This window comes from Schistocerca piceifrons, chromosome 6 (assembly GCF_021461385.2).
Source record: "Schistocerca piceifrons isolate TAMUIC-IGC-003096 chromosome 6, iqSchPice1.1, whole genome shotgun sequence".
Classification (NCBI taxonomy): Eukaryota; Metazoa; Arthropoda; class Insecta; order Orthoptera; family Acrididae; genus Schistocerca; species Schistocerca piceifrons.
Window position 1 is genome coordinate 182,537,426 of NC_060143.1, and position 144,179 is coordinate 182,681,604.

Sequence of the window (144,179 nt, forward strand, 5' to 3'; positions counted from 1 at the left end):
ACGCAGTGATGTCAGGTCCGGAGAACGAGGGGGCAAGGCTTACGGACCTCCACGTGCAAACCATCTGTTGGAAAAGGTTGGTTAAAAGCTGTCATTCAAGTGGTCTCGTACCAAATTGTCAAAGTGTACTAGAGTTTCATCCCGCACGATTGATGTCCAAAGGGACGAAGACCAACAACTCAGGTAAGACCTCTTGATGAAATACAATTGGGATCATCAGTAGGCACGTGCATGAGGTTTTGGCATGATCAGCAAACCCAAGTTGGTCACCTTGGATACTCAGCCTGTGTGGATTTTCTGTCATCCATACATGGCTGTTTCTAGTGTTAAACATGGCTTCCGTGGTAAAGGTGAATCATTCTCACAGACAGCACAGTATTATGTATTTTCTAACAAAGATGTATTCAGTAGATAATAGGACACTTCGTAGGAAGTGAAGACGCTGCCTAATTTGTTCACGTAGCCATTGGTAAAATTTGATGTGTAAAGGGAAGTCATCCTGAATCATCGTGTGAGCGTTCAGGAGTTTAACTTTTCTTGGTCAGTGTTCAGAGTCATGTGGAATTTTTTTAAAGGAGATAATTTTGTAAGTTGTCTGTAGAAATTATTTATTTCACTATTGCAATTTCGACCTTTGGACCATTTTTAAATGGTGCTACAAAAGATTGTGCTTCAACACATATCAGACTTCAAAATCCTTCAATATGTATGGATGTCATTGTAGAAAATATGCCTTTTCACAGTGGAAAAAAAGACTGATTTTGACGAAGACATCTATTCTTACCGGATGATTTTAAATTCTGACATATTCTGAAGCAAATCTTTTGCAGTACCACTTGAAAGAGGAGCAAAGACCGAAATGGCAATACTGAAGTAAGTAATTTCTGCAATAAAAGGCAAATGTAATTCCTATGAAAAAACTCCAGGGTTTTGTATGGATGAAGGAGCACAATGTGCAGCTCCTTCAGAAACTGGTGTATAGCTTGTCTGCGGGCATCCCGTGACGTGACCGTGACAACGTGAGCTACCCGTCTGGCGTATACGCCTCTCCAGTCTTGCAAACATGATGTGGGCTGCGTGATCCCTGTTGAGGTAACGTTCTTCACAGAGCCAGCAAGTCTCCCTTGCATTCCTTTCGGATTCCCCGGGCACTAGAAGCACGTCTTTGTACTCTGCAGCTCTTTACACGATCACCATCACTTTCCCGTTTTACGACAACCATTAAAAAGATTGAAAGTCACGTACAGTATGAAACCACCTAACAAGTCAGTACAGTACTCAACAGCTTTCAGCATAAGACTGTGGAGAGCTGTGTGTGTCACGTAACAAGTGAAGCAGTACCGTATCACTGTTAAACAGTTCAACCTCATGGAACACACTGTACGCCCTCTGCGGCTTGTCTGTGTAGGTTTTTTTATTCACATCATGTTTCCGAGAACCTAACGTGTCAACAGTCCTACAACGTTGGCAATTTGTGTTGCCTTGTTTGCTCCACCCCTAGCTTGTACCCTCCCCTACATTTCATAGACGTTACAACAGAGACGCAGCGTTTCCGAACATACGTTTGTTAGCAGAATATACTCACGTGGAACCCTGGTAACACACCATGTGATACCCTCTGTATAAGTGGAAATTGTGGGATTAGATTATATTTGGGACAGTCGTCTTGATACAAACGGCAGTCAAATGAAACCGAGGCACATGAAAAAAAGTAAACTGTATATTATTTCTCTGTTAATCTTTACAACTACTAACACATTTAACCCATGGTGCGGTAAGACGGAGGGTGCTATCATGAAAAAATTCCTACGGAGCCATGATTGTATCCACACGTGCACTTCAACTGAATCAAATTGTCGACCACGAATGTCTATCTTCAGAGCTCTAAATACACAAATCACAAACGTTAGATTGAGGCTGTGTAGGAGATGTGTAACGACTTCCCAGCGGAACTTCTGCAGCATAGTCGAAAGAACAGGCGTCAGCTGCGGAAAAGTCGTTATGATCTCTTTCTTTGAGGACGCGCTATTCATTGACTTCCAGGAAGACAGCGCCACAAATTACAAACTGTGCTACGAGTGCATTTCACAAAAATTAAGCGCACCATCCAGTCCCAATGACGAGGAATGTTGACGGAAGACATCATTCTGCTGCAGGATAATGCTCGACTAGACTCTTCCGGCTACGCTACGGGAGTTTTACTTGGAACCCCTTACAATCCTCCATACATTTGGGATCTCTCCCCACACCGTTCCCATATTTTAAGAGCCCTGAAAAATGAGATTCGTGGTTGTCGATTTGTTTTGGACGAACAGGTGCACGCTTAGGTACACTCAAGGTTCTGTATGCAACAGTAAACATTTTTCCGTGAAGATATTGACCGTTTTGTCTTACAGTAAGATAAACGCATTATTAGTTAAGGGGATTACTTTTGCAGTAACTAATAGTTTACTTATTTTTTAGGGTTCCGTCCCTTAAAGGACCGCTTATTGTAAGTCTGTTCATCTGTCTGTCTGTCTGTTTGTCCAACTGATGAAAACCGTTTTTCCTCAGGAAAGGGTTGACATATCATGTTGAAATTCAGGTCACATACAGAGGACTATGAGCACTTGGCGGTGTAAGACATTGATGCTTGTAAGTCAATGTAATCACAATAGACGGCCATTCATGTAAAATATTTTGCCACTCGCAAACTCACTCATCAAATCGTGCAGATTACTACCCGTTGGCCTATAATCATAAAACTTGGCAAAAAGGAAGGTTTTACAGCACATTAACAATAGAATTTCGAAAACTGTAAATTTTTAATAACACGAAATTTTTTTGTCATTTTTTATCTGGTGCTGTGTGTGTTCGACCGTCTGTCAAAACATCCTCTTCACAGGGAATGGTAGACGTGTCAAGTTGAAATTTATGTCACGTATTAAGGTCTACAGGCCATTGGCGGTGTAATAAATTAATGCTTCTAAGAATAAGGAAAGAAAAGCAACGATCATTTAGATAACATGTTCTGCTACTCGTGAACTCACTCATCACGACCTCTAGATATGACGTTTCAGTTGTATTTGAAACAAACATTCGTAGGATAGTCTGCATATGAGTAATAAAGTCATTCCTTGCTGATGTTTGACTTTTACCATTGTGACTTGTCAGCCGGAATGGAGAACTAAATATCGTTATAAAAATGGTCGCCTGCGTCCTGTATGACTTTACATCGCATTCGTATTACTGAAATTACTACATTTTCGACAAACTAGTAAGTCAGTATCGATGTCGATAACAGGCACAAATGGTAGAGATTTTCCGTTACCGGTCTGGAAGTACTATCTATATACGTAAGTTTGTACGGAGCCCTTGAAACGTCCCCATAGAAAAATTTATGATTTACTGTGCTGATAAACCTCTTACCTTATTTGATTTTCAAACAGCTGAGCAGAACTGAACGTACTCAGACATTTCGCTCTTTCCCTATTCTGATCAACTCTAAACTGACACACAATATTTTTAGCGCAAGGCAATCTGACTTTTAATAATCCCTACAAAAGAATGGCCCTGACTAACAATAACCTATACCTTTCACAAATCACTTGCCTCAAAAAAATCTTCATTACTCGAACTACTGCAATACAGCGAGCGCCAATACTGCCAGCTAAATAAAAGATTCAAACTACTGAAGTCACTAACTACTGATAGGCATTGTTAGGAAATGAAAGATTTTGATAGAGCACAAACAATGTATTTACCTTCATAGTGTTCAAAAGTCATAATATCTATATCAGTCCATGATATCGAATATTACAAATTTACTGTCTCTGTCCAGATCATCCGCTCTTAAAATTGCGCCATCTCAATCCCCACATCCACCACTGCTGGCGGCTCACCTCCAACTGGGCAACGCTATGCACTGTTAACAGCCAACTGCCCAACACTACAATAGCGACTATTTCAACACTGCCCACCAGCCACAGACTGCACACATCACATCCAGTGATTTTTATACAGAGCGCTAGGTGACGTTACCAACATAAAAACCTAAGCAGCCTACTTACAAAGCCCCCATGCTCGCCACAAAAAAAATTACAAATTGTTTTGGGCACTAACCAATGCATATTTGTTAAAATTTGTTCACAATTACAATAACAAAGAAATCAAATGCACACACTTATTGATACAATGTTGGTCAAAAGCTAAAATTCTCTCACAGACCATATAGAGAGTCCTGATCGTTCCGTTCATCACAGTAAAACTGCAGTGTTTTTCTCAAAGTCTGAGTAGTAAAAGAAAATGCACACGGAATTTCCATGCAGTCTTGAAGAAGTAGTGTTGTCCTTCCAACGGAAAGACAGTGCTGACTCTTGACATGCACACAAAGTAAAATGGCTCTGAGCACTATGGGACTTAACATCTGTGGTCTTAATCGCTGCAGCGATCTCAGGCGACCACCAAGGCACAGTCCGCCGCCGAGGGGACCCAGAGGAACGGGGAATGGCAGATTCGGCGGCAGTAACGATGTCGGTGGTGACCGATTGAACCACCGCAGGGTGTTGTTCTTCCAACGGAAAGACAGTGCTGACTCTTGACATGCACACAAGAAAAATGGCTCTGAGCACTATGGGACTTAACGTCTGTGGTCATCAGTCCCCTAGAACTTAGAACTACTTAAACCTACCTAACCTAAGAACATCACACATATCCATGCCTGAGGCAGGATTCGAACCTGCGACCGTAGCAGTCGCGCGGTTCCGGACTGAGCGCCTAGAACCGCAAGACCAGACATGCACACAGGTAATTGGCCACGACAGAGCAAACCTACAGCAGAGTCAGTCGAAGTTTTAAAGAATATTGGTAGGTAGAACATCACAGAGCAGACCACTGTAGTCCTGTTAGAGATTACGGTATTGGTGGGCCTCCAGAGGTGCAGACCCACTGCAGTCCTTGTAGAAATAATGGTATTGGTGAGTCATCAATGATGTATACCCACTGTAGTCCTTGTAGAGATGGCCAGCAGCCATCTGCTGTGACTGTGCAGGTGCACAATCACCATTGAAGAGTCTTGCGGATAATATAGCAAGTCCATAACCACCACTTGTGCAATCACAAATTTTTAGGAATTGTCCTTAGAACCAGCAATGATATTAACGAGTCCCTTGCTGAATTATTAACACACGTGCAAGCACTAACAGTCCCAGCTTCTCACATACTGTGCATATATTATGACCAACAGAAAATAGCGCACTGAAATGGAACTTAATTTGAAGAACTGGTGTCTACACAATTATAAATTTACAACATAAGAATACAATTACAAAGATATAAAATACATCATTAAAGAACATAACAGTACAGATAACATTTGTAGTAACACAGGCTTTACAAAAGAATCGAAATAAACATGTGCATCAGTGTTACAGGAATTATGCAATAAGTAAATAAATAAAATAATGAGAATAGTTTTCGAAACATTAATTTCACATATGAGCATTGAAACAGAACAGAATTAATAATGTCTAACATCTTTAAAAAGTAAATAACGTAGTATTAGAAAAAATTCTACAACATAAGGCATATCAGATAAACATATGAAGACAGGAAGAACACAAATACACAAGGGTACACATACACATAGCGGAGTAATACAAAAGGAAAGGACAGGGTTTGTTTTACTGCAGTATTTTGCAAACAAAACTTTGTTCCTTCTTGGAGATCTCCCTTCATTCATCATTATTCCCAAACAGTCCTATCTATACCTGCTTTCTGTACTTTTTTCGTAAATCTTCTCAGTGCATTTCTTCCTATTCATCGCTACTCATTCTCTTATATAGTCAACCCCCTCTTAAGCTAACTTAAATCTACTGAGCTCAGATGTATAAACTGAGGGACGAGGGAATGCAGCAACACATAACAAATTAACACAAACAGCAATGACAAAAAAATGTAAATTGTCAAAGCAAGCAGCAGTATATCTAAATTAGCAAAGCAAATGCGACATTACAACTAATATGAGCCAATGTGCAGCAACAAGAAAAATAAATAAATAGTAAAACTGGCTTAACAGAGTAATACAAAGTGAAATTTAGTAGCGCAATGCCTGGCAAACAGCAGCAGCAAATGCAATAATTAATATCTAAACATGACAAAGCTGTAGCAGAAAAAATAGTACACTACAGACAACAATGCAGATATGGCAAATGTCTATTCACATCTTAATGTCTATGTAATTAAATGGTGCACCACAACTTATTCTACAAAATAAATTAGCAAGTACTTGAAAAGAAAATTATGTATGTAGTTCCTGTGAAGGGAAATGTCTTTTTGTGTTCCCTCATTTTTAGGAAGTATATCATAAAATTATTATTTACTGGATCTGTAGACAGAAAATATTTATATTAGTACATCTATCATATTTTATTTTAACCAATGCCGAAGTGCAGCTAGAAACTAGATATTAAACGAAATGAGTAAATATATATATATATAAAGCTACATAAGACACGTCATTCACTAGGCAAATAGCGTCTCCAAAGGCAAAAAAACGCAGTCTGACTTTTAATAATCCCTACAGAAGAATGGCCCTGACCAACAATAACCTATACCTTTCACAAATCACTTACCTCCAAAAATCTTCATTACTCGAACTACTGCAATACAGCGAGCGCCAATACTGCCAGCTAAATAAAAGATTCAAACTACTGAAGTCACGAACTACGGATAGGCATGGTTAGCAAATGAAAGATTTTGATAGAAAACAAACAATGTATTTACCTCAATAGTGTTCAAAAGTCATAATATCTATATCAGTCCATGATATCCAATATTACAAATTTACTGTCTCTTAAAACTCCGCCATATCACTCCCCACATCCACCACTGCTGGCGGCTAACCTCCAATTGCGCAACACTATGCGCTGTTAACAGCCAACTGCCAAACACTACAATAGCGACAATTTCAACAATGCCCACCAGCCACAGACTGCACACTTCACATCCAGTGATTTTTATACAGAGCGTTAGGTGACGTTACCAACATAAAAACCTAAGCCGCCTACTTACACCCGCAGTGCCCGAGTCCTACTAACTCCTCACCAATTTTTTTCCGTCGCTCTCCTTTTAATATGACTGCCGCTGATACACTCGTAAGCCAGAAAATTATGACTACCTACCTAATAGCCGGTATGTCCGCCTTGGCACGGATAACAGCAGCGACGCGTCGTGGCGTGAAAGCAATGAGGCCTTCAAAGGTGGCTGGAGGGAGTTGGCTCCACATATGTACACACGACTCACCTAATTCCCCTAAATTCCAAGAAGGGCGGCGGTGATCTTGACGCCATGATCAATAACATCGCAGATGTGTTCGTTCGGTTTCAGATAACGTGAGTTGCGGGGTGTTCCGCAAGTCAATTGGAACTCGATACTATGTTCCTCGAACCACTTCATTACACTCCTGTCCTTGTGACATGGTGCATTATCATGCTGAAAAATGCCACTCCTGTCGGGAAACATGAACGGTAATGAAGGATGTATGTGGTCTGCAACCGATGTGCGATACACCTTGGTCGTCGTGGTGCCTTGCACGAGCTCGACTTGACACGTGGATGCCAACGTGGATGTTCCCCAGAGCGTAATGGAGCTGCCGCCAGCTTGTCTCCATCCTACAGCACGGGTGTCGAGGAGATATTCCCCTGAATGACGAGGGATTCGCGCCCTGCCATTGCATTTACGAAAATGGCGTCGCGATTCATCAGACCATGCAACACTCTGCCACTTCGCTAGTGTCGTAGGGCTACAGAGGCCCTTACTTAGGAGCGTTCGGTACACTGTGTGTTCGGACACACTTGTACTCTGCCCAGCACTAAAGTCTGATGTTAGTTCCGCCATAGCTTACCGCCTGGCGTGTATTACCAGTCTGCCCAGCCGACGACATCCGACATCTGTAATGAGGGACGGCTGCATAACTGCACGACGTCGGTACTTGGTTTCGCCAGGTGCTGAAGACATTCACCACAGCACCACTCGAACATCAGACAAGTTTTACAGTTGCCGAAATGCTAGTGCCGAGCTCCCTCAGCCAAACATGGATAGATCGCGCGCCTTCCCCTTTCTACACATTTACAGAACGCTCACTGATGCCACATAAACCTTGTGTGTGTATTACTAGCAGTCATTCCTCGCCTGGACGGGTTTATATCGACAAAACATCGGTGGTCATAATGTTCTGGCTGATCAGTGCACATACAACCAAGAATAACGCTGTAAGAGACTGTCAAAGGTGGCAGCACAGTAGGGTTACTGCAGCGGGTGCCGCCGTATTCCGCAGAAACAGTGCCCAGCTCGGGCAGACGCAGAGCGCAGAGCACCAGGGCGAGCGCCGGAGCCGGCAGATAGGGGCGGCCATTTATTCGTGTCGGCCGCTGTTTGGAATCGGCTGTCATGTCACGCGTCCTATCGATGCGGCCGCCACCGCCACCACCACCGCAGCCCAGTAACAGATGACCGGCCTCCGGGGGACGCGAATCCGCGAAAGCCGATCGACGTTGCGGAAAGGCGCGTACTCTGGCCGAGGCTTAAGCCGGTGCTCGCATCGATTTGCACAATAGCTGACGACTCGCGCAGCAACTACTTTCCCGTCTGAGCCGAGTTGTTACTAAAATTAGTTCTGTCGTGAGTGATATGAAGCCTTGTTTTTAAACGGCTGTTTCGTCGTTAGCTTGTGCGGAGAGCTCTGTTAATTTCGGGTACTCAAACCGCAAAGTCGGCTTACCTACACTACATATGATGATTGCGCTCAGAGTAGCTTGGCGCAGACCTGCGCAGACTGGATGGTAAGGGAGGAGACAATGGTAGTGGTGAGGTAGTGGTGAGGGTACGGCTGTTCGCAGCCACCAAAGTTCGGTGTCGTATTCTTTCTCGTTGGTTTTCCGAACAAAGGAAGTCACATCAGTGGCCGAGGGTATGCCGATTCGTTTGTAATAAGATCATCACTTCATTTTTATGCAGCCTTAGGACTGACTGTGTTCATAGTACACAGGCATGTTTATATGTTTTAAATATTCTTACCAAAAATAATTAATGTAGAGTAATGAAACTTCGGGGATGCATTTGTCTCGGTAGTATATTACAGAGATTAACATTGAAAGATCACAGGCTAACGTAAGCGCGATATAAACAATTGCAAATGTGGAATTCTGGTACATTAATAACTAGAGTCACGTGTGGGGTTGCTAGTTCCCCATCGGGCGCCTCCCCAGGTGGCGGAATGGGGAAAGCCTTTCAGATATGGGTGGCACCGGGAAAATGAAACACCCGAGGTGGACCGTAACTAGAAACGTGGTGGCGTCTGTACTCTAGTGGAGCGGCCCACCAAGGGCGTCTGTACCCCATGCAAGGGGCGGCCTGTAAATTATATCGCTAATCCGTTCTGAAGCAAGCGTGGCGATTATGCTCTTCACCTTCGAGTTATGTTGTGTGACATTAAGGTTAAATTTTCCGGAGTAATAGCCCAACAGTTGGATCTCCGGGTGGGAGCAACTTTGATGTTCCAAACACCAAGAGGTGCTGAGAAGAAGATACAGACGCTTCAAGTCTGTACATATAACTGTCGCTCTTTAATAGGCAACGACAAACTAGATGAAATCGAGAAAGAGTTTACAAAAATCAACTGGAGTACTGTTGGTTTAAGCGAAGTACGCCAAAAAGGGGAAGATTGTCTCCGTTTGCAGTCTGGCAACTTGTTTTACTTTTGTGCCGATCCAGAAGGAAAACTCAATGGAGTTGGGTTCTTAATCAACAAGAATGATGCTGATAGAGTATCTGTCTTAGAAGGAACTTCCAGCAGGACAGCTCAAATAGTCCTGAAGGTGTCAAATAGGTACAAAATACAGATTGTTCAGGTGTACGCTCCCACCACAAGACACCCTGACGAAGAAATTTAATACTTTTATGAAAGTCTGGATAGCACCTGTAAAAAAGGTAGCAATTGTCACTTCCAGATGGTCATTGGCGATTTCAATGCAAAAGTTGCCACCAAGAAACAAGGCGACACAGTGGTGGGCAACTGTGGGATTGACGACCGAAACGATACAGGTGAGATATTAGTCCAGTTCGTTGAGTACACCAATACGTCCATCATGACTATGTTCTTTAAGAAGCACCCTGACCGAAAGTGGACTTGGAGGAGCCTAAGTTTCTGTGTCAAAAATGAGATAGACTTTATTCTGTGTCAAACATTCCGCAGATTGTAAAAGACGTATCAGTTCTAAATCAGTTCAACACTGGCAGTGATCACCGTCTTGTGTGAGCAAGGGTCGAACTCAATGTAATAAATGAAAGGAATAAACTTATGAAAGGGAAGAGAAGGGTAATCAACATCAAAACCCTGGAAGAACATTCCTCGACATTCCAAGAAATCCTCCAAAGCAAGTTCCACGTGACTAAACATGGTGATTTGGCGGAAATGATTGTTTCAAGTGCTCAAGAAGTTGGTGGCCTATGCCAAAAAATAAACAACCAAAGAAACTCAGTGCCAAAACTGAAACCCTTTTACAACAGAGGAGAGAAATGGAAATCCAAACCGATCGTGACAAGGTAGCGTGTTCCGAACTATGCAAGGCAGTGCGAAAAGAAATGAAAACTGACATACAGAAATTCACTGAAGACCCCTTACGAGCAAGCTTGGAGAACAAGACAAGTTTAAAGTCAGCCATACGCAAACTCACAATCGATAAAAAGCAGATTATCGCACTCGATGGAAATGACAGACGAATCACTGAAAAGGAGGAGGTTTTGAAGTTCATCACGGACTTTTATAGCAATTTGTATAGTAATCCAAGGGAAAATTTGAGTTTATCTAAGTTAAATGACGTATCTAGTGTTCCAAATGTACTCCCATCAGAAGTCAAGTGTGCTCTAGATAGCATGAAGAAGGGAACAGTGCTGGGTGATGATGAGCTCAGTGTTGACACCCTCAAACTGGCAGGAGAGGTAACAATAAATCACTTGGCAAAAGTATTTACTTCCTGCCTGCACTATGCGTCAAGCCCACTATCGGGAACCAAGGCTAAGATCATTTTCATAGACAAGAAAGGAAGTATTCTCAATATTAAAAACTATCTTCCTATCAGCTTGCTCTAAATTTTGTACAAAATTTTCACAAAGATCTTGTTAAACCGAATTAGTTCCACCCTAGACTCAGCCCAGCCTATAGAACAAGCAGGATTCCGAAGCAATTTTAGCACTATTAACCACATTCTGACTGTTAGTGAAGTGATAAGCAGAGCAAATGAATACCAACTGCCTCTCTGCATTGCCTTTGTTGACTTTGAAAAGGTATTTGACTCCGTTAGCCATGTAGCTGTCCTCAAAGCTTTGAGTGAGCAAGGAGTGGGAGCAGCATACTCGTACATTGAAGTGCTCAGGAAAATCTACGAGAATTCTTCAGCTTATCTTAACATCGGCGAATCAACTCAAGAATTCCGCATCATGAGGGGTGTCAAGCAAGTCGATCCCATCTCCCCAAAACTGTTCTCTACTGTATTGGAAATGACTGTGTCAAAGCTGAGCTGGGAGATAAGGGAATTAGAATTAATGGAAGAAGGCTTACCAACTTGTGATTTGCTGATGATATTGCCTTACTGGCCAAAGACTTCGCAAATCTCCGAAACTTAGTTACAGATCTCGCATCGGAATGTCAACTGCTTGGGTTGAACGTGAACCTTTCCAAAGCAAAAGTAATGTCCAACAAATGGGTCCCAGCAGGAGATGTGAAAGTCAAGGACATCCTATTAGAAGAGGTCAGTGAATATGTCTACCTTGGCCACATTATAAATATGAAGGGAGACATAAGGCCGGAAATCTATCGACGCATCAAGCTTGGCTAGCAAGCATTTGGGAAGAATTCAACAGTATTCAGATCAAAAATGCCAGTAAATCTGAAGAAAGCAGTATATTATCAATGCATTCATCCTGTGATGACGTATGGCTGCGACCATGGACCATGAAACTTAGTGATATTTGGACAGTAGCACTACAGAATTGCTAGACAGTTTTATCCGTGACGAGATTACGATCGATAGTTAAGTTTTATCTCTGACAAAGATTATCTCTGCATATCACGTGCAACTCTGGTCACGCCCCCTTTCTACGATATATAAGTCGCTCTCAGACGCCCGACCCGTCAGTCGGCAAGACTCACCGGAGGAGAAACACCCCTCTGAAGCGCAGCTCTGGACGAAACGTTAGGAGCTGAAGAGTTTCATGGACCACGACCTTACATCCCGGAAGGTTTACCAGAAGATATGTCATCCGGTCGTGAAAGCCTTCATACTATTATGAGAAGAAATGTTTGAACTTCATTTTCTCTGTTTTAAGTTTTTTATGTTATTAGAAGCCTTTCCTTACAAACCTACATGCGCTAATGCTATGATATTTTCAGGAACTGTTCACTACGTATTGCTGTCTCCCTAGAACTAAAAAATACGAGATCCTGCAATTACATTCTGATTTTTAGATGATAGTATGTAGAAAAAAGGTTAATTTTGGTTGTCCAAATTTAAAAACTCTTTTAATGATACAATTTGTACCATAAATTAATAGCTGTACTACAGTGACCTTATAACCTTCTCAGGACACTACAGTAAGATTTTCAGGTTCATGGCATTATTAGAATTTGAGTTATTGCTTTTTACAAAAAAGACAATTAAAAATTTCTGGCAAAATATCAATCCTGCATATTTTATTGTATTTTTCCTTTACAATACAGCTGTTGTGATTTACACATTCAAAATTTTAGATTTTTACTTTAATAAATATGACTCTGATGATTTCTTAAATAAATGTTTACATTTTCCGTTACATCCCTCCTTAAGCAGACATGGGCTCAGTTTCGTTGTTGTAATTACTTGCTTTACTCAGAGACTGTGCAGCATGCACGGAGACGAGGAGTGTCATCAAGGTCACTCTCTCCGACGGTGGCAACACAAACGCTGCTATTAATTGTCGCGTAAATGAAAAGTGAGTGACGGGCTGATCGGAAGACCCACAGTGCCAAACTTCTTCGTTGCAAGTCGCACGATGTTTGCTCCGTCTGCAAAAAGGTAGGAAACACCACGGTCGGAAAATCGTCGTAGCCTGCAGCTCGACAGCTAAGTCCCGCTCCAAGGCAGAACTGTGCTACAGCTAGATGGTTTGATAATTATCGTATTAAAAGATTATGCCATTAAAACCAATAATTAGACAAGACAGTAGCGAGTCAGCTGTTAAGAAAATCCGTGTAATAATGACTTGTGCTCCAGTTCTAAGAAAATAGATTCTCCAACATGAAGGAACACATTCTCGTTCTCAGCATTGGGCCAGTGTACGCCTTACTTTCCGAGAGGCAGCCGCATTAGCTTGATGTCACCTGCTGAACTTCGCGCTTCGTCTATTAGAATTGGTCATCTCACAAGTCATTACACCGATTTTCTTAACAGCTGACTCGCTACTGTCTTGTGTTACGGGTCCCCCATTGTCAGGGGCTCAAAATTTCGAGACATTCTGTACAAGTAAGGTTCGCCTCCGAAGCTGAGTGTTTAGCGCGATTGACTGTCGCGTTCGGGGGAACTGGGTCTGTTTCCCGGTTCTGGCATGGATTTTTTTTGTGTGTGGGCGGACTGGAACTGATGCACTCATCCTCGTGAGGCCAGTAGAGGAGCTACGTGACAGAGTAGCTGCTGCGTTGCTACTGCTATCCCGACGACGACCGGGGAGTGGCGTGTCGACACCACGCATCTTATTGCGGCCCTTCGGTGGAGCCACTGGCTGAGGATGACACGGCGGTCAGTCAGGACCGATTGATTCGTCTGAGGCCAGAATGGCGGTGCTTTCCATTTCCACCTTATCTTACAGGGTGTTCGTCCAGTAAACATGGGACCGGCAATGCATGCTTTCTGAGATAAGTCCACAAATGCATACATTCTGCCATAGACACGCATTTACAGTAGGTGTTCGACGCGGAGTCCATTCATGACAATGCACCCCTCTGCCCTCCGGCGTATAGAATGACCCATCGTTTGAACAAACTATTTTATATTCGTGCAACCGCAGCTGTTGAATGGCATGATGTTAGAAAGATCTCCTCTCACGGCTGATAAAATTGTTGGTTAATAAAACACGACCAATTTCGCGGCTTTAACCCGCATCATCAGGTGAACAGTGTTAAAAGATCATAAGCATACCCATCGCTCCTTGTAACTATTCTAATTACTGTTCTCTGAATGTATTTATTTATTTTATCGAATGGCTAGGGTCACCCGTAGGGTAGACCGTTCGCTGGGTGCCGGTCTTTCAAGTTGACGCCACTTCGGCGACCTGCAGTCCATGAGGATGATAGGATGATGATGAGGACAGCACAACACCCCGTCCCTGGGAGGAGATAATTCCCCGACCCAGCCGGGAATCGAACCCCGGCCCAGAGGATTTACAATCCGTCACGCTAACTATTTAGCTACCAGGGGCGGACATTCTCAGAATAGTAACATTTGACTAGGAGTGATGGGTATCCTCATGATATTTAACATTGTTCACCTGATGATGCGAGTTAATGCCACGAAACCAGTTGTGTTTTAATAAACACCAATTCTACCACCTGTGAGAGGAGTTCTTACTAACAACATGCCATCGTTTGAAGTGTACACAGTTGTTTTTGTACCTGCTGGCACGCAATGAAGACGCGCCCTTGTACTGTTCGCACATCTTTGGTTGGCGTGACGTGCAAAAATTATTTGAATTTCGCTATAACCCAAAGCATAGTCGATTAAGGTCTGGGGAACGAGAAGGCCACAAGGTGTGCCTTCCCTCCACCCCCCTTCCCTCCCCCCACAGTCCAGCCATCCTGAAATCTCTGCATAACACGTTCTAGCGCATTGTGACGAACGAAACCACAGTTGTGCATACATCAACCACACTTGTATTCGCTGGTGCAATGGTACGGCCTCCAGCAAAGTAGGCAATACATTAATGAGAAAGTGCACATAATGCGCCTCAGTTGACCTTTGTGGTAGCACGTACCAATATACTGCCAAGTACGCCTGCCCATACGTTGATTGACAATCGATGTTGAGGCCCTCTTTCGTGAATTGCTTGGGGACCTGCATCTGCCCATACATGCAGCTTATGGAAATTCCCAACACCATCTCTTTTGAACCCTGCCTTATCGGAAAATAAAATCTTTGATGTAATCAATGGTTTTGCGGCACACTTCTGCAACAGCCACACCCAAGATGATCCTGCAGCCGTAGGAACAGAACATGCTGAAGGTGATATGGGTACGGCAACTGTTTGTGAACTACCCCTCAGATAAGAGAGTGAGACACGCCTTCTGCAGCTGTTGATAATGATCGCACGCTGGTCCCATGGTTTTCTTCCACCTAATGCAGCACACGCTCCTCCATGTCAGGCAAGCGGACTGCTTGTGGTCTTCCACCGTCAGCTTTGCAATGGTACCAGTGTTCTTCAGACGCTGGAATAGGCGAACGAACAGCTTATGAGAGGGTACCCTGCACTTCAGATATTTTTCAGCGTATAGGGCAAGGGCTCACAGGCTAAGTCCATTTGCTAAGCCATAGCACAATATGTCCGCCCCCGGTAGCTGTGTGTTCAGCGCGATAAAATGTCAGTACTAAGGGCCCTGGTTCGATTCCCGGCTGTGTCGGAGATTTTCTCCGCTCAGGGACTGAGTGTTGTGTTGTCCTAATTATTATCATTTCATCTCCATCGAAGCGCAGAAAGCCGAAGTGGCGTCAGCTCGAAAGATCTGCATCCGGTGAATGGATGCCCTCCCGACTGGAGGCCCTAGCCACACGACATTTATTTATTTAGCAGAATTTCATATCCGCCATATCACTTGCCGAGTAGTAGGCTTCCATTGCTACCAAGTGCTGGAAGAGAGAAAATATAAGTTTACTACACCATTTATACGTACAAACCTTGCAATAAGAGTAAACACATAAGTAAATCCGCGTTTGTAACATGGTCAAACACCGTGATATGTATCCACGGTTGACAGTACTCTACACAAAGGCACACAAAAACGACGGAAAGTGAAGTAGCCTACAAAACAGCTCGAAGCACACAACTGACTATAGACCATCTAATGACAGGTATAGTAATGTGAGTAAGACATTGTAATACCCTGCCGACACATTGATGGAGCGCCAATGCCACAACTGTGGTAATATTCACGTGTTTATCTCGGAAAATTTTTTGGATCCATGGTTTTAGGACTTATTTTTCTTGTTTCGATGAGTACTACCACCTCCCAAAATATTCAAACTTTTCTTTGAACACCTCGTTCAAGTCAGCAAGGCAATGGTGGTCAACTGTCTATTCTACTTTCCAGGAACCTGTCCGGTGGTAGAAATATGGAATAGTGGTTAGCTACCCATACTCTTCTCATAGCAAGATTAAGAACAACTCGGGGACGTGGTAAAATTACTAAGAACCAAATCTATGTTGTTAACAGTAATTTTTATTTTCATTTCACTTCTCTGAATATACACAAAAATCGATCCGAATAAACTTCTTAGTCGTAGGGCAGTGGTATTCTTGCCATAAGTACCATGAGGGAAGATAGTGATTTTCTCCATTACTTGTCAGACAAGAATCTACGTGGGTAAATATAGTTTAAAAATTTTCAATGATTACAGAAAGACCTATTTTTGATAAAAGTTCTTAGTATGAGTTTTGCTCAAACAAGGCGACCAAATGTAGATGTGGGTATATGAGGGTCGAAATGTGTCTACGTATTGGTGTTCGACTGTGGAACTGACGTGGAAAACGCTTATTGAGTTCATGACTGCACCAATTAGCTCGGGTGGCGAACTGCCTGGAGCCAATCCATAGAACCGACGAGGGACGACCTGTAATCGAGGCAGCGTTAACAGTTTCAGGGGTTAACAGTCTTTATATTGTGAGCGACACAAATCACAGGATTACATTTAATTATTTACTTTACTAAACAGTACTTTTTCCTTGCAATGTGATGCAGTGAACAAAAGTAAACTGTGGCAGGTAGTTTTATTTTCTCGACTTAAAATTTGTCTATATTATGTTAGTCAGGTAATTGTTGAAATGTCAAAGACTAATGAATTTGTTATTTCTGAAATAAGTGAAATAAAAATACATTGAGTGTTACCTTCACCTCTTACATGGAACTAAAATAATACTTTTGGAAAATCTGACAACGTTTCGCTGAATGTGAGTCTCGTAAACAAGGCCGAGTCAAACGAGCCTCCCAAACACTCTAGTAAGTGTTAAAGCACGCTGCCACATATCAAATAATCGCTCGCCACCGCTAAGCAACTTCGCTGGCTCCTTGATTGTCAAGACTATTATTCTAGGACAGCATGCATTTCTATTAAAATATGCATAGATGGCTCAACAAAACTACGTTATTCGCTAACCAAATTCTAAATTTTGGGAGATCAAGAGGCGGTCGGGGTGACAAAGATTTATACTAGAACCCTGATGAGAAGGTAGAAGCTGATCGAAACAGACTCTAACAACTGTTTTATACGTTTACTCTGTCAACAGAACTGAGTAAAAAGAGGTTTCGGTCGCATGTAGAATCAGAAAGTGGGTCAAAATGATCTATTCATTCACTCATTGACCATACTGGCACCGAAACTGGAGATAACAGAGAGGCCGAAAAACTGAATTCCGTGTTCCGAAATTGTTTCACCGCCGAAGATCGTAACACGGTCGCTCCTTTCAATCGTCGTGCGAACGTCGAAAAGGCAGGTATTTAGATAACGGATCGCGGAACAGAAAAACAACTAGAATCACTTAGTAATGGAAAGGTATCAGGACCAGATGTGATACCTATAAGATGCTACAAATATTATGCGAAAGAACCTGCTCCCCTTTTAGCTGTTATTTATCGTAGATCGCTTGAGCAATGAAGGTTACCTAGCGAGTGGAAGGAAGTTCGGATCGTTCCCGTTTTTAAGAAGAGCCGTAGGACAGATGCACACAATTAGAGACATATATCGACGACTTTAGTCTGTTGTAGAATTATGGGAAACAATTTATGCTCAAGAACTATGACGTTTTTGGAGAATGAAAATCTCCTCTATAGAAATCAGCATTGATTCCGCGTAAAATGATCCTGCGAAACCAAGCTCGCTCTGTTCCTCCATGAGATTCATGATGATAATGGTTGGTCTGTGGGGTGCTCAACTGCGCTGTCATCAGCACCCGTACAATGCCTTAAACCTTACACGGTCCAATTTTAGCCACTTTGACGAATGATAATGATGATGATAAGGAAATGATAAGGATAACACAAACACCCAGACCCTGGGCAGAGGAAATCCCCAACCCGGCAGGGAATCATACCCGCGACGCCGTGATACAGATGCAGCTACGCTAGCCATTAGGGGTGTGGACTCCAAGAGATTCACAACGCCGAAGACAACAGCGCTCAGGTCGATGCCGTTTTCTTTGACTTCAGGCATTTGACGCCGTCCCGCACTGCCGTTTAGTGAAAAGAACACGAGCTTACAGAGTATCTGAGAAGATTTGCAACTGGAGACAAGACTCAACACGACGCTCTTCACAGTACAAAAATAACACATGTAAAGGCAATTTTCGGAGAAATGTCTATAACAAAGTAGCAACGCCGGAAGTCCGAGAATTGATTAATGGTACAGTCTGGCAACTGACACACAATCTAAATAAATGCAACACATTGCGCTCACGCAGGAAAAGAAGTCCATTATTGTACAGCTGCACCATTGATGACAAACTCCTGGAAACAGTATTTACTGTAAAATATCTAGGAGTAACTGTCCAGGGCGACCTTAAGTTGAATGACCACATAAAACAAATAGTGGGAAAAGCAGATGCCAGACTCAGATTCATAGGAAGAATATTAAGGAACTGTAGCTCAACCACGAAGGATGTAGCTCATAAGGCGATTGTTCGGCCGATTCTTGAGTACAATTCATCTAACTGAGATCCCCACCTGATAATACAGATAGAAGAGATAGAGAAGCACCAACAAAAAGCGGCAAGTTTAGTCACGAGATCGTTTAGCCGTTGCTAGAGCGTTACGGAGATGCTCAACAATCTCCAGTGGCAGACGTTTCAACAGAGACATTGTGCATCACCGAGAGATTTACGATTGGAAAAATCGTTCAAATGGCTCTGAGCACTATGGTGCTTATCATCTGAGGTCATGACGCCCCTTTAAATTAGAACTACTTAAACCTAACTATCCTAAACACATGACACACATCCATGCCCGAGGCAGGATTCGAACCTGCGACCGTAGCGGCCGCGAGGTTCCAGACTGAAGCGCCTAGAACCGCTAGGCCACACCGGCCGGCTTACTATTGGAGTCTAACAGCATATTACTTCCCGCGACATGTACCTCGCATAAGGATCACGAGGAGAAACTTCGAGAAATTAGAGCCAATACAGAGGCTTACCGACAATCATTCTTCCCACGCGCTTTTAGCGAATGTAACAAGGTTTGAGGACTCAGTTAATGGTACGAAAAGTACCCTCCGCCACACGTCATTAGGTGTCTTGCAGAGTGTGATGTAGATGTACATATAATATAATATTAAGATATATTATCGGAAATGATTGCACGTACGAATAACAAAAATGAAAATAATGTACTTCTTCTAATGCTATCTTTACATATTAATTCAGATTGACGGTCCTTATAACTGATGAAATCGTGTAAAGTTATCTACATTCTACAGTGAAGGCAGTTTCTTCTCTTTTTAAACTATCGGAACGATGTTTTGTTAATAACTAACATGAAAATAAAATCGTAAACTTTAAATTTTTATGAACGGAAAAGAAACTCTGTGGTTGAAATCAGTGAGTGTCCTCCACAGAATCTGGTGAGTAAGCTCTTGACCAAATGGAAGGGTAACGCTCAATAGTGCCAACAGACATTACAATGGCCATCATGTTGATCATTATATTTTGAAGATATTTATTTTAATGATTACCAAACCAACGAGTATATCATATCCGAGACACCCTCTCCTCTGTCTCACGATAATTCAAAACGAGCTGCCCTTCCTTGAACGCTTTGGATGCCTTCCGTCAGTTCCGTCTAGTAAGGACGGCATACCACACAGCAGTAATCTGGAAGAGAATGGACAAGCGTGGTGCAGGCAGTCTCTTAACTACAGTTAGTGCACCTCCTAAGTGTACTCTTAACAAAATGTTGTCTTTGGTTTGCCTTCACGATAATACTTTCTACGGCATGGTTCCAGTTTAAGTTCTTTTGTAAATGTAATCATGGATCTACAAACTTTAAATATGGGTCATTTAACGAGATACCGAAACTACTGATTTTTAGCGATCATGTGAACAATCTCCCAGTTTTATTTTTTAAGGTTAACTGCCAGTTTTGCAGCTTGCATATATCTTATGTAATTCAGTTAGCGATTCATCTTAATTTTCTGATACCTTTACGAAAGAGTTAATGACAGCATCATGTGAAAATATCCGAAGAGAGCTACTCAGGTATCTTCCAAGTCGTTTCTATAGGTTATGGAAAGCCTAGGAGGCTATAAAAATTTATTAGACAATTCTAGAAACAACTTCGGTCTTACTAGACGACCTCCTGTAACTATAAATTGTCATCTTTCTCACAAGAAATCACCAATCCAGTCGCACAACTCGGATGATACTTTCCAAAATTCCCCAGCTAATCGGTGTCGTGATATGGGTGCATCGGTCAGTGGTTTCTTTTTATTTTCTTTCTCGTGTGTTGGTATGACCTGTGCAAATTCCTGCTCTTCAGTGACGAACCATTCGCCTAGTGTGCGGTTGTACCCAATTTCTACAACTTGACCTATTTCATCCCTTGGTCCTGAAAGAATCCGATTGGTGTACAATCTGAAGCGGAAGAGGTAGTTCTTTTAAGTGACTTTGGTTGTTTCGCTGTGACGAGAGTATCTAATTCCGTACCACTGATACCGGCAGGTGTTACTGATTCGAAATTGACTCCAATTTACTGCATATTCCTTTAGGAAAAAGGTTCGGAAAACAGTGTTTAGTAAGTCCTTTTTAGCTGCGGTATCGTCAGTAACATTACCGAGCTAATGAGCAGAAGAGGTTTTTCACGGGTCTTACTGTAGGTATGCTTTACATGCGACCAGAATCTCTTCATGTTATCAGCCGGATTTCTGAGACCGTACCACTACAGAACGTAAAGTACCTGGCGTTAAAGTCAACGCTGAGCTTGCAGCATCTGTTAATAGCAGCTAATCTTGGGATTTTGCGTTATTTCAAATCTAGCAGACGTTTATCTTTGCATTCAACTGTATATGAGATCTGTTCATCTCCTGTTACTTTACTTGGTATTAAACTATCAAATGCCGCAGTACATTTCTTTGGATTTATGCCACGTTTTGTCGACGCTTACATATTTAATACTGAATAGAGACTCTCATAGGAGGACTGAGCCGTAGTAAAGTTAGCTTTGAAAAGCGCGCCCTAGCACGTAGCATGAAGCAGTCGCCCTCCGTTTTCTGGCGGTGGCGCCTTTGTCGCAATTGAAGGCTTCTGTGTCTCCCTCTAGCGAGGAAGGGGAAAAGTGAGCGGTTCGCGTGGGTATAAGTAGTCGCTGTATGAGCTCTCGGGGAGAGTTGGCAGTCTGGGCATCAAGAAGCGACTTCTCTGCCGATGCTAGAGGAACAGCACGCAGACCGCGGCTGCAGCGTAAGAGACGCGAGCAGCGGCTCCGTGGTAAGGGGCGTTAACTGCACGTCGCTAAAGGAATTTTCATGAGCGTGGGTCCGCAAGGGCTTAATATGCAGTTCGGCCGTATGATGTCGACCGGCGAGGAGGTTCCGAAAATCGGCGCGCCTTCCTGCGTCCCTTGAAACGACTTGCAGCGGGCGGCTCGTCAGAGCACTTGGAGGTGCTGCGTTGTTTCAGTCCTCGGAGTCGTAACGCACCAGAAGTTGAGTATTGATTGTTAACAGATTTTATGAAGTTTAATTGAATTCAATTTACTTTTTCTTGTTAATTATACCAGCCGTATTTTTGGAGGGGCTTCCCGCCATTCATTCTCGTCTGCCCACCGCGGGAAGGTGGTAATATTAGAAAGGGTGGTCCGTTTGCCCCCTTTTGAGGTGCGGATTGCTTCTTTCCCCTCCTAGCTTACCTACGGGTTTATTCGACTGTTAGGCTCTGGCATGTCTGTGAATGTCTAAGGCACCAATGACTGCACTGTTTAAAATGCAAGGTACTAAAACCTGATCCATTCTCTCGCGTGCCATAACTAGTATTACTAGACTCACGTGTACTCTAAGAAAGAAGAAAAATTCCTTTTGCCTCGTCGTCAGAACTAGTCAATTGCATAACGAATTCCTGCTCATCTGGAAGCTGTAACGTACGTAAATTTGTGTTTATGTATATTTGGCTATAATCAAGCAGGGTTAATGTACGCCGTACTGGATTTTGTATATTGTTTCTAGTCAGCAAAAACTGTTGTTTTTTTAAATTCAGTACCTTTTAAGGGTTTTACTCAACGTGCTTACGTGTTTTATACCGGTAGTGGGTTATTAGTGTGTTTTCTTGCCATGCAAAGGCTCGCTATTTCATTACGGATAGAAATTGTTGCCCTGAAAGGAGCATGTTGTTAAAGTTCGCAAGTCCTACCTGGCGAGCGTGTATGTTTGCTGTAAGTTAACTGGCAGAAATTTGTAAAATTTGTTTTTTATTTATTATGTAAATGTTAATGTTATTAACTGTGATTGTCCCCCCGTATGCATGACTCATGCGTTTTGGTTTTTCTATTTTGAGAACTTTTGTAAACAGGATTGTCTTTATATGTTGCAGACAAGTTAGATTCTGCGCCATTTACTGAATGGAGCGAAATTCTCCTGTAATTTAGCTGAGCTTGAAATATTATACAGCGTCGCGTTGTATTCGTAAAATAGCTTACCTCTACTTACTTTTTACTGGCGTGAATTTTTTATTATAATTTAAAAGTCCTTTCCTATCGTAAATTGTGCCTTATTTATTAGATGATTTTTGTTTTTTTTTTTTTTTTAATATCGTATGAAGTCTTGCAGCAAATTTGAATGAAGTGTGTTACTCAACGTTGTGTGTAATTTCACCAGTTACTCCTTGGTACTTACTTCCACTTTACATTTTGTGTACTGATTGAGATTAATAACCTTTGGTGAAGTAGTAGTAATTTTACCGTTCAAGGACGTAAAGTGAATTTTTCTCTCCTTTTTGCAAATCGATGGATTTTGGGTTTAAGTAGGGTAGATTTTTACGTTATAGTATTCAGTCTTGTTACGACTATGAGATGACTAATTACTGTGAGCGCCACGACGCTGTTCACTTGCTTAGCATTGTATGGCGCTGTGAAATCTAGTACATTATCGCAACCTTTTACACTTTTTGTGAGATCTTGAACTAATGCCTCTAAATAATTGTATGGGAAGGCACTTAGTAGAATTTCCGACGATGCTTTATCCGTACCACAAACCTGAAACACGTATTTTCGTGATCATATCGAGGGTAGATTGATGTCACCACCTAAGTGTATATGTCGCTTGCCAGTTCGAGCTGTATAGCCCACTAATGCAGATTTCCCATATCCGTGACACCATTGTCATATGTTACGTTCAACTGGCGATGAATTTCAGTGGACGTCACAATGAAAAAGTGGAGCTATTGTAATAAAAACTGAAACGAGCAAATTACGCCTCAACGATTTACTAGGAAAACACCCACATGGAAGGACTTGGGACCAAGTTATTCTACAGCATTCTCTGTTTCATTTCAAACACAAATTCATGTTTTTCATAACCATTCTGACAACAACAATTTAGTTAAATGGTTAATCAATAAAAAAAGGTTTCCTTGAAACCGTAATTAATCCAGAATTTGCCATAGTAATGTGACTCTAAATAATGCTAAGAAAATTAAGCTTCATGAACCGGCAAACGCTCAGAATAAAACTTAACATCAATTTTTTTCTTTTACAGAAAACGAATCAAATTCACTTACCACAGGGAACCAGCACATTAAGCACAGTTAACTGAATAAAATATTGCACCCCTTTAGAAAATTAACTGAATCAAAATGGCAAGGTGATTAATGTTATGTCAATAATATTGTCTTAGCGAAATTAGAGTCAGAACAGTATATAGATCAGATGGAAGAACATCAAACATTACAGTAAACAACTTCTTGCAACATGCAAATATTAAAGGCCCAAAGCCAATTTCCAACCAGAATGAGGAACAGTTTAACTTTCCCAATGAGTTGCGTGTACCTGTTGCAACGGGCACAATGTACAGACGAAGTCTCCCTGAATGGATACACCAACAAGATGAATCGCTAGATGTCTAGGTGTCCTTTCTGAATCGCAAATGTGCGAACTGGCCAGCGCAACCCTCTCAGCGACCCAGAAGTGGACAATTAACGTAAGCTAAGGAGAGCCACACAAGCAAGTTCATTAACAACTAGGACGGGAGGCAGACATAGGATACAGCAACATATTAGTCGAGGTACAACAGGTAAAACTAGCGTTAACTGCTCAGAGGCGTTGCCTAAATCTGAAGTACAGTATGAGTATTAAATTTATCTCAGAAAAACGTTGCAACAGGCCACTACGTTTAAGACCTACCACAAATTTAAGCAATCGCCCGAAATACCGTAGCCTTACTGCCTTGAAGCCTCAGTAACATGACAGGTTTACAAATACGATAAAACTCAATTAATCTGTTGACTAGACAACACAAGAAATTTACATAAATCTTAACTATATTATTTGCAATAAAATATTAGATAAAATATTTCCATCACCAAGACCAGATAACTTAAAACAAGCAAAATCAGCTTCAGTATCTTTCAGCGATCACGCGAATAGACAACAGGTCATACACAACCAGCGGAATAAGCGTCCACTCACACAACCGTAGTTTTAGCTTACAAGGGCACACCCCTCATATTTAGTGGTACGATGGCTCAGGGGATGGCCCGTCAAAAACTGAACACAGATCAACCACGAAAACAGGGAGAAAGAACACTGAACTGTGAAAAAGAAAGCAAAATAGGAAAAGTGAAGGGTGCAAGAGGCGCAGTAAAGAGTAGCCTGAAATATCAAAGGTGCCGTGGGTACACGGTCATGGTGGTCATGGTGTTTGTCTCCCCAGCGGATGAGCCGTATTCGAAACTTCGTCGATCCATTTATTTATTTATTTTTTCACAACGTTATGAACTGTTCGTCCGGTCATTGAAATCTTTGTTCTCTTTCTGTAGTACTGGCAGTTGTCATACTATACTTCGGTTATAGAATTTGAGTCATAGTGTACGAATAAGTTACCGTCATAGTTAAATGTGATGAATAGCAAGAGCAGGCGAGATACCACGTAGACGTCTCACAGAAGTGAAAGCAACAAATACGCGGGTATGGTCTAGGTTACAAAAAAGAAATTCAAGCGTGAAGACTTCCAAAACGGAACACAACTTTAAAAACGTTAATAAAATATGTTTTTATAGAGCACAGAGAAACTGTGTAATTGTGAAACTGTTGCATTTATTTGTTGCAGCTTATATGGCAAACTATTATGTTTTCATAATTTCCTTGGACTGGTCATATTCACATTGATGCGAACACCGGGCAAGGAGGCGTATCTCACTCACCAGTCAGACACATTAGGTGCGTCGATAAGACAATCCTATCATACGACGCACGAACTGTCACTAATGCCGTGTACAACGCACTAGACGTGTCTTCCGGTGGAGGATTCGGATGACTTTTCACCCTGTCATCAAACGTTTGCGATTTCCATTCGAAAGCCACTTCCTTACGGCTGTGAATGGAGTAGTTGCGCAGATACAACTGTCATTATATGTCCCTACCGTACACCTCACTGTTGCAAATAGACGTTACACCACGGCAGAGACGCAAAATTAGAATAAAGTGCATAGCGAAAGAATGTGGCAAATGGAGGAACTGAAATGTGATTTGCAGAGTATCCACGTGGATGTAGATGAACGCGGCTCCCCTGCTTGCTACGCCAACACCGTAACCACTTTTCTTTTTCTCGTTCAGCGAGGGTGAAACACCCTAAAATTACCATTTATGTTTCTTATCAGTTCATCATGTGAAATATCTCAGTCTCTTCTCACACCCAGTACACCCCAATGGTCTGGAGGGCGCGTAAACAACGACCTCAAGTCATTCGCAAAGGGCATACCAGACGACACTTTGCGCCGTAAAATAAATAATGCCAGTAATTCAACAACCCAGCAAATAATGCCAGTAATTCAACAACCCAGCAACTCTCTCATTAAAAACGTATGACAATGCCATACCCTTAGCGTTATGACGAGTAGCAGTGAAGTAAGTGACGTCGGGATAAATCAGTTCGGTGGGCTCTACGGACTGAAGCGTCCGTCACAGCAACAACGCCAACATGCGCCGTCTGAGGAGCCAGCAAAATGGCTCTGAGCACTATGGGACTTAATATCTATGGTCATCAGTCCCCTAGAACTTAGAACTACTTAAACCTAACTAACCTAAGGACAGCACACAACACCCAGCCATCACGAGGCAGAGAAAATCCCTGACCCCGCCGGGAATCGAACCCGGGAACCCGGGCGTGGGAAGCGAGAACGCTACCGCACGACCACGAGATGCGGGCAGGAGCCAGCAGTCGGTAGTCGTACCACAAATGAGACGGTGCATGTCGGTGTCGACAACGACGCATCTGGGTCAGAGAGGATCCTCGGCAAGTTGGATTATGTGTAAGCGTTGTCGGGTGGGGAATTTTTCAGTCGTTATCACATACCACAGCCCCCGTATGTTACTCCACACCCGCTTCCAGCCAACTGCCGTATGTCGGCGTTCAGCCACATTAGCAGGCAGCGTCCGTTGAAAGTAGCGGTGTAAGTCCTTGGTTCTAGGGTCCCGCGTGGTCGGTAAGACATCCAACAGATAACTCATGTCGACCTGATAGATGCGGATGTGACACATTCCTGGCGTGATATGTCGATCAGGAATCGGCGGTCAGAGGGACTGAGGCAAAACCTCCTGAATCAGTGTACCAGGGAGGGAGTCCTTGTCCGAAGTACGTAGGCGATGCATCGTTCACAGAAAGAGAGCGAGCGCCCTCATGTATACGTTTATCATTCCAATGCCAGCTGCATGTGTGGGCAACGTTAGCGTCTCGTAAAGGTACTTGAACACCCTACCCTCGCTGACAAAATGACGAAAGGCCGCCTGGAACTTGGTACCTACCGTAGCTGCCATCGGGAGAACGTGTGTGTAATGATTAAGTCTCGGAGCAAGGGAGACGTTGACAAAATGTACCCGCATGATCAATTTAAGTGTTCGAAAGTTATGGAGACGAACTTGCGTATGGATGACATTAAGTAGCCTGCAATGCGTAGCTGCTGCTGAACGCTGCACGTTTCCATGGAAGGTCACTCCCATCGCCGGGACTTTGGTAATGGAGCGCTGGCGAACTCATATGCAATCCTCTGCCCACATCCATGTAAAGCGACTTTCGCAAGTTGATACGGCTCCCGGCCACCCCTCAATATTGCTGAAGTCACGCCATCACCGTACATATCTTTTCTGCCGACTTCGCCAAGAGTGCTACATCGTGCGCATAGGCATAGCATTTAAAATGCACATCGCGGTGGCGAATTCCCTCCTAACGCTGTCGCAGACCATGAAGAGCAGGCTCTAGGACGACGGCGAAGAGAAAAGCTGATAGGGGAAATCCTTGTCGCACTGTGCGCTCAATAGTAAACATTGGCGAGCTGTAGCCATTGACCAGAACTGTTGAAGGGGCTCCGTGGATGAGACGGAGAACCACACCTGCCGATATTGAGAACAGTCCCATCTTCTCTAGGACAGCTTACAAGAAATGGCACGCAAGTCGGTCAAATGCGTGTTCTACGTCAACCGCCATGAGGGCGCCTTCTAAGCGGCATGCCGACATGAGCGCCACCACACTCTTTAAGAACTTAACGCCGTGTGTTCATTACTGCTACCTCCCAGACATGATCGGCATGAATGGCATCTTCGACAATAGGGAGGAGACGAGAAAGAAGAATGCGGGCGAAGAGCTTGTAATTCGAATTCAATAACGTCAACGGCCGGATGTCTAGCAGTCTACACGCCCCGTTTGATTTTGGCACAGGGATGATCATGCTCTCCAAAAATTGGAGGGGGACGCGGAAGTCCGGGTCCAGGAGTTCGCAGCACATCTTCCGCCAAACTTACATCATCAGGTTGGAAAAGGTGCTGTAAAATTCAAGCGGTAGACCATCAGGTCCAGGTGGTTGTTTCTCGCGTCCCGCAAGAGGGCCATGCGTATTTCTTCCCACGTGAAAGCCTCCAAGAATGTGACGTCGCCATGGCCCCACTCGAAGGTGGCAGGTAGTGCAGGACGTCCTCAGTGTCATTATCGCGCTGTTGTCCTGCTAGATAGGGAGTGCGATAATAATCTGTGAGGGCATGGAGATGGCGTTGGGTGTCTCTGCGAGTTGCCCGTCGGCAGAAATAACTGCCTTGATGAACCGTCTCTTTCGGTGTCTCCGTTATCCGACGATGTGATAAAAAGAGGCACGTTCCTCTGGGATGAAAATTGCAGTCTCGATCAAACCTGCGTGCCGTCGAATCTGTCTGCTGTGATCTGCAGAAATCGTGACTGTGTCCGGGGACGGCCATTTAGCGCTCTGTCGAAGGTTGTTGCGACGCTAGTTCCAGCAAGACCTTGTAGTAAAACTCGCAGGTGGATCGGAGCCAAAGCGCTCTGTCTCGTCCTTACGCCATGAGTCTGCGACGAGGAGCTGGTTTGGTGCAGTATATCCACCATCGTGTCATGGAATCATAGGTATGACGCCGTTGCTCTCATTTGTGCCGGGTATCAGTGACGGCTACACGCCAAGTCTCTTCCCGGAGAATGTTAACGTTATAAGTCCAAGGCCATCTAGTACGGCTCGTCTGTTGTCGTGGCAGAGTCACGGCGCAGATGACGGCCTGATGGTCGGTGAATGCAGTGGTCCAGCACCGACAGTTGCTGCCTGAAGATCTCAGGAGACATAAATCCTGTCCAATCTGCTGGCCGAGTGGCTGGTGAAGTGTGTGTATCCACATCGGTCACCGTGGATTACCGTCCATGTATCATGCAAAGCGAGATATCTGACCATAGCATGAAGGGCTGATCATGGGACATGGTGAGGGATCTGATCCTCAGGGCGTACGACGCTGTTAAAGTCCCCGCCCTCCACCAGGTGCTCTGTAGCGCCTTGAAATAATGGAGCTACCTCAGTGGAGTAGTAGAGTGTTCGCTCTCGACGCTTCGCAGTACCAGATGGGGCATGCTGATTCACAAGGCGAACTGCGCCGATGGCGAGGGCCATGCCTCTCGCTAAAGGCAAAAACTGAATATCCGTTGGTTCGAGGCCATCTCGTAGTAGTATGGCCGTACCACCACCACCGTCGGAGGTTGGGTTGACGTATCTTACGTCAAACCAAACATCTAGACGCAGATCAGGCTGCACCTCTTGAATGAACACGGTCCGCAGCTCGTGGTCGTGCGGTAGAGTTCTCGCTTCCCGCGCCCGGGTTCCCGGGTTCGATTCCCGGCGGGGTCAGGGATTTTCTCTGCCTCATGATGACTGGGTGTTGTGTGATGTCCTTAGGTTAGTTAGGTTTAAGTAGTTCTAAGTTCTAGGGGACTGATGACAATAGATGTTATGTCCCATAGTGCTCAGAGCCATTTTTGAGGAAACACGATATCAATGTCCGCCCCCTGGATCATGTTCATTAACAACTGAGTTTTGATCGTGGAACTAATGCCGTTGACATTGATTGTACCTATCCGATAAACCTGGGTCATTTGATAGTACTACGACATATCCTACGGTCTTTTAAGCCAGTATGGTCCACTTCGTCCGTCCGACCGTCCCTGTTACCCACACCGCATATATCATTGATCAGCTGAGACAAGATGTCCGTCCGACGATCCGCCGGCTGCGGACATCTTGTTGTCGCTCGAGTCTGGTATCATTCTCTCCATCTCGGACGCCCAATCACCAAGCTGGAGGTGTGGTACGTTAGGCGATGCATGACGTGCATCCGATGTCTTAGCTTCAAAATCGCTATGGGGCTCGTTGGTGAGCTGAGCATCGTCAGCTTGGCTTTGTCCTTTGGCGGACGTTGCCAGCAGCTAACCAGGAACCGTTGGTGTGAGATCCACTAACCTGGCCGCAGATGGATTTTCCTCATCCTCCTGAAACGTGTCACCATCTCTCGAATCATTTACTGCAGACTGCCTCCTTTTCTTTTGTCGCTTGGGGACTTCTGCTTCCGGTAATATGTTTCCGCGCCCTGTGGATCACGACAAACAGTAGGCACCTCCCGCATTTCCGTGTCCGAGCTCGAATCGATTTGCTGATGCTGTCCTTCCTCACACGGCTGGGCTGCAGACGTGGTCGCTGCTGTCGAGTACGGCGACAGATCCGATTGAGGCTGCGGCGTCGTGGGCATGGGAACCGGGCCCGCGGGGGTCGACAATTGGAACGGAACAATGTCCGCGTCCGACATGTTCCTTTCTGCCTCGACGTATGTAATAGGCGGCATTGTCGGCTGCGATTGAGGCGTCGAGTCTGCACGTGGTATCTGGACGAGGCGACGCTGGAGGCATTCAGAGCGTTCATGCCCTTCCTGCCCGCACCATGAACAAGTTCGCAGTTGACTGTCATAAATGACGATCGCTCGACAGCCACCAACGGTCACGTACGATGGGATGTGCTTACGCAGTTCGATTCGCACTTGACGCACTGCATTCAATACAGGATACGCCTCGAACGAATGCCATTTTTCTTCCACGTTACTTCATATTCTCCGTTAGGCCGCAGCGCGTTCAGGACAAGCGTGGCCGCAACTTTAAACGGCAGTTAGAAGATTCGTATGCTCCGAACTCCGAGTCCTGCATGGTCGACAGTCACTACGTCCACGTTGCCGTCAGCGTGATGGAAACGATATCCATTGGGGGAACGACGAAGAAGTCGTTCGCACGCTGATTCATCGACAAGTTTCAGGTAAACTGTGCTGCAGACGATCGAAAGATGTATACCGAGAAATTCCTGTGGATCGACGTGCATTAATTCATGCAGGAAACGCTCTACTTTATATGCCTTAGGCAGGGAGCACACGTGATGTTTTTGTCCGATCGGAATTTTTACCGTCGCCGACATACCAGTAGTGGCGCATAGGATAGTATAGCGAGGTACACATTGTGTGGAAAACTCGACGATTGGATTATTTAACGCCGACGGCGCCAATGCAGCTGCGGTCACTACAATCGACGGATTTTTTACCGTCTCCGCCTAAATGGTGGCATACGTGACTAACTGCGCGCTTGCACACTCATCGTCCAGTCTGCCGCCGAACGCTACTGTGTACGCGGTGAGAGTGGCGTAGTGGTGTGATTTAATCATGGCTGAAGTGGTTGTAATTGGCAGTGATTTATTAATTCGTTTTGTACAAGAGAGGCCTGTGCTCTGGGACAAAACCTTGTACATTTTTAAAGATAGGAACGCCACAAGGAGTGCTTGCAGGAAGTTTGTGTTCAACTTAGGAATGATTTTGATAAACAGCAAAAAGAATGACTTTGGTAGGTACAAATAATTTTATCTATTTATTTTATAATGTTATTAAATTGTCCTTAATAGTCTTAAATTTATTTAATTTTTATTTGCAATTTTGAACTTCCTAACAAAGGCGAAGAATCAAAATTTTAAAAACAAATACAAAACACCGTACATTACACAAAAGCGAAAACAAGACACTAAAGCATAATTACAAAACAACAAAGATCTTACAATACCACCAGTAGATAATTGGACAGTCATAGTAGTAATGAATAAATTACATTATCATCATTGTTTAAAACAAGGCTTGATATAGAAATTCTCAATTTCGAAATGTCGCTGAAGCAAAAGTAATAAAAGTAATTATCAAATCATTTCTATTATATTAAATAGATGTAAGACTATTAATGTCAGTTAAATAGCATTTCAACTAACATCATTATTCAATATCATTGCATTTACTTTACATTTTGATAGTATCAATGTACATTATATGTTATTTTTTATGCCAAACGGTGTCAAATCAGTCCACAATGTATGTGGTTATGCTTATGTTTCCTGGTTTCACGTATCTGGTCCTCAGATCTTTGACATCTGCCAGGGAATGCTTTCAACATTTCACACAAAGTACTTGCACAGAATGTTTCTCAAGTTGTTGGCTTTCAAACCACCTCTTTGAACAGCACGTTATTCGGATGTTTTCAAGTCCTGTAATTGATGTAGCATCGTCAGCTACATACCCAGCTCTATCGCTAACATAATTGTGAAGCACTATACAAGCCTTGACAATTCTATCTATCTATCTATCGATTGAGCCTTGTCTTTCAGTGACGCAGGGTCAGCCCTCGTTAATCGAATCTGGCATGTTAAAGGTTAAGGGGTGGCTGGATACCCTTCCTGCCGCCTCCCCGTACCCCCTGGACGGAATTAGTGTACCCCAACTGTCTGCGTCGAGTATAATCCATGGAATAGTACTAAAGTGTTCATTTGTCTGTGAGCTATGTAACTGATGCAGAACATGGAGACCAGATCGGTGTTCACCTAGCAGGATGTGGAAAACCGCCTAACAACCACATCCCAGCTGCCCAGCACATCGGCCCTTTTCGTTAATCCGCCAGGCGGATTCGATCCAGGGCCGGCGCGCCTACGTGAGTCCAGGAAGCAGCGCATTAGCACTCTCGACCATCCTGATGGGTCAATACAAACCTTGACAATATCAGTAGCAAAATCAGGCTGTACATTCAAGGGAAGATGAAAAATTCGCCGTTTGTCACTGAGTATTCCGAAAGTGCACCCAATGTACACTTGACAGCAAAAAAAGTGGGTCACTGCCGAATACAACCAACATAAAGTAGCTGTGTTGCAGGTCCTCTAAACACCAAAACCCCATGAGGTACAGTCGTTTCACTACAGACAATGAGTACCAAAGGTCTTTATGGCAGGCAGTCTAAGCGTCAACTAATATCGTCATACGAAACATATTAGAAAACACGTTCTTAGCGATGAGACACCCCATATCACTCATAAACTATCCTTAATTACAACAAGTGACATTCCAATAGTTCTGAGAAAACGGATTATATTACATATATCGTATAGTAACCCTCTGTTAAAATTAAATATTTGAGATACTACATGGAGTTACAAAACTGTACGGCAATTGGAAAAAATGTTTTTCTCTTCAGAAAAGATTTTGCATTCACGTGCTGAACGTCGCTCAACGGCGAGTGGCTCTGGAAACTGGATATTGGACGAACCAGTAAAAAAACGCGATTAACGGCAACAAGCACTCTAGGGAAATCTCAACATTAACAGCGAATCACCAGTAATACCATTGTTCTCGTAAAATATCAACAGCTACGTGTACACAAATTTGAACTTTAAATGACATGACCAACGTCGTCGTTCTGGACTTGGTTTCAAACCCAGCATCTATAGCTATTGCTAAGCTAAGCTAAGCTTTGTTTGTGCCTTATTGAGACCCTGTCACTAGACATAAAGAGACGTGAAGTATAGACGTGTGCACCAGTATCACTTATTAATTCAGTTCCTGAAAATAAATGCGAAAATGTTTGCACTGAACTGGGAATCTTGTCATAACCGATACCTTCCTGAAAGCTACCCACAACGACGTTTAATATGGTATCATTCACAAGGAACAAGGTACGCTCATGTTTAAAACTGAAATGTTATCATGTAAAGCTTGTGACAGGGATGCGAACCCAGCACCTAATCGGATTGTTAACGAAGTATTTAAAATCGGAAGTTAAATATCAAATGTTTTCACCAATAGCGGGATGTTGGAACCTTAAATGACGATAGAATTGTTTTTGCCTGACTGGGATTCAAACCCAGCATCTAGCGCCGTCGTTTTCTAGCCAGGAACAGACGATAAATTGCTATTGTTGGTTCACCAGTAGCGAGATATGCGCATGTTTAGACATCAAGCGACGAAAAGTTTTGTGCTGAATGGAATTCAAACCCCGCACACGTGGACATGATGACATGTTAACTATCAGATTCTTTTCCAATAATAGCTAGGAGTGGCATGCTTGTACTTTCAATGATCTGATGGTAAATACTCTGCTGGCTAGAAGTTGAATCCACAACATATCGTCGTTGGTGATCACAACGAACACAACGTCAAACCCAAATCCGTTTTCGCCAGTAGGATAGAGAGGAAAGTTTGAACTTGAAAAGATGTAAGGAAACGTTTGATCTTGTAATGTTGTGATAAAAAGCTCATCATGTGGCTGTGAGTTGAAACGAACACGTTACAACTGACATCCCACGAAGAGACGTTGAAAATGCAACTAATTTTCACTAGTAGTTCGGAGCGCACATGCTAGGGCTTGGAATGAAATAATGAATATTTTGTGCTGATCAGGATTCGAAACCAGATAGGTGCCTTTCGAGGAGGCCTAGATGAGTTGGCAATTTTGGGGAACACAGTGAAATCGAATTCGAATCCCAGTCCAGCACCACAATTTTCACCGTCTCAGTTTCAAATAAAGTAGGAGCCTTGTGTACATGGCCATTGGTTAATTAAATGAAATAATTTTTTCTAGTTTACGACGCCTTGCTGGTGACAGAGTCTCTGCCTTCCGGGGTTTCTCCATCTGTCACAGCTCTAACGAATGCCGCTCTGCCCCAGTCGGCAGCGAAGGGATTTTATCTTTACTGCGGATATTGAACTACGGAGCTTACTGTCGTTATGCACTTGGCGTTAATAGGGGTGAAGGAGAGTTACTAGTGTGTGTTAAAAATCTACGCCTGACGTGAGATGTGAACCTACACGTTTTATACATCAATACAAGATTAATCCACCAGACCACAGAACCCCCTGCCAAGCACATAGTTATGAATTGCAGAGTATTCATTTAGATGTAGATGCAGACGTCAAGGGACTGGTAACAGAAAGCAGGGCGGGATCTGGGAATGGATAGAAGTGCAGAAGTGCAAAATATATGCGTGAAATGCTTGCAAAGCATTGCTTACTTAGATATGTGCCACAGTTCGTTTTATCTTAGGACCTAGAGATAAGGAAGGACTGTTTTCAGAACGAAGAATGGGTTATAGGGAAGAGGAGATCAAAGAATATCGTTTCATAGGTGTTGAGAGGAATGATAGAGAATAAAGACAGCAGCAATTAAAAGAGAAAATGTAGTGCCAATGGAAACCGATTGATTTGTTTTTTAAAGTTTTGGGGGAATGGAATAGAAGGGCATTTCCGGCGATAGTGTCAGAGAGAGAGTGTGTGTGAGAGAGAATGGAGGAGATATTAACAACGAGTAAACATAATATGAAATCGTTTGCGTGTTGTGTGGAGGACGGAGGGTGTATTCGTGGATGGAGGGGAAGAGGGAGATGTATTTGAAATAACAGAAACCACTGTGACAGAGTCCATCTACACTGATTAGTTTGGAAGTATCTAGACAGGGTATAAGTGAAATGATATAGGATATTTAATAAACTGTATATTCAAAAGAAACCCACTTGAATCAGAAAGGCAACTCAAATGAAAACTAACCCATATTGTATGTTTTCTGTTGCCACGCGATCTTCCACTAGCTCCCAATGAGGAAAAATGACGTAAAAGAAGACCTAACAAAACATTTTAAGGACTCTAATATTTTGTCCAGAATCCTTCATTATTTTGTACTTCTATCATGCGTCTTGGCATAGAATGTATAAGCCGTCGGACGTAACAGCCTGAAGAAGCAACTTCCTCCCAGGCTTCCAGGACGCAGTCCCAAAGAGCGTCCGCAGTAGTTGGTTGGTTTCGCTGCCAGTTCTCTGTTAATGTTCTGGCGACCTCAGCATAAATGTTTTCCATGGGGTTAATATCGGCCGCCCGTGGCGGCCAGTCCATGACGTTGACGCCAATCGAGGAGACCCGCTGCTGAACGATAGCAGACTTTTGAATGGGAGAATGGTCCTCGTGCAATGTGTCGCCTCTTCTGCGTGCAGATTTCGCACTGACGGAAGCATCAAATTTTTCAATATGTGGGCATACTGCACGCTGTCCAGAGTTCTTTATACCCTGTGAAGAATTCCCGCCCCTCTAACAGAAATTCAACCCCAACAGCTAACGGATAGCTGGCCACTAATTCTCGTCGTAGTTACATATTCGCGTCGATGGCGAATCCCTTGCGGCCTGTAAACGATTCGTGGACCGTCGTTACTGGTGGAAAACACCTTCTCATCAGTGAAAATGACGTCCCACGACGCCCTCAGATGGAGCTCCGCAAATGCTAGCCAGTATAAAACGTTGTCTTCGCTGAGCTCTTGTTTCACGGCAGATCGTCGTGCATGCAGTCCGGCGTCCCTCAGCCTTCGGCGAATCGTGTCACTGGAGCCGGGGAAGTTGGTCTCCCGCCGCAACTTCTTCGCGTTCGGAAATGGATTTCGTCTGCTCCTAGACACTAGGTCCCTGTCTTCCTGCTGTGAGCTCACTCTCTTCCTGCCTGAGCCAGGAGCCCTGTTGGTGGTGCCTCTGTCAAGGCAGATCCTCTACCATCTCGTTGCAGTGGTATGTGGTACGCCATACCGTGTGCCAGCCTGGCTGGCCCGTAGCTCGCAAGCCGCGTCTAGTACAGAGCCGGGCCGCAAGGCCACGATCACCCCTTGAAGGATAGAAAGTTACACATAACCTACCCAAGTCTGTAGTATAAACTGACGCAGCTACAGCTATTATGCTATATAACATGTGCAGGCACACCTACAACTGACGATTCATTGAAATATTTTACGAACAATACGTTTAAAAATGCATTCATTTTAAACATAGCTACTACAAAATATTTCACCTAGCTAGCAATAGCATGACGCAGGAAACTACTCTTTCTTGTAAGCGCTCTGCATTAGATGTAGCCTTAAGAAAACGTGTATTCAGCCACAACTAAGTGGAATGTAAAAGTAAACAGGTTTGGCGGCAGCTTCTCCAAATAATAGCATATACGTAGTATATAATACACGTTTTGTGCACTTACAACATGTACTCAGTGTCTCTGAAACAATACGTGCTGCACGACGGAAATTACTTTCTGCTGAGGCACTTCATTTACATCTCAATGATACACGACTACTAGAGAACATTGCTCTTTACGGCAGTCAATCCACTTATAAATTAACACCATGATATCGCAGATATTAGGCAACACGTTACTAGGGATGAGTAAGACCTTAAGGTTTGCAACTAAACATGCTACTCCTAGCGACTACTGAATGAGAATTTGATTATTAACGTGTCTTCATAACCATGTGAGCGGCGTTCGACTCTCAGTCAGCATAGACTTTTTCGTCGCCTTATTTCTAGTTAAACGTGCGCACATCACGCTAATGGTGGATCAACATTGGACATTTCTCGTCTGATCATGGTTAGACAACGACGGCAATAGGTGCTAAGTTCGAATCCCGGTCAGGCAATACAACTTCATTCGCCATTTAAGGTTCTAACCTCACTAGTGGTGACAAACTTCCTGCTTTCGCATTCTTGTCACCAGCATTACATGATGGCATTTCAGTTTTAAACATGTGCATCCTTTGTTCCTCGACAACGCTACAATATACAACGTCTTTCGAGGTTAATTACCAAGAAGGTGCTGGCCGGGGTGGCCGAGCGGTTCTAGGCTCTACAGACTGGAATCGCGCGACCGCTACGGTCGCAGGCTCGAATCCTGCCTCGGGCATGGATGTGTGTGATGTCCTTAGGTTAGTTAGGTTTAAGTGGTTCTAAGTTCTAGAGGACTGATGACCTCAGAAGTTAAGTCTCATAGTGCTCAGAGCCATTTGAACCAGTTTGAACCAAGAAGATAATTGTCATGTTAGGGTTCCTGGTTTCGTACAAACATTATCGTCATTTACATTCAAGTTATGAATTGATAACTGATACTGGTGCAAACGTCAATATTTGACGTCTCTTTCTGACTAGTGACCGAGTGTCGATAAGGCATAAAGCTTTACGTTCTGGGTTTGCATCCAGATCCAGAACGAAGACGTTGGTCATGTCATTTAAAGTACAACTTTGTGTATAAGGAACTGTTACTGAGTAATGTGAACACTGATATTAATTGTGATTCCCTGTAAATGTTGGGGTTTCCGTAAACCGATTGCTGCCGTTAATCACGTTTTCATTTAACTGCTTAACATTACATAAAGTTGATGCGAAACCACTCCCTGTTGAAGGTTGAACGACGTTCAGTATGTGTTGGATAAACCTTTTAGACAGCAAAGAACTTGTTTCCAATTGCCATATAACTCTATAAATCCATATACCGTCTCAAAAATTTAATTGTGCCTAAGGCTTACTGAACGATTTATGTGACAAAATTAGTTGTCCCATAACGTTTGATATGTCACTTATTGTAATTAAGTTTAGTTTACAAACGTTAAGGACTGTCTGATCTCTTCTGTACTATCGTGGTGTTACTTTACAACTGGATGGACTGTCATAAAGACTGGTGTTCTCTAGTAGTCTCCATCGATACCCATTGTGTATCTTACAATGACTGTACTGTGGAGGTTTGCGACGATGTGCAACAAAGATATGGTATGTTGGTTGCATACATTCAGGTGCAGCCTACACGTTGCAATTCAGGCTTGACCCACTTTTTTTGCTGTCGAGTGTACCTTTTTGCTCTACACAGTCTGTAGTTAAATATCCTCATTTGAACAGCCGGGTGAGTGCCAGCGTAAGGTCTCAACAAATGCTTATGTAAGCCAAATGCAGTGTCAGCAACAAAGAAATAAGGTGCTTTCAGGCTTTCTATTCCTAGTAGGCACATCTCTTCCAGTAGATTATGTGAACCTCTTTAAACTGATTTCCACAGCTTATTGTCTTTGAAAATAGAAGACTCACAGTTTTTTCTATAACTTCCAATGTTCACGAACATAAATCGGTACGAACTCTCTGTGATAGCCATTAAGACAATTGAATAATAATCTTCATAATTGAAGAACATAGAGCTGGACACACGAGACGGATGTGCTTTCCATCTATGGCACCTATAAAATGAGAGAAATTTGCTATTGTTTCAAATCCCTTTGCTAATTCCTCCCATATTTCTTTGGTGGGTGGTGGCACGCACTCACTTTGCAAAACTAGCCACAGAGCATGACAGACCTCTTTAACAATCAGTCTTGGTACAGATATTCCAATTCTGTATGTATAATGGAGGTCGGTAAATGTGCATCCACTGGCCAAATACCAAAAAGTAAAAACATTATTTCAGTGTCAATGCAACACATATATTATATTTAACAAGTTGTACTTTTTAAATATATTTCCTTATTTCGGCTTAGAAATATTTTATTATCAAGTAGAAAAGTCACGAAAAGGTGGAAACACTTACATGATGCTTTTATCAAATCACAAAAAATACAGAGAATCAAAAGCAAGCTGTTCACATGCCTGCAAGGAAAAAAAGTACATATTCAACAATGAGCTACAATTTCTGCGAAAAATATACGAGGAAAGAGAAACAGAAGAAAGCTGTAGCAAAGGAGATGAAGACTAAGATGGTGAAGATCTCCAGCAGTGACTACAGTTGAAGGAACAGCCGAAACATTTGCTTCAAAAGAAAACCACCCACAAGGCAACATAAAAAAATGGATTAATTCGACTTAACCATTTTACAGACATTACAGAAAAAAGAAACTAAAAAAAACTACAGCTGTCATTCTTCGAAAGTTTGTTGCCTCGTGTAGACAAGTTTGATGAAACTCAGTGGCTTCAATGCCAAATGGAATTTCTTCAGGTCATTCTGAACATTAAAAATACATACTCATCCACACCTCATACCCATAATGTATACAACCAGTCTACTTCACAGATCCTGCAGCTTAATCAACCATCAAATACTAAGTTTACACAACCTTTCAGTGTTCCCCAGACGCCTCAACAAGGATTTACGACTAACATACATTCATTGCAGTTTACAAGTACTCCAGTTCCATTACAACAAATGACCTGCTCTCCAATCACAACTTTCCAGCCAATTCAAAACGTACCTCAGCAGAAAATTCTGCTGCTCAGCATTACTAAAATTATTCTCAAATGATCGGGGATGATAATATTCAATCCCACAGCCCTTCAGTAACTTCACTATCCTCAACGAACGTTATTGATTTTGCTGAATTGTAATTCGTAATGACGAAATATTACCAAACATGTAATGAAATGCTGTAACTTATTCTGTACAGAAATATAAGGTTTTTTAATCTAAAAACTGAGTGGTGAATTAATTCCCAACTCTCAATTTTACTTACCTTAAAGTTATTACCAGATTTTCCACCAGTTGAATACAGTTCCTCTGTCTAAAGTTTGTCGTTGTATATGATTTTTCCGCAGGTTGTGCAGTTCTTCGTATAACGAGATTGACATCCTAAAATATTTGAAAAACTTTTCTTAATCGTTTCTTAAACCAGGAAACAAAAATGTAGAAAGCTTCAACTTCCTCTCTCTTTTCATTAATCGGATGAACCCAAATAAGTATATTTTTTCGCTTCCTCTTCAGTCGATGATATAACAATAATGCAAGAAGTTGTTCTCTCTTCATGTTGTACACAACGCAATTTATAATATGATAAACACTTGTTGCACGGTGGTCAGTGATCGACTGATGTGGCGTCGGTATTTTTACCGGTCAGTGTGTAAACGCTACATTAATGTTAGAGCGGCGACGGTAAAAATTCCGATCGGACAAAAACGCGAAGTGTGTTCCTGGCCTTAGGTCGTGCGTACTGGGCATCCAACGCTGCTTTAATCGTGGCCTTTATATGAGAAAGCGCTATCGTCGTTCGAGGTCACCTGTTCGCATTGCAATACCACTACCCGCGCGAGTAAACAACGGCTCGGTAGCGGAGCGCTGCGCAGAGCCCCGCCCACGTCCGCTTCATAACACGGCTGAGAGCACACCGACCTCAATACCATTTCTCTGGCACCTATTCTATATTACACACCTTATTCTTCGAGGGTTCATTGTTTCAATTTTTCTCTTTCTTTTCACAGTCCAGTACACCATCTTCCTGTTTTCACGCTTGAACTGATTTCAGTTTTTAACGGGCTGCCCACCGGGCTGTCTTACCATTGAATCCGTGGTGGGTGCGATGGGGAGTTTCTCTTGTTAGCAGTCCACATGAGCAATACTACATCACGCCAAGATAACCATCAATTTTCAGTGCAGATAACTGCAACAAATTAAAACAAATCGCTTACATGCAAACTTAAAGAGTGTCACTTACAAAAAATGCCAGAGCCAAAAGAGGTGTCGGCCGAGGTGGCAGAGCGGTTCTAGGAGCTACAGGATGGAACAGCGCGACCGCTACGATCGCAGGTTTGAATCCTGCCTCGGGCTTGGATGTGTGTGCTGTCCTTGGGTCAGTTAGGTTTATGTAGTTATAAGTTTTAGGGGACTGATGTGAGAAGTTGAGTCCCATAGTGCAGAGCCATTTGATTTTGAACCAAAGCAAGTGAAGACAGTCCTTTAAAATCAATCTCAAGCCAGCCCTCAGCGACTCTAACAATATATACGCAGAAGGAAGCAACTGCAATGCTAGGATCCAGAGTTCAGAACAGCAATACCTTGGCTTCCAGACGATCGGCCTCGTTCTCTGCAAATACAGCTTTAATGGACTAACGGATGGCGCCAAAAATGATTTATCTCCGACTGCCAACTTGCAGCCAAAATATGGGGCGACCTCTGTACAAATGCTCCCAGCCTTCCCAGCTCGCCGAGCTGCTACTGGCGTGCACACGCCCAATAAAGCACACTTCCTGGTAAAACGATCTTTCTTAGCCCGGTGCACTCGTTTAACTGCCACTACGCCAGCTCTTCCTCGCTTGGCTTACCTCCCGGCCCCGGAGCGCCACATTGCCACACCGCACGGCAGCGACCAGAGATACTCAGGCAACGACGAATCCTTTCGAAATGAGCCGCCACGACCCAAAAACTTTGGTATTTTAAGAAAATAGGGTGTTCAAAAATTCCCGTTGCCATGTTCTGAGACTTGTAGAGGGGAGTGAGTAGATACTACACTCCTGGAAATGGAAAGAAGAACACATCGACACCGGTGTGTCAGACCCACCATACTTGCTCCGGACACTGCGAGAGGGCTGTACAAGCAATGATCACACGCACGGCACAGCGTACACACCAGGAACCGCGGTGTTGGCCGTCGAATGGCGCTAGCTGCGCAGCATTTGTGCACCGCCGCCGTCAGTGTCAGCCAGTTTGCCGTGGCATACGGAGCTCCATCGCAGTCTTTAACACTGGTAGGATGCCGCGACAGCGTGGACGTGAACCGTATGTGCAGTTGACGGACTTTGAGCGAGGGCGTATAGTGGGCATGCGGGAGGCCGGGTGGACGTACCGCCGAATTGCTCAACACGTGGGGCATGAGGTCTCCACAGTACATCGATGTTGTCGCCAGTGGTCGGCGGAAGGTGCACGTGCCCGTCGACCTGGGACCGGACCGCAGCGACGCACGTATGCACGCCAAGACCGTAGGATCCTACGCAGTGCCCTAGGGGACCGCACCGCCACTTCCCAGCAAATTAGGGACACTGTTGATCCTGGGGTATCGGCGAAGACCATTCGCAACCGTCTCCATGAAGCTGGGCTACGGTCCCGCACACCGTTAGGCCGTCTTCCGCTCACGCCCCAACATCGTGCAGCCCGCCTCCAGTGGTGTCGCGACAGGCGTGAATGGAGGGACGAATGGAGACGTGTCGTCTTCAGCGATGAGAGTCGCTTCTGCCTTGGTGCCAATGATGGTCGTATGCGTGTTTGGCGCCGTGCAGGTGAGCGCCACAATCAGGACTGCATACGACCGAGGCACACAGGGCCAACACCCGGCATCATGGTGTGGGGAGCGATCTCCTACACTGGCCGTACACCACTGGTGATCGTCGAGGGGACACTGAATAGTGCACGGTACATCCAAACCGTCATCGAACCCATCGGTCTACCATTCCTAGACCGGCAAGGGAACTTGCTGTTCCAACAGGATAATGCACGTCCGCATGTATCCCGTGCCACCCAACGTGCTCTAGAAGGTGTAAGTCAACTACCCTGGCCAGCAAGATCTCCGGATCTGTCCCCCATTGAGCATGTTTGGGACTGGATGAAGCGTCGTCTCACGCGGTCTGCACGTCCAGCACGAACGCTGGTCCAACTGAGGCGCCAGGTGGAAATGGCATGGCAAGCCGTTCCACAGGACTACATCCAGCATCTCTGCGATCGTCTCCATGGGAGAATAGCAGCCTGCATTGCTGCGAAAGGTGGATATACACTGTACTAGTGCCGACATTGTGCATGTTCTGTTGCCTGTGTCTATGTGCCTGTGGTTCTGTCAGTGTGATCATGTGATGTATCTGACCCCAGGAATGTGTCAATAAAGTTTCCCCTTCCTGGGACAATGAATTCACGGTGTTCTTATTTCAATTTCCGGGAGAGTATTAAAAATGCCAGAGCTATTGGACAAGAAAATCCCAGGTGCACCATATCATGAAAACAGATTCTTTTAGCTGAAATAGCGCAAGCAGAATTCAAACATGTTTTACTTTATGCTTTGAATCATATTTTTATTTCTTTTACAGCACTTTCATTTAGACACCTTTACAAATTGTAATCACGTAATCAAAATAATACATCAATAAGAAAAACAAATTATAGACCCATAGAGCCTATCACCTTGGGAGAATTTTTATTAATAGTTAGGGGCAATACCTGAAGAGGGATAGTTCATTTTCTTATGGTAGGATTAAAGTGGTGGCACCAAGCAGGTGTAGAATTGATTTTCCTTTTTTTTTTTTTTTAGATTAAACTTAGTTACGTCTACGACACCACAAAAAAGAGTAATCCAAACTTCCGTCCTCTGCTCCGGGTTAGAATACCTTCACTGCTTAAATTTTAAATAAATATAATCAGCAATGGAGTCGTAAGAGGTCACCCTCATTCTGACAACGGCCTTGTCAAAGAGGCGGGGGCCGCGACCAGAGATTAAGGGCACTCTCTTACCCTGCGGTGTGAGCCTGCCGCCAAACGTCGACAGAATTAGCGATAGCTAATCGCATGAGGATGCAGAATGAAATAGAAACCACTACGTTAAAGATACATAATGTGTATTCACAGGACATGTGCCCTGCAATTGAAACAGTTTCACGATGATCTCTCCATTGGCCAAAGATTCCCGACTAGCCACCCTGTCGGGCATGTGGGAGGATGCTACCAAGGGGAAGCTGACCATGTCACAAAGACTGAATAAGCAACGAGAGGGTAACGTTCTACTAGTCGGGAAATGGAATCTCAGAAGTATAAACGTGATATGGAAGCCAGAACATCTGTAAATGGAAACACTAAGGCTCAGTCTAGATATATTAGGGGTCAGTAAAGTGAAAAGAAACGAAGGGTTTCCGTTCAGATGAGTATTTTGTAATATCTACAGCAGCAGAAAATGGTATGAGTAAGTTTCGTTATGAATAGGAATGTAGGCGGAGAGTGAGTTACTCTGAAAGGTTCAGTGACAGAATTGTTCTCATCAGAATGGACAGCAAACAATCACCGACAAAAATAGTTCAGTTATACATGTCAATGTTGCAAGATGAAGAATAAGGAGATAGAGAAATTAGACGAGTTTTTAATTTTTCTATTAAGTCTTCAGTCTTATGGCTGGTTTCATGCGGCCCGCCAAGGAATCCTCTCGTGTGCCAACGTCTTCAGCTCAGAGTAATATTTGCAGTCAACGACCACAGTTATTTGCTGGATGTATTCCAATCTGTGTCTTCCTCTACAGTTTTCTCCCTCCGAAAGTCTCTCTACTACCTTGGAAACTATTTACTGGTGTCTTAACAGATTTTCTGTCATCCTGGCCCTTCTTCTTGTCAAGTTTTTCGTGTATTCCTTTCCTCTCCGATTCTGCACAGAACCACCTCATTTCTTATCTGATCAGTCCACCTAATTTTCAACATTCGTAGTACCACATCTCAAATGCCTCGATTGTTTGCTGTTCGGTTTTTCCCACAGTCCATAAATCACTACCATCCGATACTGTGCTCCAACGTACATTCTCAGAAACTACTTCGTCATACTAAAGCCTATGATTGATACCACTAGAATACTCTTGGCCAGGAATTCCTTTTCCGGCAGTATCTGTTGTTGTCATCTCATATGAATGGAGCAGGTGCTCAAATGGTTCAAATGGCCCTAAGCACTATGGGACTTAACATCTGAGGTCATCAGTCCCCTAGACATAGAACTACTTAAGCCTAACTAACCTAAGGACATCACACAAATCCATGCCCAAGGCAGGATTCGAACCTGCGACCGTAGCAGCAGCGTGATTCCGGGCTGAAGCGACGAGAACCGCTCGGCCACAGGGGCAGCTGCTGCACTTGTAAACGCTACATATGCGATTTTTACTACCGCATTTCATGTGGATTAAAATATTCAATGATTTGTGTGTTAATATTCATAACAAATGAAGTGATTAAAGTGATATTTGTAAATATACTATTATGTGATTATTAGAAGCGAATCTTTATTGTCTTAATGTTGTTCTACAAATTGGAATGTTGTATTGTTAGGCTTATTGGCAAAGCCGGTAATACTAATAAAATCCATTTAATACAGTTCAGTGTCAGGAGTTTTTTGAAACATATATGGAGCACTGAAAATTGCCTGAAAAAAACCTATGACATTCTGACTGACTTTCGGAAAAAGTTCGTCAAAATTGTTCCAAAGACCACATGAGCCGACAATTGCTAGAATTAACTCTCTGTCAGGTTAAGGGGGTTAGGACGTCAACCGGGCCAACTTGGAGCAGGAAAGGCACCACAGGACATTTTAAATTCCACTGTCCATACTTTTACAAATAAATTCATAAAACTTGGTCAGCATGACCAGGAAGTATTCAGAATTCACACTCATACCAGTGGAAGGTCGAAAACATAACGAAGTAATTTCTTTTACATGTCAAATTTCATCATTTTTTTCACTTACTAATGGCTGCCTTTGTTGCTATAGGTACACTCTTCATAAGTAAGAGAGATTCTTCGATTAATTTTGCACAGCATATAAACCAAAGTCTAGAATTTTCAAAATCTATTGAAAATTGTGGTAAAAATTGAGGTAATTAACTATAAAATATGTGTTTTTTTTCTAAACATGAAGTTTAAAATATAACAGCTCTTTCTTTTTTCATAAATTAAATAAATTCTAGAGTTTTATACACCTGTAAATATGGTATGTATGCTGCGCAAAATTCATCGAAGAATCTCTCTAACTTATGCAGAAAAGTGTACCCATAGTATCACATACTGCCATTAGTAAGTGAAAAAATGATGAAATTTCACACGTAAAACAAGATTATTTTGTTATGTTTTCGAAATTCCACTGCAATGAGTCTGAATCCTGAATCCTTTCTGGCGATGCTGACCAAGTTTTATGAATTTATTTATAAAAGTATAGACACTGGAAATTAAAATGTCCTGTGAAGCGTCACCTGCTCCAAGTCGGCCCGTTTGACGTCCAACCCCCCTTAACAATTCAAGTATCCAAGTTGCTGACAAGAATAATAAGAAATGAAAAGAAAATTGAAGATCTGATAGAAGATGATCAGTTTCGCTTTGTTGTTGTTGTCGTCTTCAGTCCTGAGACTGGTTTGATTCCGCTCTCCATGCTACTCTATCCTGTGCAAGCTTCTTCATCTCCCACTACCTACTGCAGCCAACACCCTTCTGAATCTGCTTAGTGTATTCATCTCTTGATCTCCCTCTTAGATTTTTACCCTCCACGCTGCCCTCCAATACTAAATTGGTGATCCCTCGATGTCTCAGAACATGTCCTACCAACCTTCTTCTAGTCAAGTTGTGCCACAAGCTCCTCTTCTCCCCAATTCTATTCAATACCTCCTCATTAGTTATGTGATCTACCCATCTCATCTTCAGCATTCTTCTGTAGGACCACATTTCGAAAGCTTCTATTCTCTTCTTGTCGAAACTATTTATCGTCCACGTTTCACTTGCATACATGGCTACATTCCATACAAATACTTTCAAAAACGACTTCCTGACATTTTAATCTGTACTCGATGTTAACAAATTATTCGTCTTCAGAAACGCTTTCCTTGCCATTGCCGGTCTACATTTTATATCCTCTCTACTTCCACCATCATCAGTTATTTTGCCCCCAAAATAGCAAAACTCCTTTTCTACTTTAAGTGTCTCATTTCCTAATCTAATTCATTCAGTATCACCAGACTTAATTCGACCACATTCTATTATCCCCGTTTTGCTTTTATTGATGTTCATCTTTTACGCTCCTTTCAGGACACTGTCCATTCCGTTCAACTGCTCTTCCAAGTCATTTGCTGTCTCTGACAGAATTACAATGTCATCGGCGATCCTCAACGTTTCTAATTCTTCTCCACGGATTTTAATACCTACTCCGAACATTTGTTTTGTTTCCTTTACTGCTTGCTCAATATACAAATTGAATAACATCAGGGAGACGCTATAACCCTGTCTCACTTCCTTCCCAACAATTGCTTCCCTTTCATACCCCTCTACTCTTATAACTGCCATCTGCTTTCAGTACAATTTATAAATAGCCTTTCGGTTCCTGTATTTTACCCCTGCCACCATCAGAATTTGAAAGAGAGTATTCCAATCAAAACTTTAGGAAAAGCAAAGTCACAAAGAGGCAGTTCTGATTTTTCACTTGATGATGGAAGCAAGACTAAAGAAAAATGGAGACGTGTTAATAGGATTTGTTGGCCTGGAAAAAGCATTCGAATGTGTAAAGAGGTGCGGGGCGTTATACATTCTGTGATAACCTTGGACTGTTGCGCCAGAAAGTGGTTCAGCAGAGATGGCCTTGAGAATTAACCTTTGGCGACATCTGTACAGTCTGTGGACAACTGACAGTGAAAGTTTACAAGGTCGTGATAAATAATACTGTGGAGCCAGACAGCAAGGGACACGGGCCGCAACAAGTCCACGAGGCGGTGGCCAGCCAGCAGGTAGCAGGTAGGGGTAGCAGCAGGTAGCAGCCCGGCCGCCGCACCGCGTCGCGCCGGTTAATTACAGCGCGGGCCGGATCCGGCGTGCGGCCTGCAGCTCTCTGCCGGCGGCGCGATTAATCCTGCGTGATTGTGCCGCGCGCGTCCCACAGGCAATCTGCCGCCGCTGCCCGCTGCCACTGCCCTGCCCAGCTCTGGCGTGGCCTGCTGCCGCCGGCTCGGCTCTCCTCGCGTGCCTGCAACCCGCAGCGCAGCACACCTTGCTTACCTATGCGGTAACACGACAAGCCCCGGGCGCCGCCGGGGAGACGCGGAATTACACCGCTCGTGTACGGTGGCTGCACCGAAAGTAATGCCGCGGTAATAATTCCGTCATTACCTTACAATGATTATCCCGGTCAAACACGTCAACTGCCGAAAAAGAAAGTCTGCTACACTCTCATGACACGCATTCTTTCTTTAGCAGGTCTACATCTGCATCTACATCCATACTTAGCAAGCCACCTGACGGGGTGTGGCGGAGGGTACCTTGAGTACCTCTATCGGTTCTCTCTTCTATTCCAGTCTCGTATTGTTCGTGGAAAGAAAGATTGTCGGTATGCCTCTGTGTGGGCTCTACTCTCTCTGATTTTATCCTCATGGTCTCTTCGCGAAATATACGTAGGAGGGAGCAATATACTGCTTGACTCCTCTGTGAAGGTATGTTCTCGAAACTTCAACAAAAGCCCGTGTCGAGCTACTGAGCGTCTCTCCTGCAGACTCTTCCACTGGAGTTTATCTATCATCTCCGTAACGCTTTCGCGATTACTAAATGATCCTATAACGAAGCGCGCTGCTCTCCGTTGGATCTTCTCTATCTCTTCAGTCAACCCTATCTGGTACGGATCCCACACCAGTGAACAGTATTCAAGTAGTGGGCGAACAAGTGTACTGTTACCTACTTCCTTTGTTTTCGGATTGCATTTCCTTAGGATTCTTCCAATGAATCTCAGTCTGGCATCTGCTTTACCGACGATCAACTTTATATGATCATTCCATTTAAAATCACCCCTAATGCGTACTCCAAGATAATTAACTGCTTCCATTTGCTGACCTGCTATATTGTAGCTAGGTGATAATGGATCTTTCTTTCTATGTATTCGCAGCACATTACACTAGTCTACATTGAGATTCAATTGCCATTCCCTGCACCATGCGTCAATTCGCTGCAGATCCTCCTGCATTTCAGTACAATTTTCCATTGTTACAACCTCTCAATACATCACAGCATCATCCGCAAAAAGCCTCAGTGAACTTCCGATGTCATCCACAAGGTCATTTATGTATATTGTGAATAGCAACGGTCCTACGACACTCCCCTGCGGCACACCTGAAATCACTCTTACTTCGGAAAACTTCTCTCCATTGACAATGACATGCTGCATTCTGTTATCTAGGAACTCTTCAATCCAATCACACAATTGGTCTGATGGTCCATATGCTCTTACTTTGTACTCTTTTAACCACAGGATACTGCTACATACTGGGTGATCAAAAAGTGAGTATGTATTTGAAAACTGAATAAATCACGGAATAATGTAGATAGAGAGGTACAAATTGACACATATCCTTGGAATGACATTAGAACCAAAAAAGTACCAAAGTTAAAAAAATTTCCTACAGATGGCGCTTCATCTGCTCAGAATAGCAGTTATTAGCATAACAAAGTAAGACAAACCAAAGATGATTTTCTTTACAGGAGATGCTCAATACGTTCACCATCATTCCTCAACAATAGCTGTAGTCGAGGAATAATGTTGTGAACAGCACCGTAAAGCATGTCCGGAGTTGTGGTGAGGCATTGGCGTCGGATGTTGGCTTTCAGTATCCCTAGAAATGTCGGTCGATCACGATACACTTGCGACTTCAGGTAACCCCAAAGCCAATAATCGCACGGACTGAGGTCTGGGGATCTGGGAGGCCAAGCATGACGAATGTGGCGGCTGAGCACACGATCATCACCAAACGACGCTCGCAAGAGATCTTTCACGCGTCTATCAATACGGGGTAGAGTGCCATCCTGCATAAACATCATATGTTCCAGTAGGTGTTTATCAGCCAGGTTGGGGATGATGCGATTCTGTAATATATCGGCGTATCTCTCACCCATCATGGTAGCAGTTACAAAGCCAGAATCACGCATTTCCTCTAAGAAAAAATGCCCGATAACGGTAGATGTGGTAAATCCAACCCATACCGTAACTTTCTCGTCGTGCAATGGCGTTTCCATGACAGTTCTAGGATTTCCGGTACCCCAAATTCTGCAGTTGTGGGCGCTGACAGGCCCTCGGAGTGTGAAGTGAGCTTCGTCGGTCCACAACACGTTACTCAACCAATCGTCATCTTCCGCCATCTTTTGAAACGCCCATACAGCAAATGCCCTCCGCTTCACTAAATCGCCAGGTTTCATGATGCCGATGGATTTTGTACGGATAGCATCGGAGGATACGCCTCAGTGCCAACCAAACAGTAGTGTATGTAATGCCGGTTCGACGCGCGACTGCACGAGCGCTGGTTTCCCCGTGCATAGACGGACCCGCTACAGTCTCCATTTCTTCCTGAACCGTTTCAGCAGCATTACGCCTTGTGCTCGGTGGGCCACTACGGGGTCTATCGTCCAAACAACCCGTGGCTTCGAACTTCGAAATCATTCTCTCCACAACTGCGTTTGTCAACGGACCTTTACCCGTTCGAATCCCCTTCCTATGGCAATAGGATCGTAACGCTGAAGTAGCACATTCCCCATTCTGATAATACAGCTTCTCTAAAAGAGCCTTTTCAGGTAACGTCAACATGCTGCGACTGCTGGCGCATCTGATTCTCTCTCTCATTACAGCTCCTGTTATACACGATTGTCATGCGCAGTCACCGACGCTTTGCTGTCGAGCACCATCTGTCGGACATTTTGTTAACTTTGTTTTTTTTTTTTGTTCTAATAAAACCCCATGTCATTCAAAGCATGTGTGTCAGTTTTTACCTCTCTATCTACATTATTCCGCGGTTTTCAAATTTATACTGACTTTTTGATCACCCAGTACAATCACCTGAGTAATGGAGTTATGAACAACCACTCTCAATTGACTCGGCGGTAGTATTTTGTTTCTTTCTTTTTTACTTGTATTATCTTTAGGCGAAGTGGAGTCTGCTCTGAAGGAGATGAGGAAAGTCACTGACCCCGATTGTCTTATAGCAGAGCTATTGTACTTTCAACAGTGAATTGTGGTAGATCGGCTAACAACATAAAACAGCAACAGACTGGTAGCGGAGCATCACTGTACCAATCTTCAAAAAGAATGGGTGCCCTTTTGAGTGTTCTGATTACTGCCCGATAAGATTACTGAGTCACATAATAAACATTCTTTCGGCAAAATGATTCGAGAGAGATCTCAGATCACAAGGAACGGTGCAGGATTTGTGAGAAATTGAGGCACAGCTGACGCAATCCATGCTGTGCGACCGCTCTTTGAAAAGTACCGCGAAAAGAACAAGCCACTACAGCTTGCGTTTCTAGACCACGAAAAGGCTTCTGATCAGGTACCAAATGACCCAATATTGTTAGAGCTTCGAGTTCATCGCATTCCAGTGTACAGCTTCTGTGTGTAGAATGAAGGAGTTGTGACCAAGCGGCTTGCCAAATGGTTCAAATGGCTCTGAGCACTATGGGACTTAACTTCTGAGGTCTTCCGTCCGCTAGAATTTACAACTACTTAAACCTAACTAACCTAACGACATCACACAACCCCATGCCCGAGGCAGGATTCAAACCTGCGACCGTAGCGGTCGCGTGGTTCCAGACTGTAGCGCCTACAACCTCTCGGTCACCTCAGCAGGAGCATGTAATGACCCAAATGATAATAGCCGCGCGGGATTAGCCGAGCGGTCTGGGGCGCTACAGTCAGGGACTGTGCGGCTGGTCCCGGTGGAGGTTCGAGTCCTCCCTCGGGCATGGGTGTGTGTGTTTGTCCTTAGGATAATTTAGGTTAAGTAGTGTGTAAGCTTAGGGACTGATGACCTTATCAGTTTAGAGCCATAAGATTACACACACATTTGACCATTTGAACATGATAGTAGATAGAGTCTACGAATGCTCGGCCTTGTCGCTACTACTGTTTATTATTGTGATGGTCACTGTCCCATCAGATCTGCACTTGCCACTGCATTTCTCTATGCTGATGATTTCATGCTGGTTGCGGAGCAAAGAACTGGAATGACCGACTAGCCTGATGCTAAAGAAAGAGAAAACTGACTAAATGACATCAGATTAGCGAAATGTTGGGGCCATCAAGGTTGACGGATAAGATCTACCAAGAGTACCCAACTTCAAGTATCTCGGTTCTACAGTGCGTGGCGAGTGCCAGCTTGCAGACTAAGTCACCGCCAGGATGCAGGCAGCCTGGATGATGTAGCCAACGATAACAGACGTCACCTGTGCTCATCTGTAGTCAAAGATCTACCGGACTGTCCTGTCGCTCTCTATGGACAGAGTATTGGCCAGCTACAAAAGAAGGAGAACGACGATTGGGGGTCATGGAAACTAAGATGCTTCTGTGTACAGGTGGCATCACTCGCCTGGATCACGTTGCGAACGACACTATAACGAAATATCGTGTTGGTTAGCACCTCTCCAGAAGGAAATGCAACAAAGCAGCCTGTGTCGATTTAAATAGATGGTGTGAGCCGAAGACGATGTCCTTGCAGAGGCAGCACACACGTTGGAAGCCATGGGTAAGAGACCCAAGGGACAACTTATACAACCAAGGGCCGACTCTCTGCACAACGACTGAGGACTATAGATATTCATCCAGACATGGTCCATGATCGAACAAAATGGAGACAGCGAATTCACTCAGCGAACATTGCCGCAAGTCGAAACAAGCACTAAAGAACAGGAGGAAGTCGTCTTTAAGCAAAATTTACCATATTGCCAGCAATAGTGATAACAACGAAATTAACATAAAACTTTCATTTAAAGTAAAATAATGGATTAAGTGCAGCTCTGTGGATGGTACAATGTACTTAGGATATTACATTTCTCACGAGACTCTTCGTACGGTAGTTTCAAAGGAACTACGTTATTTAGGATATTGGAAGCTCACATATAGACAGACAAATTAGTTATTAAAATGTATATGGAAGAACGGTAATTTGAGCCTTTTAAAAACAAATATATGTCATTAATCCATACATATTTAAAAATGTATGCAACATGCAACTCACTTCGTGCATAATTTCAAACTTTTATGAGACGTTTTCACTCTCCCATCCCCACAAAATGATGGAAGGAAAAGTGTTTATCGCTTGCTACATTTTAGCTGTTAATTCAGTAAAATTACAGCATCAGAGATAATAATTTAATCTATTATTTTATTACTGCTAACTGTTTTGCAGAACATTTTACTGTCAGTACTCACACATAACATTGGAAGAACTAGGAATAATATATTTGCACGACCATTCTTCTGTACATAAGACGTCACAAAAACTACAATGCCTGAAAAATCGCCGCTTCATGCATGACGTTTTAATTTAATATTTCTTTACAACTAACGCTATTAGCAAAACATTTCTGTAGTGGTACATATGTACCACCGGATTTATCTCGAAAGTTATATCATTGTAGTACATATAGCTCAGGATACATAACGTCACTAAGACTGAGCTCCGTGGAAACGAAACTTTTGGGTGAATTTCTCAACAGATACATGTGAAATATGTGTACAAATACGTAACATATATGTGAAACCTATTTGATATTTGCGTAAGTGGGGAAACCTACAGGGAAAAAGCTCCTGATAAACCCGAGGATCTATTTCAAGCACACTTGGTGCACACATAATTTACTAAAATACTTTTGGGACTTAAGGCAGCAAATCTTCATTGATTTTGGAGCAATCATGTGGAGAGGGGAAATGGGAGGAGGAAATGGACAGAAAGGGGGATTGGAAAATGGACTGAAGCTGAAGAGGAGAAAATGGACTACGTCTGGGGAGAGGAGGAGATTGACAGGGAGAGTAGGGAGCAGGGGAGGAACACAATAAACAGGGAAAGAAATGGAAGAGAGAGGAGTGAGGAGACAAAGGAGGAGAGGCAGATGTACTTAGAAGGGTGGAGGTAGGCAGAAGAGAAAGGAGCAGAAGTGCAGAGGGCGTGGGAGCAGATAGACGGAGAGTGGCGGTGGAAGAAATGAACAGAGAGAGGGGAAAGAAGTAGATGGACAGAAAAAGAAAGGGCGAGCAGATCGGCAGGCAGGAGAAGATGAACACAGGATGAACATGAGGTGCAGATAGTGGGGAGGGGGAGATGGACAGAGAGGTGGCGAAGAAGGTGATGGACAAAGAGAGAGGGGAAGGATGAGATGGACTGTTAGAAGGTTGGAATAAATACATACCCGCTCAACGTCTGGTATTCAGTTAGTTTAAAATATTCATAAAAAGGTACGGTGCATTATTCTAACCAGGTTGTCTCCATTAGATTATTTGAACTGTAGTGCGTTTCAAATTAGTTGTAGCTCTTGACATTCGGCTAACCAGAGGGAAGATGTCGCTGTTGCCCAGTTAATACCAACCGCAGATTGGCTTTCCCTACCAGTCTGCAAGCGGTTCGGTTGGTAAGGCAACTCTGTTGGTAAGCTGTGGGCAAACAGTACCACGTGGCGTCGCACGTTAGAAACACTTACGTTCATCAGTTCTAATTATAATGTGGTATTTTCCGACTCTGAAGGGTTCTACAGTCGTTATAAATTATGAACAAGTGTTTTGCGTTATCGTCATATTAATAATAACAATAACACGTGAATGAACATGAGATTCACAATAAAAGTATTTGCCCAAGAACACATTAACCTGCTGTCAAGATTTCCAGCAAAATATTCCTCAAAATTCGACAACAGTAATGGACAACGGCCATACTACTCCGTTGAGATGGATGAGGCTCGAATAATGCAGAGGAGAAAAGTGGATATATTGACAAAGAAGTGTTCCATTGAAGTAAGTTGAATCTAGCATGTATAAGACGGAGCTAATGGAACTTATAGTGCTGCACAAGCCTAAAACTCCACCCTACCATGTCGCCCAGCTAGCTACCGCTGATAGGGCATAATGTCATCGGTTTTCATTCTTATTATGGTCATTTAAATTCGACTGAAAATATGTGGGCCTATTTAAAAAGTAATGTGGCAAAAACTAGTAAGAAGTTTACACCCAGTGAGACTGAAATGCTGACAAAACAAGCCACTGCAGATGTTTCAAGATAGGATTAGTATCGAGTTGTCAGCCATACCAAGAAGGTAGTTGAGGAGGCATAGATTCTTAAAGACTTCATGCGTTTTGTGTAATAAATAACTGCTACTGTTCCCATGTTAAAACTAGCTTATTTTGCCAGGGACACAGCACAATTTACAGATATTCATTTCACTAACATTGTAATACAGGTACAATGACGACAGAATCCTAAAAAAGTATATTATTAAACTGGCATTTATTTGAGGGCAGGACAGATCAATAATATATGAAAAAGCCCATTCTCAGAAAAAAAATTAAACCCCCAATAATTCGTATTTTGAGAGCTATCTGTGGCCCTTGAGAATTGCATTTTATTTATAAATTGTGTAATTGCTTGAATATCATGGTGGATATGTGAGTTCCGCATCTTAATCACACGCAAAAATATTCTCCTCTTTGTGTGCTATTTTCCTTAAAAATATTGTTTCGATATCTCAAATAGTTTATGAAATATGGAGGATTTATAAATATTTCATTCTAGCTCTTTCACTGGCATGAGTGTTTATGAAGGAGACCTTCACACACGATCAGTTTCCTCGGAAGTGGTGGCCAGTAGTGATATCCTTCAAAGATGAAGTAATAATTCAACATGTTATTTACATTTCATACACAGCAAAGTATGACGTGACATGACCAAACGCTGATTAATTGCTGCCCTATTTTTCACTGCAAACTTTAAGCATTTCTTGCTGCAGTTTACCTGACTTCGAAACATTATAATATCTTGGACCATTAACGAAATGATAGTCTGTTCATAATTAAAATGACGAATAAAGCTATAAAATTTGAAGGAATCAAAGATTTTAGCGAATAATTGCTTTAAAATCTTTTCACAAAGATGGCAATTCGGCCGGCTGTCGCACCTTGCTGTACACGAAGTCTATCGAGCCTACCCGGTTCCACTCCGAGTAGGTGTTGCATTATCATCACATACTGCCTCCCTTAGCGCACGCTAGCAACTACGCTTCCCTCCACTCATATGTTCTGAAATGTCGAAAGTCATAACTCAGTTCAAACTAAATCTAGTATCGAGCTTAAATATGTGTATGACCTTGATTTTAGGCAACATGCTACAAAATTGTACTTGTTTACATCGAAATTTTAGAGTATCAGAAGGTTCTAGGCGCTTCAGTCTGGAACCGCGTGACCGCTATGGTAGCAGATTCGAATCCTGCCTCGGGCATGGATGTGTGTGATGTCCTTAGATTAGTTAGGTTTAAGTAGTTCTAAGTCCTAGGGGACTGATGACCACAGATGTTAAGTCCCATAGTGCTCAGAGCCATTTGAACCATATAGAGTAGCAGAGGTAGCTCTTGTAGGTGTACAGGGCTTCACATGCTGTCTTTGACTTCATGCATACCTGTTTTACATGCTTCCTGGTTACAATGTCCATACTCTAAAATTTTTATTCGATGTAAACCTGTAGGGAACCGTTCTTGTTAATAAAGTTAAAAAACTTCTGTGTTATTAAGCCGCGTCGTATTTCCTTCTGAAATAATCGTCGTTTCGACACCTCTGTTGGGAACTCCTTCAGATTGCTGAAGAAATGAGATTGCTGAAGAAGATCCCAGCAGAGGCCTCGAAAAGTCGATTATTTCAGAAGGAAATGCGACGCAGCCTAACAGCGCAGAAGATTTTAACTTTAGTGACAACGGCCACGAAAGCCTGCTGATCCTTGTTCCTGTCGCACACAAACAATGGGAATCACATGACGTTTAGTTGACTTCACATAGTCGAATCATGGCCAAGAAAATGTCCGGCTACAAGGTCACTGGCTTTCTATCCTTATTTCACTGATATGGATGAAACTAATTTATGGTTGACAGCTCTCTTGGTTTTAGGTTTGAAAGCAATGCGAGCGATTAGCGTTAGCTGCAATCGTTCTTCAGTAATGCTTCTACATACTGGGTTGTCGACTATTTTGTTATGTAAAATTCCATGATGTCCTTCCATCCACAGCAAGTGGACGTCAATGTCAATTTTGCTTGTTCTGTAATGGGCTACAATCCATCCTAAATAAATCTCTAATCCGCTTATGGATCTTTGGATAGTCACCATTAGACAGGTGAAGCATGTGTATCCTACTCCTGCTTCTGTTTTAGAACCGCTTTTGTATACACAAGCGTATTATAGCCAATTCCGTTCAACAAATGGCTCTAGTTCGCTACTGATGTCCTCCCGGTATCTTAAATCTCAAGTATGACAATGGGGATGAATTATAGAAAATATCAAACACTTATCGAAAGCGAGGTAGTTTCGCCTGCCGTAGACTTATTGGTAAAGATTTTGGCATTTCAACACAATTGATTGTTCGTATCTTTAGTGGCATTTCGGATGCTTCCACTAACGATGCCTTGAGGGAGTTGATTTCAGGTCTCCAGCTCTTAGCGGAAAATACCTTTGCTGGCAGTGGTGGCCGTTTACTGGTGATTTCATAAATTTTTTTGACGGTGTGAAGAGCAAGGGAGTGACAGTGCAGACAGAAAATTTGACGCAACGCGCAAGCAAAACAAAGTTGAAAAGGTCGATGTGTAAAAATCAAGGCTGAAATGATATAGAGCTGAGAGGAGTAAAAGAGGCAAAATACACACATCAAACACCCCACCAGTGATGTCGACAATGCCTAATTAGGCAGCAATATGTGCAATGTTATGAACAATCTTACAAGGACATATTAAAATTCGGAAATCTATATTAGGTTTTTGTGTAGAAATGAAGCAACAGAATTAAAGCAGCCAGTGGTTTACTTAACAGAACATCGACGTATAAAAATTGCGCTGTGAATTAGCGCTATAAAAGTGAGTCTAAGATGATAGAGTTAATGAGCAATATCTCATTGCTGAGCTGCGCACGACATTGGAGTGTAGACTTGTTGCGTCTGGCAGTGCTCCACTTGTAAGGAAACTTGAGTATACTCCATTAGGCATCTTGTCTCTGTTTTTAGAGTACAAGCAAAATGACGCTGCCTCCCTGGAAAACTCTTCAGCTTGGCTGGTTATATTTCAGTACAGCACGCTCTGTATACAGCCATGAACGTGAATACGCATCTTGTGCATACTATTCATTGTGTTAGCATTCATCAGAGGATAATTTCGACTACGGACCGCGTTCCACCTTTCACTTTACGGCAAGGAGGATTAATATAGTAATTTGTCTGTTGGAGTACGTATGCCAGAGAGACCTCACTAGTTCATTCATATTCTAAGCCTGATTACGGTTACTTGCCTTGACGCAGAAACGCTTCTGTCCACAAATCAACACGAATTTAGAAATCAGTCTAGTACAGAACTCAGATTACCCATATCGCACCTGTAATCCTACAAATTATGAATGTTGAGCAAGTGACAGATTCCGGGAAGCCTGTGACACAGGTCCGAACATACTGGTTAATATTGGAAATATACCCACAGTTACGAATAGGAACCACCTTTGCCGGTATATACGAATGAGGACAATTTCCCGCATTACGCGAATGGTTGCCTTAATTGCTTAGGCCATCTGAGCACGAATCACGGCCACACTCAAACTTCCATTTGCCATCGTCCATGTATCACAACCTGCACTCGGACATTAAATACATTCGCGTCCAGGAAGGACGTATTTATTGAGAGTCGAGTGCCTGGTATTGTCGAATAAATGCGAAATAGCATTGCCTGTGTTATGAGGAAGAGCATGATTGTGTATATGGAGGGAGCCAGTACAACTTGTGACAGCATCAATGTCAACTTGGTGCAGTGGTGAGCAAGCAATTGACTTGGCGGCGGCATGGATGGGACTTTGGCCATTCTTTTTTCATATTCGTTGAAGCTGATCAAGGTGAGGCTGCAGTTATGAGACTGTGACAGTTATGATTTTGTTGACAGTTACTGAGCGCTGTACATGGGAGAGGAGACCACTGTGGAACCGAGCAGCTTGATACAGCAGTCTGCCACGGTCAGTGTGGGGTGCAGTCAGCAGGCTACGAACATCTTCCGGCTTGTTGGTAAATGGAGTCTTCTTTCTGGCTCCAGGAGAGAACAACAGCTCACAACCAATGAGGAAGAAGGGTTATGAAGTTGGTTACAGCAACACAGTTTAGAGTACAAGGTGGCTTGTGCTTTTCTAAGTCGAACATATTAGTGGCAAGCATTCGTTGTATACAGCTAATTAATTTACTGTGAGGCAGTGTGGGCAAGCTTGGGTCTGTTGTTGTTGAATAGGGGCGTGGAGAAAGTCTGAAGAATATTGTCAAATGAACTGCTGTCTACAACGTAGGACAAAGATGTAAGAGGGTGTAATATTTTCAGTGTGAAATGATTCAGATGGTTATGAGTACTATGGGACTTAACATCTGAGGTCATCAGTCCTCTAGAACGTAGAACTACTTAAACCTAATTAACGTAAGGACATCACACACATCCATGCCCGAGGCAGGAGTCGAACCTGCGAACGTAGCAGTCGCGCGGTTCCGGACTAAAGCGCCTAGAAGCGTCCGGCCACAGCGGCCGGCAGTGTGAAATGCATATACACCGAAGTTGTATGTTAGTGATAAGTTATCGCAAATGTGTTCCATCCCTTATGATCGATGTTGCAGTCAGTTGCATGCAGTCATGTTGTATTGTGGTCGGTCTAGTAGATAGTGAAGATTAATATTAGAAGACCATGGATACCAAACTGAGCTGCTTATTTTTCTTAGTTATTTACTCTGCTTACTTACTGGCCTCGAATAATTGTACATATCAGCTCCTGTTAGATCACTAAAGTCAAGCAATGCCAGATATGGCTGGTAACTGGATGTTTAACCTCCCTGCTACATCACACACTGCAGGCACTTTATATTTCGATTTCTGGTGAGGGTATGCAGGGATCGGGTGTACGGTTCCTTATCATCAAACATGAATATGTTGGTTTAAATTCCAACCCCTCCTCAGTATGCCATGGAGTGAGAACCTGTGCCATAGTCGATGGTGATCCATTTGTCAGATGGGGACATTAAGCTTGGCTTTTGGAGAGGGGTATGCTATGTGCCAGCACTGAGTTTCACCCTCTCCATTCTCTCACCATTGTTCAATGCAGACATGACGCCACACTACACACACAGCCATTACAGTCATCTACATGTATCACATACTCTTAAAACAAATCTCACTCTTTGTGAAGGAAAAATGACATTATACATGGAAGACAGCAGAAACCCTTCCAATTAGACAACTCAACCTGCCTCTTTAGGGCCCCCACTCAGTTATGTCATATGACTCAACATTTTGTACTGTGCCTACATGTAAAATTAATCACAGACTTAAATAATCTGCCGTTTTTAATATGAGCCCACTTGTACATTTATCTAATCCAAGTAAGAATATTTTATCTAAGTAAAGTGGATGAGTTTACGTATATGTTCCGTTATTTTTGTTGCTAATTTAACAATTATTATATTTCTATCTGGCAAATGCATTGCTTACTTTATGTAATCCTCAGTTTTTTAAATTCATTATTTGTTTTATTGAGCGCCGAAATTTTAATTTTCTTATGCACTGGCGTGTTGTAATCTATTGTTTAATAAGGAAGATAATTACTGCAAGCCCATACTCACACAACACCCAGCCAAACTCCACTCTACCCACTCTACTCACATATTTAGGTAGCAGAGTGTGATTATTCGTTGTAATTTAGTGATGCCATTAGCCTTAATAGCACCTTGCTTGGAAACAGTGTCTTACATTTCTGTTTCATGTTCTATGTATGACCAGGTGTTGTGGTTTGTGGAATAACTAATTGTCTTAAGAGGTGTCCACTGCAAGCAATGTGGCTGTGCCAGTCCAATAACTGGGAGGGGGGGAGGGGAGATGAAGGGGGTTGTGGAGGTTCATCGCAAATGACATCTGGGGCGTGTATGGAAATATAAAATGTTCAGTTCTTACTCGTTGACATCAGAATAGTATTTAAGATTTTTGAGAGTGAGACACGTGTGCCGCGATGTAGATTATTGACTAGATTCACGTATTATCTAAGGAGGATACATGATTGAACTAGGTTTGATTGAGTTGAAAGGTTGGAAAACTTAGGTCGATGTGATTATTAGTGGTTGGTTGTCAGCATCACCTTCGAAAGGTACTTTCTGTATATGTGTAAATGCAATGTCTATCACGCTGAGGTGTTAGAGACACCAGAACCGGAGAACAGGAAGTGGATGACACAGCTCGCTAGGTTTCCACATCCATTGGCAGACATTATGCTCAGTTTTGAGTTTTGTATACATTCAGTACTATAAACGAAAAGATGTTGGTGCTACCTGATGTCTATAGGAGAGGAGAAACAGCAGTTCTCTTGTGTGATAGGGAACTTTAATGTTTTTCGTAGTTATTTACTAGGGTCACACTATGGTAGTGAAATTATAATTTCGTCGCATGCTTGTCTTCCCGCCTGCTATGCCATTCATTGTTGTGTGGGTTAGGGGCTCATTTCTTGATAGAGGGTGAGTGCGGCAGCATGAGGGAGGCACATGGTACTCTGCACATTCTTGGGATGGCTTAAGACAACGAAAGAGGGTCTACAGTTTGGACCAACGGAGGCAACAACGACTGGGTTCAGAGTTGGAGCACTGTGGGCAGCGGCAGACGAGTTAAGGGGCGATACCGGCGGATAATATGACACACGGGTTGAAGCTGTTCCTTTAGCGTATTTGTTCCAGTGAGTTGTCACGCGTTGGAGACTGATGGGAATGCGAGTCAGCAGGACAGCGTGGAGGTGATTTGTACCAGTGTCGAGTTCAGCGCCTGACAGTGGCGGACAAGCAATCAGTTCAAAGTCAGAATTAGCTTATGTTTATTTTCATACTCAGCTTCACTGATCAAGGGGTGGGTATAAACGTAAACCAGTGACAGCTGTGAACTTGATGATGGCAACTGACCACAGCACACTTCAGACGAGGACATTATGGAATAGTGCACCGCAATATAGCTGCAGTCTGCTGTGGACAGAGTCGGTGATGGCTAGCTGTACGCAGACATTGTGGAACTGGAGAGCAGGCAATGTATCCTTGCCTATATCCAGGAGAAGACGCCAGCTCACGCTAAATATGGAGGCATGATAATGAAGTTTATTATCGCAAGACTGTGCAGAGCACGAAGTGGCGTATGATTTTGAGAGCCATATATGTTTGTGGTAATCACTGAGTGTGTTTATATAGGCGCAAACCGTTTGCATCTGTTGTTCTTGTGTAGAGACATGGCGAGGCTGTGAAATAAATTTGCAATATTGCTTGCAGGAGGATGGTGTAAGAGAGTAATATATTTTTAATTGTGAAATGATATACACGTTTAAACTATAGAACCATGGTTGTATACTAATGATAAGTTATTGTGTACTGTATTGCTTTTCTTGTAGTTCATGTAGAAGTTAGCTCTGAGTAGCCTTGTTGTTTTTTTTTTTTTTTTTTTGGCTCGTCAGGCAGACGATGAAGGTAGGTAGTAGGTTATAGATACTGTCGAGAAGTGCTGGTCCGTCTTAATGATACATTTTGTCAACTTGTAAAGCTCATCACTGGATTAGGGAAACCCTCGTTTTTAGTTCAAATGGCTCTGAGCACTATGCGACTTAACTTCTGAGGTAATCAGTCGTCTAGAACTCAGAACTAATTAGACTTAACTAACCTAAGGACATCACACACGTCCATGCCCGAGGCAGGATTCGAATTTGCGACCGTAGCGGACGCTCGGTTCCAGACTGTAGCGCCTAGAACCGCACGGTCACCCCGGCTGGCCGTTTTTAGTTGGAGCCAACTTGTATAGTCTATCTTGGCCATGCAAGATTAGCACTTCTTGAAGAAAGGATATTGCAGAGACATGACTTAGCCACAGCCTGGGGATGTTTGCAGAATGAGATTTTTACTCTGTGCTCTGGAGCGAAGTTTGGAAAGTAGGAGACGAGGTACTGGCGGAAGTAAAGCTGTGAGGACGGGGTGTGCGCCGTGCTTCAGTAGCTCAAATGGCAGAGCACTTGCACGCGAAAGGCAAAGGTCCCGACTTCGAATCTCGGTCAGGCACACAGTTTTAACATGCCAGGAAGTTTCATTACTGCACTGATATTCGACCGGAAGTCGTAAACGCTTCAGAAAATCTTACAAGAAAGGGCTGGTGAAGAAACTTGATGCCAAAGAAAGAAAAACTGTGACGGAAATCATGGGCCACAGCAAAGGAAACATCGAGAACAGAATTCGCCTAATCACGAACTATATAACCGCATGGAGGAGGTACATGACACAGTTCGGAACGGAAGGCTTTCCACGTGACACGAATCCCGTGGAAGGACACTGAAAAGATATTAACCTACTTTCAAGATAAAACAGCCGAAAGGGCATGGTTCACAGAAGTTTTACGAGAGACGTTCCGAAAGTAACTTTTGTCATTGGTTTTGAAAAAGAATGTGGTACACCAGATGACACATACATACATCATACGAATCTACATCCGTTGCGGGTTCAAAAATGGAAGGAGCATCAGCGGAGGAGGAGTGACGTGTGCACAGAGCACCGAAGAAGAGAGAGCAGCAGCAGACAGGCGTCCCCGATGTTATTCAAGTACGCATCACGATGGCAGACGGACGTGTACTGATAACGTGGTCGTCAATGGAAGTGCATTCTGTTATCCAGTATGAATGGCCACGTGGTACTAGTGTGTCTTTCATCCATGAACGCATTCAAATGTGCCTGGTGAAGAGGTCACGTCTCGTCAAACGGTTGGCGATTGTTGTTGCATATTCAAATAAAGAAGGCAGAGTGTTGAGGATGAATGTCGAAGTCGTCGTCCTTCCACATACATGAATGAAAGTAACACTGACAGTGTACAGGTCATGGTGTTAGCGGTCAGGGGCATAACAGTGTCAGATGTCGCAAGGCACCGAGTTTCTTCAAGCTGATTGGACACTACAAAAGAGTCTCAATGTCGGTGGCTGCTATGTCGGAAAACAGTGCAAGATCATGATGACAGTGTGTATTTGTTTTTGGCAGAACTGGAAATTTTTCCAAAAGATGTTCACGCGTTTGATCGGCTTAAGGAAAAAATACGAAGATACTTAGGAGAAGCCGAAGCTGATTGCGCGACCGAACACAGAAAATAACAATGCCTAAACGAATGTCGAATGCCGGAGCATTCGGCGGCAATTAATGCTCCGAAGAATGAGAGAGCTTAATTGATATGGTTCCTAATGGGCGTAAACAACGCAAGAAGACGAACAACAGATGTAGCACTTAGTTTGACGAAAGAAATAAACTAAGTCCATGTTTTAGCTTCTCTTCATCTGAGCATTACCACATCACGAAACAGTCACCGATAGAAAACGTATTACAATTAGCTAAGAGTTCGCAGAAAGGAGAGAGGCAGAGTGAAAGAGTAAGAGAGAGAGAACGCACGAACTATACGCTGGACTACCAAAAAAAGAGGCATTCACAATCTTGCCTTGCTAGGAAGAACGCGCAACGTGCTCAGTACCAAAGCACCTGCAATGTGCACACAATTGGACAAACATCCGGCTAACTGTAGGTAACCAGAGAAAGCTTACTTGTCCCTTTCGATGGAAACCTGAAGGGAAAATAATCAAAATGTTTAAAAAAGAATTCCGTAAACTACGTGGACTTACATGAAATTAGGTCCTCCGTAGGATGAGCTAATAGCTGTGTTGTTATTACTTTATTAATATGATATTTCCGTTGGATGTCTGTGTATTAGTGTGTGCCACAGTACAATTACTATGAAATTGAATGAAATGATCATGTGGCATTGATGGCCGGGAGTCCCTCCCTGGGCAAATTGGACGCCGACTTGCTAGTCCTTTCAGTTGACGCCACGTTAATTCCGACTTTCATGTCGATGATGATAAAATGATAAGAAGGCAACATAACACCCAATCCCTAAGAAAAGATATTCTCTGACCGCACTGGGAATCGAACACCTGACGGCTGCGTGACAGTCAGACTCACTGACCACTCAGACAAGGAGATGAACGTACAATTGCTATGTGCCAGTGTTATTGTGATCATCGAACTGTACTCCGAAAGACCCTGTAGTACAGAATGATCTCGAATAATTATGTTGTAAGTGGTGTGTATATTTGTATGTCCTATCCAGACAGTCATGCACTACAATCACAAAAAGTCCGCTTGATGTCAAATAATATTTTAGATCGTCTTATAAGAAACATTTCTGAATCTCGTCGTTAGGTACAATCGTGACTGTTAAAACAATAAAGTATGTACTACCAAAGTTAGTAACATTCATTAAATTAATGTAAGCTGTATAGATTCAATCACTCGCTGCCAATCAGTAATTACAAATTCACTTCCAAGGTCTGACAATAAGAACATCAGCAATGTGAATAAATAATCTGACCGTGGTGCCTTCATGTACACAAACCGACACTAAGCTGCGGTAGATCAACCATCTTATTACTCGTCTCTGAAACTTCGGTGGTTCCATTTTTCTTCTTTTATGACAATTATTCACACGGCGTACATGAAACTGAGGGGGTCGTCATAGTGCAATGACTTCCGCCTAACCAAGAGATACACACATCTGTTTCTGCGTCAAAGTCACAGTATCTAATACAATCAGGTGAAATGGATACAGAATTATTTTCATTAACCTGTTTTGAGTCTATATAATTTCAGTCTTCAATTAATGATCTGCGAAGAGCATACTGTTGCTACAAGTTAACTAAGTCTTAGCAATTCCACGAAATAAGCAGTTCTTTTCTAATAGTGTCCAACAATGCGCTAAAATCTTCTGAAATTCACAACACGTTTTTCTTGTGCAAATCTTCACAAGATCGTCATTAAGGTTGAATAATTAAGATACGTATTACTATTAATTCAAAGGAATGGTCAGCCTGTCAGAGAGGTCATTGCTCTGATGAGCGTCTATCTCGTTGCACACGCTCACTGGCTATGTCAGCTCCGAGCAGTCACTTCCGCACCCAGTTCTCTTCATTTCACTGTATTCTCCATGCTGTGGAGAACCTCCAGCTGATTCAGTATTAACAGCAACGTACTGTGGGCCAGACATACGTCTACCTGAAGAATGAAAAAATAAGCTTTTCTTCTTATGGAAACGGGAAGAGAAAAAAATGCGGTAAATTACGTGGAATTATATAAAATGTACTCCACAGAATGGGCTGATAGGCGAGAAGTAATTTGGAGGAACACTGATTAAAAGAAGGACTGGGTAATAGTACATGCAACTTAACATCAGAGAATAACTGCCATGTTTCTACGTAAATAGTGAGGGTCATGCGTCTACCCACACTTACTTTTACGAGATATACTTACGTGATGTAATGTTCCATAACGTTTTGGAACTCTTATCCTAACATAGGTACACCACTCGACTGTATACTTACTCCGAGAGAGTTAAACATTACCAGACAGCGGAGGAATATTCGTTTCCTAATTTGGCAGCACAGATATGTCTTGGAAAACAAAACCAGCTGTTGCGTGTAGGAAACCTGCATACTCGTTCGCTAGACAAACAAACAAACATTCGTATTAATGAGTTTTATTACAAAATGACAAATGCAAATACGTAACTTTGATCTGAGAATTCTTGTAGAGCTTCATACATGATCATCCACAAGTGTAATTATACATATGTGTTGCAAGCAAAGGGTGGGACAAAATAATTAGTATTCTTCAGAATAGACAAACAAAAGTAACACTTGTTGTCCTAGCGACCGCTTTTAATAGTCTGTCAACTCAATAACAGTGACTGCTGACCTCTAACTGAGCTGCGTAGAGATTGCTAATGAAGAGGCTACGATGCGTCGCCCAAAGAACAGGCTAACGTTGAAGCTGCCATCGAAGTGGGCAGCCACCAGTCGGGAGCGGCGCTTCCGTTGTCTTCACCTAGGGGCCGCTGCTGTTATGCTGTCGTCCTGGAAGGAGGTCGGTCAGTGTGCGACTGGAGTCGGCCAGCATGAGATTGGCTGATTTCTTCTTGCAGCCTTCTCTTCTCTGTCGTTCCCCACTGGCATGCTGCACTGACCTTAAGCCCTTCCCCCAACCCCCCCAAAGCGATGGACAGTCGTCGTATATGGAACACGAAAATGGGTGGGGGGGGGGTAGAGGGGGAGGGAGAAGAAGGAGCGCGGACGCACTCACTGGAGGGGACGTCACATTCCCAGTCGTAACCCGCCATCTGGCCTTCGCTCTGGTGGAGACGTCCCCTGGAACATGGCCAGAAGGATGCGTGTCCACCTCCTGAGGCCCATATCAAAGTGTAGAAGGCGTCTGCTGCTGCAACGTGGATGGGTCCAGCTACATCGGAAGGACGAGAGGAGGTGGAGGAGGCGAAGACTCAGTCTGCGTGGGGTCGTCCCTCGGGTGCTGTGGCCACACTGTCCTCAGGATCAGTGAATCGGGGGTAAGACATCAGAAGACCGTGCACATGACACTGGCGAATTTGATTGTGATGTCGGCGCTGCAATCCGTCTGGGCCTGAAATGAGATACATGTAAGTGCCAAGTCGACGAAGGATTTCGCCTCGCCCAGTGTCTGCTGCCACTGAGAGGGATGGTTCAGGTGGAGCAGTGTCCGATGTCGCCGGCCATGAATCAATCCGCCGGCTATGGTCCATCTCGTGGATGAGAAAGATAGGAGCCGAGGAACACTTGCAATGCTTCATCCCTGGTGCGTACAGTGCGTAGTTTGGCCACCAGCTGCTTAGAGGTTCTGACAAAATGTTCCACTTCGCCGTTTGACTATGGATGGGACGGTGCATTAGTTAGATGCTGTATGCCATTGCGTTCATAGAATGTTTCTAATTCATTTGACGTGAACTGAGGGACGTTGTCCGACGCCATGACTATGACTTGCGACGCAACGAACAGACGACAACGCCTGAACTGTGCTACGTGGCATTGTCGAGTTCACTGGCAAGCAAAAAGGAACATTGCTGTAAGTGTCTACCACTAAACGGATGTTCCAAAAAGGACCTGCAAATTCTATGTTCATGCATTGCTATGGTGATTAAGCCTTACGCCAAGCAGAGAATTTTTTTGGCGGAGCGGACTGATTTTCCTCGCATGCGTGACACTGTGATGTCATATTTGTATGTCCATACCCTGCCAAGTACAGTGTCGACATGCTAATTGTTTCGTGCGGACAATCCTCCAGTGTCATTGGAGAAGTAACAGCAACACTTCTTTTTGCAACGCTTTGGGGATCAACACACGTGACTGTCCACTGTCATTTTCAGCAAGAAACACACCTTGCTGTATAACGAGGCTATGCTGACGTGCAAAGTATCGGCGCACAACGGAGTTCCTTATATTATGCAATGAGCGAGTCCAAGATGTGGGAATATATTTTACAAAAATGTTCAAATCTGAATCAGCTTCATTGGCCTATGTAATTTTCCTATAGTCAGAGGAAAGGACTGAAGCAATTCAGTATCGTGTGAATCGATGTGACAAGATCCAGCAGAAGCGTCAAAATCTGTATCAGGGCCAATTCGAAGACGTGAAAGTAAGTCAGCATTACGATGTTTAGCTGTCGGGCGATATACAGGGTGTTACAAAAAGGTACGGCCAAACTTTCAGGAAACATTCCTCACACACAAAGAAGGAAAATATGTTATGTGGACATGTGTCCGGAACGCTTACTTTCCATGTTAGAGCTCATTTTATTACTTCTCTTCAAATCACACTAATCATGGAATGGAAACACACAGCAACAGAACGTACCAGCGCGACTTCAAACACTTTGTTACAGGAAATGTTCAAAATGTCCTCCGTTAGCGAGGATACATGCATCCACCCTCCGTCGCATGGAATCCCTGATGCGCTGATGGAGCCCTGGAGAATGGCGTATTGTATCACAGCCGTCCACAATACAACTACGAAGAGTCTCTACATTTGGTACCGGGGTTGCGTAGACAAGAGCTTTCAAATGCCCCCGTAAATGAAAGTGAAGAGGGTAGAGGCCAGGAGAGCGTGGAGGCCATGGAATTGGTCCGCCTCTAACAATCCATCGGTCACCGATAAAGAAGCGTACTAACACCTCGACTGAAATGTGCAGGAGCTCCATCGTGCATGAACCACATGTTGTGTCGTACATGTAAAGGCACATGTTCTAGCAGCACAGGTAGAGTGTCCGTATGAAATCATGATAACGTGCTCCATTGAGCATAGGTGGAAGAACAAACTAAAATGAGCTCTAACATGGAAAGTAAGCGTTTCCGGACAGATGTCCACATAACATCTTTTCTTTAATTGTGTGTGAGGAATGTCTCCTGAAAGTTTGGCCGTACCTTTTTGTAACACCCTGTATAATCATGCACTGGTATTGAGCCAACAACGTAGCCCATCTTTGCGATTTTTAGGAAGTTGATACGGGAACCGGCTTCATCGTATGAAACAAGGACTGCTATGGCTTGTGATCCGTTACTAAGTAAAATTTTCTGCCATACAAATTATGATGGAAATTGGTGACACCATACACATGAGCCAATGCATCTTTCTCTATTTGTGAATAGTTACATTGAGCTGTGTACAAGACTTTTGATGCGTAAACAATAAGCCTGTCTTTATCACAAAATCCAAGCGAAAGCACTGTAGCGATTCTGAAACTTGTAACACAACTGGTTTGTCAGGATCAAAGTGAAACGTGGCTCGATTACTGAGCAATAAATCATTAAGTTTTTGAAAAGCTTCTTGGCACTCATCTGTCCAAACAAAAGGGACGTTCTTGCGATGCAAGCGAAGCAAGGGAACTGCGATTTGTGCAGCATTTGATATGGACTGAAGATAATAGTGCAATTTTCCTAAGACTGACTGCAATTCTGTGACATTGCAAGGAACTGGCAGGTCTCAAAAAATCACATTTGTCCAGTGTACACTTTAGTCGTGCATCAAAAAACACGCAAAACGAAGTACACAAATTTGCAATGTGTTCTTCAGGTGAACGACCCGACACGACAATATTGCAGAAATAGTTTGACCAGTTTGGTGCTTGGGCAATCAGCTGTTCCAACTACCGTTGGAAAATGGCCAGTGCTTAAGCACTGTCACAAGGCAAATGCAAATATCTAAACAAGCCCAAAAGGGTGTTGACAACACACAAGATTTGAGATTCTTAATCAAGTCGTATCTGATAATGCGTCGGGCTAATCAGTTTTTTAAAAGTTGCCGCCAGCGCCTAATCTGCCCATGAGATCCTCTGGGCATGCCAATGGATATGTATCATTTACAGTTTGTGTGTTGACTGTACACTTAAGGTCAACACATACGCGAATGCGACCTCAACGTTTGGGGAGCAAAACCAGGGACTTGCCCATTGACTAGCTTGTATGGGCGCAATAGCTCCGCTATCTTTCAGTTATTTAAGATCACCAGCCACATTGTCCCGTAACAGTTCAGGGCCAAAAAAATTTCGGCTTGCCATTGTCTTTCATAGTAATATGTGCTACGTAATTGTTAGCCCTAACTAAAACTTCAGAAAAGAGTTCAGGCGATTCTTTCAGCAAGCCAGCTGCACTGTCTTTTAATGCAGTCACTGACAACACATTGTCCTGAATTTGAAAGCCAAGCAAAACAAACGAAGCAAAGCCAAATATGTTCTCACAATCGCGTGATTGTAGCACAGTGAAAGTCACAGTTCACGTATGCGAGCGATACGTAGCAGGCAAAGTACGTTTTCTGAGAACGGAATGTCTTGTCCGTTCTGAGCCGTCAGCTACGTGCTAGTTTTAACAGGCGCGGTGATGATGATGATGATGATGATGATGTCTGGTTTGTGGGGCGCTCAACTGCGGGGTCATCGGCACCCGTACAAAGTCTCAATTTCTACGCAGCCAATTTTTAAACAGTCCAATCTAGCCAATGTCACGAATGATGATGACGTTGAAATGATGAGGACAACACAAACACCTAGTCCCTGGGCAAAGAAAATCGCAGGCGCGGGGAGCCTAACAGTTCATATGCGTTACGATACAGCAATCTGACAGAGGCACCCGTGTCCAACCGACATTTCATACGTTCTCCACTAAGTTTGAAATGAAGAAAAATTTCGTTGGACTGGCGTAACACTGAAGAAACTATTTTCCTGCTAGCTTTGCTAATGCCTGCAGGAGGCTCTGAATACACTGCTTTGATTACATTGGCCTTTTGACTGGATTCTTATGGGCGTGCAGAATTCTTATGTTTGTTCCGTTGCAAACGTGACCTTTCTTTCCACAATCGTAACCCTGTGCTTGTCTGGATGGGCAATCTTGGCGTTTGTGCCGTGACTAGTACCGAAGGCATGACTTAAGTCTATTCACTGATGTAGCTGCCTTTATGGAGAACTGTATACGCGGATTGGTGCGTGTGTGCTTTTGCTGCCTACTGTGCTGGTCGTGAGCAAGGGACGACTTGACCCGACAAATTGGTGGCTGCTCAAATTTATTGACAGCTACGGCACCTGAATCATACTGATGTAGAATTAGCACTAGGTGATGAAATGATGGATGCGACTGTTTGAAAATCTGCTCTCTAAGTCTGTCATCATTTACATCGTATACGATCGCATAACGCCGCATAATATCTGAATATAAAGCACCATAAGCATATTTGAATTTGCATTTACTCGTCATACCCTGCAAATATGTTACCCACTCGCAATAAGTTTCTTCCGACCTTTTCTTGTAACGAAAGAATTGGTACCTAGCTGTTACCACATACACTTGTCGCTCATATCAGGTTGTTAGAGAGCCTTACTTGGAGCGGCGGTAGGGAACCGTTTCTGAATTAGGCGAAAGACTGTACTTCCTACCGTTGACAAAAAGTAATGTAGTTTGACATTACCTGATACTTTGTGGACAATGTTTGGGCTTGATACTGTTGCAACCACTTAAGCCATTCCTCTTCTTTTTCGTTAAAATGGCGAAAAGGCAGTATGGCACTTGCAGCTACACTTGCTGCATGTTGGTGAGGTGGTCGTGCTTCGTTTATTACTTGGTTGATCAGTAACTGCTGTACTGTGTGTAGAAGGTATGCAATCAGCTGCGTCAGAAACTGAAACATCTGTGTTAGCGGCGTTGCATCTATCACTTGCAGCTGAGACGTCTGACCAGGGGGTTGTTCAAATGGTTCAAATGGCTCTAAGCACTGTGGACTTAATATCTGAGGTAATCAGTCTCCTAGACTTAGAATTAGTTAAACCTAACTAACCTAAGGACACCACACACATCCATGTCCGAGGCAGGATTCGACCCTCTGACCGTAAAAGCAGAGCGGTTCCGGTCTGAAGCGCCTAGAACCGCTAGGTCACAGCGGCTGGCCAGGGGAAGGATGGGGGGGGGGGGGGTGTTGGAGAGGTGGGTTGCTCATTTTGGAATAGGCAAATGCAATAGACAAACAATGCGACCTATAAAAATAAGCACACGAGGTAATTTCTGCAACGCCCACCAGGGAACACTATAAGAGATACTGTTAAAACATTTAAATACACCCCTCAAAGAAAAGACAAGGTAAAAGTAAGGTGCCAGCAAAACACAAAAGCATAAAAGTCCACGGCAAAACAAAACAGAGACAACCTCTGGCAGATGGTGGCTCTGGATTCGAAGTGTTAACAGGTTTTCGCTATATTGTTGTGCCTATGTCGTCGGCACCATGTTATTCGTACATCTCGTCACAATGTTGTTGTCTCTAGGAATCCTGCATGTTCCGCTCCCTAGACAAAGAATCAAACAATTCGAGCAATAAAAGTAAGCCCACGAGTTAAGAAAATTTCTCCAACGCGCACCTGGGAACACTATAAGACACTCAGTTAAAACATGTAAACACACCCCACAAAAAAAGAAAAGGTAAAAGTTTCATTACAACAAATACTTAACCTTGATCTCAGAATTCTTGTAGTACTTTATACATGACCATCCATAAATGCAATTATACAGATGTGTCGCAAGAAAAGGGCGATATACAAAATAATCAGTCTTCTTCAGAACAGACGAACCCAAGTAACATTTCTCGTCCTAAGTGACCGCTAGTAACAGCTGAGCTTCAGTGACTGCTGATCTCTAACAGAGCGACCTAGAGATTGCTAATGAAGAAGCTACGATGCATCGAATAACGAAGTAGCTGATGTTGAGGCTGCTATCGAAGTGGGCTGCCACCAATCGGGGGCAGCGCTTATGTCGTCTTCACCTAGGGGCCGCTGCTGTCGCGTTGTCGTCCTGGAGGGAGGTCAGTCAATGTGCGATTGGCTGAACTCTTCTCACAGCCTTCTCTTTGCTGTCGTTCCCAACTGGCGTGCCGACGGTGACTTTACGCCATAACATTAAGAATCTCAACATACGTTTTCTGGTGACAGCAATCCATTGGCCATCAGTAAACAAATAAAAATGGTCCTGGTTGCACTGACACGAATCATAGTGGTTAGGAGGCTTACTTGCTGTGGGATCATCTGCTCTTTAGCGTCCTTGAATAGCGGTACCTCTGGATTGTCGTGATATTTGCGACGACGAGTAGATGACCTGTGTCGTAAAATATCATTGGCATTGAAACCTGTTGGATCCAGAAAATAATGAAACAGGTTCTCTGAATCTTTTAGCTGTGTAAGCTCTAAAAGTGCACGCCCCTCAGGCACACAACCTGCGCACCTTGTTCTACACATTGCCAAAACGGAATCTGCCCTAACATGCAGAGACGTCCCTGATCATCCCTTCCAGTACATCATCCTCGTCATCATCATCACAAATTTGAATGGATTTTGCTTCAAGGACTACAACTTAAGACAGATTGTTCTGTCGCTGTTTAGTTGATCCCCTATATCATCCCTTATTGAGCGTTAAAGTCGTATTGAGGACTTGCGCGCTACTCACTGTCCTTCCTTCTATTCGCATAAATAGATGGTGTCATTACCTGGTGCTCACGTAATTATACTGTACTCAGATAAAAGTTTGATTTGAAATATGTTCTGGAAACTTTTATGCCTGAAAACCAGGCCTGCATCCGGTTTCACGTTCCTCAACGAGAGCAGAACTTATACCAGTGCTTCGAGAGTTACATTACCTAATAACATTATCATGTATGAATTTCTATCAAGAAACACTGTAATGGCAGCCATGTCGCCTCTCAGTGTGTGGAGACTTTGTGTAAACTTTTCTCCATACCTTTAACTCTGTGTAGCTAATGGAAACTACACGAGTCCAGTCAATTATCCATTGAAATGTTTCTTTTAACACGACAGTTTTTCCCATGAACGAGATTTTTCCAATGTTCCTTAATGTTGCCATTACTAGCCAACAACTTATACCGGAGCCCACTGGTGCGGAATTTAGTGTGGACTTAATTATACTCGTGCTTCAATGTCTTTTTCTCAGAGAGTCATAGAAGTTCGTGGTTTACGTAGATTACTATACAGATCCTTATGCACAAACTCGAACTTTGAATTCGATACATTTCGAAGCTGGTGTTTTCACACAGTCGCACGAAGCACAGATTGGATACTAACTTTAAGATTTACTTTACTGCGGAAAGTTTGTTTTAGTTGAGAGTATATCTTTGTCTTTCCACAAAGTATCATGTGTGGTCCAGCTTAACTTGAATAACTAAGGTAGATGATTTCATAATACAATCTTGCTAAACTGGGAAAGAATCGGGGTGAGTTTGAAAATGTGTATCCATCGTGTTACTGGCATTTTTTTCTCTGCGTAGTTCAAATACATGCTGAGCAACAATGCATCCCGAATTCTTCTGCGTTGGTTCATACCGATTTCCAGAACTCTGAACATTAAGTTACTAACATCTCAGCGGTCTACACAGTCTAAATAATACGGTTACTTTAGACAATCTTGTTACATTCCTGGAAAGCTCTCCGTGAAAGTGAGGTGATAAGTCGGCTTTATTAAGCTCTTAATAGCAACCACTTGGACTACTTCGCGCGGTGGCGGGAGTATTAGAAACAATTGCCGCCATAAGTTGAAACTAAATGGGGCTCAACGAGAGGAGGTTGGGACGATGATGGGCGCTGCTAAGGCTTCTTCTGGGTCTGAGGGTTCAATTCTGCGGCCCTGCCGGCAGCGATGGGCTATGACTATGAAGTAGTGCCGGGAGAGCTTATATTTGTTCAGTTTGTAGCGTTATTTCCCTGGAGAGTCTACTTGAATTGTAATTTATTTCCTTTTCTTATATGTAATTATATGGTATTCAATTATTGTTGCTGTTGCTTTTAATATCTGCTGGTACATCTGACGCGCCACAGAGCTACAATGTCGAATAAGTTATCTTTGTTATGAGACCCTATGCAAGAATGAAGAATTAATGTTGTTCATTGTGACTAGTCTGGTGCGGGGGTTTATGACAGAACCGCGTATTGTAAAATAAGGTAAACAGAAGCAGTTTCTGCATTAAAAGAAAAAAAATTGGGGTTTTAGGAAAAGAGCTGTGAAAACCATAATTATATGGAGCTATACAGCTAGGCGGATAGGGCATACGTTTCTAACATATAAAGATAAAAACGCGGTGTTTCTATCCATCCCGCAGAGAGGGTTGAATAAACATATCGGTGCTAATTTTATTATTTGTTTTCTTTCATTGCACTCTCAGATGCAAGAAAGGTTTTGAGATATTCCAAAGGATACATCAAAACCTGTACTAGATGCATGAGAATAAGAAACAAAATTTGCCTTGCTCAAAAAAGAGTTCCATTCAACACAAAAACTGTTGTCCAAATACACATTGTTGCATCTTTCATTACTCGATGATAACATCAAACTGATGAATTCGGTTAGTTCGTTAGTATATTAAATCGCTGACATCACTTTTAATAATGTGTCTTTGGATCTACAGGTCGATTCCCCAGACATTAACGAAGAGCCTTAGAACATCTTCTTGATAAAAAATGACACTTCATCTCATAAAATAAAAGTGTTTAACCGACCTTGTTTTTTCAAGTAAATTCAACATAATCTTTAACGTCTGCGTGACAAGTTTTACATGTATACAACCTAAATGCTTAGTTTTTCCGCATACTAGCACCAGAGCATAAATCTCGGTTGAGAACAGTGCCATGTGTTTCTTCGTTTCCGTCAAGTTTTTAGTCGTCTTTCAAAGAGACACTGATGGTTACCGTTTGTATTCACCTTATTTATTCCGAAAAAACAAACCTACATCTCCAGTTAGTGGAACCCCAAGTCAGATTAAAGTTTACATTGACACTGAACTTCCGCTTAATTTAACAGAACTGCAAACTTGCGTACCATGTTCAATTAAAACAATACGATTTAGACTGGTATGCTCACTTGAAAATAAATTTAGAAGTAAGCAAACTGAGCACCACATCCGATATTTTTCGTAGAGTAAAACAAAAACAAAAAAATTAACCGACAGTGTCGCCAACTTTAAATTCATAATTTCACTTTGAATCAGGTTCACTGTCAACCCAGACAAAATAAAAAAATTGAATAATTTTTCATTTGTCTTTCGACACGATAATATAGAACTTTTTTGGAAGTTTCGTTTATGTTCGCCCCCATTGTTTCTATTTACTACATTTTACTGTACTTGCGAGCTGCTATCATGGTGTCCTGAGTCAGCTTAAATGTTGAAAATAATGCCCAGAATTAATATGGACAGCAGGAGGACAGCGATTAGCTCCTAATAAGCTATGAGCCGCCTCTATCAACCTAATGGACGTTAACGGGTTGGCAGGTACTGTGAACTGAATCGTATAGTAGCGGCTGAAACGATGTGTGAATGACAATATCGGTTGTATTGTAACACACGGACGCACGAATATTCTAGTGGGGCAATGTACAACATGTGGGGGAAAATAAGCAAAAATGTAGTATTGTGGGAAACAGGGAAAAAGAGGTTCAAATGGTTCAAAAGGCTCTGAGCACTATGGGACTTAACTTCTGAGGTCATCAGTCCCCTAGAACTTAGAACTACTTAAACCCAAACAACCTAAGGACATCACACACATCCATGCCCGAGGCAGGATTCGAACCTGCGACTGTAGCGGTCGCGCGGTTCCAGACTGTAGCGCCTAGAACCGCTCGGCCACAACGGCCGGCAATCACAAGACGAGTACACATACTGGGGAAAGGCTGGGAGACATGGAAAGATATCAGTTAGATTACATCTTGGTCAGGCAGAGATTCGGAAATCAAATACTGGGTTGTAAAGCGTACCCAGTAGCAAATATCACTATTTAGTAGTGATGAAGAGTAGCCTTAGTTTAAGATATCAGTCAGGAAAATCAGTGTGCAAGGAGGTGGGATATGGAAATACTAGAGATTGAAGAGATACTCTTCAAGTTTTCAGATAAGGCACTGCTCAGTTGGCATATCAGTTGAAGAGGAATTGAACTCTCTAAATAGGGCAATCACAGAAGTCTGAAAAGAAAACATAGGTACAAAGATGGTAAATATGAAGAAACCATGGATTACAATGAAATACCTCAACTGACCGATAAAAGGGGTACAAAAACGTTCTGGGAAATTCAAGAATACAACAATATAAGTCATTTGGAAATGAAATAAACAGGAAGTGAAGGTAGCTAATGTGAAATGACTGTATATGAAAAGTAACTCAGCATACAGGAAAGTCAAAACACCCTTGTGCGAAATTAAAAGTAAGGGCAGTAATATTAGGAGTGCAATGGAATTCCACTGTTATATACCGAGGAGAGATTGCATAGGTGGGAGGCCTCTATAACGGTGTGAACATGTGTGATGACATGCAGGAGGAAGAAGCATTAGCCGACAGCGAATAACTAGTTGATCCTTTATTAGACACAGAATTGAAAAGAGCTTGGGAGATTTAAGCTCAAAAAGGCTAAAGGGATAAATAGCATTTCGTCACAATTACTAAAATCATGGGTGGACGTAGTAACAAAACTATTTTTAATGGTATGTAGAATGTATGAGAATGTTGATGTACTATGAGACATTTTAGAATGTATCATCCTTGCAACTGCGATGACTGCAAGAACCGACACTTGCGAGAAGTTTCGCACGATTGTCTTATAAGATCATGCATCCAACTTACTGCAAGGAATAATATACAGAAAAATAAGAAACGAAATTGAAGATGTGTCAGAAGACGATCACTTTGCCTTTAGGAAAGGTAAAGGAGCCATAGAGACAGTTATGATGTTATGGCTGACGATGGAAGCAAGACTAAAGAAATATGAGATACGTTCATAAGATTTTTCGACCTGGAAGAAACGTAGGACATTGTCAAATAGGGGAAGAAGATCGAAATTCGGAAAAACAATACGTGTAAGTTCAAGAGAAGGACGGGTAAGTTACAATATGTACCAGGCGTATTCTAAAAGTAAGGTCCTATTAGGTGCGAAATGGAAACCACTATGAAAATCCGACGAATCTTTGCTCAGATCTGTTAGGAAGTGTCTTTAGCATGCCTGTAGATCGCTTCGTGTCACTCTATTCAGTATTCACTTCAGAGAGAAAAGTGGTCACGTAGAAATGTCTAAAATAACTGTGTCCCCCCCCCCCGTCCCCATTATGGGGATCAGGTGAGAGATTTCGCCCTAAGCTATGCAGCCCACATAACATAAATGTCATGCGGTTCTTTCTTCAAGACAATTTTCAGCCCCATTCTGCAGGGGCTGAAAATTGAAGGCTCTACTGCTGAATTTTCGGTGAGAAGTATTTGATCACCCACAATACAGCCCTTCATTATACACCCGTTGTTCACCTCTGCTCACATGGACCACTGGCTACGAAGACAACGTTTTGGCACAAACAACGAAAGGTATATCAACGTAGAAAATTGACGCAAAGCGAAGGCTGCTGCTTTCTATGACGAGGGTACTGCAAAGTGTGTACCACGCCACAACAGATGTCTAACACGGAGCGGCGACTGTTTAGATGGTATCTGGAAGTTGTGGCTAACCATTGCGAATAAAAAAGTTTTGATTTTCAATGTGGTTTTTATTTTGCGACGGATCGGACCTTACTTTCCGAACTGCCTTCGTGCAAGAGCAAGAAATTACAATAAGAGTAGAAGACGAAGAACAAAGTGCTCGATTTGAAAAGAGTGTACGACAGGGACGTCGTCTTTCACCCCTACTGTTCAATCTGTACATCGAATAGGCAATAACGGAAATAAAAGAAGGTTCAAGGGTGGGAATAAAATTCATTGTGAAAGGACATCTATGAAAGGATTCACTGGTGACCTAGCTATACTTGGTGAAAACGAGGAAGAATTACAGGATCCGTTGAACAGAATGAAAAGTATAATGAGTACAGAATATGGAGTGAGAGTAAATCGAAGAAAGACGAAGGTAATGAAAAGTAACGGAAACGAGAACAGCAAGACACTTAACATGAGGACTGATGGTCACGGCGGAGTCAAGTAAAGTAATTTTGCTGCCTAGGTTGCAGAATAACTCACGACGGACGAAGCACGGAGGACATAAAAAGCGGACTAGTCCTGGCAAAACGACATTCTTGGCCTAAAGAAATCTACTAGTGTGAAACATAGGCGTTAAATTCAGGAACAGACTTCTGAGAATGTTAGTTTGGAGCACAGAATTGTATGGTAGTGAGGCGTGAACTATGGGGAAACCGGAAAAGAAGAGATCTGGATCAGTTAGATGTGGTGCTACATATGAATGTTGAAAATCAGGTGGACTGATACGGTAAAGAATGAGAAGATGGTCCGCAGAATCGGTGCGGAAAGAAATATACGGAAAACACGAACAAGAAGAAGGTGAAAGATGGTAGGACTCCTGTTAAGACTTCAGGGAATGACTTCAGTGGTACTAGAGGAAGCTGTAAATGGTAAAAAATGAGGAAGCCAGATAATGTAACACATCCAGCAAATAGAAGAGGTTCTCTGGTGAATCTGCGAGGAAAGGAATTCATGAATAACTCTGACAAGAAGGAACAGGTTGGCATGGCCTTCCCCCTCATCTTACCCACCGCTGGTTCACTGACATAAAAGCTGACCGAGTACTGTCCAGTCTCCTCGGTCCGTATAAGGCATCTATCAACCTAAGAATTCACACGATTTAGCGGGTAAAGTTAACCGTATTGTACTCTAAGAAGGGGACATTATGATCAGTTTTTCTGTGACCGTTCTTTTTACAAATGTGCCTTTCAAAGACTAACTTTGAAAGTGACGTGAACGAACTGTCTAGACACTTCCGTCGTCTCACTTTCTACACACTTACGTTATCTCACTCTCTATAAAATGACCAGTTTTATGATTAAACGGACGGTGTTGCGATGAGAACCCCTTTAGCTCGAATTGTTGTATGAGTAATTTGAAGGATATTTTAACGGGTGACTGACGATTAAGAATCATCATTATCCTCATGGACGTGAAAACTTGAGGATTTCTTGAACGTCTCATCAACATGAACAGTCACATCTATTTCCTTTCCTTGGCGTCCTCTTCAACATGATACGAAATTGATGCCTTGACTACAGCATCTACAAAAACACACGCGCACCAAAGCGTACTTATAAGCATCGGCCAGCACCACCCAGCAAAGAAATACCTGCGTTACAATCATTGGACTTACGTGTAGGAACGATATCACTCACGAATAACCGATCTCATGAACAGAGCCACCAACGCCAGGTCCTCAGGAACAACGGCTACAGCGATCACCAAGAAAATGAAGTGATTCCAAGAAAGAATAGCAATAGTACCACAGATGAGGAGCAGGTAAGGAAATTGGCTTTTCCGCTCTGTGGCTCCGTATCGGGAAGAATGAGACGTGTGGTCAAAAAGACAAAGCTAAATCGATATCCAGACCCTCGTCAACAATCCGACCATTAGTGAGACCAGTTAAGAATGTGGGATGTCTCAGAATAGCTGTGGTCCACAATATACCTAGCGAGTGTGGGTAGCCATTGGGCAAGCAGACTGAACTGTGGAACATCGCCGTAAGGAACGTTTCCTCTGTTAGCGTAAAAATCAGCCTAGATAACGGTCACCGAATCAAATTTCACGAAACCTGGCTAGCGGTATTGGCTTCTGGGATTGTGTAATTAAAGAAGTCATCGAGATAATAATCACTGATAACACCCATAACAAAGACGATTGCCATCAGCTCAGCATAGTGGTGGATCCAGCGACGCTAGGTTCAAGGAAATCGACGTATGTCCTTATGTGGCGATGACGCCAGCAGCAGTGACGTCACAGCCGGCATCTAGCGCACATAAAGGCTTAACACCAGCCCTTCTACAGTCATTTGACTAGCCAATAGCAAACAAGGTCTCGGTCGACAGCTCGCGACATTTTAAATACTTTCAAACGCTTGACTTGGCTGGAAGCCCAAGAAAAAAAATTTTTTTCAGTGCTACAGCCACAATACTATGTTTTCGCAGACAAGACGAGATATGACTCAGTCATATGCCTTGGTCATACCGCATGTAAGTGACTGACTTGGAAAGCACACATAAACAGTGCTATTAATATAGATGAGGACCGGTTTAATCAACTGAACATGCTTCTCAGTCGTGACGTACTATCAGGTAGTGTAGAGCTGGAAGTATTGAGTGCCATCATACTCACCTGGCATGGTTTCGAAAAGTGTGGATTATGGCCACCAACACACACCCCGAGTGACTACCGTATCTTCAAAACGTTGTTTTCCGATTTATAATAAATGCTTCCCATTGCCCTGTTGTAAGTAGGCTGTTTATGTTCTCTTATTGGCAACGTTACATAGCGCTCTGTGTGAGAATCACTGGCTGTGCTGTGTGCAGTCTGTGGCTGGTTTGCATTGTTGTCTGCCATTGTAGTGTTGGGCAGCGGCAGCTGGATGTGAACAGCGCGTAGCGTTGCGCAGTTGGAGGTGAGCCGCCAGCAGTGATGGATGTGGAGAGAGAAATGGCGGAGTTTTGATATTTGTACGAATGGATGTTATGAACTCCTATATATATTATGACTTTTGATGATATTAAGGTAAATCCATTGTTTGTTGTCTATTAATATCTTTCATTTGTTAACTATCCCTATCAGTAGTTAGTGCCTTCCGTAGTTTGAATCTTTTATTTAGCTGGAAGTAGTGGTGCTCGCTGTATTGCAGTAGTTCAAGTAACCAAGATTTTTGTGAGGTAAGTGATTTGTGAAACGTATAGGTTAATGTTAGTCAGGGCCATTCTTTTGTAGGGGTTTTTGAAAGTCAGATAGCGTTGCACTAAAAATATTGTGTGTCAGGTTAAGCACAGTCAAGTATAATTGTTCAAAGGGGATGTTTCATATGGCGACCCTGCCAGGATACCTCACTGGAATCTTCTGATTTATTTCTTGTAGTTTGTGTAATTCATGTAGCTTTTGTTTATTGCCAGCACGTAATTATAGAGAGAATTTCCATTATAGTTTTAGTTTTTCATTGTTGTACAGTAAAACAGTTGTGGTATGCATGTAGATTCGCACCAAGTATTTCGCAGCTGCGGTTGCAATTAAGTAGAAATTATTTCCATTGCTATCTTATTTTATTTTGCTCTTCAAATTGTGCTTTTCTGTGTTATCGTGTGAAATATTCTGACAATTATGGCGTGTGAAAAACGTAATACTGGGCTCCAAAGTAAACTGAGAAATGACAGTGAAGACGCAAGCAGTGTGTTAGCGCCACAGAGTAATGAATTAAGTAATGTTCAAAGTAGTAATTTGGTATTTGCGCGTAGGGAAATGGTGTGGGTTGCAAATAATGGTGTACACAGTGAAACAGGTATTGAACAGGGAAGATTATCGATCGATCGGTCGGCAACAGCTCGCCTCAGGAATCCGAAATGACAGGAAACAATCTTGCAAATACTGTAGATTCAGGTTTGGGACCTCACTGTTTTCTCAAATAAGTCAAGACACATTTTCTGCTTGTCAAAATGTGAATGTTTCCGGTGCAAATGCACTGCCAAAAAGCATAGAGGAACAGATTCCAAACACTAATACATTATAATTACAATTAATGCAACAAATGAAACAAAATCAGAGACAAACACAGCAACAGTTAGACACAATGCCACAAAATCAGAGTCAAACACAGCAAAAGCTACAAAAGTTAGACACAATGGAACAACACCAGAGACAAAGACAGCAACAGTTAGACGCAATGGAACAAAATCTTCACACCACGCTTGAACAAACACGTGAAGATTTAACTACTGAGTTACATAACATTGAATCGAAATGTCAAAAAGTCTGTAGTGACGTAAAAACACAAATTTGTGAGCATTTTCAACCTACTTTTTCGCGGCATGAAAATGCATTACAGAATCACGAAGCAGCCATAAAAGAACTGCAAACTATTGTTCATGAAAATCATGAGACCTTGCAAGCTAAATTTGACTCAGTTGCATCAACCGATTCGGTTACGCAACTTGCAAAAACTCAGGAAAACTTAAAGGACACAGTAGATACTCTGAAACTTGGTTCAGAAAAACACACTATCGGAGAAAGTAGCCGAACTTTCGGATCAGTTCACTAATTTATCTACGAAGGTAGGTGATAATCTGAATGACACAAAACCAGTAGTCTTTAATGGCACAGAAGAGTGCGAACAAATTAGGAAATTCAATCAAAATCAAATCAATATGCAGTACAAAAGAGAAATGCGGGAAGTACAAGATCAGTTGGCACAATTAATACAAAAATTACAAATTTCAGAGGACACTCGCGCTCCAACACGGGAAGAGGGACTTAGAAATACGGAAAAGCCGCAAAATAATAACACAGGGCATTTCGGAAGTTATGAAAGAACTTGGCAATGTGCACCGAATTTTGAGATGGAACGGCCGACACGACCTAACAATGACCGATATGCGACTCGTCGACATGATGATTTTGACTATTAGCTGTTCATTACTACACGTAAATTCAAAACATTTAAGAATTCTGGCAACGACATTCATCCACAAGCATGGCTCCATCAATTCTCTCATTGTTTTCCTCCAACTGGTCGTTAGGACACAGATTAGAATTTATGTGTGGCTACTTAGAGAATGAACCAGCTGTAAGAATGCGATCGGTCATTCACAATTGTTAGAGTTACGCAAGGGTACACAAACACATAGTGGGATAACACAAGGAAAGGACAGGGTTTGTTTTACTGCAGTATTTTGCAAACAAAACCTTCTTTACTTCTTGGAGATCTCCCTTCATTCATCATTATTCCCAAAAAGTCCTATACCTGCTTTCTGTATTCTATTCATATTTCTTTCAAAATAATTATTTCTGATTGTACAATACTCATTTTAGCCCAAATCTTTTTCATATAACTTCGCAATGCATTCTTTACCTATTCTCCATAGTCAGTTTTTTATATAGTCTACCCCTCTTAAGCTAACTTAAATCTACTGAGCTCAGGTGCTAAACTAAGGGACGAGGCAATGCAGCAGCACAAAACAATTAACACAAACAGCAATGATCAAAAATACAAATGGCGAAGCAAGCAGCATAAATTACAACTAATATAAGGCAATGAGCAGCAAACAAGAAAAATAAATCAGTAGTAAACTGGCTTAGCAGAGTAACACAAATTAAAATTCAGTAGCACTATGCCTGGCAAACAGCAGAAGCAAAGGTAATAAATTATATCTAAACATGACAAAGCTCGAGCAAAAAAAAAATATTACGCTAAAGACAACAATGCAGACAAGGGAAATGTATATTCACATCTTAATGTCTATGTAATTAAAGTGGTGCCCCACAAGAAGTTATTCTACCAAAAAAGTTACCAAGCACTTGAAAAGAAAATGATATATGCAGTTACTGTTATTAGTACCTTCTTATTGTTCTTTCCATTCCTAGAGCTACTTTTTCGAAGAATGTGGGTCATAAAATAATTATTTAATAGATCTGTTGACAGAAAGTGTTCACATTAGCAAATGCATTTAATTTTATTTTATGAAACCAATGCTGCAAGACAGCTGGAAACCAGATATCAAATGAAATAAGCAACTATGTACAAAGTAAAGCATAAAATAATTATTCAGTAGTCATGAGGCATTTCATAAGTTAGTAGAAATTCTCTCAATTCTCGTAGATAGACACTTGTCCTAATCAGGTGTGCAGATGTAAGAATGTTTCCAAGTTATGAGCGTGTCGTATTTGCGATGCTTTCTACAAAGGAATGTCAATAGCGAGGCTAATGGCCTCCCTTTTTTTCCACCTGTACCTCTGAAAGGCACACGCTAATGGCTTTTTTATTTTTCAGGCGACTGTCGCCCAGCTGGGTGCCCATGATGCATTACGTGCAGGTGGTCACTTAACTTTCTTACCGAAATATTTACGACACCAGTTTCCGCTACAGTGACAGTCTGATATAAAAATATTTCACAGGTCAAGAATTTGTGTTACAAATCTGTAGAAACAAAATCCTGTAATTATAACAGAGTCCAAAAAATTTTCAGTGGCATTGTAATACATTCACGCATGTACACACATTTCATAATTCTTAAAGTACGATTCTTGGTTTCCAACATCCGTCTCCACAAATCAGAGTCCCTAACCACTACTCATTATTTCTTACCTTATTACACATACATGTATTCGTAGACATTCTTCAATATTTCATTATAATAAATACGTAGCATAATCAAATTCCTCATATAGCATCATCTCATTGATCATGAACATACCTCAACAGCATAATACACATCGTCGTCATAATAATAACATCATAAGACCTCAGTCAAATCTCAAAATCGTCGTAGCTTCCTCCAATCATTTCAAAACCTAAAAAAATTCTCTGCTCATGTCAAAAGTGTCATCTGCCTCAAATGTACTTTAAAAATCATGATCCCATACCAAATAAATCATTCAACGCTCTCATAGTATCACAATGGTTCCAAAAAAATGTGAACAGTTTACAAAGTACAGACAAAATACCGTTTCATAAGTGTGAAGTTATCCAACTGTATAATTATGTAAACATCTGTCACTGATACAGTAAAAAAATGTTTATCTCTCAGTTAAATGATCAGATAGCTGTGTAATTTGTGTGTTACAGAAATATGGTACCGATGTGTAAAGTAGTATAAGCGAATACCATATAAGTTAGGGCTCCTTGTGCTTGTCAAACACATGGTACACAAAGTAAGCGTGTACCCCCTTGAGGATTAATGTAATTATACCCTCAGGTGTTACATATTATTGCAATGGAATAAAATGTATCATGGAAAACTTTCTTTGTAATTCAAAAACCTTTAAAAATAAATGTTTTAAGTATAAAATTAATCACTCAAATACATGTACTGTAGCGCTAAACCGTGTGTCTTGTTGTAAGATAATCTCTGTGGAAGTGTTGTAGTTGTCGTCCTCCGAAAGTTAAGTTCTACAGAAGTCAATGTTCTTACGTCATGATAAACAAAAGTGAAATTCTTTGCGTATAGATATCTTAGTTATTACGCTTATTGCCATGATGAAGAAAGTACTGTGCTGTAACGTATTGTTGTGCTACGGAAAAGGCAGTCTCATTGTAGCTATACCACAAAAGTTACTACTAAAACATGTTTTACTTTCCAGAAGAATTCAGAAAAACTGTGCAGATATAAAGCAGATACAGCACAAAAGCAACAATGTAAATTGTGTCACACATTAGTAGCGTTGTGATATAATTGTGTAGCTGTCAAAGAAACCAAGTGCTAAGTCATCTTTAATCCCACAGAAAGTACTTCAAATAAATAATGTCTTTTCAAGTAAACCAAAATGTTGCATGAAAATCTCATTAGCAGTGCCGGTATATGTTCTAAGTATGTGAGCCTGATAGTTGTTACGTAATCGTGCAACTAACAAGCAAGAATGTACAAATACAACACTGTGTTGTCTGTTCACTATAACAATGCAATCGTAATTTCTGTTTAAAAATGTTCCTTAGGTTCTAGACTGGATATTTAACTTCAAACATTGTTGCATGTTAACAGTTTCTTACGTCTGACACAGCATACTAGAAATGTGAAGTGAAAAGTTTTATGGCAAAGACAAAGTTAAAAAGCAGATTATCTCTCAATAAACGGTTTTACATGTGAAATGTGGTGCAATCCTTTAATCTTCCTAGTATGCAGATGTTCAACTTGAACGGAATTATCTTGTGGTATACGTCGGTGAGGAATGCTAAAATTTTTCTCAAGGTTACCGTCTATGTTATTTTTCTCTGAGCCAGCCGGCGCACGCGGCTGCCTGTGGTGCGATTCATTGTCTGTTCCTTTGTTGGCGCGCGTCGTTATTGGGATTAGGAGACCTAACTTCTACAAATTCACCTTGCCCAGAGGGCCCAGCCCTGATTAAATCCCGCGAGTTCTGATGAAATTCATGTCTGTCGTTATGATTATATCGTCTGTCGTCATGTCGGTAGTTCCTGTGGTTTCTTTCTTGTCGGTTAAGTGGTGGAGAATTTCTCCCTGAATTATCACTGCACGGTCGACCATTGCGTCTGAAGTTATTCTGTTTCCCGTGATAATAATAGTTCTGGTTGCCAAATTGTCTGTTTCTATGATTGTCTCTGTCATATTCATTACTACGGAAATGCGATCTTTCTCTGTAACTATTACTCTGCCAGTGGTTGTCATAAGGGTGGTGTCTGTTTTGGTCTCGATTTACGTTGTAAGAATAGGCTTGTCGTGTCCAGTTATTGCTTCTGTCGTCACAGAATTGTGACGGATGTGACCTGTAGTGATCGTTTTCCTGTTTTCGCATCCCGCGATTGTCTGTGTCAATTTCTAATTCTTGTAAGAGTCCTTGAAAAGCTTCAATGTCGTCTTTGGAAAGCCCTGCCAAAATAATATTTCTTAAATGTTCAGGCAATTTCCTTAAGCAAATGAGGATGAGTTCTGAGGGGCTGTATGGGTTTGAGAGATACTGATTCTTATGCAACATGTCTTCAAAATATTTCACCAGACTGGAGAATTCAGATTGTTCGAAATGTTTCGTCATTATGATGCTATGTTTTACATGGTCTTGTGTAGCTTGAGACCAATACGCTGAGAGGAAGGACTACAGTGGGTCTGCTCTGTGATGACCTACCAATACTCTTCAAAACTTCGATTGACTCTGCTGCAGGTTTGCTCTGTTGTGGCCCATTACTTGTCTGCATGTCAAGAGTCAGCACTGTCTTTCCATTGGAAGGACAACACTACTTCTTCAAGACTGCATGGAAATCCACTACGTCTGTGTGCATTTTATTTTACTGCTCAGATTTTGAGAAAAACACTGGAATTTTACTGTGATGAACAATCTGGACTGTCTTTATGGACTGTGAGAAAATTTTAGCTTTTGACCAACATTGTATGAATAAGTGTGTGCATTTGATATCTTTGTTATTGTAATTATGAAATATTTTATCAAATCATTGTTGGCCACTGCCCAAAACAACTTGTAAAATTTTTTGTGGGGAGCATGGGAGCTATGTAAGTAAGCTGTTTATGTTTTCTTATTGGCAACGTTACATAGCACTCTGTGTGAAAATCACTGGCTGTGCTGTGTGCAGTCTGTGGCCGGTTTGCATTGTTGTCTGCCATTGTAGTGTTGGGCAGCGGCAGCTGGATGTGAACAGCGCGTAGCGTTGCGCAGTTGGAGGTGAGCCGCCAGCAGTGATGGATGTGGAGAGAGAAATGCCGGAGTTTTGATATTTGTAAGAATGGATGTTATGAACTCCTATATATACAGGGTGATTCAAAACGAATACCACAACTTTAGGAATTTAAAACTCTGCAACGACAAAAGGCAGAGCTAAGCACTATCTGTCGGCGAATTAAGGGAGCTATCAAGTTTCATTTACTTGTACATTTGTTCGCTTGAGGCGCTGTTAACTAGGAGTCAGCGTCAGTTGATGCTAAGATGGCGACGGCTCAACAGAAAGCTTTTTGTGTTATTGAGTACGGCAGAAGTGAATCGACGACAGTTGTTCAGCGTGCATTTCGAACGAAGTATTGTGTTAAACCTCCTGATAGGTGGTGTATTAAACGTTGGTATAAACAGTTTACAGAGAATGGGTGTTTGTGCAAAGGGAAAAGTTCTGGACGGCCGAGAACGAGTGATGAAGCAACTTTCCACACTAACGGGAAAGTCAACCGTCACAATGTCTATATATGGGGCACTGAGAATCCGCGGGAAACTACTCAGTATGAACGTGACTCGCCTAAGGTGAACGTTTTCTGTGCCATTTCAGCCAATAAAGTTTTTGGTCCCTTTTTCTTCGAAGGTGCTATTGTAACTGGACTACAGGATCTGGAGATGTTAGAGAAGTGGCTGTTCCCTCAGCTCGAACAAGAAGCACAACAATTCGTATTTCAGCAGGATGGAGCGCCACCACATTGGCACTTATCTGTCCGTAACTACTTGAACGTCAACTACCCGAGGCGATGGATTGGCCGCCGGGCAGCCCGTGACAGAGCACTTCATCACTGGCCTCCAAGAAGACCTGATCTTACCCCCTGCGATTTTTTCTTATGGGGGTATGTTAAGGATATGGTGTTTCAGCCACCTCTCCCTGCCACCATTGATGATTTGAAACGAGAAATAACAGCAGCTATCCAAACTGTTACACCTGATATGCTACAGAGAGTGTGGAACGAGTTGGAGTATCGGGTTGATATTGCTCGAGTGTCTGGAGGGGGCCATATTGAACATCTCTGAACTTGTTTTTGAGTGAAAAAACCTTTTTAAATACTCTTTGTAATGATGTATAACAGAAGGTTATATTATGTTTCTTTCATTAAATACACATTTTTAAAGTTGTGGTATTCTTTTTGAATCACCCTGTATTATGACTTTTGATGATATTAAGGTAAATCCATTGTTTGTTGTCTATTAATATCTTTCATTTGCTATCCCTATCAGTTGTTAGTGCCTTCCGTAGTTTGAATCTTTTATTTAGCTGGCAGTAGTGGTGCTCGCTGTATTGCAGTAGTTCGAGTAAACAAGATTTTCGTGAGGTAAGTGATTTGTGAAACGTATAGGTTAATGTTAGTCAGGGCCATTCTTTTGTAGGGATTTTTGAAAGTCAGACTGCGTTGCGCTAAAAATATTGTGTGTCAGGTTAAGCACAGTCTAGTATAATTGTTCAAAGGGGGCGTTTCACTGTCAACACAAACATTATGCAGCACTTAGGGCATGTCATCCAGAGGAGATTCATCAGGTCTGATATGGAAACTATCTTCGAGCCACAGTGTTATCAGTTCACTAATCCAAGAACCCCCAAATTCACTCCAGAAAACACAAGAAATGACCCTCACACGTCATTGTAGCGACACATTTACAGGTCACTTAGTTACTGCATACATAGCTGATATCCCCAAATTCTTCTAATTATATATAGCACGGTCTGTAGACAGACAGCATAGTGCCCTGTGGAGTTTCCATCTGTTTACGTAGCCAGGATGATCAGCTGACAGAAAATTCCATTCTCACCTGTGTGTCTTCGATCTTGGCTTTCTTCAGCTGTCGTTCTTGGACGTTTTTATGCTGTGATTTCAGGTGTGCTTCTTTGGTTCGCCTCTGGATTGGTTTTGCCAGTGTTTGATATCCTTGATGTTAACTTTACAGGGTGTTAGTTATTATTTCCATACAAACAGAGCAATGGCAAGTGACGAAGACTGATTTAATGCAATTGACTGCCAGTCTCCACATAGCTAGTGCCTCAGCATCAAACAACTCATGGGTTTCAAATTTTGCGTGTGATATCAGTTATTTCAGCAGTGGAAATTTGAAGCGGCTCTTATGGTGTAAACTGATTGATGTTCTAGTTTATCAGGCATAAAAGTCTCAAACAGAAGGATACGCTCCAAGGGTGATAAAAAAAAGAACGATTGCAACTATTATCAATCTTAAATGAAATTGTCGCAAATGTTGATTACTATTACGTCAAGTCAAATTATTCTCATTGAAAAGTAGCTCCAGGCCAAAATGTCGTTGTTGGTCAGTGCCACACTAGTGACAAATTATTGTGTAAGTAATGTTCTGACAAACGACATGACCTTGTGAGATGTTAATCGGACTTCGAATTAAGATGCATGCTTGCCTCTTTAATTATAAAACAGCTAACGATGGAGCGTGTAAGGGACTCGATCGTTGTGTCACCAGACAATTAGCTTCCAACTTGATTTAATCGGCCAGAAGTAAAATGTATGATTTAGTTGAAACAGGAGAACTGAGAGGTTTGTTGTTTTTCTAAATAGAAACAAATTTGAACTACAATGTTCCAGTACTTAGTAACAAAATGATAATAATGCAACTTACATCTGTATCGGGTCGATACTCTCAAGTGCCTCATACTTCACAGAAATAACAGGTACCATAAAACGACGATTGGTATAGCACTCATATGTTAAATATGTTGGTTTTTCCAAGACTTTACGTCTGTACAGGTATAACTCAAATTAACAGTTTTTCTACTACACATTCAATAGAAGAAACTCGGAAACATTTTAGATGCAATAATAGTAGTAACTATTACATGACAGTCCACAAGCAGACGTTGTTACTATCATGTCACTTCAGTGCCATTTACTGAAGCTGGTATGGTATTCACCTCAATAATGAGATACATATCTGATAAAGTCTACTCTCTCTCTCTCTCTCTCTCTCTCTCTCTCTCTCTCTCTCTCTCTCTGTCCTTTATCAATGTACAGTTTTAAACATAATATTTCATTTACGTGAAATCAGCCCAATAGAATCTCTGGTGGAGCCCTTCGTCTTAATATTCAGCGGCTGGCTTGCTGGAAAAGATCTGTACATTTGTTATTATTGTTAAGCGCTGCATTCAGTTGGGAAAATCGATCGTTTGAACAATTCGTTCATTTTACAACAGATTTAGAATTTCAGATGTGGACGAAGCCTTTTTGGACGATTTTATAAAAACACGGTGACTGCAGGCTCTCTTCGTCACAGCTGAAACTTCCCCACTAATTACAGCGCCAAGGCGATCGTCAATGATTCAGACAAAGAACTCATTCGTCATTCACTCTAGAATAAAAGGGTCACAAACCTTATTTCTGAGGAAAATTGTATATTCAATCCATCTCCATTACATGTTCCGTTTTATGTTGATTCCAAGTCTTACTTAATTTGCGTTTACAGTCTTTCTCTCTCTTCAAATAACCCGCTAGTGTCACAAACGTTAATAGATCGCTTTAGCGAGAAGAAAGGCAAATATGTCTCTTTTAGAAGCCCGTCAATCTTCCAACAGATATTTCCGAAGCTGTCCTTCTTACCCGTCTATAATAACCATGGAGAATACATATATGTATCTCTGTTATTCCAAAGAATAAACGTACTAGAAAAATACCTAGGCGTCGACGAGCTGTCGGCGCATATATTACTAGATAATCCGATCAGATACTTTTCAAAAGTGAATAAATGTGGATGATTTGATTGACCATTATTAATTATTGCGTGGTAGAGGGTAATTTTTCGTGGGGAGATTACAATGCCCCTCGCAGCGAGCGAAGTTTGTGAGCTCAATTTTGATTTACCGAACACACTTCGCGAGCTATCTATTAGTGTGGATAACCCGGAAGTGATGATTGTCAGTCCTCCGACTGAAAAAGAATATTATGTTTAAGACAGACGAAGAAAAGAAATGTTGAAAACAGAAGAAATGAAGAGACAGTTACCGCGGCTGTATTGCTTTTACGTGCATCTAGGTGTTATGTTTGCTGTGCACAACCAAGGAAGATGATCTTTCATGAAACTGTTATCAGGGTCTACCCATTCGGGAACTTTCTTAAGCAGGGAAACCTTGGAAAACCTCTTAAGCCTAGACCCCCAGCCTACGGTACATAGAAGATAGGAAAGCCTATAGAAGAAAAAAAAATTTTGAAATAGATCTCTAAAGGAAAGACAGGGATCAATTTATATCACGATTTGGAGAAGAGTGATTTGTGCTTCTAGCAAAAAAAAAAAAATAAAAAAATAAAAAAAAATAAAAAAAAAATAAAAAAAAATAAAAAAAAACATTTTACAATAAATAACGTGAATTTTCGTTTTACAATCTTGTTCCTAGGACAATATCTTGCGGTGCTAAAACTCCCCCGGGTCTTGCATGTCCCCGACGTCCACATTTGTGGTCGGTCTTCTACACGGCCCACTTTGTAGTCGGTCTTCTACGCGGCCCACAATGGGAAGAGTAGAAGGGACAGGGATACTCGAATTCACATGCAACATTCATTCCAAAAGAATTAGCAATGACCAAAAGGGAAACTCTTCCTGTAAGAGAACTGGTTAGGTTGCACCGTCCAAGATTCTCCTTTTTGAAAGCAAAATCCTTATGGCTTCATGCATCCTTTTTGTTACGACGTACTTCAAGGAATTTAGCCATTAACTAATGATGTTGCCAAAAGCATCATCATATTTACTCTCGTTTGAATACTCTTTTTGACTTTGCATTCCCACTTGTGCTTATAAGTCCAAAAGTTCTGACACATTTTCTATCACTGATTTGTTCTTCGTAATTTAAAGGATTCATGCAACTTACAATAGGTTTTGGATTAAAATCATCGAATAATGGAAAGTGTTGTTCATTTTATACAAAGACATAATCCATCGTTTCCTTGAGAAGTCATATAATTTATCTATACTCAAAAACTTTTTATTCTAAATACATATATTTCTCCGCTTGATTGCTGTAATGTAAAAGTTATTGCGTTGAGGAATGCGGATTCACTTCTTTCATTTATTCTCTGATTCATACGGCGTTCATACATGCACATATATGGAAATGGATTTTTCAAACAAAATTCCCAAACGAACACGAAACATTAAATAAGTACTAATTCTATGAATATTACTTTCTTTAATCATTCATTAATAAATTAAAAACTCTTAACTTCTAATTATAACACCTTTTCTTTTTAAAGTTCAACATGAATCAGTGTACCCTCGCGTTTGATGCGAGTCTCTTACAAAGCATATCTGTGTCGTCTATATCGATTTTAACTCTCGCGCCGACGTCAACTGTTTTGCGCGGGAAATTATCTTTGCAGCGTTAACCGTCACTCACGATTCACTGCCTCAACACATCCCTTCACACGTTTACACATCTAAGCGTGCACTTGAGATTATATATGAACATTCACTCGGAACCTCTTTTGATTATTCAGCGTCATTTGCGGGAAACATTTCATTCTTCTTGAAGGTCAGTTAGATCCTTTATAAATCTTGATGACATTAGCAATGCTAAAGTTCCATGTTCACCCAAACCACAGGTGAAGCCTATATCCACTATCTTCTTTACAACACTCGATAGTAATAGTTAGTCACTATTTCTATAATCTATGTCACTGATTAACTATTTCAATTTAAAGTTTTCTAACACTACACACACAGTTTATTGTTATGTTTTTATACGAGCGTTCATCTCTGTCACTCGCAACACCATTCCTCCCTATCTTCTAATCTTCATTAAATTTTTTCAAGTCGTTATGGGAAAATAACCCTTTTATTTTGTTCGATCCCGGGTATGCTAACAGATAAGCCCCAGGATTCGGAATTTGTGGGATAATGTATGGCCCAGTATATAGTAACTCCCATTTCTTTATACTTTTCTTTATTAAGGATGATTTGGTATGTCTTTTGACTAGTACCTTCTCTCCGACATGGTATGTCTGTACCCTCTCGATTAATTTGTCATATTGTTGTTCTCTCTGATCAGCCTTTTTCGTCATATTTATGATGGCTTGTCTTATTTTTTCTTCCCAAGGCATCTCAGTTTCCTGAGTTTTGGGCATATGGTCAGTCCAGAAGTTTTCCTCTTTTGCTTCGAACATCAATTCACGAGGTGTATATCCAGTTGAGGAGTGGGGCATGTTATTGTATATCTGCTCAAACTCTTCCACATAATTTGCCCACGCAGTCTGCTTATTATGGCAATAAGTCCTCATAAATCGATTGAATTCTCTAAAAATTCTCTCAACCAAATTGCCTTGTGGGTGGTAAAATGATGTTAGTATGTGTTTCACACCGACTTGAGACAAAGTCTGTTTCCATCGGAGTCCCGTGAATATTTTAGCATTGTCGGTTATGATCGCCTTAGGTGTACCAACATGTGGAAGATAATCCCTTATCAATCTTAATACAATTACTTTGACTGTAGCCGCCTTTATCGGGTATAGCTTTACGTATTTCGTACACACATCGAGAAATGCAAACACATATTTAACACCACCTCTTGAAGTAGGTAACGGTCCACACAGATCGCACGAAATTAATTCTTTTGGTTCTTGGACTAATATAGAGCCTAATGGATGCTTAGGCCCTTTTGAATCCGGCTTTGTTTTTTGACAGATTATGCATCTCTTTAAGACCTCATGCACTCTGCGCTTTATGTTGGGAAAATAACAGTACCCACTTATCTTGTCTGCACATTTTGTCGCACCGAAATGTCCCCAGGTTAAATGAGTGAACCATACAAGTTTCTCTATTTGCGCCTCATGTATACAAACACACCAACGGACTTTGTTTGGCTTTCCACAGCGGAAAAATAATACGCCATTTACCAGCTTGTAATAATTTGCCATCTGATCCGAAGGTTGCTGTTGTAACCTTTGAATGACACTTCCCCATTGAGCATCTCTTTTCTGTAACTGGGCCATATGCGCACACAAATTGACGTAGTACGTCTTAAATGGATTTTCCTTCAGCAGCAATACAGGGAATTCTGAGTTATTATTTTCTTCAATCTCTTTGGTTAAACCCTGCGGTGACCTTGATAGAGCGTCAACAATAATGTTTTGCTGCCCTGAGACATGTACGATCTTAAATTGGTCTTGTTGCAGAGCGAGAGTCCATCTAGCCAGTCTGGGGTGTAACAGTTTACACGTTTGTAAAAACGTTAATGATTGATGATCGCAATATACGATAGTCTTTGACCCATATAGATAATAAAGAAATTTTTTAAAACCCCAGACGACCGCAAGAGCCTCTAATTCTGTCGTCGTGTAAGTTCGTTCACAGTTGGACAAAACACGACTAGCAAACTTGGAAAAGGCACGCTCCAAGACCCACATTCGACGAATCTGTTGACAAGTAAAATTCTTCTTGCAAGTCCGAATGGTACAAAAGCGGTGCATTTACTAATTGCTTCTTTATCTCTTCGAATGCTTCTTGACACTCTAATGTCCAGAGCCAGGGCACATCCTTCTTCAGCAAACTATTTAGAGCTGCTGCGTTCATGGCCTGATTTGTTACAAATCTTCTAAAAAATGAGGCAAGACCCATAAACCCTTTTAATTGCCTCCTATTTCTGGGTGTTGGAAACTTACTAATAGCAATTAGCTTCTCCTTGGTTGGTAAAATTCCCTTTGCGTCAATTATATGCCCCAGGAACTTGATTCTGTTTAGTGCAAAATGGGATTTCTGTAGGTTAGCAGTTATTCCCATGGTTTTGAACACGTCCAACACCCGACTCAGTAAGGTAATATGCTCCTCCCAAGTCTTCAATGCTATAAGCAAATCATCAACAAACACTGTTATCCTGCTTCTTAGTTCTGGGCCTAGTGCATAATCTAGAGCTGCTATAAAGATTCCATTATTAATGTTGAGTCCGAAAGGAACTACAGTAAATTGGTAACTTCTTCCGGAATAAATGAAAGCCGTATATTTCCTTGATAACTCATCCAGCTTGACTTGCCAATAAGAACTCCGCAAATCAATGCTCGTCAAATATTGGACATCCTGGAACCGTTGTATAAGTTCGTCTATGTTTTCCGGATGTGTTCTCACTAGAATTATGATTTTATTTATTTCTCTGGCGTCGAGTACCAGTCTCACAGTCCCATTTGATTTAGGCACGACCAACAATGGGGAGCAGTATGGGCTTGTAGAGGGTTCGATCAAACCCCATTTCAACATGCGATCTATTTCTTTTTGAACTTGAGCCTTTAACCTCCAAGGAACAGGATAGAAAGTTCTACAATACGTTTCGTGCGGCTTAACGTAGAGATGGCATATGTATCCCTTAATAACTCCTGGCCTTTCATCAAACACGTTTTCATACGCTAATAATAATTCTTTGAGCTGCTTCTTCTGATCTTCAATAATGCAGTCGGATTCATTTAACTCCTCATACACTAATTGACCGAAATCACCTTTGACTTGGAACTCATTAATTACGTGCTGTTTAGAATTTTGTGCCGTCCTGATTACTTGCACACTGATCCCACTATTATATTTTCTGGTAAGGCTTTCTTTTTTCAACAAGTCCAACTCAATTTCTTGTTTATTTACATTTAACCAAATTTTTCCTGTTTTAAAATCTATTCTGCATCCGTATTGACGTAGGCTGTCGACTCCGATAATGCAGTCTACCACCAAATTTTTCACAACAACGAATGTGCTTAATATTGCTACATTTCCGACTTCTACTCTAAGTAGTGACTGCACTTTTACATTAGCCGATCTAGCCCCAACGGCGCCTATTATTCTGCAATTTTGAACTGGAAAAATTGGTACTCGTCTTATATTTCTGATCTTGTTGAATAGAGCCTCCGAAATAACATTTGTGGTTGCAGCTGTATCTAAAACCGCCACTATAGGTACAGTCTCCAAAATGACTTGCACTTCGGCTACTGCCACCTGTTCCTTATCCTCATCTTGGGGTTCTAAGTCCTCGGTCAATTCATCTGCCAGTAATCGTCCATCATTATACGTTAGCATGGGTACACATATCCTGTTGCCCCTCAACCAATTGTTGACCGCTCCTCCGGGGCACGAGTGGGTCCTTACAAGTTTGTTGGATTTTGATTCGCCTGGTGGTTGACATCGTCCGTCACTTCGGTAATTACCGGTTGATTCGCAGATGTCCGTCCCCACTGATGTTGGTTATTTGAGTTCATTCCCCCCGGTTGATTCCACTTTCTATTACTGTTATTGTTCCAGGCTTGAGGTCTGAAATTCCTTTCGTTCCCCCACACGGGATTGTATCTTTTTCCATTCCTGTTGTTCCTTGGATAGCCCCTCGCAAGACTATTGCCGGTATTACTATTGAGATTTTTAGGGGTTTCTCCACTATTTAACGATCTCTGTGCATTCCCTTGCCTACCATTTGGCGGAGATTCCATCTCCCTATATTGGAATCTGTTATTACGGGCTTTCTGGTTGTTCTCTTCGATAATATCTATATGGTCTAACGTCGTGAGGAACGGCTACAAGTCTTTATCGTTGCCGTAAATTAATTGATTCCGGGTGCTAGTTGGTAGTCTTGCCTTAAGTATGTTTATTATGTCTGGCAAGGGCATAGGTCTGTCCCAGTATCTAGTTTTATTTATATATTTTTCAAAATACTTCCTAAGGCTTCCTTTTGAAAAGGAGAAAGGCTCTGGGTAGAGCAGCTCCTGCCTTAGGCGTTCCTGCACCCCTTCTGACCAGAACTTTGCTAAAAACGCCTTCTCAAAATCGTCATATGTCGAGCAAACAGAAGTCATGTCCGAGGCCCAGATCGCCCCCGAACCTTGTATATATCCTGTGACGAAACTGATCTTCTGCCACTCCGACCAATTTCTAGGTAGCACTCCTCTGAAACTTCGAATAAAAACAATTGGATGGACCCCCCTTTTGTCAGTGTTAAAAATCTGGAATTGCTGATGCTTTATCATTTTTTCTTCGGCACGGCAAAGGCTTTCGTAATCTCCGTTAGATAAGACTTCACGCGAACAACTAGCTCGTGGCAATTTAATGTTTGAGTTACTTACACGAGTCGGTATCGTATGCGAATGTGCGGTAAGTGGCCCTATAGTCGCTGCCAACTTCTGCTGCTGGCCTGTATTCATTTGTTCTGAGCCTTGTTGTGAAACGCGCATCGACTCTTCTTTCGTTTGTTTCCAATGCTCTAAATCAGCACCTAACTGCTGTCGCACTTCCTCAAGTCCTTTCGCAAACAAACTCTCTTCCTGTTTGCCAGATTACTCTGGAATGCTGCTTTAACATTTTGCTCAACGTTTTCACACATTAGCCTTTTGTTATCTAATGTGATTTCGGATAATTTACCCGTTAATACATTATTTTGGTGGTGTATAACGTCTTGACGTTCTGTCAGATGTTCAACACTTACCTTTAGGTTAGTCTGCGTACGTGCCAATTCAGGAAGTTGCGCAATTGCACATGACATGGCATCTTGCTTTTGTACTAATTGTGGAACCATTTCCACCTGTTCCCGTACGGTATCTATCTTAATAGCCACATACTCCTTCATTTCTACACGTACGCGGTGAGTACATTCCTCACATTGAGCTTTCACCAATTCTATTTGTGCAGTTAATTTTCGTTCCGTCTCTTCGGCCTGATCTTTGAGTTCCTTGGTCTTCGTCTCTATCCACTGCTCTAATTCGGAAAAACTGTCTTGTAACTGCTGCTTAATCTCAGCTTTCAGATCTTCCTGCCCTTCCGCAACTGAGGCTAACTTCGCGTTAATGTCGATTTTAAAATTTTCCTGCCCTTCAGTAACTGAGGCTAATTTCGCGTTAATGTCAGTTTTCATATTATTCATGCTCTCCGTTATCATCTGCATCTGTCTCATGATAATTACCAATGGATCTAATCCATGTTGCGTACTTGCTGTTACATCTCCAGCCGTGTCATATCCCCTCACACAAGAGTACTTCTGTGGCTACTTTCTTACTGTACTTATACAGATAAATGCAACTGGGGTAGGTCAATCAAACTACATCTAGCATGAACACAATTAATCAATGTTCAAATATCCAATAATACTAAACAGAAAAGCGTATACTTCATCTATACTAGCAAGCTTTAATAATAAAATTATAGATCTGGCCTTTTCTCTGCGCCCAGCGTGTTGTCTTATGTTCTTATCTGTAGATCCACTTAATTTGACTGCGAGTATTTCCTCTCTTTTCCAAGCGTCAGTTAAGTTGGCTCGTCGTAGTTCACATGAAACAGAGAACAAAATTATTTTAACAACGTCCAAAAACGTGTCCTGTCACGGATTGGCCATTATAATGAATTATATAATGTTATTGGGAGAATATCTTTATATCTATATTACTGACTGATGAATATATGTGAATGCAGCTTGCCGCTAACTTGGTGTAATGTTTTGTCTGTACAGAGGTGTATCTGTCGCCTTTATTACCCCTTCACTTTCACACATAAATCGGTACAATAAAGTTAGGGCCTCCTGTTTTATCTTTAGGCTGATCCGTGATAAGACAGGCAAACAATTATACTAATGGAGGATTCTGCGTATTTTCTCGAATTTCATTCGCTCTCTCTCTCTCTCTCTCTCTCTCTCTCTCTCTCTCTCTGTCCTTTATCAATGTACAGTTTTAAATATAATATTTCATTTACGTGAAATCAGCCCAATAGAATCTCTGGTGGAGCCCTTCGTCTTAATATTCAGCGGCTGGCTTGCTGGAAATGATCTGTACATTTGTTATTATTGTTAAGCGCTGCATTCAGTTGGGAAAATCGATCGTTTGAACAATTCGTTCATTTTGCGACAGATTTAGAATTTCAGATGTGTACGAAGCCTTTTTGGACGATTTTATAAAAACTCGGTGACTGCAGGCTCTCTTCGTCACAGCTGAAACTTCCCCACTAATTACAGGGCCAAGGCGATCGTCAATGATTCAGACAAAGAACTCATTCGTCATTCACTCTAGAATAAGAGCGTCACAAACCTTATTTCTGAGGAAAATTGTATATTCAATCCATCTCCATTACATGTTCCGTTTTCTGTTGATTCCAAGTCTTACTTAATTTGCGTTTACAGTCTTTCTCTCTCTTCAAATAACCCGCTAGTGTCACAAACGTTAATAGCTCGCTTTAGCGAGAAGGAAAGCAAATATGTCTCTTTTAGAAGCCCCTCAATCTTCCAACAGATATTTCCGAAGCTGTCCTTCTTACCCGTCTATAATAACCATGGAGAATACATATATGTATCTCTGTTATTCCAAAGAATAAACGTACTAGAAAAATACCTTGGCGTCGACGAGCTGTCGGCGCATATATTACTAGAAAATCCGATCAGATACTTTTCAAAAGTGAATAAATGTGGATGATTTGATTGACCATTATTAATTATTGCGTGGTAGAGGGTAATTTTCCGTGGGGAGATTACATACACTTACAGGTACAAACAAGGAGATTGTGCCCACTTGTAGTCATAAATAATCATACTGGATACATATGCACAAACGTGAGATATCTTGACGGCTGGCTCATTCTACGTTACTCCTGCACATTCCTTTTGTGCCAATTATGTCCGTCCTGAAAGTAGAAGCATTCGCTCTACTCTGTGCCAATGGTTGCTCATGGGATATATTGTTAACGTTGCAGGTCCTCTTCAATCTGTGCTTGCTAAGAAAACTGAATAGGAATTTGTCTTCTGCAAGTTACGGTTTCGTAATTTTCTTTTCACTCAAGCATGTTTCAGTACTCATTGTGCTATCTTCAGTGGGAATATTTGTTTATTTCCTTAGCCTTAAATGAGAAAGAGAATAAACAATGAAACCCATTGAAGACAGCGCAGAAAGTGGCGCAGAAAGTGCTGAAACATGTCTGGTTCAAAAAAAAAAAAAAAAACTACGAAACGGTTTCTTGTATAAGGCAGTACACTATACACTGCATACTGTATTTTCTATACAACTAGTCTCTTGTATTCTATGCACTGACTTGTATATGGGTATGAATATCTTATTCAAAAATATGACTTATTCTTAAAACAAAGTGCTCAATGTTAACCGGTGTATTGCTCTGACTGTCTCTTTAAAATATTATTATTGCCCATAGTTCAATGAACTGCATATAGTTCTCGACACAGGAACAGTTGCCAGTAGCACTGTAGGTAGTGTTTAATGGGACAGTCCGATTCCTACTTGAAACATTTTTAAAACAATTTGAAGTGCGTTTTATTGTATATGCTTACTCACTACTATGTACAGTTGTACAGTTACAGAAGGCTAGAAAGGGATTAGCTAGTCAACCAGTTGCACTGTTTCACAGCTTAACTATGTCTATGTGTAACAGTAATGAAACTGACAATGTTATCTCCTTAACGATATCCTCTGAACTTAATATCATTTAACTGTCAAGTAAATATATGTTATACAAGCAGTGTCAAATGAGTATAAGTCGTATGAATTACTGCACCTTACTAACTCCACTGAAACTTCTTCATATAAATTATATGTTAGGTGTTCTTGTCACTTCCCATATAGCATCTAAATATTGTATAACGCAGAGCTTCTATGTGTTTGCACAACCTGTGTGTTAGAAAACCTGAAATTACTTCATACACTTCTCTAAGGCTTGAAGGCTGGTGAGTGTCTAATCTTGATTTACTCAGCATAGGTCAATAGATGTCTTCCTTCATGAGGCGTCCCAACGTTTTTTTAAACGAAACTGAGTACGATAATGGCCAATTTCTGTTTTATCGCTTTAAAAAGGATGACTCAGCTGTTTCTTGTTACAGCATTTTATGTTTTTCTTTAGTAACAGCCTCTCATTTCGACCACAGGATGGAGTAAAACGCTTGGGAAAAGATTTTGCGAGGAATACCTCAGATGATGTGTGGTCTCTCTGTAAATAAAGCTACAAATTTGATGATAAAGGGACTTGTTCAGATTGTTGCTACGAATTAAGATACTTCGATTCATTATCACTTATTTGACCTTCCATACCATGAGGTTACACATTGTTGATATGCAGCACTTTCGTTGTAACGAATTTGACCTTATTAATTTGACAGAACTCAAGAGTTTGGCTTTTGTTTTCAACAAACATATGGAATTTTTTTGGCCACCAATACGCAAGAACCATTTACCATTAGAGAGGTTTAATCTGGCACCCATCTCCCGTAAAAATTCAGTGCAAGGATGAAATTTACAACCATACCTTCTAAAAGTAGCAATGTGTATATACTGCCTCTGCTTCCCAACGCCACAGGATTTAATGATTGCATATTGACTTGGTGCCATCGCTACTGATTTTTCCAAGATTTTTAAAGTTGCCAACTCGCAAGGCAGCCCCTTCAGTAATATTATTGTTCATTTTGTTCACGTCTGTAATTCAGAACCTGCAAAGTATTTCAACCAAGACAAAAAGTCAGTTATCAGCTGCTCACAAACTCTTGATTTGCTTCATTTTACCGGCTTCAGCCGTTTAAACCGTCAGTTTTAAAAGTGAAACAGTTCACCTCACTGGTAATCCAGTGTCAGAATATGAATCAGACAGTAGTTTCCTTTCTTACAGAATCAATAGACAGAGTCATTCATGATACATGCAATGAGTATACAACAATAAACTATCAATTCGCAACTCGTACATAGTATATTCAACGAAAGTCGGTCAACATAGTAGTAATGGTTGTTCAATTTCCATCACATATACATGTATGAGTTGGGATAGACAGTTTACTATTTGCTATTCAGTACATTTATTATATATTTTTTGTTATGTGATTTTTTTCTGAATCTGTAACTAAGGACATTACCGTGTGATTCTTGCTATGAGGTTGGCTTACCAATCGTCTGAGACTGTTTCACATATGAAGCTTACAACTTAAGCTGTTAATACCAGTAAAGTGAACTAGATAAAGGATTTTTGAGCAGCTGATGACTGGATTTTTATTTTTGTAGAATCTCTTTGATTGTATTGGATAAATTAGTTGACATCATATTGGGAGACGCTTCAGAATCCAGTACCAGTATTTTTGGTAAATTTCTCACTACTTCATTAATTGCAGCTTGAAGTTCGTTTTCATGTTGCTCATTACACATGTTAAGATCGGAGCACGTCACATCTCGGACAGCTATTTTCGTCACTGTATCGCAACTGTTGCCATCACCCCATGCTGCAACCGACTTTTGATGGGTTAATGAATTTAACATAATGGGGCGGCATCATTTGCCTTTTCAACCTTACGAACTGTCGTATTCTGACAGTGCCATTTCGTTTCGACAACGCAGTTCTGCACTTTATTTCTACCCTGGTGATTATTTTCTATGATTACCTCAAATATAATTCCACCGATTTTTGTATTTTTTCTGCGACTGGATTCCTTGTAGCATTGTATACAAATTGTGCTTACTAGTTTCTCTCTGATACCTAGAGGTAGTTTAGTTTTAAGAATCCAAAGCACATCTCGGTGTGAGATCAGTTCATCGCAATACAATGATTTATTCAAATATTTTTCTAAGTATTCACGTACATCACCCTGTCCGCTTCATAAGAGCATTGGATTAAAAACATCTTCCTCTGCCTCTTCCGTTTACAGGTAGACCAATATTTTTGCTGCATTTTCAGATTGATCAAATGACTGGCGAAATTCGATTATTTTGTTGTTGCCTGTATTGCTTCTTCACTCTGCATAAATGCAAATCAGTGCATGTCTTCGGCAAAACATTAGAAAACTTAAAAAAGAAATTGGTTAGTGCTCGTTTTATCAGGTGAGAAGACTTGTAATATTCCGCTTATGCTTTAGCAGATTTTTACTCTAAAAGAAGATATAAAGTATGAGCTACACCTATCCTCTGTGACGCACTATTAGGTGACGGCTACTACAATCTACATCGTCTCTGTGTATCTATGCTATGCACTCTTTTGGGTTGGATTTTTCTGATCGTATTGAACTATCATCGGTATCTAACTTTCGTATAGGGGGATGACTTTTCTGATGGCGTGGTAGAAGAGGAGAAAGGAGTTAATAGGTAAGAAGTAGGGGAACGAGTATTAGGAACATAATTTCAAAGAGCTTTGGACAACATAGGATCAAAATGAAAGAAGGGATAGAATAATTCTAAAACTACTGCGGGAACACCCAACAAAGAGACTATTCACGTAGGTGTGTACAATGTATGAGACTGGCGAAACGCCAACAAGCTTCCAGAAAAACTTTATCCACACGATTGTGAAGATAGGAGTAGCCGACAAATGCGAGAATGATCAGGTTAACAGGTCACAGATACGTGTTTACTGACTACAAAGATATGGAGAAGAATGGAAAAGAGAATAGTGGATCTCTTAGGTGACAACCAGTTTGACTTCAGGAAAGTTGAGGAAAATATGAAAGAAAGTGCTACTGTTGCACTTTTTAACTGAGGCAAGACTTAAGAAAAAACATTACATATTCATGTGGCTTGTCAAACTAGAAAAACGTTCAACTGTGTAAAACGGTGCAAGATGTTCGAAATTTCAGACAAGTAAGTCTAAGTTATAGGAAAAGACCGGTAATAAACATAGTTGCTAACCAAGATGGAATATTAGACATGGATGACGGTGAACGACGTACTCGCGTTAAAAAGTATGTAATACAAGGCTGTACCCTTTCCTATATATTTTTCAACCTCAAATCAATGACGGATAAAAACGGTAGGTTGGAGAGTGGTAACAAAATAAGAACTGAAAAAATGTGAATGATAAGATTCACTGACTTCTTTTCTCAGTGAAAGCGAATACGAAGTACAGGGAATACTGAATGAAATGAACAGCGTACTGTTGACCGAATAGGGATTGAGAGTAAAGAGAAAAAAGTCGACGTTAAAAAGGAAATTAGATTTGCTATGAACTTGCCATCAAAAATTGGCATCACAAATTAGACGAAGTAGGTGAAGGAACCAAAGTAAAATATGACGGACAAAACAAGGAAAACGTAAAAAGCAGACAAGCGGAGCCAACGAGGGAAGGCCTCTCAGCATCTACGAATGACGAGGTCAGGTAATGGTGAGCGCCTACCTCCTCACTACCGCCTCCTTATGTCCAGAGAGGAGGTCACGTCTACAAATTGGAGATCGAGAGCGCCTTGTTACGTGACTTGCCACCTCAACCGGACAGTTGAGAACACTGTGTTCGTTCTTGTTATGAGGTCACAAGAGTTGGTCACCACTGAAATACTGGGAAGCCTAACGAGACAGGTTCTCCACGGGCAAGAGGTATAGTTATTTCTGTACCTCACACAGAAAACGATGTTTATCTCGTGCCGTGGTGTAATATTACTCTGCTAACGTTTGTATGACAATAATAGTTCGTCTCTGAATTCTCAATTTTAGCTTAACGTAACTTTTGTTAGGATGTACTTAAAATAATAGCAGTGTGTACGCAAGTTAAATGACGCAATGAGCAGAATATAGATTAATTATATGCCAGCAAGAAAGCATAAAATTTCATATATTCCAGTTTTGCTTTAGTTCTTTGTAACTAGTATGCAAACTTTCAGCTTCTTCTCACACATATATTATTTTTAGTTACATACAGTCGTGTGGAGCTAAATTAGTACAGTGTACTTAAAGTTCAAGCATGGTGCTTATAAGGTACTAGCTTTTGTCTTACATTGTGCAATAAGCGGAAAATCTCATTACTACAGCTGTACCACTGTTACCTCAAATACAATTTATTTTTTGTTGCAACCACCAGCAAAAAATGTTACCGCTGTTTCCTAGCGAGTTATTTCTTATCACTGTCGCTATCCCAAAAGAATTCCTTGACATTCAGTACAATTTTATCATATTTTTATTGATTTCCAAGCATATCTTTATATTACTCTTTTACATGGGTAGTTTTAGCAGAGATTTGTAGAATACAGCCTCTGATCAAAGTCATCTATGTTCGCTGTTTGTATGTGCCAATTACTTATTTTCCTCTGCTAAAGATTGATTTATTTTTGAGATGATGGAGAAGTGAAATGCATCGAATTCCTGTGATGATGCAGATATACCGAACATCATACACTATAATATTAGAGCTAATTTCGCCCGCCAGATTTAACCATTCAAAGTTGTTTCAGATTCTTTTTTCCTAGTGATGTGAATTGGCTACCAGAATAACGCAATGTGGGGAGTAATGCAAGAGGTCCGTATTTATAAGGGGATACCATGTTTCCAGGTTGAACTAGTAAACATTTTCCCCTGAAACAGATTTAAAAGAGCGCTACAAAACACGTTTTTAGGTGAGAATTAAACTCACGCGGCTCGTATTTGCTTGCATCACACTGTATTTAATGAGAGCTTTAGTAGGGAATTAAACTGGAAGTTCCCTGAAATAACCAACAACGTCTATTAGAGAACAGTGTAACACAGTCGTTCGTAAAAGCTAATTTTTGTTGGTTTTATGACGTGTTGGGTATGTAATTTATTTTGTGTAACAATTATACGATGACGTTTCGTAATAATCTAAGTACTGTACTCATACCATTTCACAACTACAATTGGGAATCAAGTGTTCTTTAAAATATGAATGTATGCAAACACCTACGCATTAAAAATCTGATAAATAGACACTAAAAACTTTAAAATATGCATAAAGATAAATTACGTTATTTAAACTTTCTCACATTTATTTACCTTGATGAAGTAATGAAACTGTAAATTTTCCCCTAAACTCACTCATCAGCAAAATTAATATTTATTACTCTCTGTCTCTCTTTCCCTCAATCTATCTGAGCACTAGTTCTTTCTATTGCAATAAAAGTTAAATATTTTTCCACATTTTTCCTGGTAGAAAGGTTTTCTCTTGTCACTTAAAATTTTTTATATGGAGAGATAGATATATCCACTTTACACGAATTCACAGGACACTACCCAAATGTGGCTCCGTCAGTTGTGGAATAGGCATTAAGGCATTAAGCTGTCTCGGATTCTCCTTGTAGCACTTTACTCGTAATCCAAATAAAAAATAAACGGGGCTCTTTGATTTAATTTTCTCGATTGTGTTACGAAGACAATTTACTATTTCAGCTGGTATGTCTCCGGCGTCAGTCGTGCCGTATACCTGCAGAGCAGAATATAGAGGCATCCCATTTTCTTGCGAACCGGTGACTGAGGCTGGGAGTTTACTAAAATAGGTCTTAACAAGTTTAAATTTGCTCTGGAGACTCTCTTCGTTGTAGGCACCAACAATAACAGGGGTAATTACCATTTTCATTTTTGTCCATCGCGTCGATCATGCTCTTCACAACTAAATTGTAATTGTAATATACAGCTGCTTCAATCTCTGTTACCCATTTAGTGGCGACTGGTTCAAGGATAAACGAGTAGCTTTGTGAAGGCATTGCTAATTACGCGTATAAAATTGTTTTTACGTGATTTTCTTTAGATGTCTATTCTTTTTCTTTTGTTCATATGGGCATTTCTAATTGTGATTATGTAACATTCAACTATGGTTTTTAAATGTAAAGATGTAATAGTGATTACTTCGTTTGCCAATGGATAAATATGTTTCTTGCTTTGTACCTGTGGTGAAGTTCGTAAAGTTCTCTTTTGGAATATTATTAATTGTGAAAAATGCAGTGAACAACATTTATAAAGATTTATGTAATTTACAATAACAATATAACATCTATAGACAAGCGACAGCGATAGTGATATCGATAGTCGAAAGGTTGTTTTGTTGTAGAGGGGATGGTGGATGGTGTGTCTGGAGCGTGAGCGGAAAATAGTACTGTGTATTACGAAAAGCATACGTACTTGTATGGGCAGTGATACCGAACTATCAGATTGTTAATTCTCTTTAAAACTGCGGTATGTAATGCCATCGCCAGCGAAATTTAAGAGCAAATAAACCGGACTGTGAAAGTGCCGCTAACAATACTTCGTTGTGGCCGACACGAACAGTGCTTTTATGCGAATGGACTTTGCTGGTATTGGTTTTTGGTGGTGGAACTGTTGTCTATCACATTCTACCAAGCTGTGAAACCGAAGACTTTAATTAACTTTGCAATATAAATGACTTTCAGTGACGTTGTCGAAGTTTTAAATGCGAGAACAGAGTGGACATTGTTTACGGTGTGCTTCACACAAAAGAACAATTCTATGAACTGTGTATTTGTGGCTAAGACTATATTAATGTGACGAACTGTGTAATTATGGACGATTACGTCACGGACAGTGCACAAAGTGTAAAAATTAGCGATGTCTACGTAATGTACTTTGAAAGAGAGGACATGTCAACAACGGTCGTATTCTGGCCTCTTGTGGTTTGTTAATCACCACGGGGTTAATGATACAGCTGTGCCGGAACTTTATTTGCGATTCGCCGGAGAAGATTAACCAGCGGAACTGCCTGTATCCTGCTCTCATCATCGTAACCCGCCGACATCGTGCTGCCCAACGCAACGCTTCGTATGCAACGAAAAGTTAAGAGATTTCGCCGAACGCTATCCTCTGACCTAGAAACTTTCTTTCTCTATTAAAAGTATAAAAATCACAGACTCTATTCAAATAAATTCTTTGTTTAGTTTATGTTTGCTTTCTGCTAATGAAAATAAGATTACTATCAGTGAATTAAAAGTTGCCTGGTAGTCATTGTTGAAACACCAGTAAATATAAACTTCTTCCTTGCATGTCAAAATTATTGTAGTTATTTTATGTAGTTTCATGTATTGTTATGAGACTAGATATATGACTGACTTATAAGAGTATTTTGTCGCAAAATATGGCGTCGCGCGAAAATTACAGCGACCGCCATAATTGCTTGCGTTCTGACCAATAATGTAAAAGCTGCTATTCCCATATTGGTGCATTTCCTGACGTGAGCGTGAATTATAAATGTCAGCCGTCAAATCACGTAGGGACTGCTTACCCAGTAATAAAAGTTTTTGATAATGTATTACTACGAGTCGTAGTATTAAGAGACACTGGTTACACTCAAAAGTGGGTAGATGTATGGCGAACCACCCAGTGTTCATCCAATTATTAACAGTATTGTGTGTGATTCACGAAATTTTGTCACTTTTTCTAATTTCTTTCAGATATTGTCTTAGATGTCTTTGAAGTTTCAGAAAATGTATGCACAATTTTGTCGATTCCGGTTAATTTCATAACAGTTTCTCGTTAATATTAGAGTTTTCAGCTCATAAACAAAGTGGGATCGTGACCAATTGAGAAGTATAAAAAATAGTGTGGTTTTCCAACTAGAATTTCGGATGACTTCACAGTTCAGATTTTGATAATTATTTTTCCTGTGGGTTGAGGTCATCAGATATTGCATCACATCAGTAAATAATGTGACTTCCGATGGGTCAATCACGAACATTGTTTCCACAAAGGGAATTAAGTATTTGCTTCTGGAAAATTCGCTCGAATTCCGTCTGCCAACCGGTGAAGAACATGCGGTAAACAAGTCAAATGAACCGCATTAGGGTAAAACAACTGCAAATCATTACCAGCCTTAATCATGTATGCTGCTACATCTGTAGCTATCGCCAAGAACGTTTCCTAATTTGTTTTTAGCAGGCCACAGAACACATACTCCATAACGAACAATGCTTGCAATCGCTGGACGTTTTGTTTCTTCTGGTATTCTGGAGGCAATGACATAGGGTGTTCCTGGTTCAGATTTCATCATTTTCCCACTAGTATGTAGTTTCATCCCCAGCCAACCACAAGCTTGAGTCACCGATATCGTCTCTTTTTTCTATTACTTGACAAGAATTATTTCACTGAATATTAGTAAAGTTCAAGAGTGTAATCTTCAGCCTCAGTTTCACTGGGAAGATGTAAGACACATTATAAAATAATTTATTTCTTGATCATAAAGTAAACTAAATCGAATGCCGTTACCCCACCAGCCATACTTAATAGCATATTTCAATTTTTAAATATTTTTGTATAAGACCTTTAGAAGCTCTAAATCATAGGCAAGTTTTAGAAAACCTCAAAGAGGTATGGGGGCGGGGGGAAAACTCGGTAACGCTCGAAATTTTGTATTATTTTAAAGTATTAAAAGGGATGAAGACTGAAAGTAATGCTTCTCAGATATCCTGGACACACACAGCCTTTTTATGAGCAGATGTTTTTAAATGTCGTGTAATCTAGAATTTTTTGTTGCAGAATACCCATAATAAAGGTATAGTAATAATATGAGTTGTTCTAGTTATATAAAAACATTATTCACTGACTTGATTTTAAAATATTCGGAAAATACAAGAATTAAGCTTTCACTCACACTTGGCATGATACTGTATTTCTGGCTGTTGTTAGAGTAGGGTTTCCATTAAGCCACTGCTGAAGCAAATCAGCTTTATTGTTATTAGCTTAAGAATTGTAATACTGTCTTCTCCAGCTCACACTTCGGAAATTACGACTGACGGCATGGTAGTTAAAAAATTTAAAAGTCAACTCAACATGTCTCCTTTTAATTCTTGGAAATCTTATCGTTGGGATGGACAACTTCGACTGAAACCAGTGGCGGCTGCTGTGTAAGAGCACAATAGCATGTTTACAACCTGGCTTTCGACAGATTGAGAATTTATTGGTTATTTTTCTTTGAATGCTGTTAAACGGAACGTAGATGCTGCCGTCTGAAGGATATGGCATATAAATCTACCGCACTTCTGCTCTTCTAGACATTGTGAAACATCAGGGTCGTTAGCACACCTTTAGTTGGGCACATATTAAGGAGCTTTCACACATGCGCATGTCGCTTAACGTAATTTCCTTATGGGCCAAATGCATACGGATTTTATTAACAATGTGCACGGTTCACGATGTGCCACTCACTTAGAAGTTTACGTCAGTGCCACCAGGTGGTAGCACACTGTGGAAGAGTTTTTTCCCCCTTCACTCGGCATAAATCCTGCTAGATGATAGCCCACTCCTCAGATTTGCGAAATCATTCACTGTGTAATGTAGTGAAATTAGATCAGATGTGAGTATATATTAAAGCTGTAGTGCCAGTAAACATATTTTGTGGGTTTTTATCATACAGTACAATTTTTTAGTGCTGAGAACTATAAGGGCCTAATGCACGTCACCTTCGACTGTGAGAGTGTAGCAATTATTCACGCTTCTGAAATCTGTTGATCTTATGGTGAATGGGATTATTCCATGCCCTGGGGCCACAATGTATGTTACGAAAATAAATGAACAGCTGTATCACTGGTTTCTCTGAAATTCACTTGAATGTGAGCTCGACGCCGGTGTGCTTTAGGCCTTTATGGATCTCAGTACCTCGTTTGTATTCTAGCCAAGTGGCTATGTTGGTAGACATAACCACTTGAAATTAATCATTTCCAAAAATGGCACTTTGTGTTGGGAGTTGGTTGTTTACTGTGCGTGAATCTGCTTTTCTTTGCAATGTAAATATGTACTATGTGGATCTATTTTAAATACCATCAGAAAAGTAAAGCTGTGTGGACGGTTCGTTAGTCGTGCTTGGGTAGTGCAGTCGGTAGAGCACTTGGCTGAGAAAGGCAAAGGTCTCGAGATCGAGTCTCGGTCAGAAATACAACTTTGCTCCACCAGGAAGTTTCGTATCAGTGCACACTCTACTCCAAAGGGAAAAATAATTGTGGGAACAGAAAAGTAAATTACGTGGAAGAGTTAGTCCAAAAGGAGCTAGCGCCTCCGAGAGCCCATCCTTCCACTGAGAGAGTGAAATCAAGTAAGTGTGACTACATGCGAACATTTAACAAGGAAGTGTGTACAGTTAACACAAGCTTTCGTGTTGATGCAGCGTGAGAATTTCTCATGATATGCCCATAATCAAATTCGTGAAAGAATACATTGCTTAGCTATCTTGTACGTGTGTCCGAAAAATGGAAAAGCTCGAAAACTTCCAGTTACACAAAAATGGAAAATGAAGAGCAGCGAAATCTTACACATTATCTCGGAAATGTCCTAAACTGCACTTAATTATGTACAAAACCACAAAATTCCACAAAAACAATTCTTCCTTTTGTCTGAAAAGTTTTGTACATTATTATTATTAACTTTCCTTTCTTAGACGTTATGTCTGGTTAAAAATGGAAAGTGACGCGGACCTTGATCTAGCGTGACTTCCTTTTAACTGTACAATATATGTTACATTGCATTTAGGAAATTTCGGGTAATTGAACATGTATCAATAATTACAGATTTCTGTAGTTGTATATATACGTTTGGATGTAGCTGTATTGCGGTGATGTACTGGTGGAAATTGTATGGTATGACCCCTGTAGTTGATAGTACAGTTGGTATAATGTCAACTTTGTCCCGACACCACATGTCTTTGACTTCCTCAGCCAGTTGGATGTATTTTTAAATTTTTTCTCCTGATTTCTTCTGTATATTTGTTGTATTGTGTATGGATATTTCGATTAGTTGTGTTAATTTCTTCTTTTTATTGGTGAGTATGATGCCAGGTTTGTTATGTGGTGTTGTTTTATTTGTTGTAATGGTTCTGTTCCAGTATAACTTGTATTCATCATTCTCCAGTATATTTTGTGGTGCATACTTGTATGTGGGAGCGTGTTGTTTTATTAGTTTATGTTGTATGGCAAGTTGTTGATGTATTATTTTTGCTACATTGTCATGTCTTCTGGTGTATTCTGTATTTGATAGTATTGTACATCAGCTTGTGATGTGATCTACTGTTGCTATTTGTTGTTTGCAAAGTCTGCATTCATCTGTTGTGGTTTTGGGATCTTTAATAATATGCTTGCTGTAATATCTGGTGTTTATTGTTCGATCTTGTATTGCAATCATGAATCCTTCCATCTCACTGTATATATTGCCTTTTCTTTACCATGTGTTGGATGCATCTTGATCGATGTGTTGCTGTGTTAGATGTAGTGTTTTCTTTTTCTAATTTACTTTCTTCGTATCTGTTGATGTTATGTGATCTAAAGGGTTGTAGAAGTGGTTATGAAATTGCAGTGGTGTAGCCGATGTATTTATATGAGTGACTGCTTTGTGTATTTTCCTAGATTCTACTCATTCTATAAAGAATTTTCTTAAATTATCACCTGTCCATGATGTAGGTTTTTTATGTCGATAAATCCCCTTCTTCCTTCCTTTCTGGTTAATGTGAATCTTCCTGTTGCTGAATGTATGTGATGTATTCTGTATTTGTGGCATTGTGATCGTGTAAGTGTATCGAGTGCTTTTAGGTGTGTTACTCCATTTCAAGGAAAGGCAAACCTACGTTTCTAGCATTTGTAGACTTAGAGAAAGCTTTTGACAATGTTGACTGGAATACTCTCTTTCAAATTCTAAAGGTGGCAGGGGTAAAATACAGGGAGCGAAAAGCTATTTACAATTTGTACAGAAACCAGATGGCAGTTATAAGAGTCGAGGGACATGAAAGGGAAGCAGTGGTTGGGAAGGGAGTAAGACAGGGTTGTAGCCTCTCCCCGATGTTGTTTAATCTGTATATTGAGCAAGCAGTAAAGGAAACAAAAGAAAAATTCGGAGTAGGTATTAAAATTCATGGAGAAGAAATAAAAACTTTGAGGTTCGCCGATGACATTGTAATTCTGTCAGAGACAGCAAAGGACTTGGAAGAGCAGTTGAATGGAATGGACAGTGTCTTGAAAGGAGGATATAAGATGAACATCAACAAAAGCAAAACAAGGATAATGGAATGTAGTCTAATTAATTCGGGTGATGCTGAGGGAATTAAATTAGGAAATGAGGCACTTAAAGTGGTAAAGGAGTTTAGCTATTTGGGGAGCAAAATAACTGATGATGGTCGAAGTAGAGAGGATATAAAATGTAGGCTGGCAATGGCAAGGAAAGCGTTTCTGAAGAAGAGAAATTTGTTAACATCCAGTATTGATTTAAGTGTCAGGAAGTCATTTCTGAAAGTATTCGTATGGAGTGTAGCCATGTATGGAAGTGAAACATGGACGATAAGTAGTTTGGACAACAAGAGAATAGAAGCTTTCGAAATGTGGTGCTACAGAAGAATGCTGAAGATTAGATGGGTAGATCACATAATTAATGAGGAGGTATTGAATAGGATTGGGGAGAAGAGAAGTTTGTGGCACAACTTGACCAGAAGAAGGGATCGGTTGGTAGGACATGTTCTGAGGCATCAAGGGATCACCAATTTAGTATTGGAGGGCAGCGTGGAGGGTAAAAATCGTAGAGGGAGACCAAGAGATGAATACACTAAGCAGATTCAGAAGGATGTAGGTTGCAGTAGGTACTGGGAGATGAAAAAGCTTGCACAGGATAGAGTAGCATGGAGAGCTGCATCAAACCAGTCTCAGGACTGAAGACCACAACAACAACTTCATTTCACTACTCCAAATGAGTAGGTCAATATTGGTATACCATAAGTATTTATAGCTTTTGTCTTGTTTCTTGCTGTCAGTTCTGTTTTCAGTATTTTTGTTAGCCTTGTCTATATTTTTCTTTTAGTTCTTCTTCAATATTTGTATTATCTACTCCTATTTTTTGTCTGTATCCTAGATATTTATAGGCATCTGTTTTTTCCACCACTTCTATGCAGTCACTGTGGTTATCCAATATGTAATCTTCTTGTTTAGTGTGTTTTCCCTTGACTATGGAATCTTTTTACATTTGTTTGTTCTGAAAGCCATATTTATATCATTGCTGAATACTTCTGTTATCTTTAGTAGTTGGCTGAGTTGTTGATTTGTTGCTGCCAGTAGTTTTAGATCATCCACGCATAGCAAATGTGTGATTTTGTGTTGGTATGTTCCAGTAATATTATATCCATAATTTGTATTATTTAGCATGCTGGATAGTGGGTTCAGAACAAGGCAGAATCAGAAAGTACTTAATGAGTCTCCTTGGTATATTCCACGCTTAATCTGTATTGGCTGTGATGTGATAATATTTGAATTTGCCTGGATATTAAGTGTGGTTTTCCAAGTTTTCATTACTATGTTTAGGAACTGTATCAGTTTAGGATCTACTTTGCATATTTCCATTATTTGTAGTAACCATTAGTGGGGTACTCTATCAAAAGCTTTTTGGTAATCAATGTATGCGTAATGTAGCGACCTTTGTTTAGTTTTAACTTGATATGTCACCTCTGCATCTATTATGAGTTGCTCTTTACATCCTCGTGCTCCTTTGCTGCAGCCTTTTTGTTCTTCATTTATAATTTTGCTCTGTGTTGTATGTGTCATTAATTTCTGTGTAATGACTGAAGTTAATATTTTGTATATTGTTGGTAGGCATGTTATGAGGCGATATTTTAATGTAACTGTTAAATAATTTATAGTTAGATGTGAATGTGTTCAGGTGAACTTTTTTAGCCAGAAATTTGCTATTTTATCTTTTCCAGGGGCTTTCCAATTGTGTGTAGAATTAATTGCTCGGGTGACTACATGTTGCTAAATTATCACTTCAGGCAATTGTGGTATCATCTTGTATGTGTCTGTTTCTGCTTGTATGCACCATGCATGTCTGTTATGTTGTTCCGGGTTTGACCATATGTTGCTCCAGAGGTGTCTCATGTCTGTTATGTTTGGTGGATTGTCTATTTTAATGTGTGCGATATCTATTGTCTGGTAAAATTTCTTTTAGTTTGTATTGAATGTTTGGTTTCGTTTCCACCTATTTTCACTTTCTTTGTATCTTCTACGTCGTTTGGCCGATGCTTGTAATTTCTGCTTCTTTTCATCTAATTGCTCTATCGCCTCTTGTTGTGAGATTTTACCTAACATTTTTCGTTTTTTGTCTGATATTTCATTTCTTATAAATCGTGTTAGCTGTCCAATGCCTTTTCTCAGCTTTCTGATCTGTAGCCTATGTTTCCATGATGGTTTTGTGTGTTTCTCCTGTGTGTTGGTGTGTTCTGATCTCTGCCTAGTGCGTATATTTAGTGTAGTGAGTGCTCGTATATAAACCAGTAGTTGTAACTCTTCCATAGTTGTATTTTCATTTATTTTGTTGTGTATGATTGTGTCGATAGTTGTTATTTGATGGTCTATGCAAGAATGGTCTAATGTCTGTATTTTTGTCTTTGTATTCTATATATGCAAGCTGAAATTTTTCATCTATATCTAACATGTGTGTCACTTTGTGTTCTATTTATGCTTGTTCTGGTGGCTGTCTTAAGATTTCGTTTTCCTCTGCTTGTTTAACTGATGCGTGTTGTTCTTTGTTTGTTTGCTCTGGGATGTTTGAGTCCATAACTGTATTTTCTTCTTGTTCTGATTGCACATTGTTATGTTCCAGTATTTGTTGTACTTGTTGTTTGATGTTTTCTAATGCTGACTGGGGTATCCTGTTATTTTTTATTACTACACGGATCTGATCAGCTAGTCATTGTTCTGTTAAAAATTTTAATTCTGGGTATCTGGTAATAAATGTTGTGTATACTTGTGATCTGTATCCAGTTGTGTTGGTTCCTAAGTTTGTTGCTTGGTAATAACAGAACATGAGGTGTCGGTTAACTTCATCTGACCATCTCATCCTCTGTCTTTGTTTTCCTTCTAGGGTGGTTGCAGGAAGCATATCCTGCAAAACACCTCTATTTGGATTTAAATCATTTTCCGTGTGGCTAGCAGTGTCGTTACCATTGTGGACGGACATAGGGTTCAAGCGTCGCCCCAAACCATGACACAGCTCGTCCGAGGCTTCATTAGTTCTGTCCTGAACCAACTAATCACACTAAAAGGGGAGTTAGTCCTATTAGTGGTTTGTTCTTTCCGTCGCCTTTTACGATTGGCAGAATATACCGGAGGCCTATTCTTCTCCCGGGCCTCCACGGGGTTTATTATTAATACTATTTTGATTATTATTAGTCCTGTTATTATTATTGCAAGTGGCATTAGTTGTATAAACTTGTTGGTAAGCATAACTGTTATGAAGCAAATGCTATTAATTTCACACTCTCAGATTTATGAATCTAAAAGTTTGTGAACACCCAGAATGTATACTCACCAGCTGCTACTGAGTGTAACGTAATACAAATCGTATATAGTTTTGTGAAGCGATGTTTGCACGAAACTTCACTTACTTGCTTCTTGGTCGCTGAACGTTATTTAGTTTGTTAAGTTGTTCAGCTCTATATTTGTTAAAGTATATCAGGGAACGCTCATTTGTGATAGATATGTTCTCATTTTTCGTCGCCCTTTTTTGGATTTAGAAACATAACAAATAACAGTCTTTCTACACAAACAGAGCCATAAAAGTGGAATTCCTTCAGATCTTTCTCTTCTTTCTAAAGCATCATGGTTAAAAATTCAAACCACAAGAATTAGTAGGGCAATAAATAAGCACAAATTAGTTTAATAAGCACTAACCTGGTATATACGCATTTACAAACACTATCAGCAAATATACAGAGATCCGACCAATAGTTACAACGAATCAGTGTATTTGTAACATCAGGGATTGTTTCAATTTGAATTTATAGTACAACGTATATGCTCGGAAATTTAAACAGCTATGTTTGAATTCCGTTTGCCTCTTGTTTTATAAAAATAGTGTAATGCCCTAAATCTTCTTCTTTATATTCTTTTGTCTCCACGCCTCAGCTTGACAGGTGATATATATGATTTGATCTTAATAATGAACATAATGAAATTAAACATATGTTGATTTATAGAGGAAATAGTCTAGTCCTTTGCTCAACAATATTTGAGAACTTTATCTCACTGTTTTTTCTAATTAAAATTGTAAGTTGGTGGAGACATGATAATCACGTACCATCTGCGTTCTATTGGGTGTGCATTTAGTTCTTTCACGAGACAAACCCGCAATCTACTTTTCCTTTTACGAAGTCCTTTTCTTATTGATTTTGTCATCCAAATAATTTATTATATTGCATTTAATGTAATCACGGCCTATGTCACCAAGCTGCTCCATTCTCTAACGATGATTTCTGCGCCAGAGTTTCACCAGACTAGAAGATTTCAGGTAATCATTTGTACTCGCCATTACAGGAAGATTATGGTAACCATTAAGCTAGAAATTTGGAACTCCATGTTCTTTTTGTACCACTCCTGTTGCTGTCAACATGATATGTCCCTCCTGTTGGTCAGTTAACATTAAAAATTTCATTTTATCATTATGTTCGTCTTGAGGGACACATAACAGTGGCGGCACTTTGACAGCAGGGATTGTAGCTTGTTTTGTGTCTTGTACGTAAATTTATTACATTGATGTAACGTTACTTGTATTTATTGCATTTTCCACAAGAAACTATGGAGAGTAGAAAGAGGTAACAGCGGATAAAAAACGAGAGTACAAAATAGACACCAGAGAAATATCATTGTTTCAGAAACGCTTTAAACATAAGAAGGACACCAAATACGCACTAATACAAAGGGTAAGGAGAACATTGTTTATTTCCTTTGCCTGAGTACAGAGCAGAACTGCGGCATATCTTTGCTCATTCCAAGCACTAAATCGCGCATCGCTTCTTTACTATTTGATCTCATTAATTTCGTATTTCTAGAATGTTCTAATTCAGCAACGTAGTTGTTTGCATTCAATAGTACATTACGACGTGTGATTTCATACACGTGATTTCAATCGTAATACATGTTATTGTGAAAATATGAAAAGTCTCAAAAATAGAACCTGGAACGAGAGATAAGATAAAATTCACTAACTGTAACAGCTAATTAGCTGACATAGCAAATGAAAATGCTGAAACCTCACCTCCCACTGGAAGTGGGAAAAGCAATCCAGTCCTGCTGTGTACGAGATTCTAATGCATGAATCATCTATGGATTGGTGGATGTGATAAAACAGAATATGTCATTACAACAGGAGCAAATGTCAAAGAAATTATGAGCAGCAAATAAAAAATTGTCAACTGAAATATGTAAGGAAATTTCCTGTAATTTGAGGAAATATGTAGTGAAACAGCAGCTAAATGTACCGAAACTTCAAATCAGTTAGCTGAAGTATACGCTAACCTAAAGAAATCGGCGACACGGCACACTGAAATGTCGGTTGCACGTAAGGAAATGCGATCTCACATAAATCAAATGTTAACTAAGCCAGATGCTATGTCCTTTAACCTAGAAATTGTGTCCTTTGAAACGTCAATTAACTGTAATGAAAATTTTAATTCAGGACTAACAGACGTGTGCTGCTTTCAGTTGCTGAACTTTCATTTCAGACAGACGCTTTGAATGAAGTAATTAAGACTAAAATGAACACATTCGAAAATGTGTTGCTGAAAAATTAACTGGAGTCGCACATAATGTTTCATCACAAATTAGTGGTGGAAACAGTCACAGTCTTCAGAAAAACAAACAGTACCAGGCATACCATCCTAACTTGTTACTGCAAGTAGCGAGAATAATTATTCCACACTAGATAACGAAATAATTATCCAGAAAACAAATAATGCACGTCTATCACCCATTTACGTATCCTATGGGTCGGGGACAGCACTTTCTTTGCACTCAATTTTATTTGGTGAATGCCTGTTTGAAAACGAAGAGTTGTACGTGTTCACATTTAGAAAAAGTAACAATACCAACAGCAGCGTTGCTCACTTCTCTCTGCAACATGAGAAACTTCACTTCACGGTGACTCACTAAAATAAAAAACAGTGGTAACAAATACGAAACTAGTTACCATCAAATCGGAAGAAGAAATGCCATATCTACGACACTCATTTCCTGGATGTAAACAATACACACACAGAAGAAATATCGGTAGTTAACTGCACTATCAGTACTAATTGGTGGATACGAAAACCTGCAGTAAACATTTACCCACACAATACCCAGTGAGGGTGGGGGGTAACTTTATGACCACCATTAGGAAATAGTGTTTTACAGTTAGTTATTTTATATTTTAAAATTCTGAAACATATTTCGCTATAATGAATGAATCCTGCAGTTTGTTTTAATTTCAAATCTTACTGTTAAACGTAACCCAAATATTTAAGTCTGAATAGTCGATACCACTTTCCCAGTGGATACCGTATCAAACATTTCCAGGTCCATGGCCATACTTACACATCATCACCTCTTTAAAATATATGTAAATGTCAACAACAATCAACGAAAGCTGCTTTTTTTTACTTTTTTGTGGTGATCACAGTTTCAGTAGTACAGGTTATCGAAAGTGGGTGGATATTGCTATGAGTACGCTAAGAGGTATTTTCAAGCTGGACTTCACTTACTCAACGGTACCGCTTCCAAACGTGTATTTCAACATAATTTAACACCATTAAACGAGTTTTGTCTCTTTCAATGTTATTTTTAGGGCTTGCATAAAGTACCATCCTGCATTGGTAATGTATTCCTGTATTGGTAATGTGCATTAGGAAAAATGCCTTGGTGTTGCTATTTCAGTAGAACTCCAACCACAACATTGAATACAATAAACTAACTGTGACCACAAGCAGTAAGCGCTGAAATGGTCTTAGGGCAAAGTAATGTAATACCACAAACTTATTATGTGACAACAGTCACACAGATATTAAGGAAGAATCAGCTGATGACTGTTACAAATGCTGTGATCTTAGTTGAAGCCACAGTACATGTGAATATAGTAAAGATATCGACTCTATTGTTTTAGGCACAGGGGCTATGGTGAATGTAAGTCATTTAATTGGTTTTATAAAATTCGTGAAGTCACAAAAATGACCAACTTTTTGGGAAAAATTGTAAGATTATTGGAGCTATAGGTGCTAACAATGTCAACATACAAATGCAATTAGAAGTTGAAATGGGAAATGGAGGTATAAAATGCCCAGTGCTAATAGTAATTGGGTAGTAGTAAAATGTGTATTTGTCGTTGACTTCCTAAGAGAAAAAGGTGCAGTTGTCGACTTCTCCTCAGGCATATGCTTTTAAACATTGAAAGCCAAAAGGCTGTAAAATACTTGGTAAAACGTGGGATAGAGGAAGGTAAATACTGGAAGTGCTTGAAGGTAAAGTTGCTGAAAATAAATACAACATAAACCATTGATACACCCTTGTGCTGCAGTGAGGATGAGAAGATTGAAATCCGGTTAAGAGAGAAGATTATATAGTCAACTATAGTTGACACGGTAGTCAGAACTAAGGAATTACTGTTTCGGTATGTATATGTATTTGCAGCCAACCTTGTAAAACTAACACATATCAATAGCAATTTGAAATAATCCCTACGATATGCGAGTTTACTGTCAGAATGCATAAGGCTTCACATGGAAGAGCAGCAGTCACTAATGAGGTGAGGCAAATGAAGTGTCCTAAATCATATGACATAATATCTACTGCAGTGGATCTAACAAAATAAAAGTTATCTATTATATACCAACAGTTGCTAAATCTGCTGCCTTGGTGTCAGATAATGCGTTAAGTTTCATTTGTCGAGTGCAGAAAACATTTCTACATGGATGTGAGAGTAAACAGATACTAATACCACTAATTATTTGAGAAAGCAATCCTGCAGCCAATTTTTTGGGAGTTAATCATTTTTCATATGAACATAGACACACTACTATGAGGCAGAATAGATAGAGAACTTCTAACTATCTCAAGAGCCGGTAAAGAAGTTTGCCATTGTAGACTTAGCATTTCACTCCAGCTGAAATAATTTACAAGACCAAAGAGAAGAATGAATGAACAGATTTGTATCAGACAGAAGAATGTTCCTTGGACGAAAAGATACGATATCATTTAATATCACTCGCCGAGCAAGCACATTTGAGAAAAATCTACTGTGGTAATTACAGTAAATGAAAAGATATCAAGTAGGAGGAAGTATTTTATTGAAACCTCACTCAAAATCTTTGCTCCTCCGCAAAAGAAATTGTGAGTTGCAGCTTTTGTATACAGATCGTTATAAAATAGTCAAGATACTGCATGAAGGGTGTTATCTCATAACCTACATTAAAACCAATCCAATTAAGGGAATCTGTGTCCACCAGGATCATAAAAGATATCTATGTGACTGATTAAGCTTATTTATGTTGTGTGAGATGTTTTTTACTAAGCTAATTATTAAATGCATTACAGTAACAAGTTCAACTAGTGATTTTAGGCGAACATTTTGGAACAATGTAAAGGCACTGTACTTACATGCACTGAGAGAATACTACGAGACCAGTGTTATTGGTATTTGGACATTGAGTACAAGGAGGGAACTAAGGGCGAGTAGCATTTATTAGAAGTTATTTGTCACTCATTTGCAGTATATCTTTAATGAACTGATTATAAGCATTGTACAGCCCAGATTATTCAAACACTTACAGAAGTATGTAAATAGCAGTCATGAAGAACATAAAGTCGAAAGGCACTTCAGCATTAGTATAAGTACAACAAGGGCAGAGTGCTATAAGAGACAGCAAATGCATGTTACAGTGATAATCAAGGTAGAAACATTGACACACGAACTGAGCGAGAAGTTTCCCTACTTCTGGTTCAGTGACAGAGATGAAGTGGCTCTATTCCAAGGAACTATAGCATATTTATGTTCGGTGAAACTAAGGAAGCCACATACGTATTTGTATAGATTGACACCTCTCTGTCTTAGCATTTCGTTAATATGTTTGTAATATTAAATACACTCCTGGAAATTGAAATAAGAACACCGTGAATTCATTGTCCCAGGAAAGGGAAACTTTATTGACACATTCCTGGGGTCAGATACATCACATGATCACACTGACAGAACCACAGGCACATAGACACAGGCAACAGAGCATGCACAATGTCGGCACTAGTACAGTGTATATCCACCTTTCGCAGCAATGCAGGCTGCTATTCTCCCATGGAGACGATCGTAGAGATGCTGGATGTAGTCCTGTGGAACGGCTTGCCATGCCATTTCCACCTGGCGCCTCAGTTGGACCAGCGTTCGTGCTGGACGCGCAGACCGCGTGAGACGACGCTTCATCCAGTCCCAAACATGCTCAATGGGGGACAGATCCGGAGATCTTGCTGGCCAGGGTAGTTGACTTACACCTTCTAGAGCACGTTGGGTGGCACGGGATACATGCGGACGTGCATTGTCCTGTTGTAACAGCAAGTTCCCTTGCCGGTCTAGGAATGGCAGAACGATGGGTTCGATGACGGTTTGGATGTACCGTGCACTATTCAGTGTCCCCTCGACGATCACCAGTGGTATACGGCCAGTGTAGGAGATCGCTCCCCACACCATGATGCCGGGTGTTGGCCCTGTGTGCCTCGGTCGTATGCAGTCCTGATTGTGGCGCTCACCTGCACGGCGCCAGACACGCATACGACCATCATTGGCACCAAGGCAGAAGCGACTCTCATCGCTGAAGACGACACGTCTCCATTCGTCCCTCCATTCACGCCTGTCGCGACACCACTGGAGGCGGGCTGCACGATGTTGGGGCGTGAGCGGAAGACGGCCTAACGGTGTGCGGGACCGTAGCCCAGCTTCATGGAGACGGTTGCGAATGGTCCTCGCCGATACCCCAGGAGCAACAGTGTCCCTAATTTGCTGGGAAGTGGCGGTGCGGTCCCCTACGGCACTGCGTAGGATCCTACGGTCTTGGCGTGCATCCGTGCGTCGCTGCGGTCCGGTCCCAGGTCGACGGGCACGTGCACCTTCCGCCGACCACTGGCGACAACATCGATGTACTGTGGAGACCTCACGCCCCACGTGTTGAGCAATTCGGCGGTACGTCCACCCGGCCTCCCGCATGCCCACTATACGCCCTCGCTCAAAGTCCGTCAACTGCACATACGGTTCACGTCCACGCTGTCGCGGCATGCTACCAGTGTTAAAGACTGCGATGGAGCTCCGTATGCCACGGCAAACTGGCTGACACTGACGGCGGCGGTGCACAAATGCTGCGCAGCTAGCGCCATTCGACGGCCAACACCGCGGTTCCTGGTGTGTCCGCTGTGCCGTGCGGGTGATCATTGCTTGTACAGCCCTCTCGCAGTGTCCGGAGCAAGTATGGTGGGTCTGACACACCAGTGTCAATGTGTTCTATTTTCCATTTCCAGGAGTGTATATAGCTGTAAGGATTATTTCTTTATGTATTCTACCAGTACATTTCTGGAGTAGAAGAGATAAAAAATTATCACAGGAAGAACGTGTTTTGATTGCCCTTTTCTTAAACCCCACAAGTGATATAGCTATAACCATTAACTTCCATCGATACAAATTAATTTAGTAACAGTAGTGTTGAAACTAAACATGCCTCTGAGTGAATACAGATATCCTGCCTCCACATGACTTCTAGGTATGTGATGTGCTCAGCTTTGAACACTTTTCTTTCTACTTGTTCATCTTTTCAAGTTAAATATGTGGTTATGATCAAACATTCTACCTTTAGCCTGATTTCTTTCCTACAAATAGGCAATAATGTCCTGGCTTGCACAAAATGTGGTCGTTTCACAATGCATCGTCATATAGTGTCGGTCCAGAGTTACGAAAAAAACTATTTTAGTGATTGTAAACCTTTCTCTGCAGTGAATTATTGGCATGATTCTTAGAAAAGAATGTACACATTCGTTGTATAAACATGTTCCTTAACCTTTCTTCATGAAAACTCTTGAGATCCATGTGTGTGACATGACTGTAGGAACTGTAAGCGATCTACACTGATGAACTGTCAAAACAGGGAACCAATATTTTGAACAATGACGGTGTTAGTGAATTTGCAGCGAACATATGGGACAGCGATGAACATGTTTCGTCAACAGTTGCGGCACAATGTGCCTCTGTGTCAGGGCGTGCTGAAACGCAATCGGAAACTCTAAAACATTTATTGTGCGTACCAAAGATGAAGTCAGCAGTCTGCGATACACTTATGGTGTGATCTACAAATATGAAATTTGTGAGTGTGAGATGGGATGCCTTGTCACACGCTTACGCACACGTTAAGAGCTGTAAGGTTTGATGTGCTTGAGGCACAATGACGCAGTGGAGTGAGCAACCCTCTGCAGTTGGGATGCCGGACCAGATAGTCACTGCAACTACCCGGCGCGCCATCAGTCCAAATTTGAACCGTGTATTTTAAATAGACTATAAAATAGCACAGCAGAGAGACTCAAAGTTGTTGTTGTGGACATTAATTGCAAATAGTTAGACTTCTTCATCACAAATTTATGTAGTTTAACACCATAGTTTATTGAACGATGAGCGATGCTTGTATATGAAAGATACACTAATTCGCCCATGTTAAACACGGATGTATGTGTTATATCTATTAAGATATGCTGATCACTTTTAATTTTTGGCCCTCTAATTACAATGAATCAATCACAGTTTCCGTGCCACATGTGTTTAGCCATTATTCTTTTGCAAAGCACCTTCAGAGAGCTAAGCTAAAAACACATAATTTTGTTTATACCACATAGTTGACAGTTTGGAACTAAGAATACAGGGTGATTCAGAAATGAAGGCCAGTATTCAGTGATATGACGAATGATAATTCGAAACAAAAAATTCAAGTAAACGTGGGCTCTGAATCGTATACCTTAAGAGCTATGGGCAGTTCTAGATCCTCGATACTATGAAATAATTCTCTTCTACAGCAAGCTATTTGCTTCCCATAGTTTTGGAAGTGGTAGTATGGACGAAAGCAAGTAAAAAGTTTACTAAACGTGTGCTCTAAAAAGCTTACCTTAAGAGCTATGCACACTTGTTCATCTTCAGTACTTTGAAACACAACTCTGTGAATGAAAAAGTGCCCATAACTTTTATGGCATCCATTTCAGACCACATGTTTATTGAATATTTTCTTCTTGTTTTGGCCTTTATTATTACTTCCCAAAATGTGGGAAGCAAAGAGCCTGCAACAGAAAAGATTTGTCTCACAGTATTGAAGACCAAGAACTGCTCATAGCTCTTAAGGTATACGTTTTAGAGCTCTTCTGTACTTGCCTTTTTTTGTTTCGAATATTCATTCCTGTCATATTCCAGATTAATGCTCATCATTTCTGAAACATCCTGTATATAGGTTATAAACAATTTAGGTAGTTTACTTTTCTATGAAGTAGTAATGACTTAAACGTCTACTTACAGGTTCCGTGGATGCCATGCTACGTGTTGTAATTTTGTCCCATTTTTGGCGCTCTTTCTCTTTTCATATTTGCCATTTTGTTTTTCAGACTAATCAACTCTAGGAACTAAATACTTGATTTGAGATTATGTTGTGGTTGGAGTTTGCAACTATCGACGGTAAAAAAGTAAAAATAATCAACATACCGTGATACTATAAGCAACTGAGGACGACTGTACTAGAATAGTTGAAGAAGATAAGTATGTAATTTATGCTTTTTTACTTCTACCTGTGTAAAAAAAGTAGTTTCATCCTAACAAATAATTTTCTTTCAGTTCGACCCACTGATGTCTTGCACTATGAACAGTAATTCTGTTGTATAACCGTTTCACGTAACCTAATAACCACGCGGGGTAGCCGCGTGGTCTTGGGCGTCCTGTCACGATTCGCGCAGCTTCTCCCGTTGGAGGTTCGAGTCCTGTATCGGGCATGGGTGTGTGTGTGTGTGTTGTCCTTAGCGTATGTTAGTTTAAGTTTGATTAGGGACTGATAACTCAGCAGATATTACCACAAATATTAAATGAAATAACCTAATAATTCTGAGGTCTCTGAGACAACCCTGAGACGCAAGTTGGACAAAGATGAGAATTCCCTTCTACCGCTCCAATAGAAGTCCTTTCTGTCACCGATCTTAAAAATTAAGATGGGACCACCACAACCGAGAACCTAACTGCACCTTATCCGTGGGTACTTTGCCTCTAATGGTCACTTAAAGAAGAAACCAAGCAATCCTACAACTGAGCATTTCGTATACTTTAACGCTTATTGCTGGGAAAAAGATGAGAGATAATAAAATCTTAACTACTGTTACCATTTAGAGTACCATTCCATAATAACTCTACATTGTTTACGGAAGCTATTCAGCTCGCGACACTCATCTTGATGAAAAAATACAAAATACTTACCGTAAACGTCGAATTAATAACAATAACATGAACTTCCAGGAACAAGTTGTTACAAGATCATATGAGTTTTAGTGAATCGCCAATACCGACAATGGCAGTCTTTTAGATCTGTAAAATACGATTTTTTAAATTTTTGCCGACATATAATGACATTGGTGACATGTGAAGTGTTGAAATCTGAAGTCCCCGTCACAGTTTTCTCAGCTTTTCTGTCGACTACGCCAATATTGGACGGCAAATGCTTACCTACGTAGCCCCGGACACTAAGTCATGACGTTAAAAAATTTGTTATCATAGCTTTCAGTCATTTATTCGCGGCTTCCTTAAAATAACATGACAGAGGAAAAGCCCTCGAAGAGGTGTTACAACTGCGCCAAACGTGAAAACCTTTAAAATATATAAAGATAAGTTTTATTAAACATGCAGTATGTAAAAAACTACCTTATCAGAAAGGCCATTATTCGTTGATGCGGTATTCCTGTTGTATGTTATACTAAATCCACATTTCAGTACTCTGCCATATATGATTCTTGAATTAAGGCAAAAACTGGGCATATATAATTTATGGTCGAGTGGCGAAAATAAATTATTTTCTACTTCATCTAGATCTACATCCATACTCCAGAAGCCACCTGACGGTGTGTGGCGGAGGGTACCTTGAGTGCCTCTATCGGTTCTCCTTTCTATTCTAGTCTTGTATTGTTCGTGGAAAGATAGAGTGTCGGTATGCTTCCGTGTGGGCTCCAATCTCTCTGACTTTATCCTCATAATCTCTTCGCAAGATATACGTAGGAGGGAACAATATATTGTTTGACTCTTCGGTGAAGGTACGTTCTTGAAACTTCAACAAAAGCCCGTACCGAGCCACTGAACGTCTCTCTTAGTCTTCATCATTCAAGGGGGCATTATAATAAATCACTGAGTTCGTAATGTCTGTGTGGCGTCATTTTGTATATATCGTAGATCTTATCTATGTATAATTTTCGTTTATCTTGTGTTTTCTAAAAACAATGTAATGCGTTAGGTCTTCTTCTTGCTGTCCTTTGTCTCCAGACTGTCACCTTGAATTGGGTTCGTCATGTGTAATTTCGTCTTGATAATAAGGAAAATGAATTGAAACATGTTTTCATTTATGGATAAAATAGTCCATTATTTAAGCTAATTATATCTGGAAGCTACAGCTAACTAAACCTTAGGAATTGGACGGTAAGGAGACGGAATAAAGGCACGCCATCAGCGCGTTGTCAAATATACATTTACGTGTTTAACAAGATGAACTTCCTGTCAAAGTTTACTTTTAGGAAGACTGATAATTACAGATTTTGTCATCCAAATTATTTACTACAGTATACTTTAATATAATTAAGGCCCGACATTACCAAACTGCTCTGCTTTCTAATGACGCGCCTGTGTTTCACGACAACAGGAGAATGCCGGTAATCATTTGCATTTTCCGTGGCAGGAGGTTTATTTTAATCACTAGCCTAAAAAGTTACACTTGTATCTGATTTTTATTCTATATCTGCTGTCGTGAATGTGATTTGTTCCGACTGTAGACAATTGGTATAAAAAATTTGTCTTTACTATTTTATTTATTTTGTGCGATACATTACAAAGCACATTTAAATTGTCTCTATTATAGATAAAGAAATAGGTCAGACCTGACCAAATGAGCTTCAATACATATACATTGATAGTTAGATACACCATCTCGGGCACACAAATAGACTGAGCGTGGAACCACAAAGCAGCTGTACTGTATGCTAGATGATGTACCATACTAATAAGCGATTTTTCGATAGATCAGAGTAATGCTTAACGTGAATTGGTTCACTGAGCTCAGACCGCCCTCACGGGAACGTTTACCTTTTTGTCTGTACGCGTAGGCATGAGCCTATGTAGGCTTTGTTTTTATTTGTATATCACATATTTGTTGACGTAGATAGTTTGGTTTAAGCATTCATAGGTTTGTTCTAATGGCGGCGTGCTCAAGCAAAAACCAAACATCTCACCCTTTTCGTTCGGAATAGGCAATTGATTACATCTTTACCCACATGAAAAGCAGTCATATGCGTTTATTGTGCTGTGCAAGTGTATGAGCTGAGAAGGAAGGGAGCGTGGAAAGCCACTTCAAATCCGTTCACAGGGAGATTGAAAACGATTTTACACTGGATCTACTTAATGGAAAGAAAATCCAAACTTCTTGCTCAAAATTCAGCTTTTCCAAACCAGTAGAGCAACAATGAGACGTCATTCCGAGTTTCAAAAGATAATTACGGAATGGGAAAGCCTACACAGGTTGATGAATTAATCAAAATTCATTTTTAAAACCTTTAAATTCATTATTTGTCGCTTAAAAAAGGAAATTTAATTGAATTTCATTTCATATTTACTAAAATCTTAAGGTTACAGTCAATAAACAAAGGTAACGGTTTTTTAAGGAAAAGCCTCTTGGTACTCTCCTAGTTTCTTTTAAAAGCTTTTAGTAGGATTAAAAGGTTCAAACCTGCGTCTGGACATGTTGATTTACGTTTTCCGTGATTTCCCTAAATCACTTAAGGCAAATTCCGGGATGGTTCCTTTGAAAGGGCAGGGCCGATTTCCTTCTGATTCCTTCAGTATTCAAAGCTTGTGCTCCGTCTCTAATGACCTCATAGTCGATAGAACGTTAATTTCCTCTCCAGTAGGATTTAAAACGGTTTAGCACCCAATGCTACAGACACTGTGTACATAACATGCAGTTCTCAGGCATTTTACTATTTGTAGACTTACACACTTTCAAAGAAGTAAAAAGGGACAGAACATACACTGCCTCAAAAATAAATAGTACACCGTTTCCAGTTCATTCAAGATATATTGATGCAACGGTGTGTATGGAGTACATGAAATTATTAATTTACAGATCAATAACATAAGCGGTTCTGAGGTACCAGCTATCGACCCAGGCTGACACACCCACATTAGTACGTTGTGTATCCTCCAAGGGTGGCAATGCAGTCGCTGATTCTGGCATCCAGTCGATCTTAATGATGCGAATACTGTCCTCGGGTACGTCATGCCACGCCTGCTCGACCAGTTAACGTAGTTGTGGAATATTTGTTGACTGACGAGTCACATGAGTCATTTCTCGTCCCATTATATCCTACACGGACTCGATTGGCGACAAGTCTGGACTTCATGCTGGCCAGGGAAGTTGCTGCGCGTCTTGCAAGCATTTTGTGATTGACGGACAGTGTGTGGGTGAGCATTACCCTGTGAGAACAACATACAATCTTCTTGTAGCAATAACGGCAAAAGAACAAGTCTAACACCATTCTGCATTTACCAAAATATTGTTAGCATCGTCTCCAGAAACACCAAAAGTGGGCGAGAGTTGTTTGTAATTCTGACCATAAGGGCTGTGGTGGAATCAGTGTGACTTGAACCAATACAGTCCCGAAGAAAGCGCTCGCCAGGTTTACATATTAAGTGCAGATTACCATCACTTGCGTACAGCCAAAATCTGCTTTCATCACTGAAGACCTCAACGCGCCATTCCTTCTTCCAGGCGATCCTCTGACCTCACGAGTCGAGCCATTCACTTCAATGGTGTGGAGTGAGTGGGAGACAGGGCAGAAGTGTGCGAGAAAGTACTCCCACTGCTAATAACCGATTCGCAATAGCTTGTGTTGACATATGTCGGCTCAAAATCCATCTGTGCAATGGCGGCTGTACGATATGGCACTGTTACACCTACTATAGAACGATCCTTGCAGGCGTCTGTTCTAAGCGGACGTCCTGAACGTCGTCTATGGGTGTGAGGATGTTCACGTGACCACTGATACCAGCATCATGGCACAGCTGACGCAACTTGTCCAACTTGTGTGGCAATACTGGGGAAGGACCATCCCGCCACTGGGAAGGCCACAGTTGGATCCCTTTCAAATGCGTTCAGTTTGCTAAAGGAAACGCGATTGTGTGTGAGTGGCATGATATCCTGCCTGCTTCATTGCTTCACACGTACGGGCCACACTGAGCATTCTAATTGTGATCATACCCTGTTAAAAGGTACACTGCTGGCCACCGTAAATGCAACACCAAGAAAGACAAGAGGTAGCACAACAAAATTAATTTTGTAGATAACATGTCGACCAAGTATCAAATGATTACGTTTACAGACGTCTGTGACATGTGGTTCCTGCCAGAATCAGTAGCCAGAGTAGCCGCCATTGTTGGAGATCACCGCTGCCACACGTCTCGTCATTGAGTCAAAGAGACGTTGGATGTGTTCCTGGGGTACAGCAGCCCAAGCAGCTTCCACACGTTGCCAAAGATCATCTGGTGTGGCAGCTGGGCATGTAATCTGGGTCATTCGTTGAGCAACCATGGACCACATGTTCTCTATCGGCGAAAGATCCGGATAGCGAGCCGGCCAGGGAAGCAACTCAATCTGGTTATTGACGAAGAACCTTTGGACAATGCGTGCCACGTGTGGTCGCCCATTATCCTGTTGAAATATGGCTGTGGCCAAGGCCTGAAGGTAAGGAAGGACAACTGGCTCCAGCACCTCGGATATGTAGCGCCGGCTATTTAAAGTACCGGCAATGCGTACTAGAGGCGTGCGAGAGTAATATCCAGTGCCGCCCCATACCATAATACCCGGTGCAAGACCAGTGTGGCGGTGCATAATGCAGCTGTCCAGCATACTCTCTCCACGGTGTCTCCACACTCGAATCCGACCATCGTGGTGCTGCAGACAGAAGCGTGCCTCGTCAGTAAAGACAACGTCATTCCATTCTGCCGTACACATCCGTCTGTCATCACACCATTGGCGACGGAGACGTCTGTGGTTCTGCGTCAAAGGTAGACGAAGCAATGGACGTCTTGCGGACAGACCACTCTGCTGTAAACGGCGTCGAATGGTACGCGCAGACACTTGATGATGCGTTACAGACGCAATGTGCTGTGCTATGGTTCGGGATGTTACTGAGCGATCCGTCACTGCCATGCGCACAATTTGCCTATCAGCACGTGCAGTGGTGCACCGAGGTGAATGCGATCGACCATGTCGGTCCGTCGTACCCTCCTGCATCCAACGGTCACATATTCGCATTACAGTTGTTCGGTTTCGTCCAACACGACTAGCGATTACTCTGTATGATAATCCACAATCTCGGTAAGCCACTATCCTTCCTCTGTCGAACTCGGATACTTGATCAAAAGATGTTCGCTGTTGTCTATGAGGCATAACTGATCGTCTTGTGAAACAACCACAAGGTAAACACACGTGCCGAACGTACACTCGTCGAAATCGCCAAGCCTTAAATGGCGCTATGAGGTGGCGCCACAGGCGCGCGTGATGTGCGTCTGCGCTGAAATTCTAATAATTTGCACATCTCATCGCTGCAAACTCATGGTGTAAATTTCACTTGATTCGGATGCTTCCTTCAGGGTGTTGCATTTACGGTGGCCAGCAGTGTAGATACAAGGAGTGTTCAGGTAGCTATGCCATTACGCTATCTGTTGGCGAACGACGCTGAAACCTTTCTCAGTGTATCTGCTATCCCCTGGGTGGCATTTACCGTTATCAGATCAAAGCCGAGGACGTCTTTGCAGGAGTACAGTTTCTTTCCTGTAGTGTATTTTAAAATAATGTACAGGTACAGACCATTTCAACGTCTAAAGTAAACAATTGTATATGAAGATTGTATTATTACATACGCCGTTTCGTTCAGTCAAAAATTTTAAAGCTCATATGTGTAACGTCCATGTCTGCTATATAATGAATCATAGCAGTAACTAGCTGCAGCGTAATAAAGATTTTATCAGGTCTGTGTTCTTAAACACAGAAAGTTGTTTTGTAAAAGATTTGTTGCACAACATAAAGATTATTGTACCTGCTTGCTGCATGTCTGCAATGGAAAATTAGACATGTGAGCCCGATAAGACACCAGCACGGCGGCTTCCGTTTGGTTAGGGCGGAGTAGAACAACGACAGCGCGGTCACACGCCTTTATTTTGTTACGTATTAGGCTGCAATGGGACTTTGGGTCGAGAGAGTATGATTAGAAATTGACAATGATCTTCTTCTAAAGTTGTAGAACCGTTACAATTCGTGTTCTACTTCCGCGTAAATAATCCGCAAGGCACCGTATGGCGAATGGCGTAGTGCACCTTGTACCACTGCAACCCATTTGCTGTTCAGTTCTCAAATAGAGCGAGGAGAAAACGAGTGCCTATATGCCTCCGTAAGGACCCTAATTGCCTTTGTCTTCTGGTCACGCGATATGTACGTTGGGGGGCAAAGAAACTTCTGCAGTCAGCTTCACATGCCAGCTCTCTAAATTTTATGAATAATGTTTTGCGAATAGAACGTCGTCTTTCCTCCAGGAATTCCCCTTTTTCATGGATCGTCTCCATGACACTCGCGTGTTGATCGAACCGACCAGCTAGCAGCACATCTTTGAAATGCTTCGATGTGTTCGTTCTCTTTTTTTTTAAATGCGACTTGTTGGCGATCCCAATCTCGCGAACAGTACCCAAGGATGGGTCAACCCACTGATCTATAAGCGGCCTTCTTCGTAGGTGAGCTACACTTTTATGTAATTCTGCCAAATAACCGAAGTCGACCATTAGCCTTCCCTACTACCGTCGTTACGTACACGTTCCATTTCCTAACATTCTGCAACGTTACGCCTAGGTATTTAATAGACGTGACGTTACAGACAGTACACCATTGATACAGGATTAGTTTTCTACTCATCAGTGTTATAATTTTACACATTTATAGGTAGCTGCCGTTCATCACACCAACTACAAATCTGGACTAGGTCCTCACTCATGCCCCTGCACTTGCCCAAGACGACACTTTCAGTACGCCACACCGTCAGCAGCAGACAGCCGCATATTTATCGTCACCCTATCCGTCAGATCATTTATGTTTATAAATAAGTCCTATCACACTTCCGCAAAACACTCCTGACGATGCACGTCCGAAGTGTTTTCAGTTGACATGATTCGAAAACCTTATTTTCTAATATTTTCTATCCATACCAGTCAACTGGTGGCTCTAATACTACGTTGTTCAAATGGTTCAAATGGCTCTGAGCACTATGGGACTTAACTTCTAAGGTCATAAGTCCCCTAGAACTCAGAACTACTTAAACCTTACTAACCTAGGGACAGCACACACATCCATGCCCTAGGCAGGATTCGAACCTGCGACCGTAGAGGTCGCGCAGTTCCAGACTGTAGCACCTAGAACCGCTCGGCCACTCCGGCTGGCTATTACGTTGTGAAAAATCATCGTTCGGAAAAATAGTTGCCTGTCAATTTATTGAAACTACCAGTTTTCGTCAAATAAAAGATGATTCTCAGACATATATGTCCAGTTAAAAAGAATGCAGTCACTAAAATTGAACAAAAACAGAACAAATCGTTATAAACACGTAGGAAGTACCTCATAAAACACCTGATGAGATAAAAGTTACGCTACTTACAGGATATACAACCAGTCAGAACCATTTTTATCTGTATCAACGTTATGTGTTAACTACTTAATACAATAGAACTTAGGAAGGCATAAGAATTACGTTTTAGAAAACACCTTCACAATATGAGGCACATGATCAGATAGAAGAGATACACAGTTAAAAGGTTGCGGAAATCATTTCTTTCTGTTTACTTTACATTTGGCGCCGTTGCACCATAAGGGCACTTCCCACTGTAAGAAGTCATCTTGTGATCGTTTATTTAGCAGTCTTTGGAATGACTTTTCCAAACTTAGACAATGTTCATGCGATGGTAGTGCGTGCGTCACTTTAGTATGGCCATGCGTATCTTCCTTTTAACATCTTAGTTGATGTATAAATCTTCCATTTTGCAATTTTCATGTAGTTAACGTATTACATTAACCCAAATACAAATGGCTAGCGATGAAAGCAAATCCTGTAACTGATTTCGACTATTAGATAGTATACTTAATGTGACGAATGTTTCGTATATAAATGATGGCTGTTTCTGGTTTGTAATAAATTTATCTAATCATGCTTTCCTCCATTGCACATACACTGCAGTTACAAAAGTCATGGGGTAGCGCTACACACATATGCAAATGGCGGAAGTATCGTGAATACAAGGTACTAAAGTTTACTGCATTGGCAGAGCTGACATTTGTACTTAGGTGATTCATGTGAAGGGCTATGTGACACGTTTATGAGCGCACAACGGCAATGAATAGTCTTTGAGCGCGGAATGTTATTTGGAGCCAGACGCATCGGAAATTCCATTTCGGAAATTGTTAGAGAAGTCAACATTCCGAGATCTACAGAGTCAAGAGTGTGCTGAGAATACCAAATTTCGAACATTACCTCTCACCAAAGGCGACACAGTGGCCGACGGCCTTCTCATAACGACTAAGAGCAACAGCGTATGTGTAGAGTTGTCAGCACTGATAGACAGGCAATATTGCGCCTGATAAGCACAGAAATCAATGTAGAACGTAAGACGAACGTATCTGTTAGGACAGCGCGGCGTTATTCGGCGTCAATGGGCTATAGCAGCACCCTACCGGGTTAAGTGCCTTTGCTAACAGTGTGACATCGCCTGCAGCACCTCCCCTGGGCTCGTGACCATATCGGTTGGGCCATAGACGACTGAGAAACCGTGGCCTAGTAATATGCGTCCTGATATCAGTTGGTAAAGGCTGGTGCTAGAATTAGAGTGTGGCGCAGACCCCACAGAGTCATGGACCAAAGTTGTCAACAAGGCACTATGCAAGCCCTTGGTGGCTCTGCATAATAGTGCGGGCTATGTTTTCATCGATGGACTTGGCTCTTTTATTGAATTGAACCGATAGTCGACTGTAAATGCCTGCGTCGGACTACTTGTAGACCATTTTCTGACATTAATTTTATGGATGACAAGGTGCGATGTTACAGAGTCAAAGTTTTTCACGACTTACTGGAAGAACGTTCTGAACAGTTCTAGTGCATGATTTGGACACACAGATCCCCAGAAATGTATCCCATCTAACGTTTATGGGACATAATCTAGAGGTTTGTTCGTTCACAGAATCCTGCATCGTTAACATTTTCGGTGCTGTGGACGGCGATAGAGGCAGCATGGCTCTCAGTATTTCTGATGGGGGCCTCCAACCATTTGTTGAGTCCATGTCATGTCGAGTTGCTGCACTGCATCGAACAAAGGACTTCAGCCTAGAAATTATGGAGTGTCACATGACTTTTGTCGTTTCAGTGTAGATATCAGAGAGACATTTGTTCTTTGACTAACTGAGTAGTTTTAAAGTCTGTAAGACTTAGATTCTTTAAAGTGATGTGTATCCTTTGTAACTACTAAATTTGAGTCGCGAAATGTATTGATCGAAAAAGCCGTACGTTCGGAGCAGCCACAGGGAAACGTTAATATACTACAGGCCATTAAAATTGCTACATCAGGAAAAAATGCAGATGTTAAACGGCTATTCATTCGACAGATATATTATACTAGAACTGACGTGTGATTACATTTTCACGCAATTTGGGTGCATAGATCCTGAGAAATCAGTACCCAGAACAACCACTTCTGGCCGTAATAACTGCCTTGATACGCCTGGGTATTGAGTCTAACAGAGCTTGGAAGGCATGTACAGGTACAGCTGCCCATGCAGCTTCAACACGATACCACAGTTCATCAAGAGTAGTGACTGGCGTACTGTGACGAGCCAGTTGCTCGGTCACCATTGACCAGCCGTTTTCAATTGGTGAGAGATCTGGAGAATGTGCTGGCCTGGGCAGCAGTCGAACGATTTCAGTATCCACAAAGGCCCGTACAGGACCTGCAACATGCAGTCGTGCATTATCCTGCTGAAATGTAGGGTTTCGCTGGGATCGAATGAAGGGTAGAGCCACGTGTCGTAACACATCTGAAATGTAACGGCCACTGTTCAAAGTGCCGTCAGTGCGAACAAGCGGCGATCGAGACTTGTAACCAATGGCACCCCCTACCATTACGCCGGGTGATACGCCAGTATGGCGCTGACGAATACACGTTTCCAATGTGCGTTCACTGCGGTGTCGCCAAACACGGATGCGACCATCATAATGTTGTAAATAGAACCTAGATTCATCCGAAAAAATGACGTTTTGCCTTTCGTGCACCCAGGTTCATTGCTGAGTACACCATCGCAGGCGCTCCTGTCTCTGATGCAGCGTCAAGGGTAAGCGCAGCCATGGTCTCCGAGCTAATAGACCATGCTGCTGTAAACGTCGTCGAACTGTTCGTGCAGATGGTTGTTGTCTTGCAAACGTCCCCATCAGTTGATTCACGTATCGAGACGTGGGTGCACGATCCGTTACAGCCATGCGGATAAGATGCCTGTCATCTCGAATGATAGTGATACGAGGTCGTTGGGATCCAGCACGGCGTTCCGTATTACCCTCCTGAACCCACCGATTCCATATTCTGCTAACAGCCATTGGATCTCGACCAACGCGAACAGCAATGTCGCGATACGATAAACCGCGTTAGGCTACAATCCGGAAACGTGATGATACGCGTTTCTCCTCTTTAAACGAGGCATCACAACGACGTTTCACCAGGCAACGCCAGTCAACTGCTGTTTATGTATGAGAAATCGGTTGGAAACTTTGCTCATGTCAGCACGTTGTAGGTGCCGCCACCGGCGCCCACCTTGTGTGAATGCTCTGAAAAGCTGATCATTTGCATATCACAACATCTTCTTTCTGCGGTTAAATTTTGCGTCTGTAGCACGTCATCTTCGTGGTGTAGCAATCTTAGTGGCCAGCAGTGTATATGACGACCTGCATGGCGCGCTCGCGAAGACTTTCCCAACGTCATTGTTTGCTATCGTAACTACTTTGATATCAAAACTCAACAGTTTTGTTTAGTACATGCAGGAACTAACATTTCTTCACTTTTACTGTCTTGGGTTTTTGCCTGAGACACGTATAAATATCGCGAAAAGACTACAAAGTATGAAAGACTGAAATTAAAAATCTTGTTTGGTGTAAACCAATTGATTTATATGCACTACAATGCGGCAGATGGAGTATGACAGAAGCAATGTGGTATATTGTTTATGAACAAAAAATTTATATGAAGTACATCAAAGAAGTTATCGATAATAGTCCGGGTATCTGGAAGCTTAGAGAGTAGCAGTTTCATAATCTCGAATATTCGAGCTGTGTTTCCATCAAATAGAATTAGCGCTGCACCCCAGCCGCCTGGACAAAGGAAACCCTGTTTGCGTCTGCGGAAATCCTGGAAGTGGGACGCAGACATGTCGAGGTGTTTTGCTCGCTGCGGGCGGTTCATCAATTATGAACAGAGATCTACGCATCTGGGTGCGCCGCACACTGGGGTGGTAGCAATGGCGTTAGTTGGGCCGTGTATTTATCGCTGTCATTAGCAGTGTGTGGAAACGGGAACAAATTACATCGGGCGCTGTTCAGTCGCACAGTTAATGACAGCAGTTTTCCGGGCTGTCAGGCGAGTTTAAACTGATACATCCCGATAAATTAATCACATACGCTCACCGAAATCTCCTGCAATCGCGTATTCAGATAAAAAGAGGCGTGGTGTGAAAAATAAATTTCGCATATTCGACCCCTAGTGACAAGCGCTCGGTGGAATAGTGGTTCATGGGGACGTGATTCTAATAGAGGAAGAAGTAAAGTTGTAACTTACAATCACGAACACTTCACGTGGTCGAGGCATGCGCCATATTTGTCACGTAATAAAAAAAGGAATTTGCTGTTGGAACTCGAGAGCAGCTGACTCTTCTACATCACGATAACACATGCAGTTCTTGGTAGGTTTTGTAGACGAAGATAGTTCGAATGGTTGAGCATGGTCAATTATTTTGGGACGAACCGCCATCAGCTTCCACTAGATGAATCTGTCTAACAATGTAAGGCCGTCCTATCCAACTAAGTAACACACTATTTTACACTGAGGTGAGAGAACTCATGGGACAGTAATATGTACATATACAAAGGGCGGTAGTATCGGGCACACAAGGCATAAAAGAGTGGTGCGTTGGAGGAGCTGCCGCTTGTACTTAGATTCATGTCAAAATGTTTCCGACGTCATTATAGCCGAAAGACGTCAATTAACAGACTTTGAACGTGGAATGGTTGTTGGAGCTAGACACACGGGATATACCATTTAGGAAATCGTTAAGGAATTTAGTGCGACGTGTATGCCGGGTATACCAGATTTCGGTCATTACCTCACACCACGGACAACAAAGTGGCCGACGGAGTTGTCAGTGCTAACAGATAAGGAACACTGCGTGAAATAACCGCTGATATCAATGAGGGACGTACCACAAATGTATCCGTAAGGACAGTGCGGCGTAATTTGGCGTTAATGGGCTACGGCAACAGACGACCGACACGCGAGCCTTTGCAAACAGCGTGACATGGCCTGCAGCGCCTCTTCTGGGCTCGTGACCACATCGGTTGGACCGTGACTTGGTCACATGTATCCCGATTTCAGATGGTAAGAGCTAAAGATAGGGATCAAGTGTGGCGCAGACTCTTCGAAACCATTGAAGCAAGTTCTCAACGAAAAGGTCCATAATGGTGTGGGCTATGTTTACATAGAATGGAGTGGGTCCTATGGTCTAACTGAACCATTCACTGATTGGTAATTGTTATTATCGGCTGCAATGAGACCATTTAAGGACTTCATGTTCCCAAACAACAATACAATTTTTCAAGAATGACAATTCGCCATGTCATTAGGCCACAATTTCTCGCTATTGGCTTGAGGAACATCCTGGAAAACTCGAGGGAATTATTTGGCTACTGAGATCGCTCAACGTGAATCCCATCCAGCATTTATGGGACATAATCGAGAGCTCAGTTCGTGCACAAAATCCTGCACAGGCAACGCCCTAGCAATTATGGACAATTATAGAGTGAGCGTGGCTCAATATTTCTGCAGGGACGTCCAACGACTTTTTGAGTCCGTACAATGTAACGTTGCTGCACTAAGCCGGGAAAGAAGAACCAACACGATATTCGGAGTTTCCTCATAATTTTGGCCACCTCAGTTTTGTTTGAAGTAATCCTTAACAGTAAAATTAACATCTTTATCATACTTATCTACCACTCAAAAGAAAATCTACATAAGCCCTGAGACCAACTCACATAACCTAGAAATTATATTCCTGTACCATCGAGTGTTGGTAGGATCCTTACTTTTCTATGCCAATGACGACTCGATATACACGTACCCAGCTACTATCAGTCCTGAAGAAATTTGGTACATCGAGCACTCCGTCTTGTGCTACACACTTTTAGCATCCCTTTAAAAACTCATCAAATTCCCCTCCTTCCTCGACCTCACTTCACATCATCTTGCATCATTCATATCTCTAAAATATGATTTCGAGACAATTATTCATTTGCTTCCAGTTACCACACCTGCCACGCCACCGTTTCCCAAAAGCCAGTGCCGAGATACTCATAGAAGACACAGGAACTGAAATCAAAAGAAATAAATATTTAAACAGAAATAAAGAAACATGTTTTCAAATCTGAAATATGTTTGGGTATTGTCCCAATTGCAGTCTCCAACCACTGCAAAGATGTGAGTAACGTTAAAACAGCATTCCAGGACTATAAGATTTTATTTAGATTTTGCGGCCGTATCAGCCCCTAGTTTAACCATAATACACCCTAGATCTGTCGAAGAAAACCAGAGGAAAGCACATTATGATTAAAAGGCAGTCAAAGTTGCGAATGTCTCCTAATTTCACTTCTTTTATTCATTAGATGATTAGGGGGGGACCTATTATCAAATGATCCTGCAGAGCATAAAACCATAGTTACGCTCATGTACAATGCAGGTATTGCCTAATTTTTAAGAACATGCTAAAAATACAGAACATATCGTTCCAAGACTTACATAACTCATAGTCAAAAGCTATTTTAAAAAATTCAAGAACCATGTGAAGGTAAATATATATACTATTGAAAGACTTGCCAATGTACAGTAATAGTACACGCAGATAACTGGCGGTCTACTCTCCCTGCAGCTGTAAGGAAACCAAGGTAAAGGGGCGTCCTATCAGTATATAGGAAACTCATTGCATTTATTGCAGTTTTCTTCAACCATCAAAAATAGAAAAATTAATACAATAACAATACAAGTCAATGATGAAATTAATACTCTTTAAAATATTTACCAAAAACAGTGAAGTACTTGTAATCACTGAACAGTAAATGCAGTAGCGCTACATTCGGCGCGTATTACTAATTTGTATGCCATGTTGGCGCGTGAAGTCATTAATTGTGAGTCACATTAGTATAGGAAATTAGAAAAGTTTATTTATTTATTTATTTATTTATTTATTGTTCCGTGGGACCACATGAAGGTGAAGTCTCCATGGTCATGGAACGAGTCAATACACGAAATTATAACACGATTGTAGAAACAGATAAAATGAAACATAAGAAACATATTCAGTTGTAGATTGTAGAAACAGATAAAATGAAATATAAGAAACATATTAAGGCGACACGTCGTAAGTTTAAATAAAGAAAATCAAGAATGTAACACTGGAATTTGCTTAATTTTTTAGCTCTTCCAGGAGCTCTTCGACAGAATAGAAGGAGTGAGCCATGAGGAAACTCTTCAGTTTAGCCTTAAAAGCGTTTGGGCTACTGCTAAGATTTTTGAGTTCTTGTGGTAGCTTATTGAAAATGGATGCAGCAGAATACTGCACTCCTTTCTCCACAAGAGTCAAAGAAATGCATTCCACATGCAGATTTGATTTCTGACTAGTATTAACTGAGTGATAGCTGCTAACTCTTGGGAATAAGCTAATATTGCTAACAACAAACGACATTAGAGAAAATATATACTGTGAAGGCAATGTCAAAATTCCCAGACTATTGAATAGGGGTCGACAAGAGGTTTTCGAACTTACACCACACATAGCTCGAACAGCCCGTTTTTGAGCCAAAAATACCCTTTTTGAATCAGAAGAATTACCCCAAAAAATAATACCATATGACATAAGCGTATGAAAATATATGAAGTGGACTACTTTTCGTGTTGAAATGTCACTTATTTCAGATACTGTTCTAATGGTAAATAAAGCGGCATTTAGTTTCTGAACAAGATCCTGAACATGGGCTTTCCACAACAGCTTACAATCTATCCATACGCCTAGGAACTTGAAATGTTCCGTCTCGCTTATAACATGCCCATTCTGTCTGATTAAAATATCAGTTCTTGTTGAATTGTGAGTTAGAAACTGTAAAAACTGAGTCTTACTGTGATTTAGCATCAAATTATTTTCCACAAGCCACGAACTTGTTTCATGAACTACATTATTTGATAATGTTTCAATATTACACACAAGATCCTTCACTACCAAGCTGGTCTCATCAGCAAACAGAAATATTTTTGAATCACCTGTAATGCTAGAAGGCATATCATTTATATAAATAAGAAACAGCAGTGGCCCCAGCACCGATCCTTGGGGAACGCCCCATTTAACAGTGCCCCATTGGGACTGAACATCATTACCACTCTCAATATTGCGGAGAATTACCTTCTGCCTTCTGTTCTTAAAGTAAGAGGCGAACCAATTGTAAGCTACTCCCCTTACTCCATAATGTTCAACTTCTGCAGTAGTATTTTGTGGTCAACACAGTCAAAAGCCTTCGTTAAATCAAGGAAAACACCTAACGTTCGCAACCTTTTATTTAATCCGTCCAAAACCTCACAGAGAAAAGAGACTATAGCATTCTCAGTTGTTAAGCCATTTCTAAAACCAAACTGTACATTTGACAGCAAATTATGTGAATTTAAATGCTGCAGTAACCTTGTATATATAACCCTCTCGATAACTTTAGCAGACACCGATGGGAAAGAAATAGGTCTATAATTATCAACATTATCCCTGTCTCCCTATTTATAAAGTGGCTTCACTACCGAGTACTTTAATCAGTCAGGAAACCGACCACTCCTAAAGTAAAAGTTACAGATATGGCTAAGTACTGGGCTAACATACATGGAACAATACTTCAGTATTGTGCTAGATACTCCATCATATCCATGAGAGTTCTTGGTCTTTAGTGATTTAATTATTAACTCAATCTCCCTCTTGTCAGTATCATGGAGGAGCATTTCAGGTAACAGTCTCGGAACACTATTTTCTACGAGTGCTATATGATTCCCTGTTGGGACTGGGTTTCTATTTAGTTCACCTGCTATA